Here is a 144179-nt window from a genome sequence, read left to right on the forward strand (position 1 = left end):
TCAATATCCGGCAGCCTTTTAACCAGACTGACAGTTGCTCAGACAGATGAATGCATAATTTGGAATTCGCAAGGAGCAAGTTGGGTTAAAAGCGGGGTTTCCTAAACTTTTAGTGTTGATGACTTGATGACTTATATGAATAATCTGATGATGTGCAAGGAAGTAAAAATCTAGAGACTGGTGTCTCTTGACTATCATATGGTAAATCTAAACCTACAACATTTTATATGTAATTCAGACAAAATAAAATATCAATCCACACTGCAGCTTTTTTTTTTTTTTTTTTTTTTTTTTTTTTTTAAGGAATGCCTTTTATTTATCTAGGCAATACAGTGCAAATGAAGATCCCTCAGTGCATCCCTGTTTGCTTTTTCCTCATGTTAATTATTTATTTCACCTTTATTCCCGACAGCTTAGATAACGTTAATGAGAGTGGAGATGCATAATTTATTCTAACCTTTACGTGTCTTTCCAAAAACAATGTGCTAAAAACTTCCTTAAAAGTGTCTGTTTGACTGGAGACAGTGTGATGGTCGATTCTACTTCATAGCGAATACCTCAGTTATAAGTTATTAGTTGACATTTAACATGCGTTCAGTTTGCTTTCTAAAACTAGCCTGTCTTTTATTTCCGACATAAACTTTTCATTCTGTCCCACGGTGAGCCACAGAAGGATGTGTCCTGAGAGCAACTTTGTTATCAACCTGTCTTAATTAACAAGGACGATCAGTATTTGGAACTAGGACTTCCCCATGAGTGCACTCCCATGAAGAGTTAAATGAGATCGTTCATACAATGTGAGGCCGCTAATATCTGGGTTATGGACTTCATATTTAGGTCTTCGCTTCACATCTGTAATTTGCCTGCATATTTTTAGTGGAAGGAGTAATTCAGCAGTTGCAAAAACACCTGCTTTGGAGCTTGGAGTAGGGGTTTGGCAAGAACTACATTGGACCCCCTGAGAACACTTATCTGATCCCTCTATTGAAAATTTTAAGGGCCCTTATCAGGTGAATTGCACCTTTTATAGCATCGTGTGTTAGCTGGGAGCGTCACATGATATAGGTTGTAGTGTGCTTCCTGCTGCCGTTTAAAAGTCCTGGAAACGACCTGCACATGCTTGGACAGTTATATTTCCAAAAGCCTTCTCAGCGTTGAATGTGGGTATCAGCTGCACGGCCAGATATTATTCTGATCCTCAGACTGTCTGCCTGCCTGTCTGTCTGCTGTCTCAGCTTTTATTCTTCCTTTCTTCGGCCCTTACGGTCAGGCTGCTGTTTTACTCCACACCACGTCTGTGTTTAAAAGCCACATTTCCAATGCAAGTCTCTTCAGCTGACCGTATCTGCTGCCAGCAGTCTCTTTTAACATCAGTTTGCTGGTAATTAATTTGCAACTCGGGGTGCGCGTCCCGTGGACCAGCAGCAGACAATCATCTGATGGCAACAGCTTGTACTGTATATGGCTGGTTACAACTGGTTCTGGATCTGTGTGAAAAAACTACGTTGAAAATAATACTCATTAAGTCGTGCATACGACGAATAAAATAATTAAAACTATGAGCCCCTTAAATACCGAGTTAGATTTTCTGTCATTTTAGTGTAGGTGGCTATTTAAAGTTTGAAGACTCGCGCTTTCGACGCATTCCAGGGTCGTGCGTATGTTACTCTGGATCTCTGTGGCGTTAATTTGAGTTTTCCAGCGTTTCAGTGACAGTTAGAGGGACGTCATTTTAGCTGTTCACTTGGACGGGGCGGCACAGTGAGGGAAGGAGAGAGGTGGGGTGAGTGTGTGTGCCCATGAAGGTGTGCTGGTGTCTGTCCTGGATGGTGGGCTGAGCCCGCGCCACACGCCAATCAAACTCAAGGCAGGTGTGCTAGAGAGAGAGAGAGAGAGAGAGAGAGAGAGAGAGACAGAGAGAGAGAGAGAGAGAGAGAGAGAGAGGATTAGGACCGCGCGCGGTGTCTCAGAAAAGGGAATAAAGCCCGCGCGAGCGCCGCAGTTTACTCACATCTCATGAGCAGGCTCTCTCCACAGTTAAAAAGTAAATAAATTAAAAAAAAAAATAGCCGATACCGCTTCCACGTGTTTCCCGGATACAATTCATTTGGGGTTTTTTTACGTGATAAAATGAGTTTTTTAAAGCTGCGTGGGATAAATCAATTTCTCTCGTGACGGGGATATTTTTGATGCGTTTTGGGATTTTTCCCAGAAGTCAGAGGTAAGGACTGCTGATCATTCCTGATGTTACTTTGGCTAAAGTGTTATAAAAGTGTAGACTGATTTTCCACTTCTTTTTCATGAACAGTGGGACAGACAATAGGCTTGTAAAAATGATTCAAAGATGCATGTGTGTATCTCACATTCCTTTGGATTTATTTGAAACACATCATCATCATCATCATCAACATTATTATTATTATTATTATTATTATTATTATTATTATTATTGAATAATGTTGTGTTCCTTTATATTGTCCGACTGGAGTAAAACACTTGAAAAATTAAAAAAAAACTAATCAAAACAAAATGAGGTTAGAACAGGCTAAACAGAATAAATATGTAAAGTCAAAGTAAATAACAAAAAGTTCAACATATTGTCAAAATTGAAGATCGACTGAAGTCTTGAGTTAGAGTGTTGATATATCGACTCCTGCTTAATATTCCCCTTTATGCGCACCTATGACTAGTTAATTCAAATAGTAGAAAAAGGACCGCTGTCGTTTCATACTCTAAGGCCCAGGGTCCTGTTTATGTATGTATGTATTTATCTATTTATCTTTGACTTGAATGCGTAAACGATTTGCAATTTGTTAGAAAAATTTCGTAAGATATCGGTGAAATATTCGTGAAATATTATGTGGATTTTTTTTAATATATTACTAATGTGATGCAGAACCAATAAAAAATTGGTGCGCTGTAAGTAAATTATACAGAAATAGCTGACATTTAAGTCTGCTGTTTTTAAAAAGTAAAGCCAGCTTCCAGGAAACACTCACCACAAATACAAGAACACGTTTTTAGTGTAGTATTTTTTGAAAAACACAGGACAATAAATTTAACCCTAATAAAGCTCATGAAAATGTCCTCTTATTTTACACTTAGGGTTGTCATTATCATACTAATATATATATATATATATATATATATATATATATATATATATATATATATATATATATATATATATATATATATATATATATATAGAGAGAGAGAGAGAGAGAGAGAGAGAGAGAGAGAGAGAGAGAGAGAGAGAGAGAGAGAGAGAGAGAGAACTGTATTAAAATAAGTATAATAAAAAAGGAAACTTGGAAAAATATATATAAAGTAATACACAAATGGGGCACCTGAATGTGTTTCCAAACCAAAGTGCCACAGCCCTATTAAAGGAAATAAAGTTCGCGTAATAGTTTAAACAAAACCTTGTGAATGTTGAAAATAAAATAAAAAAAAAAAATAGTATGCTGCCTTAATAAAATTCTGTCTGTGTGCTACTGATGATATTTGCATTTATTATTTTACGTTATTTTTAAAAATCTAAACACAAATCTTAAAAAGAAAATGAGCTTAAGAATTAGTCTTTGGATTATTTTGTACTTTCACAGTACAGCAGTGTTTTTGGAGTGTGTTTTCTCATCCTCGTTTCTTAGTCTGTTGGCTATGAAAGCATTCACAGGGTAACACACATTAGAGTTATCGATCTATTTTCCAGTTTGATATTTCAAAAATTCACAGGAGCTACATGGAGATACACCTCCTATGCATTCAAAAATGCATTTCTATTTGCTGTCACCCAAAATAAGTAACAGAAATTATAATTCAGCTCTGCAATTCAGCGTTAATGCTCTGTTCCCCTTAAGATATTACAAGAGTAGTTTAAATTACTTTCTTTAAATACTTTGTAGTGGAAAGCATTTTTTAAACATTTAGTAGTGATGTTGAAATATTTCTAAATGTATTACTTTCTAAAATTATGAATGTAAAGGGGTAATCAGATACATTTAGTTCTAAATATTAACAATCGTTATGACTTTTCAATTTATATTCTTCCTTGTCCTTCTTCTTCTTCTCTTTTATTTATTATTTTGAGGAAAAATTATTATTTAATTATACAACCATTTCATGTTGCTGTTAATACAGGTAGAAATTGAGTGTGTGTAAACTGTTTTGAGAGGCTGTTTATGAATTTAAAAAATGTGGATCTTTCTTTCTTTCTTTCTTTCTTTCTTTCTTTCTTTCTTTCTTTCTTTCTTTCTTTCTTTCTTTCTTTCTTTCTTTCTTTCTTTCTTTCTTTCTCTCAACAGGTTGTTCTACTTTTTGTCCAAGTATGGACAAGACTCATCTTACAAGCCCAAGTGACATCATAATGACAAGCTCAACAGGCTCTTATCAACAGGAACCCCTGACTCCACCCAGACCCGCCCATCGTCACTCTTCATCCTCTTCCTTGTCTTCACCCTCTCCTTCTTCTTCCTCCTCACCACTCAAACCCAACCAGGTTGGCCAGGTCATTCTGTATGGTGTTCCCATTGTATCACTGGTCATAGATAACACAGAGAGACTTTGCTTGGCACAGATTTCCAACACACTCCTCAAGAACTATAGTTATAATGAGATTCACAATCGTCGCGTGGCGCTGGGCATCACCTGTGTCCAGTGCACTCCTGTTCAGCTGGAGATCCTCCGTAGGGCTGGTGCCATGCCCATCTCATCCCGCCGCTGTGGCATGATCACCAAACGCGAAGCCGAGCGCCTGTGCAAGTCCTTTCTCGGAGAGAACGCGCCACCGAAACTGCCCGACAACTTTGCCTTCGATGTAACGCATGAGTGTGCCTGGGGTTGCCGTGGTAACTTCATTCCTGCACGCTACAATAGTTCAAGGGCCAAATGCATCAAGTGCTCCTTCTGCAACATGTACTTCTCCCCAAATAAGTTTATTTTCCATTCCCACCGCTCATCACCAGAAGCCAAGTATACCCAGCCCGATGCTGCCAACTTTAACTCCTGGCGACGACACCTCAAACTCACTGACAAACACCCACCCGAGGAGTTAATTTATGCATGGGAAGATGTGAAAGCTATGTTCAATGGAGGCAGCCGAAAAAGAGCGTTGCCTTCTTCAAGCCAGTGTTCTGCTATGGGTTCTATGAAAAGTCTGCAGGGTTCAGTGGTGCCTCACATGATGGGACCAGACCTGGGTGCTCAGAAAAGAACCCGCTTTGAAGATGAGGATGATCTGGACGGGGATACTCTGTCTCCCCGTAAGACATCACGTAGTTACCCTGTCATTCCTGTCCCAAGCAAAGGTTTTGGCATGCTGCAGAAGTTCCCTCCTACATCCCTCTTTCCTTCCCCTTATCCCTTTCCAGCATTTGGCCTCTGTCAGCAGAAAAAAAGAGGACAGTGATGTGGCAGCTGGGCAGAAAGGGGCAGGATTGTCTGGTCTTTTATGGCCCGGTCGCAAAGACTCTTTTTATCCTCCATTCTGCATGTTTTGGCCACCAAGAGCAGCAGGAGGAATCCCTGTCCCCACTTACATCCATCCTCAGCCCAGCACCCTTTCCTCCCTGACAGACAACCCCTCACTCAGGCAGGCCTTTCTGGACCTCTCAGACCCTGGTGAATCTGGAGCTGTAAGTGGAAATGGAAATGGTATCAACACAACTATGGCTCCCGGCAGCGGGACCACCACACCCAGATCTGGGATCTTTGACACAGAGTGCACAACAGTTACTGCTGACCCTCGCCCTGTGACCTCAGAGGGCTGGCTCAAACTATTGGAAAACCCAACGCTCCAATCAAGGAAGCCAAGCTATGGCTCTGCCTTCCGACCTGTCATCAAAGATGCAGAAAGCATTGCCAAACTCCACAGCAATGGCGGAGGAGTTACTGGAGCAACAGATGAGGACTTTGGGGTTGTGGTTGCCGGATCAGACCAACACCCGCGACTATCACCAACTAGCAGCTGCAGTTATGGAAGTGAAAGTGGAGGCGATGGGGAACCAGAGGGAGGAGAGAGCGAGGAGGAGGGGGAAGTAGATGTGGAGTCATCAAAGCAAGAGGATGAGGAGGAGGGAAGCTTCACAAGCAGGCCTCCACAGACTCAAACCAACCTGTACCTCTCTGCACTGAGCGACAATGCTGGAGAGGAGAGGGGAAAGGACAGAGGGAGTGGCGCAATGTATCTCGGTACTTCCCCTCGATCCTCCTCAGATCCCATCCAGCAGGAGTCCCACAGCCTACCCGCCTCCCCTCCTGCCAGCTTGCCTCTCTCAAGCTCCACCCCACCTCACCGGGAGGACACAGCTTACAAAAACGTAAATATCCCCACAGGCCACTTTAGCTAATTATTATTTAAATGGTGCTGTAGTCAGGCAGTGGTTGATCTGCATAAGCAGACTGATGGGCTGGTTTCTCCCTGTAGACATGAAAACAGTCACCTCAGTCTGATACTAGCTAATAGGCCCAGGTGTGGCTTGTTTAATGGCCATGTTGTGTTTGTTCTCCCTCTGTCACCTCAGCCTGTTAGGGCAACACTAATCTTTAACCTCTCGACTCCCACGTTAACCAGACCTCCAAGAGGGGGAGGAGGTAGCAATAGAAGACCAGTTATGAGGAGCATTTTTTGAGCCTTTTAAACTAAATCAGTTGTAGATTTATCTCAGATTTCACATGAGGGATGAATGCATAGATTATAGTATACTGCAGATTAAATCACGACTATCAATAAATGGGATAGCATGGTTTTATTAATAAATAAAATAATTAAAATCTCACTGCCCTGCCTCATTATACATTCCAGTTTTTTTTTTTATTATTGTCTTATGCAAGACGTAAATGAAATGTTTATCAGCTATATGTGATTTCCAGGTCCACAAAAACAGAGACGAAGGACTTCCTGCATATGCAACCAAAGATAATTCTAGCATTTCTGGTAAGAACAAACATTTTAATCTTTTGGGACAGTTTGTCATTTCAAAGTCTCCAGAACACAAAAATCCGTCATTTCAGAAATGTAATTAAATACATCACTTTTGAAACTCCAAAATACTTGTTGACACAAAAGTTAAAACACATTGTGCACTGTACTTCCCCCCCATCAAATTTGCAACAGCAAATAATAGTTTATCTTTCATGCATAATCTCCAGAAATCACTATATTGGTTGCATGGTTTGTTGGACACTACATTTTCCACTCTGCAGTTGTTTTACGACGTCTTGGTTTCATCAAATGTTTTTTACACTATTTCATCAAATAGCATTACACAATCTATTTCAGCAAACTGTTACTATTTGCTTCATCAGATGTCTGAGTCGGTTGTATTATAGCATCTTTGTTTCATTTATTGTCTGAGTGAGTGGTTTTATAGTGTCCCTGTGTCCCTGTGAGGCTCATATTCCTGTGACGTTTCATTTGCTCCTCTCATCTCCCGCTCTGACCTTTTTCCCGAAGAAAATGTCTTCCCCGTGTTTTCTCGCAGTGCGCTGACAAATGCACATGCACACATACATACACTCGACCATGGCTCCCGAATGTATACGCACAAAAGAGACACAGACCATGCGTACACTTAGTTATCTCCGGATAACCAGCTCAGCCAATGGGCCTTACTGAATCTCTCCTCCTGTCTGCTTCCTGTCTTTCTCTCTCATCTTTTCTCAGATGAAACAAAAGAACAGAATAGTTTCTTTGTACCAGAGACTGAGACATCAGCCCCGGACTACTGGAGGGAGAACTCAGGTAGAAATACTAACTTTTTTGTGCATCTAGTCTTCTTTTTTTTTTTTTTTTTTTTTGAGGGGGGCGGGGGGGGGGGGGGGGGGGGGGGTATAAGTGGTTGCAAAGCAAATACAGTAAGATGGACTACAGCAAATTAACTAAGGGCAAAAGTTGAAATTGGCAAATTAGGCACTGATGACGATGATGAGTATTTACATTAGGAAATAAACCTACTTACCACTAAAATGCTGATTAAAAACTGACGCTTTATGACTTTATGTGCAAATCACAGTGATTTCTTCTTATTACACAAATGACATTCAGAACACTTTAACCAGTGAGGGAACGCCTTTCACTCTTAAGCTTTATCCACCTCCATCTCCATGTTCTCTCAGATGGCAAGTTAAGGGATTCACATAAATACACAGAGAGATGAAACAGCAGTGCAAAGCTGCTTCTTTCGCCGCTCTGCCACGGCTGCTCTCTTTAGTGGCGTTGTCGCTAGGGCTGTTACTCTTAGGGGGGCCGTTATAGTTCAACAAGAAAACATCAGCTCAGAGATAAGCAGCCGCGCTGGCAATCTCCATCCCAGACCCATATCGCCCCCGACATAATTGCCTTTTTTCCCCTTTCTCAGCGCAAAAAAACCTTTCCCGTTTGAAAAAGATCACAGCTTATTACCCTTTTTATATCTGTCAGGAAGACATTAAAAGTGCTTTATGACATCTGTGCCAACATTTATATCTACCCCCCCATTCCCTCAACCCCTACACGCACACACATCGTAATGATCCCTGTGCATAATGTATAATGTATTTCGAAAAATTACACGAAACAAATTAAATGAGACCACCTTTCCCCTGATTGCCAAACGTCTCCCTGGGCGGTGGGAAGCTCTACGTGATTAGAAGGCCTGATTCCTCCGAGTCCCACCACCCCCCTCCACTGTCTTTAAACTCTCCCTCTGTTTCTAGGGAGAAAAAATAATCTAATTTTCCATTTATGTAATGCAAACCGCCTTGGCTTTGACTATTCACGGTTAATTGACTGTCAAACGAGGTTGTTATCCTCGGGCACTGTCTGCAAATTTGCTTGTCAAATGAGACAGAGAGAGGAGAGGAAAGGAGAGGAGAGAGGAGAGGAGGGAGCTCTCTCTGTTCTAAATGAGAGAGAGAAGCATGGGGAGGCTTAAGGAGCCAGGACATGAAATGACTGGAGGAGAATACACACATCGAGGGTGCTCAATTGCTTCATTTAAGGCATTCAATGCCTCATTGTAACAATTCAGACATTATCTCAAACACATATATGCATGCCTACCAGTACAGACACTGGAAATTTAGGAAGGAAAAAAAAAAGCAGCATGTGATGGAGATATTTGTTCTGAAGATGGCAAACCTTTAAAGCAACAAGTAGATTTATCCTCCAGCAGTTAAAATTAAAGTACTCAAACAAAACATATTTAATGTAGAACATCCAAATGTTTAACTGTGAGAATACCGTTTTACTGTATTTACGGCTTTTTAAACCTCATTCTCCAGTTTACAGCAAACACTTGTATTGGTCAAAAACATTCAACTTTTTCAGCAAAATCAAGCCTCTCCACATCTTCACCCCACTTCAGCTTTAAAAGCCACCAGATGATTTACTCAAATTTCTCAGACCAGATCTGACAGCAAGAAGAGTCATAATACTATAATAAGTAGTGAAAACAGTAAAGATCTTCAGTCTCCATTCATTATATAATTCCCATAAACTTGCACTGACACCTACAGGCCAGAGTGTGACTTGCAATACTTCACTTACAAGTGACGGGAGAAATTTCAGAACTCGAATAAGAGTGCATACGAGGCAGGAGGAGACTAAATTAGTCCATGACAAGTCCATGTCTTTTTAATACTGATTACCAACGTGGTCCAGTCCGCTTCTGGTCTGTTTGGGTCTTACTCTGCACCTTCTGTTTTCAGCTTCTTGTCCATTTCATAACTTCTTGTAAATATAACCTACTGTGCAGGATGGAGGGATCACTTTTATCCTGATTTAACAAATAGACCGACCTCCTTTGTGCAAACAAATGATGCTTGATGTTTTCTCTGAGCTTCACTCGTATTTGCAGCTTTTCCAGTTGCCTTTAACTCACCAGTTTCAAGATGATGTGTGGTTTATGAAGTTGCCCCTAAGCTCACATCATTAGCAAAGTTTTTTTTTGTGTGCTTACTGTCAATAAATCAAAATGACAGTTCAATTCAATCATGTCAAAGTCTGAAATTAAGTCTCATATTTTCAGGTGATCAAAGCCAGGGTGCAGCTTCTCCTGTGCAGCTAAAGAAGGATGTTGAGAGCATGGAGAAAGGTAAGGATTGTTTGAGCATAGCCCAGCTGAGCATAGAAAACTGATAGCAATCTCTGGTAAATAGTAGCATGCACAGGAGTGAAATTATGAAAGAATATTTTAATGCAATGCCTCCATTTTCCTTCTTGCCCTTCTTTTGCTCTTTCCCGTCCTTCTGTAGAGGAGCTTCAGAAGGTTCTGCTGGAGCAGATTGACTTCAGGAGGAGACTGGAGCAAGAGTTTCATGCTTTGAAGGGCACCTCACCTTTTCCTGTCTTCCGTAAGTCCTTTTATTTTTTTTGCCTTACCCTGATTTCCTTTATTTCCATATTTTGAAGGGCAACTTTTCCTTCTCTGTCTTTCCTACAGTCTCCTACACCTTTACCTCTCTATATGTTTCCATTCTTAACTCTCAGCTTTCCCTTTTCCCTGTTTTTTGCTCAGCCCTTTTCCATCATCAGCTGTCTTTATCACGCCACTTGATAATTTTCCAAAATGATAATACGTGCTCCGGCTAATCAGGGTTTATTTTTATTGTACCCTAATTTCAGATAATTTTCAAGATCAGATGAAACGAGAGCTCGCCTACAGAGAGGAGATGGTCCAACAGTTACAGATGGTAAGACTACTAATGGTAGTGCTTAACGTTGATGGAAATATGCTTTTAAATGACAAATTAAACACCTTTTTTAAGATACACAAATTAAAAGAAAATCAGCCTGATTGCCTTTAAAAGACGTCTGCAAGGATTTCGAGAAAGAATATAATTAAGACTAATTAGGCAGTACTTACTAAAATATAGTGACAGAAAAAATATAATTAAAAACTGATGAAGAAATGTGCCAATAAATTCTCTCACTACAGCTGGAGATGAAAATCCTTGCCATAGGTTCAAACAAAAGCAAAAATTAAATGATGAATAAATGCAGCTATCACTAGGACTCAACTGGACACGTGCTTTTGCTTATTTGTCCATCAAAAGGCAGAGCCAATCATCTAGTTTGTCTTTCACGGGTGAGAAGTTCCTTTGCAGCCATCTGAGTGTTTCCGTCAACATCAATCACTAGAGCAGCTGGCAGACAGGCTGACAGACGCTGTTTGTCTTTGCTTTCTGACACATGCCACAACTGTACACGCTTGTGTGCACACGGCGGCAAGCCGTGCACCAAAACGCACACAAGAACACGCCGCATTCATGTAATCACAAAGGCAGACGATTATGAATATGGGTTCGAGCTAATTTATAAGCTCGTATGTGCACACCAAATGCACACACTCACGTAAACAATTGACAAATGCGTCTAGAACCAGCAGATGGATCTGTCTGAGAGTAATGACACATTAATTTCACACAGACATGCAAATGAACTCCAAAAAATGTTTAATTTGTGTTGCTGTGTGATAGAATTTTACTTTAAGCATCTTAAGCTAGAGTTTCTGATTTCCACATTTCTACCAGTGATGAAATCATAATATTTTACTTGTTTCTTTCAAAATTTATTTATGAAAATATAATAAAGCTTACTTTAGAGATCCTTTGCATTTCTTACAGATTGACCTAACTTTATTTACTTTTTTCTTTACCTTTCAGATTCCCTACGCAAACATCATCAGAAAAGAAAAGATCAGCTCCCATCTCAACAAGTAGCAAAGAGGTGATTTTATTTCAATTATTTTTAATTTTCTTTTTTTTAATTTAAAAAATGTTAACTAAAAATCATTTACCATTTGGAACACAAAGGTTGTAGAGTTCAGCATAGTTTCTACTTAAAATTAATTTTATTATGGCTTTTGGCAAGCTGCGCCACATTAAGCCACAATTTTACATTTACCGGCAGGGATAAACGTCTTCATAATATCAAGATAGTGAAATTTACGTACTTTCCATTTGCTTGATAATTAACTATCCTGCTCAAGCAAGCTTTAACTATAGCATTATCACACTGGGTTTTACTGGCTGAGTTTTACCATCATTTTTGGAGTCACTTTAAACAATCAGTTGAATCAGTTTAGAAAAACTATTCCCCTGAATTAAAAACTACTGCATTTTTCTTATTGTCGTTTCAGGATGAGCACACAAAAACTGACAGAGAACTAGGAGAACATCACCGAAAGAGAGGATATGAAACTCTATCATACATTATATTACTTTCCATAGGACAGCAATTATTTGGCTGCTTCTTCGGTATCAGCTCTGTTAGTTGCTCTATACACACTGCCTGCTAAGAACTCGTGCGGGGCAGCAAACTGGTAAATGATTTCTCAAGTTTTCCCTTTCTTTCCTGGTTCAAGTTCCCACACTGACTGACCTAAACTTAACTGACACAAAGCTGTGATGTTACTAGTGTGTTGGCAGTCACGTTGAAAGCATCATCCAACCAGGACCAAAGCAACCTCTGCCTGTGAGGACCACCAGGAAGGCAGTTGTAGATGTCTAAAAACTAATTTTCAGGCACAAAAAAGTTATAAATAAAGAAAGAATGGATGTTTTTATCTGCTGTGGGGTCATCTGTACATACGCCAAACTGTGGATAAAGAAGGCCTAAGATCAGTTGCATTTGTATCACCGAGTGATGGCCCTGAAGCGAAGCAAACACAACAACATTTATTTATCATCAACATTTGATCCCAAAGGGACTTCTTCATCATGTTTAACTGTATTCTTTCCCTGTGACCACAAAACACCACCAGTTTATTATCATGGTTTCACACATACAACCTTGGTTTTGTATGTCAGATGAACAAAATAATAAAATAAAGCAGTTGGTACAGTTAAAATGGTATTAATACAAAATTATACCAAAAAAAATAGTGTTCACGCATTTTGCAAGCTGTGCACTTACAGTTTATACCTCTAGTAACAGAATTTCAGAACCATCCAATGTTTTTACCTTGTCCTTAATTAATCTCGCATCTCATTATGCATTATTTATTTTATTTATACAGTCAAGGTTATCTGAAACGATATCCATGTACCACATGGAGCAGAGTAAGACAGAATGAAGGTGTGGTTTGTTCTCCCGCCAGATGTTTTCCTGTTGTAACATCTTTTGATTATCATCAAATAAATATTGCCGCCATCAGCTGCAGAATCTGCCTCGAGCTTTTGGAAATGAAAAATAGGCCAACTCTGTTAGCGTACTTTCTCTCCAAAAAGTGTGTCAGAGAGTGAAAGCCTGAAATTTGTCTGTATTGTATATTTATATGTAAATAATTTCACCTTACTGTATAAAATGTCATACATGTGAATACTGACCTTCACAGTCATTCTACCTATATGTGTTTTTTGTTTTGTTTGTTTGTTTATTTATTTGAGTATAAACTCCCGGGACCCCAATCGTGAAAATACTATTTATTATAATGTGAAATGAAAAAGAAAGAGGCACGAGGGCGATGATGATGGTGGTGGTGCCGTAAAGTGCACGTCAAAAAGAACAAAAATGACGACTCAGCCACCTTGTTGATAAAATGAATGGACAAAGTTGTCATTTACTGAGAAAATGTTATCATTAGAAGCTGTTATTGCAGATGTATTTCAAAATGTTCTTGTAGTTTCTCTACTATTTATGTGTAAATTAAAAGTCTATATGAAAAACTGAATATGGGAGACTATTTCATGTTTGTGTGAATGGAGTGCCTTTAGCCAAAGCTTATTTACATCCCTACAATTCCTTCTGAAACTAAAAAAAATGTCCCAATTATTATATCTAAATGTAAAACATGCACTGTGGGGGTGGTCTACTAATCAGAAGGTTGGTGGTTCGATCCACATCTCCCCTAGTCTGCGTGTACAAATATCCCTGGGTAAGATAACGAACCCTGAGCTGCCCTGGATGCATCGATCGAAGTGTGAGTGTGTGAAAGTATAAAGAGAGTATAAAGAGAACCCAAGACAAGTAAAAGTTCTGTGTATGTGTGTGCTTGTATGTATGGTTTGTTGGCAACTGCAGCAATAATAAAAATAAAAAAAAAACATTAAATTACCAACAATGACACATGATCTTGGTCTGTTATATGCAGGGAAAGGAATCAGAAACTATAAATGGAAACAAAAACAATAATAATAGCAGTAGAAGAATCAGATAAATAAATAGACAAATAAACAATAAATAAATGCAGGGGGAAAAAAAAAAAAGAGGGACCACTGGAGCCAGTGTGGATGAAGAAGCTGGTCACCAGAAGAATCCAGGAGAAACTCGGACCTTTCTGACATCATAAATGATGAGGCCGCCCAAAACCTCTCAGATGGAAAGATGAATAACACTCAAGTCAAGCTGATTAATAAGCACATTTAAAAACAACAGCTGCACAGCTAAAACAAAACAAAACAAAACAAAACACAATGACATAAAACAACAGGACAGATAAAACAGATAAAATATAGAATGAAAGTCACAAATAAAACAGTCTAAGTAAAAGGATGGTGTGGTCACTGTGTGTTTTAGATATATAAAAAAGAGAAGAAATAATAAAATTTTATCGAAAAACATTTAAGGCTCTTTTTTTAATTTTAGGCCTGTGTTTAGTGTTTTATTTAGATTTGATTTTTCTCGGGATTTTATTTAAACAAGTCATAATGTTGAACTGCGATATTATGTAGTAATATGCCACCTGATTCCCACACAATTAAAAGACAAATCGACCTAAAAGTCCCTCTTTTTGGTTTATGAGTCAAAAAGGACAGCGAGCCTTCAGCGTTTGCATTTTCACGACCGCAGCTGCCTCTTTACGGCAGCAGCATCTCTGGGAGTGGTTGTAGAAGAAGAAGGAGGAGAAGAAGAAGAAGAAGTTGCCAGCATGGCGTTTACTCTCTACTCTCTCATTCAGACCGCTATTCTGTGTACCAATGCAATCGCTGTGTTGCATGAGGAGAGGTTTCTCAGCAAGAGTAAGTGTTTAAGTATATTTTACATAACCTACATCATATATGGAAATAACTGGTTAAAAGCAGCTAGCTGGGCGTATACATTTAGCTGGCTGCTATTCTTGGTTAATCAAGAGACTCCTGTTGGGATTTATAGGATGGAAATTAAGGCTTAAGTATTACAGAAAAATGCAGTGTTTTGAATAACATTAAAGCTACCGGTTATTTGTTTATTGGAAAATAAAAATAAAAACGTAAATAAGCATCATCATGCTACCCCATTTTCTAATTTTTCTTCTCTCCTCCCCTTCTTTTTGATTTCTCTCCTGTGCTTTCTCTTCTCCTTTGTTTCTCCGTGTATCTCCAGTTGGTTGGGGCGTTGACCAGGGAGTTGGAGGTTTTGGGGATGATCCAGGAGTCAAAGCCCAGATTCTCAATCTCATCCGCTCAGTCCGGACTGTTATGAGAGGTTGGGAAGCTACATTGTTCTAGTCCATTACATCACCTAAAGTTCTCACATACAGTCATGGTATAAAGACAGTAAGCCTGCTTTCAGTTCTAAGGTCTGATGTATCAGGACTTAATAAACATAAATCTAGTGTTGTAGTACTCGAGATCGGTCTTGGTCTCGAGACCGGTCTCGAGACCGCTTTTTGATGGTCTCGGTCTTGTCATGGACTCGACCGCATTTGGTCTCGGTCTTGTCATGGACTCGGACCTTGAGGACTCGGGATTTTATTTCAAGACCAGTCAAGACCACAGCTGTGGAAATATCACTAAATTGCCAGAATACTGTCCAATTTATTTGTTAACATCTTTGCTTTTATTGGATGCAAAACGTACTGATTCAAATCCAACAAAGATTGCGCTCCTCTGCCTCTCAAAGGAGCGCACCTCACAGACTCCGCCCCGGCTAGGTCGCTGCTATTATCGCTGCTTACGCCTGTATCATTTCACCGCAGTTTGCAATCTACCACAGAGCACGGACAGTTTCATTCACAGTGTGTACGTTTGATCTCACTATGGTCACGCGTGTGCTGCATAAATCGAAATAACCGCATGAACACCAAGCGAAGTAAGAGGGAAAATGAAGATCAAAGGAAAATTTCAGGCTTCCGATTCAACAAAAAAATCCCAGCATGAAAGGTAAATACCAACCTTCATGTATTTTGATACACAAACTAAAAATTTAATGCAAGTTTTAGGGCTGCAACGATTCTTGGAATAACGCAATTCGATTATTAAAAATCCTCGACACAAATTTGTTGCTTTGATGTTTGGTTTCAGCTCTGCAGCTCAGGTGTCTCTGTGTAAGCGGAGCATTTCCAAAAAAAACAAAAACGAGCCTTTAACACGAGTGGATGGCTGAGATGTTTTTTCACGCCCCTACTTCTCTGTGCTGTGAGTGCGCATGTTTGAATGTGCGCACGTGTTGTGCAGAGGATGTCAGCTGTTATTTTTTTCTTTACGTCAGCTGTAGCCACCAGAACAGATCTATAACCACAGTGTACTGGGGAAAGGGGGGCTGCCATTAGCACTAGCAATCGTTCGGTGCCCCCTCCACCACCATCAGTACAGAGGGGATCCGTCAAAATGTTTTTATCAACCACCTGATCAGCAACATGAAGAACAGAGAACTTTGTAGCTGCTCCATCCACACTGTTTGTTTCACACAGAGAAACATCTGCAGTACGGAAGTTAAAATATGCTGATGAATTGTTAAAATGAAAAATTATTTCTTATCCAATTACTTGATTAATTGACGGAATAATCAATTAAATACTTGATTACTAAAATAATTGATAGTTGCAGCCCTACTTGTATTCAGAAAGCCATAGTCAAACATTAGTTTTCAGCACCAGTAGAGCTATGAGAGGCCTTCAAGAATAAAATACTACAGTTCCCAGCAAGATGATGTCACTTCCTATTGTTGCATTAAAAACATGATAGTTTATGCTCACAATATGGTGGCTGATATTCAAATGTAGGAAATGCTATTAGCAGCCGAGGAATCTGGATTATGTTTTTGTTGTGTATTTTTTTATGTGATTTCTGCAAACACAGTGGAAGGAAACGGCACTCTGGGACACATTAAATGCGTGATGTATAAATGTAACTTTTCTGGATTATATGTAAAAATGATCATTCTATCAATCTAATAAGGCCTGATTTAGAGTTCTGCATTGATCCTTTGTGTATAACTGAAAATCCTCTCTGAAGCAAACCTGACATGCACCTTGAGAAATGTAACTACACGTCCAAAAAAACTGATTACTGCTTTCTGGTTATGTCTTAGGCCCCATCACTCAATTAACAAGTGGGAGCGGCATTTAGTGGTTAGTATTAGCTTACTAATTAGCATTAGCATTAGTGCTGGGGTGAGAAATATTTCTTGCTAGAACCCGGAAGTTACCATGGCCACCACCAATGGTAACAGCAGAGAAGTAAGTAAGTTGTTTCTCCGCCATTAGTACATTGAGCTAGTGGTGGGCAGATTGATCCTGATATCGATAATATGGATGCCAACGTTGTATTGGTATTGATCAATATCAGTGTAATGAGATCGATACTTTGGCTTCAGTTTCTCTCCTGTATGCAGTGCTGCGGTTTCATCAAAGATGCGAGCTGACTGTCTAAGTGTCGCTCCTGTCACAGCACAGAGCACTTTGCTCCTCCCCTCCCCACAGTGTTTTGTTATACTGTCATGTGATGCACACATATTTTATTTGGGAAAAAAAAGGATTTTGCTATGAAACATTTAAATCAAATTTAAATGTAAATTTGTAGAAAATTAGTGAATGAAGGGACATTTTTTATTAAATTTTTTTATTATACTTTCTGAAAAATCTACCTGGAAAAAAGTTTGCATTTGTTCTTGAGTGATGATTTTGTTACGGGCCCCAGGGATGGTGCCACCATAACAAAAATGAAATCCCTGCAAATACAGGTAACATTCAGGAGCAATGAAGACGCAGTGCACTCGGTTTGCCTTCCAGATTGCATCTGTAAAGCGGGTGGAAATTCACCCCCCTAAAGCAACCGGGGTGCATCTTCCCTGGAATCAACAGTTCCACCTGAGGTGTTGCTCCAATTTTACTGTCCTTCTGTATAGTCCATGTTGCCCAATAAATCAGCACAAATATTGGTCATGTTTCCCAAAAATATTTTGAGTCTTTGTCGCTGGAAATCACAGGTAAGCAAATTAAATAAATGAAATTAACAGATTAACACAAAAGTGGCCATACATTTTGGGTGTGCCACAATTTTGTACACTTAATTTATGAAAAAAAATTCCAGACATCAATGTATGGGGAAAATTGTTTTGTTCTATTGTTTCAGAACAATAACTTTTATTTTGATAAAGTATTTTCTACTTACATATAAACTTTGCCCAATTCTATCCTGGGTTTTAACTAATTAATGATCCAAAGGAAAAAATCTCAAACCAGTTAAACTTCATGGAAATTCTTCATAATTATTAAAAAGTATTGGTATCAGTATCGGTGATAATGGCCCTGTGGCATAGGATCGATACCAAATTATGAAGTGTTGCACACAACTACATTGAGCAGCATACACCAGGAGTGATTGACAGTGCTAAGACCCTCCTCCTGGCTCTGACTGGTTGTTTTTGACTGGGAGCGGTTCAGGGAGGAGGTGGAGGAGCTCCATTTTTTTCGCAGATTATCGGTCTCATACTGTCTGACATGGTGACAGTTTTAACAAATATGTAAAAACCAGATTTTTTATAAAAGTTACATCCTGCAGCTTTAATCTGTATAAGATTAAAGGCTTTAGTTCTTACTGTCGATGAGTGTTTGCCATTTTTTCAGTTTTACACATTTAGCTATGTGGTTTTGAAAAAGCACCCATTTTTACAAAGGTTGTTGGTTTAAAAACAACACAACTTTATGCATAGTTTATGAAAGGCAGAGAATAGTTAAGACTATTGTGATGAACTATGAATAACTGTTTTACATTCTGTGATAAATGATCTTTATTTAATACCCAGGAGTATTAAATAAAGATGGTTATATTTATTTGAGCTGTGAGTTTTTAATATCAGGGTAATTTTATGGGAATGCGGATCTTTCAGATGAATTTGAGAAGTGATTTTGATCATTTTTCACATTTTATTGTGTCATGTAGTGTCAGGCACTGGTCTTGGTCTTGTCTCGGTCTCGCCCCCCCTCGGTCTTGGTCTCGACTGGTCTCGGACCCTAAAAGTCTTGGTCTTGTCTCGGTCTCGATACCCTCTGGTCTTGGTCTTGTCTCGGTCTCGGGTTAGGTGGTCTTGACTACAACACTACATAAATCTTTAGCAGGTCTTAAAATTAGGGTAATATACCCTCAGATGAACTGTAACAGTGAAGCTACAAGGAGTAATACAAGGAGGATAGCGAAGGTTTGAGTTTAATAACTGGGGGCAACAAGCTGAAGATTCTAAGGTTTTCAGTGGACAGTGTTAGAAATGAGTATATCAGATCAGAGAGAGACAGCTGAGGATGAGCAGAGGCAAGGCTGAGATGGTTTGAACATGTGCAGAGGAGGGACTCAAGATTTGCAAAGTTGCACGTGACCAAAATGCATGACTTCATTTGAACAGACAAGGCCAAAGTGGAGATGTTTGGTCATAACATATCAGCACGAACATCTCATGCCAAATGTCAAGCACAGTGGTGGAGGGGTAATGATTTTGACTTGCTTTGCAGCCACAGGACCATGACGTCTGTATACCAAAGGATTCTAGAGTCAAATGTGAGGCCATCTGTCCAGCTGTTAGATTGGGCCAAAATTGGGTCATGCAGAATGACAGTGATCTCAAGCACGACAGCAAATCTGCAACAAAATGGCTGAAAAGAAAAGAATCAAGGTGCTGCAGTAGCCCAAAGTCCAGACCGTATTGAAATGCTGTGGCTGTGCCTAAATGAATGACCATGAATGTCAATGAACTGATGGAATACTGTAAATAAGAGTGGTCCAAAATTCTTTCACAGCCATGTGGGAAACTCATAGTTATAAAAAAAAAAAAAAAGTTATTGCTGCTAAAGGTGGTTCTATAAGCTATTGAATTATGGGATGAACTTAGTTTCTCACACACTCCTTCTGCATTTTGGCTTAGTTTTTTTTAAATAAATAATGACACGGTGTAATATATTGTGTTGCTCATCTGCGGTTGAATTTACCAAATTTTAAGACCTGTTAAGGATTTATGTTTATTAAGTCCTGATACATAAAACTTTAGAACTGAAAGAGGGTGTACTTTTGTTTTATCATGACTGTGTACAAAAACAATTTCCTTATGTTAACACAAAGCAGGAATAAAAGTTTTTCCCTAAATGACCCAGTATATACTGTATTTCAGTCAAGGTTATTAGTAGTCGTAATAGTTGTGCAGTTTGTGATGGAATCAGTTTGTTTACTTTGTGTTTTGTACTCTTTTATTTTAACAGTGCCTTTGATAATAGTGAATTCCGCCTGCATCGTCCTGTTGCTGCTGTTTGGTTGATAGTCGCCTGTCAGTAAACTTAAACAGAAGACCACACATGCCAACATCACTTGCACACAAACTGAACTGTCTGCCATTTAGAGGCTTCTGCCACTGTCACTCATGGGGAGGGTGGAACCTTTTTCTACAGGACTGGCACTGAAATAGAAAATCAAGTGCAGATGTCTAAATGCAAGAATGAGACGAGGATCCCAAAATTAGCTGGTGCAGACTTCCTGCTGTGTTCATCGGCACTAAAAGGACTAAAGTGATGTAATTTTGTTAAAGTCATGACTACATAGGATGATGGTTTTATCTTCATCCAGGACCTTTTTTTTTATGTGTGTTTGTCCTTGCTATTATCGTATCATAATTATGCAAAATGTTTTCCATTCAACGCGTTGGTACAGACTGATGTGTTTGTGAGGCTCTTACTGTAGAGGTTGCTAATGGGCCTGCAGGGGTTTTGTGGGACAGCTCTTGAGCACATCCAAGAGAGAAGGCAATTCACAAAATCAGCAGTTTCATTTAGAGCCCTGCTTTGAGTAATCTCTTCATAATGATGTTCTAAATTGAACTGTGATCGATCAATCTCTGAGAATTAGGCTAAATATGTATAAATGTAAATTTTAAGCATTGTTGCCAAACACAGCTCCAACCAATGTATTTTGTATTGTTTACACTTCATTGCCACAAACATCGAGATTGAAATAAATGAATTACTCAGTCTTGTGAAATTCTTTTTTATTGTCTTGTTTTTTTCCATGTGTGACAGCAAACAGACAGAAAAAAAAACATTTCGATAAAGCTGTTTCTATATTTCGATGAATGAAATACTACACTTGCAATGAATAACAAAGATAAGGGTTGAGAGGCTGCTCTGCCAGGAGGATGCTGGATCTCTTCGGGGGTCTTCAGTCACTCATTTCTCTTAAATTTTGCTTGCAAGGAGCCAGACTCTCTGAAGGTCCAGTCCTTGTACCTAACCACTTTCCGAAGAATGTTTATTCTTAACATTGTGTCTTTAAAATAGTATTTTTGTACCAACACTTAACCAAATGAGAGTACTTTTACTTCCATAAAGCCTAGCTCTCTATAAATATTGACATACTGTATTTCCCTCATCTTCCTGTTTGTCTATCTGTCCAGCTCCACATCATTAATAATCTCCATATGCTGTGAATTATCACAATTTCCTCTCCAGCTAAGCTCCACTTTTATTAACATTAGGTGGAGGAGGGTGTGAGGGCAAAAGGGGATCTGCTGGAATTACAAGCATATGTTTATCAGTGAGATTTGCACAGTAAAGCCACTTTGATATGAGATTTGTTTTTGAGACTCAATAAAAAAGAAAAAAACTGTAAGCAAACATGATTGCATATGAATATGTATCTGCAATTCACAGGTCAGGGTGTGCGGTGTTTAGCTCTCTAGGCGCCTAATAATAAAAAAATCACAAAATGGTTTTTAATTGTTACATTTATTTGAAAAAGGTTTGGAATATCAAATCCTATTTCAAAATATCACCACCCTCTGAAAATAATGGCCTAAGTCATTTTTTTTTTTAACAAAAGTTTTATTTTTGCCTAAATCATCACGTTTGGTTCAGTTTTTTGTCTTTTCTGAAAAACCTGAAAAAAATTACTTCGGCCATTATTTTAGGAGGGTAACAACATGATACACTGCAGGTATAATGGGAAAACAGCCACACTATGAAACAGAAATACAACAGAGATGAAAACACAAAACCACTTCTTAAATATATATATATATATAATTTTTTTTTAAGTGTAGGAAAGACACAGGTAATGATATAATTTATTGATATTAGAAAAATAGCAAGGGCCAATGGAAGTGTCAAAAGAAAGAGGTACCGAGGAAAAAGCAGAGTGAAAATGAGAAACATATCAACACATTAAAGCTGTGTTTTGGCAAGAAAGGGCTTAACACATTCTACCGATTTAATAAATTTACATTGTGAGATTAGTTCTTTAACATCATGTTTTTCTACATCTATCATGTTCAAAATATTCAAATTAAAAATATTTATGCAAAAACAAAAAACAAAAGCTAACAAAACAACAATGTTATTCACTATGTGGAGGTTAACATGCAAAGAGGATTTGATCAGCGGCCTCTGGCATCCTGTACAAAGAAGGTCTTTATCGTTGTGATAATACCTCCCGCCACATTAAATCTATCCGAATGCACTGAGCGACCCACTAATGCGATACATCTGTTAGTTGTTAGTGTGATGGAACACATATGTTTTTTATTATTCTAATGAGTGATTAAGTGGTTAAGGATAACCCTCTTAACTGATTACAACTTATAAATTGAAAAAAAAAATTTTATAACAACACGTCAAAAAGAGATTGAGTGATATTAAAGATAAAAATATTTTTTCCACAAAAATATAGAACACAAGGGGTTTTTTTTTTTTTCTCTTTCTTTTTAAAAAGTAATCCAGTACTTCTGACTGTGGAAGCACTTTCTTCATCTGAGCTGCAGGGGTCAGCAGTGACCACATAACAAACCCGCTTTAATCTATGAAGAAGAAAACGTTGACAGGAAGCAGGAGGGACTGTTGCGGCTGAAGGTTTGCAATACAGCTTGTTTTTTGTCTAATTTTTTTTATTTTTCAATCGGTTTTGTGTTTTTTATATAAATGAAACAGCAACATTTTTCTGGCAGCAGTGAAGTTGTGACGTGTGCAGGAATAAAAATTAAAAATGCAAACTACCTACGTGAGGGGTCTAGAGCAAGCTGCAGATTCAGCAGAAGGTTTTTAGACCATTAATGAACCACGTAGTAATTAAAACTAGGTATTCATTTCACTATTTTTTTTTTTTTAAAAAATAGTGTGCCATGTACATAATTATGGCCAGCTTTTACGAACGTCCGAGACTGGAGAAACAACCTAACATTCAAATATTAACACAATTTTTATCTACACTAGAACGAATGACCATTTGCTGTCCTACTAATGAATTTAAAAAATAACCCATGCACAAAATGCTAAAACATACATTTGTTGTGTAAGTGACACCTGTCCTGAGACATGTGATTTAAACCTAGTTGTCATCTTTCTCTTGTCCCAGTTTTTTGATAACCAAATTGCATGTCAAATATAACAGTTAAAATAAGTTCAAAATCTTTTTTTTTTTATTTTGACACATGCCTCTTATAATTGTAAAACCATTTTTTAAATATCAACATAATTTTAAAGAGCAGTAACTATGCACTGCTAGTTGTGTCCAACAATTTCTGCGCAGCTCTGTTACTGAAACCTGTTTAGCCTGGAAAAGGAAGACAAAACAGTGAGATGACATGACAAAGAGCAAGTGACATGTTGAGTCATTTGCTAACGCCATGGGTAGGCCAAAAATCAGTCCTCTTTGACATATTTTGTATGTTTCCAATATTTTTTTGTCTGCATTGAGTATATAATTCTAATGTTAATGCAACCCCGTTGCCCATGTTACCAAAAGAAGAAAAAATAATTAAAAAGTTTCCTTCATTTATTTATATAACTACATTCATTATCACTGACACAGATATTATATGTGAAATATTAAAATTATCAAGTCGTCATCACGGCATCATTTTATACAAATATACCTGTAGACAGGTTGCTTCCCAAAATCCATCTATTAAATGGTTCAGTATTAAGTGTAAGAGAATTGTAGGGTGTGTTAAGTTACATCTCTATATTGTGCTTTAATACCTTTACCGCACACACTAAATATGCTTATGATTTTTGTCACAGAACTTCCCTGACATAAGATACAACACATGGCCTGTGCTTGTGTGTGTGTGTGTGATTTTAGGTGGGTATTAAGAGCATTAATTGTACTCTTGCACTGATAACTACATGACAGAAATCCAAGTATGTCTAAATAATAAGGGCTCATATTCTGAAATCAAATACCTACAGAACACAATCCGAAAATCTGTATTCTAGGCAGAAACCCATAAATGAAACCGGTCAGTAATCCTCTCAGTTTGTCCATTAATCTGATAGATTGTGCCACTACCAATGTGACTTATGATTATGAACATATAATCTGTAAAATAATAAATTTATTATCAAAGAATAAGCTTTTTTTAAACCGAGTAAAGCTCCATTTACAGTGGACCTTGGTCATATTTAGCTGTTTTGAAAATCGTAATCAGAGGCTGCACTCCAAGCAGGTCTTATCTAATGTGTTATCTAAAATGTTGAAAACATCCTCTGTTTGTATTATTTTAGGTTTGTTCAAAACAAGTGAAAAAATTGAAAAGATCAATATTTTATGCAAAAAAAAAAAAGTCCCATATTCTCTTGTCCTGCCTTTCTAAATACGTAGATTTGCTACTGTAACTCTGAATAAGTTTAGATTACAGAATATTTCTCATCTTTGGTTCAAGTATATTGTAAATTTGATTGTTTCCTTGTGAAAATAACAGGTAATCAATTAAGTAAAAGATGTAATCGCCTTTCTTTCCTGCGCAGGCCTCCAGCATGGCGGGCAGACGAGCTCTGAAGGCTGTGCTCATTGACCTGAGTGGAACTCTGCATATAGAAGACACAGCAGTGCAGGGAGCGCAGGACGCCCTCAACAGGTAAGAAGCAGACGGGAAGAAGGAACAGGCATAAAATGGAGCACTGAGAGTCAGAATGTTACTCTGTGAATGGATGCATATCTTCATCTTATATTACTTCTTTTGCTATGAGAGTAATGTGAATTGTAAACATGTTTTGAATTGCATGATGTTTGCTTTTGTGTTTTTGTGCTTTATCAGGTTGCGGCAGGCTTCTGTAGCTGTCAAGTTTGTGACCAACACAACCAAGGAGAGTAAGAGGATCTTGTTTGAAAGGCTGCAACGCCTCAACTTTAATCTCCAGGTGAAATGGCCACCCCCATTCTTATAGCATACAGTAGCAGTCAAAAGTTTGGACACACTCACCCATTCATACATGAGTGTGTCCCAACTTTTGACTGGCATTGTATATATAGATACTTTAGCTGTCATAGCAAAGGAAATCAAAATGGCCTTTATAAGAGGAACCACTGTGGTACTGGGTGCTCTGTAATATCTGTTTTTCCCAAAAGTAAAGTCATAAAAAATAATTACAGTGATAAATGTTATTACAGAAGTCAAAATTAATAGAAGAAAAACAAAACTAGTGATTTAACTAATAGATCAACAGCATGAAAGTATTCTAATGCTGTTTTGACCTCTAGAGTGCTGCCTTATGTGAGCTTGTTTTTAAAAATTAACTTTACTATACAGGAAAATGAGATCTTCACTTCTCTGAGTGCAGCGAGGAGTTTGTTAGAGCAGAAACAACACAGACCTCTGCTGCTGGTGGAAGACAGCGCCCTGGAAGACTTCACCGGTATGAGAGTGTGTGTGTGTGTGTGTGTGTGTGTGTGTGTGTGTGTGTGTGTGTGTGTGTGTGTATGAGACAGAGAGGGGACCTGAATTTATTTTATTTTCAAAGTCACTTGTTTCAGTAACCAAATCAGCATCTTATAAATACAACAACTTATGTTTAAGACATTATAACGATTTATAGTTTGTTGTCAAAATAGTGTCAGAGAGCGAGATGACAAAAATTCTAATTGTCTACAAGCATTATATTAAAAATATAGCACAGACAATTCATGAATCTTTAGCTCTTAAGCGGTTAGTATATTTGGATAAGAGGAAGATGGATGGATGGATGGATGGATAAAAAAGTAAAAATAAATTTTAAAAAGTTGTGTATAACCCCCCCCCCCCCCTTCCTTTCGCAGGGATTGATACATTGGAGCCAAATGCTGTCGTCATTGGACTCGCTCCCGATCACTTCAACTACTCAACACTCAACAAGGCTTTCAGGTGCTAAACTTACTCATAAGACACAGTCTTCAGTGCACATAAAAACATTTTGATACTTTTGATTAGAGTGAAGATTTCTTCAGGTAGTACCAAAGTTAGTCTTTTAATTGGCCATCTTTGTTTATCCTTATTGTGCAGTTACATCATATTTCTTGAAAAATGGGTCTGAACGAGGTCATATAATAAACCTTGTGTTTGTGACTGTTTCTTAAATGTGGCTGTTTTTAATGTGTTTCCTCCTAGAATGATTCTGGATGGAGCTCCGCTCATCGCCATCCATAAGGCTCGCTACTACAAACGGAAGGATGGGTTGGCCCTCGGCCCCGGGCCTTTCGTGACGGGACTGGAGTACGCAACAGACTGTAAAGCTACTGTAGTTGGAAAGCCTGAAAATACCTTTTTTACACAGGTGTGGATTTTATTTTAAACCTTTTTACTTGCTTTATTTCCTCATGCAATAATTAGATTTTTGCATTTACAAAACACATATGGCAAAACACAGTATTACTTGAGACTGTAAAGCCCATACAGCCTATTTATGTCTTTAGTATTTTAATGATTTTTGGCACTTAACAGTTATTGAAGTCTCTTCTCATTTTCTGATGTTTGGTTTCTTCAAATAGGCTCTGTCTGATTTAGGATGTTGCCCCAGTGAAGCTGTTATGATAGGAGATGTAAGTATGTTGTCAATTATGAAAGAAAGTAAGTTTTACTGTACTTGTATAGAGCAGGTAATACCCTTCTCAGTAGCGAGTGGCGTTCTCTGTATATAGTATATACACTTTTTTGTATTGACAATTTTAGTACCTCCTACATTTATTCATTAAAAAAAAAAAATCCTTTTTTTCCCAGTAGTAGAAGGAAATGGTCTTTACACTGAATAACCCAGTGATGTCTGTTTTTATAGACATCACTTGGTTATATTAACACCCTAAAAGTTGGTCTGTGCTGTTTTGTTTTGTTCTATAGGATGCCAGAGATGATGTAGGCGGGGCTCAAAATGCAGGCATGTTGGGTATTCTTGTCAGAACTGGTGAGCTGAAAAACAGTGAACTTTTAAAGTTTCATCTTCCCACTCTTCATTTTTCCTCACTACAAAGATCCAGTTAACATGTTGCTCAAGCAAAAAAAAAAAAAACCCAGAATTTGTGCCACTTTTATTCTGAGTTCAACATGATCCCTTCAGCTTCCTCTTCCACTGTGATCTCTTTATTAGAAGTCACATTTCATGCTTTTTCTATCATATTTGCTTTTTTTTCCCTAGTTGCTAATAATCCATCTTCTTTCCTGTCGTGTTTCAGGTAAATACAGAGAAGGGGATGAAAATAAAATAAGCCCACCTCCCTACCTGACATGTGACAGTTTCCCAGATGCTGTTGAACACATCCTGCAAAATCTGCTATAAGCTGCAAGTAAAAAGTAAACTTCCACCCTTTCATTTGCACAAGTAAAACACTGGTAGTGTTTTAACAGTGAAGACAATTAAGATAAAATTATTGTCCTCAAAACATCCTGATAAGGGGAAAACAGTCATGCTGTAGTAGTTTGACTCGAGTACATAAAGTGGTCCATCTGATTGTGTTTTCCATCTGCAAGACTGGAGGAAAAGGAATTGTCATAAAATATGTATTTCAGAAGTACCAGTCACAATAACAGTTTTGTTGCATTAAGATGTATAATTGTTTATTTTGAATAATTAAAGAAAAACATGTGGTTCAACCAGTAACATTTTTTTCAAATGATTTTAATGTGCTTCAAGTAAAATAGTGTCATAGGCTCAGAGTATCAGCTTACTTGTTAAGTACTTCTTTTTATATTTCCTGCATGTTTTTCAAAGCTCCTCAGCTATTAAAATGTGCACAGCTCCAGCCTACGGTAACATGTCGCAAATATCTAAAGCTTAGGAAAGAGTTTACACTAATAAATAGTTATTAGCATAAATTATTAGCATAGTACAGGATGTAAATTTGTAACAGTAAAAACAAGTTATCTACACATTTAGTGATGCTAGTATAAAAGTCCTTTCCCTTCATGTTATGTGTACGAGTATTAGACAGACTTGTACTCTCTCTCCCAGGCTGTGTATCTGTCCATCAGGTTTCGTGCTGAGGGTTTGGTGTGTTTAGTCACGTCCAGAAAATCGGCTGTCGTTACAGTTTCCAGTTGGATGGGAGGCATTTCTGTATCATCTGTGAAGGAGAATCACAGTAAAGTGACAGTGCCTTACAGAAGACAGAAAAAGTGGCTGTTGTAAGGGTCGATCTTTACTGTGTGTATGTGTTGTCCTACCATCCTGATGCGACTCCAGAGCATCAAAGATCTTTCGAACTGGTCTCATGGCAGCTTCCTTACATACCAGTCTTATGTCAGAGCCAGAGTAGCCCTCCATCTCCTGGAACGCACACACACACGCGCACGCAAAGGTACAGAAGCACATGAGTAAACGCATTTCTTTCCAGACAACAGAACTATATAATTTTCAAAATTGTATTGGTAACAGAGAAAAAACAAACCCCATGCTCACCTTTGCCAGTGTTTCATAGTCCAGCGCAGTCCGTAGCTCCACCCCTCCTGTGCAGCTGAGAGGAGGCAGCCAGTGAGAAATCATGGCTTGGCGGGCTGGTGAAGAGGGGAGACTTACTAGAATCCTCTTCTCTAACCTCCTCAGCATTGCATGGTCCAGTTCCCTAAGAGAAGATTTATTGGAAAATCAGAGAGGCGGCATTAACTCTCACAATCTTATAGCTCTCTCAGTAGTCATCTTTTTATCTATACAGATCTGGCTTTGATATCATAAATTCATATTCTTGTGTTACTCAAAATGAAGTCTCTCTCTTTTTTGTTAATGTGTTCCTAATGGGTGAAAACTGCGAGGGGAAAAGAAAAAGAGAGAATGGATGGATGTTAAAATCAGGTTAAGACGCCACTGAGACCAAATGTGTGAGGAGGGGTGAAGCAGAAGTAGCAAAAATAATAAGTTGTATTTTTCTGTCTCCCTATTTATTTATAACTGCAACTGAGAGACAAATAAGTATAAATGTGTATGTGATTGACCTACCAAGGTAGGTTGGAGGCAGCAAGTACAAACACCAAGTCATCTGAACGGGCCAGTCCATCCATCTGAACCAGCAACTCCGTCTTCATCCTGCGACTCCCCTCGTGCTCGCCTCTAAAACCAGTAAACAAAACCAGTTTTTTTTGTGGGCAGCAGCAACACATCTACATTTTACTGCACTTAGTGGTTGAGCTCACCCCATGCTGCTTCCTCTCTGGCCCATCACTGACTCAAGCTCATCCAGGAAGATGGTGGATGGCGCGTGGTACCTGGCCAGCTCAAATAGGACCTGCAGATACATGCATTTAATAATTTACACTAATCTGAACTAAAAGACACAAAATATAGTATATAAACCTGTTTTTGCTGAACTTGTCCAAATATTTAATGACAACCTACCCTGACCAGTTTCTCAGAGTCTCCCCTCCACTTGCTGACGATGCTGGAAGCTGAGATGTTGAAGAAGGTTGTCTTACACTCTGTAGCCACGGCCTTGGCCAGCAATGTCTTACCTGTGCCTGTGTACATGAGTTAGTGTAAGATAACTTTTCAATAGTAAGATTTTTTTTAATATCCTGCACTTGACTCCTTACCTGGAGGGCCATAGAGTAGTAAACCCTTCCATGGAGACAGGATGCCTGTAAAGAGTTGGGGATACTGAGGAGAGAGTGAGTCAGAGAATGAGGGGGAAATATGAATAAAACCATATAGATAAACCTTGGGTAAATCACATCATAGTTCAATATGAAAATACACTGCATTTCCATTGTCAGCAGACCACTAGCAAGCTCAGTTCTATGCAAAAAAACCTGATAAGTCTGATGTATAGCTGAGTCAGTGCTGCGAATACCACATACCACAAATTAGTCTGAATTTTAGGCGGCAAACACAGGCTGACTGATATGACCAAACTGACCTTATAGCTCAGAGAATGAATATCAATGGAGACAAAAGTTTGGGTTTGTGGGAAGGTGGAGGGACAGTGTTCAATAAAACAGGCCAGTAGAATATATACAGGGAGATGGATGCATCAGTCCTCATCTTCGTCTGTAAATGTCAAGAGGATGCAGACAACCTGATTTGTTGTCACCATATCCATGAGAAAGGTCTGGGTGATGATGACAGAAGTGTGTGCATGTATTTCTGTGTGTGTGTGTGTGTGTGTGTGTGAGCCAGTTATCTATTTGCAGAGGCACAAATTGTGTGATTCTGACTGCGTATAATAAATTTTACATGGCATTCCACGTGTGTCTTCCTATCCATCTGTGTATCTGTGTTACCATAATATCCCAGGTATAGATTTAATGTCAGTCTAATAGACTGGCCTGACCCTACTGCCCTCCTTCTCTTTAAGCCCTTTAAAGGAGATGTATTCAGAATCGAAGATGGGCGACCAGAGCTGAAATACCAGCATGCTCGGGTAGCGGTCGCACCTTAATGGGATAAACGACGGCCTCTTTGACTAATCGCTTGGCATCTTCCAGACCGATGATGTCCTCCCATCGCACATTGGGGCTGTGCAAATAGATGTCCTTTAGAAAAAACACACACAAAAGAGAATGAGTGATGCATGTGTAAGACATAAGCCAGAAATGGGTCCCCACACATGTCCCGCTTGCGTAAATAGCTGTCTTTTAGAATGAAACATCGCAGGAGAGAAATGGATAGAACCTGGGCCTTCATTAATACAAAAAGATCAATTCATTCAAAACAAAGCTCCTCGTTGCTCTCTAGTGGACACAGTCAGCAAGAGTCATATAGGGTATTTTTACATTGTATTCCAAGGAACAAAGCAAGATAAAATTGGCTTCCCTGCAGGCTCGTTTATTAAAGTGTGTGTGAGTGTTTGTGTGCGCGGTACCCTGCTGATGATTGCAGCTAGTTCCCTCATCTCACCGCTCATTCCAGAAAAGCCACTGAGGGGCTTCAGTAGCCGTTCCTGCAGCATAGACTCATTATTGTTAGTAGAAATGTAGCACTTTATGTATAATTACTATTGTTTTTATTTGTAGTATTTTATATCATTCAGATTTCTCAAAAAAAAAAAAAAAAAATCAAAATAATTAAAGTTACAAATACTTAGTATTTTTATGTGTTTCATAGAGGAGCTCTTCTGCATATTATGACCTTTTTTATTCAGTTTAGCTCAAAGATTCCAGCATAATTACCATGTGGTCTGAGTTAATGCCAGCTCCTCTGACAACATCCTGGATTGTACCTTTGACATCAGTCATCTGTCCCTAAGGCAGATAATAGAAGACTGTTACGCATTAACCTATGACATAATAGGAACAAAAGTGACAGCTGTGATTTTCTTTTAAATTTAATTAAATTTTTTTTTAAAAAGTGAGCACTTCCTTTTTATGGTTTTGCATTTGTGAGAAAGTCTAACTCAAAGCATACGGGTGCTGGTTTATGCAGTAATGAGTTCGACAAAAACAATTCTGTCTCACACTCCGGCATCACTGCAATAAAAACCGTCTCATAAAAATCATAATAGGAAATGTGTTTAACTTTAATTGGGATGAGGAGGTTTGCTTCTGATTCACAGAGTAATCACTTCTCCAGTACCTTCCTGTTCGTGGCGGACTCTCCAGCTGGTCCATTTTTGATGGAGGAAATGCTGAGACCAAATTCTGACGACTCTGGAGCAAGAGATCCATCATTATCCTGGCAAATTAGGACAGATGTCAGAATAATTACTGTTACTGATACTGTTATTTGGGTTGTTTTGCTTTGACCTCATTGCTCCACATTTGTATGTACACTAGTGGCTGCCTTCTTGGCTCCATTTCTGGAGTGTGGGTTCTGGGATGGGTTGATTTTTGGAAGAGGTTTCCCAGCTGAACAGGGACTTCTGAGGATGAATAAAATAACATGTATTTTTTAACGGTCTCAAACCAGTATCATACTTGCACTATCAACCAGGGCGGACTCACTTTATAATATTGTTATAATTCTGCAAATTCATCATGAAAATACAGGTTTCGCTGTGTATTTTATTTATCTGGTGAGTATGTGTGGACAGCATACTGTTATGTCTATAACTTGACTCACCTCTTGGCTGTACTCCGTCTTCTTTCACCTTGACAGAAAGAAAAAAAAAATGTTTCAACTATAAGATTTCAATAATTTCACAGAACATGAGATATGATTTGCAGTGCTGCTCAGTGTTTCAGCAGAGGTCTTCTACCTGTTTCTGCTATTCTTCTTATAAGTTTGGGATACTTCTGGAATTTGATGTAGTGGTAGCTCTCGTACTCCATCAGCACCATCTCCAGATCGATGTTATCACTAACCTCGAACCTCCTCACACCTCCATTTGTCTCCTGGTCCAAGGCCACTGCTGCAGCTACATAACTGGTGCATGGGCACATGGCAAGGAGCTGATTTTTGATGTACTGTTTTGATGAGTTGCACTCATCTTTACTTTTTGTATAGAAACACACAAACATGACCTTTTTGCTGGCTTGTTACCATTTATCTAATATAACCTGGCAATGCCATTAAATTGGTTTTGCAGTAACAAAGAGTGAGTTTAGCTTTCAAAGAAACTCAGCCACCTGTTTTAAGAGACTATATCTAAACCTGATGCCACACGATGTGTCCACACACACAACTTTGTACTGACCCTTGCCCCAGTAGGTGGTGATAGATGAGGATGAGGAGGCTTTTCTTCCTCATCTCTGTCCTCTGCTCATCCTGTTGGACAGCAGCACAAACAGCACTAGGACATATGCTATGCATAATACCATAAAACATTATACAAGTCAGACATGGCACTCAAGGAATGCTGAACTGAACTCCATTCATTTTTTTCTGCTTATCCAACTGAGAGTCATGTTTGGATTGGAGCGTATCCCAGCTATCATGGGGTGGGAGGCAGGATACACCCTGGATAGGTCGCCAATCTATCGCAGGACTAACACAGACACACAGACAGCCATTCACAGTCACACTGACACCTACAGTCAATTTTAAAGTCACAGATTATCCTAATGTGCATGTCTTTGGACTGTGGAGAGAACCCACTCAGACACAAAGACAACATAACAAAATCCACACAGAGAGATGCCACCTGGCCTGGGGATTCGAACCCAGGACCTCTTGCTGGGAGGCAACCAATGCACCACCGTGTTGCCTGGTGGACTGAACTGTATGTGAAATTTGAGCAATTGTAAAGATTAAAGTACCACTTCCAGAGGTATTTGTTTAAATCTCTGGCCTCAATGCAGCTACTATTTATCACCTAACGAGTTAGATCTGTGCTCGTTCACTTAACTCCTCTAGTTCAAACATGTGGAGGTGGAATATTTTATTTTGGGCTGGGAATATTGGGAAGAAACAGTTGCCAGAAGAGGGCGACAACCCACCACAAATAACAACCACTTGTCAGTGTACCTAGGCAACCAGTGGACGCCGATTAATTGTGGCTCTGAGTGCACGCAAAACTTAGCTTAACGATTAGCTGAACGGCTAACTACCACACTCGTAACAGCGACAATTTAACAGTCACATTACACGTGTAAAATAAACCGACCAATACTGGAATACATAGGCCTACAGCTTAACTTTGCGTGCAGTGCAGGACAGATGAGTACCCCTCTTTTAATGGTCACCGTTAGACAGCTAAAAGTTGATGCCTGACCGAGAGTTGTCCGTGAAATTTGCCTAAACAACAAGGAACAAAACCCCGTATTCACTCACCGCCTCTCGGGCCTGATGGGCGATTTTCATAGACTGATAAGAAAGCTCCATCATGGCTGTAAAAAGTTAGTTAGGTGGGTATTATCCGTTAGGTGATGCTAGAGTTGGTCCGCCGTGCATTTCTTTGGGGCCTAACGTGTTTGGGGCTGACGTGCTTAGGAGTACTTTAACCTGCCTGTCCTGTGAAGCAACGACAATGTTCAAGAACTGCGTAACATGCTTGCTTTTATTAGCATTTTTGAAAATCTGAAATATTTCTTCTAAAATAAATATAAATACAATCCTTAAAAAAATGTTTAATAAAAAAAAAACAGATGTTAAATGCTCTTTAAAAAAGCTCATATAAAAGTCAGAAGTGGACCCGTGTTTGTTTATTTATTACATTTTGCATTGTTCGGTTGCAGTAGACCACAGTATCTTAACTGCCTGTATTGTACCTTTGCATCCAATCACAAATGTTTTTTTCAAGTTTGAGGAGTATTATAGTAGTAGTATACACATTATAATTTTACTATGTTTTACTCTAATATTAGCATCATTTGAAAGCTTCACGTGGAGCTCTTACTTTATTGCTTTTAAAATATAAAAACGTGCAATTGAAAGTGATCAGCTGATGCATGCGATCCTTATTATCTCCACTAGAGGGCAGTAACGAGCTAAGAAACATTCCAGCCCCAGCGGTACTTTCAAGGGACACCTTTTTAAAGCCACTTTAATTAATTAGAATGTGTGTGAGTCTTTTGTAGATGTGCATATGGGTGATGAATGTGTCTGTTTTGGCTGTCTGGGTTTTGAGGGCATGTTTGTGTCCATCCTTAGTAACAATTGGATTCCTAACCCTGTATGTGTGTGTGTGTGTGTGTGTGTGTGTGTGTGTGTGTGTGTGTGTGTGTGTGTGTGTGTGTGTGTGTGTGTGTGTGTGTGTGTGTGTGTGTGTGTGTTTCTAGGGGCACACATACACACAAAAAGATCTATTTGCACAACTCCAGCAACCAGCGAGAGAACATTAACAGCCTGGAAGAAGCCAAACAATTAGTCAAAGAGAATGTCTATCTCATTAGGTGCAGCTACTGCTCAATCACGCTGGTATTTCAGCACTGGTTGCCCAGCTTCGATTCTGAATATATCTCCCTCAAAGGGCTTGAAGAGGAGGGTAATGAGGTCAAGCCAGTCTGTTAGACTGACATTAAATCTACATTTAGGATAATATTGTAACACACACTATGGACCCACAGGCATAAGGGAAGGAACATGACAAAGTATATGCACTCATTGGACACCTTTATAGGTACAGTTGTTCAACTGATTTTTCATGCAAATAACTAATCAGCCAATCACATGGCTGCAACTCAGTGCATCTAGACATGTTGAAATGGTCATGATGGCATGCCAAGGTCTCATGCCAAGCAAGTGACCTTGAACATGGCGTGGTTGTTGGTGCCAGACAGGCTGATCTGAGTATCTGAGAAAGTGCTGACCCACTCCAAAAAAAGAGAGAATATCCAGTGAGCTGGAGTACTCTGGATGAAAATGTTTTGTTTATGCCAGAGGTCAAAGGTGAATGGCCAAATGGCTTTGAGCTGACAGGAAGCCAACAGTTAGAACCAAGGTATGCAGAAGAGCACGAACATGTCAAACCTTGAAGCAGATGGGCTACAGCAGCAGAAGACAACACCAGGAGGAATGTTTCCAGCACCTCTTTGAATCTATGCCAAGAATTAAGGCAGTTCTGAAGGCAAAATGGGGGTCCAAGTACTAGCAAGAGGTACCTAACAAAGTGTTTGATCAGTGTATAATAAATGGATGTAAAGAATATATATAAATATAGAATCACCAAGCCGTAAACTCATGCGAACAAGCGTGAACACAGCTCTAAATAAACAAACACCACAAATGTCTTTCATCACACCACCTCTCCTATGGATATGAAAAACAATCAGGTTGTCTGCATCTTTGGGACATTTACAGAGGTGAGGACTGATGTTTATTTTTCTCTTCTGATGGTCAGATTTATTAAATAATATTTATTCTTAAGTCTCTGGAGTACATAAAACATCAAATTTAGGAAATCTCTCATCTTCTGTTCAGCACATAAGATCCTTTGTATTCAATTGAGCTTCACAGCAAAGGCACTTTTCATGGATTCCACACTGTAACTGCAACTCACTGAAATCCACTACTATTATAATCCCGTGCATTAAAATATTAAACACTTTCACATTTCTGATAAATAAGGGGGCCAGGATCAAATAATTACAGCTACCTGATCGTGATTAAATACACATTATTCACAGAAATAATCAAAACACACTTTTATTAATTATCTTTTTTCAAATGTATTTATTTTTTTGGCACTGTCAGTTTCATTCATCACCCTAAGTAAATTGCACATCTGGTACAGTATTACAATTCATCTGAGACGGCACTCCTACTGATGTTGCTGCTAATTAACACCAGTTAAGGTAGTTACAGCACATTTTAAGTAGAACAGAAACCCTACATAGCTCTTGATGGGTCCAGCCATTAGTCTGAAAATAAGGCTGTTTTACATGACAAGATACAAACAGACTGATCAGCAGCAGATTTGCTTGTGCAGGTTTAAAACACCAATCACATTTATCCACAGTATTACATTAGGAAGTAGAGATGTAGCCCTCCCAGTGGGCCAGTGCAAAATTCAACAACATGAAAGGAGGTTGAAGACTCCGAAGCCAAGAAGCTTGGTCAGAGTCAAATATTATTCAAGTTAATCTAGAGTCTTTTTGAGCTCAAAACGTTCTTGCAGACCTGCTGTCTGCATGTGTCTGTAGCATTGACTGTAGCCATGTTCTCTCATGTTTTTTACCCTAACATGACTTGCACAAACATTTAAAGGAGCTTTCAACTTTCTCTAAATACACATCTGATGTCCTACCACAGTATTTACAGTATGCAATATAAAGTTTTTGCTTTACTGTTTGAAAAGACATTAATTTTACTTGATTAATCTTCTCCACAGTTTTGAGAGATAAAAATATCAAACTCCTTACACATCTAGTCAAAAAATTTGGTGGCTGCCCAAACACTGTAGCTCTCAAGAAGATGAGCACATGCAGAGACGAGTTAGTAGAAAAATAAAACCACCAGAGTTCACACAGCTGACAAGACGGGAGCTTTCATTAGCATATCCTCTCAGGTTTCTACCAGCTTCAAAAGACATAGTGCAAACAGTTTCGCTATGAATGGGTAAATGGTGGCCAATGCCAAGAGAAGCTTTAAAGCAAACGCTCTTCTTTGCTTCTTGGTGTTGGTTTCTGAGAGTCGCTTAGGGAATCTGAATCCTAATCAAGCTGCATTTACAAAGGACCTCATGTACAGAGAATCTGCATGAATACAAAGAGGAAATTGGCATCGACTAAGACAATAGTGGCTTTGGGCTGTGCATTATATACATTTTTGTAGGTTTTACAGTCCAAATTAAGCATTGCATATTTGTTTGGGAAGGATCTCCTTGGCTTGCAAATGTGCATTGATCAAAAACCACTTTGAACATCAGTACATTTTGTAAAAAACAAACATTGGTTGGTGAAGTGAATACACCCAAACGTGGTTGCATATATTGCCTTATTTTTATAACAATGAGTGAATGAATGAATTTAGCAAAAGAAGCTTTAAGGTTTTAACCTTTAAACCAGATCCTAATTTTTTATTTTTTTTTTGGTCTTTGTGACTATGGAGGCAGTCTGAGCTCTCACAGGAATGTTTAATGAGTGGATGCTGAATTCCACTCTTAAAACTCCAGATAATGTGGTAGGGTGTCATTCAGAATAGTGCGTGTTTGAGTGTTTGTGATTTCTCTCTCAAATGTTAAGACTATAAGCTGAAATCCAGTTGGATATTTTCTTGTGCATAGCCTTTCTGAGGGTCAAGAACGTTAATGAAGATGTTTAACTGTACTGATATAAATTTGGATTGTCTACAATTTCATATAAAAATATTAATGTCAGCACTTATAAGTGTCTCCTCTACCAGATTTATCGGTTGGGTAGAAAATGGCACAGCACAACTTTTGATAGTAACGTCCATGTGCAATCATTTAAGACCCTTAGAGAACACCAACTTCTGTAAGTAGTGTGCCAGCCTCAAGCAGCAAACCTTTCATGTAGACATTAAAAGTGTAGTACATTGTGAGGAAGTCCTGGGTGCTGAAAATGGTGTCTGCTAGAGCAAAGCCCAGCGTGGAAGGGATGAAGCCTCTGCCGTACTCCACCATCCAAGTCCCGGCACTCCACTGGACTGATGTGGCCTCTCCTACAGCATGTACAATGGTGTCACCTGTGGGAAAAGAATGTGAAAGAACAGGAAGACAGAATACAAAGATTTAGCTAACAACAACAACAACAACAACAACAACAACAACAACAACAACAACATAGACTGTGCAACACTGTTACCCAAAAGCAAAAAAATAAACTGTTGTAGTTATTCAGATAGATTTACATCACATCATATATAAATGCCACACTTTGGATTGAAATGTATTAACGCATTACCAGGATAGTATATTTCACTCTTTGTCGTCCCCTCCTTCCACTGTCTGAAGGTGCCAGAGATAACGGTGTCAGAAATTTCAGCCCAATAACGACCTGAGAGAAGCAGCAGGATGCACAGAGTCAAACTTTTACAACTGTGTATTAAAAAAGTTTTCTAAACAAAACTATTTCAGCTTAGCAAGCGCTACACGCATAAGCACTTATGACTGGTCTCTTTCTGTGCAATCACATGAAATTGACAGCTTTAGCACACCACTGGGCATTAAAAAACAAAAAGGTCTCAAAAAAAAATTGAGAATTCTCAGTTTCCATTGCAGTCACATTAGTCTGCTATGCATTACCGCACAAATCAACTCTCATAGTCAGGAACAGGAATGGAAGTCTGTATAAGGACCTCATATGCTCTTACAATGTAACGTTCGAGTTGCAGCCCGCCGTGTAACTCTGTATGGAATTGGATTTACTTGAGTATTGACCTGTCTTTAAGATCATAGCGGGGCCAGTTTGTTCCTTGCCATCTGCCACCAAGATATTAACAAACTCAGGCAGATTTCTGTTTTGAGAGCAGGAGTTTGTTTCCCCACTGGTGCTCCCCAAGCAGAAACCTTTGTATGTGTTGCAGTTGCCTTGTGCTTTTGGCTGGCATAGTGAACTATATTATATAAGTTTTGCAATTGTTTTTCACATTTGTATATATGACAAATCTGATGTCACAAAAACATTTTGTCTGCAGTCCTCCTGTGTGTAAAAATCAACTTTTCCTATAATGAATATGCTTGGATTCTTTTTTCTTCCTCACCTGAGTGTCCTCCTGTGTCCACCGCAGTACCAAACAGTATCAAGTACTCTGTGAGAGAGGCATGGAGGACACACATGGAGCCCATCCAGCCTCCAGCGTTCACAAACACCCACTGCAAGTCCTCGTCTGGCAGGATGTGGCCAGGATATCTAGTTCAAATAAACTTCGTTAGCTATTTAACTTATAACCTTCATTAGACTGCTTTATAAAGCTAATTCACATCATACACTGAGGGTGAAGAGTACTTAATGGCAAGGGCAGGGAATAACTGAAAAAACACAGAGCTGTTTGAGGAGTTGATGAACAATCTGAATAGCAAATGAGAGTACTTAAACACTGTAAAAAGGTCAAAGAAATTAGAAACTTTTACTCTGGTTAGATTTTAGACCAAGCCAATTTTTGATTCAGTGGAGGGGAAAATAAATATAAACCGAAGACATATCCCTATATCTAAGGAAGAATGAGGATAAGCATGTTCGATAATCTGAAATGTGATAAGTCAGTTGGCATGTTAGGTCAATAAATTAAAGCGATATAACTAGATTGCATCAGGTTGCAAGTAATTTGTTGCTCATACAAACTAATAGTGGTGGAAATTATACAGTATCAATCATGAGGTGCATGCAAGTCCACATATATTCTGGTGCAAACTAACTGTTACCTTTTCCTGAGCTCCACAACCACTTTGGAGAAAGCCTGCTCATGGTCCTGACCTGAGAACAGACGCGAATAAAATGCGCAGAGCATGCAGATATGACAAATTTAGACAACCCAAATTAGTTTGGCTTGAAATAAAAACAAAATGAATAGGAGTTTGGTGGCAACTTCATTCACATGTAAGAGCAAACTCACCTGCATACTGTTTGGCCAATTTGGAGACGTCTTCTTTGTTGAACACGTACTGCTTACTGGCCAGCCAGTACTGCAGCAGCAGTACAGCCAGGACGGTGACTGCAGCGAACACCAACAGTCTTAAAGTGATTTTGGCCAGGGACATGGCTGAAACAAAACGCAGACAGAGACACAGAGGTAGGTTTGGCTACATGCATGCAGTCAGGAAGGCTGGCGTGGTGCTCCGCTCACAGCCTCTTCCTGGTCAGGTGAGGGAGGAATATGGCAGCTTAGCCAATCACGGGCCGACTCAGCTGTGCAGGCGACGCGCGACTCCAGGGTTGCCAGCGCAATGGAAAACCCCCTTTTTATAGTTTTCAATAAATTTTGATATTTATAAAAATGTAATTGACCAAAATTAAACATTTTAAGCTACGATATTCGGTGCGAACACTTGAATGACTAGTTATCTTTAATTTGTAATTTCTGGTTTTAGTTTTTTATTTTTTATTTTTGCGTGTCATCCCATACCGGCATGTCCACAATGGCACGCTTTCGCTTGTCAAAAAAAAAAAAAATCAGGAAGTAGGCCAAGGTTTATTGTGGACAGAGTCGCTTTAGCATCATATGCTAAAGTCCAGAGAGAGCTGGTTCAGTAAAAGAGCACCGAGGAGGAGACAGTTGTCAAACATCACTGATCAACAGACATGAGCGGGAAGCAAAAAGTCAGTTTCGACCCCAAAGGTATGCATTTATGAAAATGTATCCACGTCAGAAATTTAATTTTATTCACCCACTATATATGCCATGATAGACACCGTATAATGTACGCGTAGTAATTCCTCAATGTGGCAATTTTGCCTTATTTTTTCCAAACGTCTAATCTTTGGGAACTTCAGGAAATATTTTCTATTAGCTCCATTACTTAATTACTGTTTACCAAAAGGTACTGCACTGGAAATAGTTAAAACAAATTAATTTATTCATGCTTTTATGCTTCCATACTACCCGAATTCGCTGGTAGGTCGTAGTAGTTCACACAGTGTCTTTGGTTAAATTCGACGCTGCAGTTTTGTTTTTGTTTTGTTTGTTTGTTTTGTTTCTATTGACCTGACAGACATGCTGACTCTGTCAGCTGTGCAGTCTTGTGACTGGAGTTCCTGCAGTTCCAAGTTGCAGCGACAAAACCTGCTCCTGAACGCTTTTTCTTATAAGTAGTAATAGTGAATGTTTGTTTAAATGATTATAATTACCGTGAGCACCTATGTGTGTTTAAATGACATTGTTTTGTTATATTACATTATTTGTGTTATATGCCTTTAGAGCACCAGCACTTGCGTTACAATCCTCTTAGGGACAGCTGGGTCCTTGTATCAGCCCACCGTATGAAGAGACCTTGGGCAGGTCAGGTAGAAAAACCAGCTGAGGAGCACATACCCAGATATGACCAAAATAACCCGCTCTGTCCCGGGAACAAACGGGCAAACGGAGAGGTAAGAAGAGGCATTGAACAGCATTGTTTGGTTCTGATTACAGCAAGCAGTGAATCCAAAAATGAGGCATCAAACTCCCTAGGCCTCCATTAAGAAACATATTGAGTATGTTACAGGTATATCTCTATACCTCTCTGCATTTATTAGTGATGTTGTAGACATTAATCATCTTACAAAATGCAAAATTACACTGTGACATTGCCAGTATTTCCAAACAAGAGGTTTCATCACTTCTTGTTCTGTTTTCTTGACAAAATGGCAAATTGGCTTTTTTCTGCTGTTTTCCAAAATCTCTACAACTGTCTCTTTTTCTCCAGGTGAACCCAGAATATGACAGCACCTTTGTCTTTGAGAATGACTTCCCTGCTCTTCAGCCAGATGCTCCAGACCCTGGTGAGTTCCAGTGCAACCTAAATACTGCAATTGTTATATATATATATATATATATATATATATATAGTGCAATTCTTTCTTTCTTTCTTGCAAACTCTACTTTCATCTTTCATGTAGCTCTTTAGCCTTTGGGTGAACATGTACTTAAATATAATATTTAAATATAATAAACTGTATATTGCTATTTTGTTCTTCAGGTTCAGACCAAGATCCCTTATTTCAGTCTAAAGCTGCAAGGGGTGTCTGGTAAGAACAAATCTTAATATCACCATCTATATTTTTATTTAATACAGTGCTTATAATGAAATGTATATTAACCATGCATAGTTAAATTAATATGCGGTTGGTAAGTTATAATTTAATCTGGGACACAATGCATCTTAATCAGTGTTCCTTTTCAAAATTATGATGCATTCAAATTTATGACTAATTAAATCTTAGCTGATGACTGCAATCAGAGCAGTCACGCTGAGGCAACTCTTAATTCGTTGTTGTCATCGTCTTCATCATAATCAGCTATTAGATGACGCTAATTTTGTTCATCAATGCGCTGCATGCTTCCTGTTTTCAGGACATCTTGAACTTGAGCAAAACAAAATCACCAAGCGCCTGTACATACATTAGAATGTGTGGTTCTTTTGTGAGACCAGCAGATGGAGATGTTTCATCAGGACTCTATTTTATAGGTCCTTGACACACTAATGATGCATATTTTTGTGTTCTACAAAGTTGAGCTTAAAAAAAATTTTGAGACAGGAGTCAGATTGATATTTAAACATCATCTGAGGGGCTTAAATAGCATCTAATCATTTGTTAATATATATTTGTTAATAATCCAATACACAGCAGTTTATAGTTGGACTATCCACAAATATTTTTTTTTTTGGTATTTGACCACACATAATTCTTGCTATGCCATGAATGTTTTTCGAAGACTACAAGCATACACCGAAATCTACTCACATCTTTTGCGATATTGAAGATATATAATTGTCAGTCTGAAGTTAACGTTCCTTAACAATCCTGTGCTTTGGGAATTCTTGCTTAATGCTGCCTGACAGCAGAGTTACATAACTACTGAATAATATATTTAATCAATAATATTGTGCTGGTTGAAAACTGAATGTTGTTTTAAAATGCCACGCGTTCACAGATGTTGCTTGCCACACTCGCAGCGTCATGAAGAACAAAAAAAGCAGTGACTTTTTTATAATTAGTAGTACATTTCACAGTACTTTTCTTCTTCTGTCACACTTTAGGCAAGATTGTGTGATTTCTTTATTTTTTCTTTTTTCTCACAGTGTGTGGTTGTATGCATATTTGTTCACACTTCTAGCATGCTGCTGTTTTCCTTGTAGCGTGTCTGTGATGAGTCCTATATGCTTTTGTGGCCATATTAACAGAACGAGAAACTTGGAAAATAAACCAGATCTTTCTACCCTGCAGCAAAGTTCAGTGCCAATTAGAGGGGAGAGTGGAATGGGAAATGCGATTTGGGGGATGTGGGTCATGGAAGACAAAAGAAAGATGTACTGCAAAAAAGAAATGAGAAAATTCTTAATGCTTTATCATATTCTCAGCACTGTGGTGACAAAAAAAAAAAAAAATTGGTCCTGCTTTATTTTACAGACCTTATTGTGTAATTGTATTTTCCTGCTTCGGAGTCTTCCTGAGAAGGAGTTTGTAATTTGTTACACATTATAGTAAAAACAGTCCATTATTTCATAGTGTGTCAGTACAGCTGTCTTTTTGTCTTAAATTTAACTCCAAGAAAATAGATAATTAAGATTTTAGGATTACATTTATCGCTGTGTCAGATTTCGAGTCATTTAAGCATTTTTTTTTTTTTTTTTTTAAGAAAATATCTCTGGAAATCTGCAAAATTTACGTAATTCTCATTTACTTTGAAGCCAGCTGAGCCAGCTTTTTCACAGACCTGTGAAAAAGAAAGTTTTCACGGGGATACGCAGTCAAGTGATTCAGTAGTAGTTTGTCGAACCACCTTTAGCATCAATAATAATTATTTTCTCTATGACTTTGTCTCTGACATCATTGTGGAGGAATTTTGGCCCACTCTTCTTAATTCTTGGAGGCATTTGTTTATGCTTTGTTTTAAGGTCCTGCTACAGCATTTCAATCAGGTTACAGTCTGGACTTTGACTGGGCATTATAAACACCTTGAGATTTTTCTCTTCAGCCATTCTGTTGTAGATTTAAGATCATTGTCTTGTTGCATTATCCAGTCCAGTTTTGTCCACGTTTTAGATGTCAGACAGACGCCCTCACATTTTTCTGTAGAATACTTTGATATACAGAGTTCATGGTCAACTCAGCGACTGCAAGGTGCCCAGGTCCTGTGGCTGCAAAACAAGCACAAATCATCAACCTTCCAGCTCTATACTTGACAGCTGGTATAAAGTGTTTATGCTGATATGCTTCATTTGGTTTTTGACAGAATGCATTTAGCCAGACATCTCCATTTTGGTCTCGTCTGTCCAAAGGACAAGTAGCTCCTGGGTTTTTATCCTCCTGCGCAAAATAAAGTGGGAGGATATTGTCGTCATACCACCTGGCTATCTGAGTTGAGCCATGAAATTTGGCATATGTGTACTTACTCTTCAAAGATGTATAACACAATATTCATATTCCTGAATGTTTGGTACCCTTTGTACACTTTGGCTTTATTTATCTGAAGTGGAGAGTAAAAAACATGGAGGATTTCAGGGTGCTAATGCTATGATAATATGTGCTAATGATATGCAGCCTCATTCTTATAGCTGATTGGCTTAGCCTAATCATGTGATCATATCGTGGCTATACCTACTTGACCATTATTGACTGAAATGGACAAAGTGACCATATCTAGGTCACTGAACAGCGCTAGATAGTGAGAAACTGGAGAATCCCAGATTTCTAGGTAAAGAGCCAATCTGTCTATAGTAACAGTTCTAGACTGCAGCCTTATTGATTAGCCTGTGATGCCAACTTCTGATTGACTGAACAATATCTAACATGTTAGATATTGTTCAGTCAAACGCGTTGGTCAGGGATGACTCATGGCCATAAATAGTGCTGGCAATGACTCATCATTGACACATCATTTCAGATGTAACCAACACGGTTGCATTATGTTTTGTACATAGTTGTCTTAAGATTATAGTGATGTTATACATACTGCACTGATATCAGCAGATTATGTAGAATAGGTGCATTATGTAGTACTATTCCTGTACACACATAAGTATAATATGATGTGAATACCTTGTAAGTATGGATTATATCTAGCTTATTGTTATAGGTTATATAAATCGAAAGACATTATGTAGTATACTTCCTTGTACAAAAGTACAGTATGTACTTTCTCTAATTTGTTTACTATTTACCAATTTTTTTTTTGTTTGTTCTAGGGTATGGTTACCAAAAAGTATTTTTAGAAGTTTTAAAGATGTCTCTTACAGCATGCTTAAAATTGATTTGATTTGATGAGTGTTGTTAATATTGAAAACACATTTTTGCTGGAATATGTATTATATCATTACTAACCCAGGGGTGACTAAAAGTTTAGGGTAAGGCTTCCAAATTAGGGTAAAATAGTTTTGCAGAAGGTAATAAAATGTCTGCTGACAGGTTTTCTACTATGAAATTGGAACTGTAATGTTATCCTGACTTCTTCATTTATTTTCTATTTTCATTAATCGAGGGAGGATATCTCCAGGTCTTGGGTCTTGTTTTTAATTTCTCTGAGCATTGCACAGTCTGACCTTGGGCTGAATTTGCTGGGACGTCCACTCCTGGGAAGAATGTGTCATTGTGTTAATGAATGTTCCACACCAGCAAACTGCCAAAACGTTAGCTTTTATAGAGGTCCTCACATAGTTGCTTATGATCAGTAAATCAAGTAGCACCCTCTTAATTCCTAATTCCTATATTTAACAGCTTAGGTAGGTTCTAGCCAGTGGTGGTGTTTATTGGAGTTGTAGTGGGTTTGGGTAAAATGTTCTCAAACTTTTTTTTTTAATTTTATATATAAATGTTTGTTGCAAATGTATGGACAACTAAAAATTATCACGTACCATACACATAGTCCTTTTATCTGTGACTTTAAAGGTTACTTACATTAATGTAAAATTAAACTAGTCTTAACTTCAACTACTACTTACCTAAACCCAACCGTATGCTAACTTTAAACATGTTTTGACCTTTAACTTGAATTGTTTTTACCTCAGACTTGAATGATTCTGTCTTTTGTGTAAGCGCTGCCCCCCCCCCCCCCCCCCCCCCTCTTCCCAAATACTGTGCGTCTGTGTAAACACTTAGGTCAAAATATTACTCATGTTGTGGGAAACTCCCAGCTCCCGTCTCTGCTGTTAGTCTCCTCATGAACAATGTATAACCCAGCATCCAGTTTTGCTCAGAGCGTAAACACCAAAGTCATGTTCAATTATTGATCATGTACTAGCTACTTGGGTCCAAGTAGAGCCTGACTGTTGATAGAAATTTCATTATTCTCACTCTGTCAAGTTGATTTGCCTTGTTACTATAGGGAAGCCTGAAAGCAAACACATGGACATATATCTTCTTAAAGACATGAAGACCTAGGGATTTGTTTTACTACTACACACACATACACATCTAACCTCTGTATAAAGTGGATGAGCATGCTCATGTTTTTTTTTTTGTCTTAGCAGAATCTTTAAGATCTTTATACGTACCATGATATCAGGAATAAACATGCTTTCTTATAAACTCAGTAGTACAGTTTTGAAATTTCAAAGGTTATACTTAATGTTGTCGTAGTTGTGACAACTATTCAGATTCCTTAAGAAAGTTTAGGTGTTTAGTTTGGCTGCAGAAAGAGGGACTAACCAAAAATGAGTCAAATAGTTGTTTACATGTAAGACAGACTCACATTTATATTGATTTAATTTGCTGTTTTTCCCCCCTTTTTTTTGTACTGCAGTTTAAATCTTTATTACCAGGTGAGGTAGTTTAACTTTGAAAATATCTTCAGATTTATAAGGAAGTGACAGAGAACATGGAGGATACACATTTCATTAACGGCACCTTAAATTTCACAGATATCTGTCAGCATTCAATTTAATTCTCTTCTCTTCCTGCTCTTGTCGGAGACGGTCGCACTATCTCTCTCTCCCTGCCCTCCCCATCTCTCCGCTTGCTGCTTGCTGTGAGAGCGTCTTTTTACACACTGTCCAAATAAGAACAAGATTGAACCATGGATCTGGCAAACTGGGCATTCTCCATCATTGATCGAATTTTTTCCACTATGAGATCCGGGACAGGGGAGCCTGGGTGTCCCAGTGGAACAGACCCGGTTGGATACGTCATCGACTCTTGGAGCTCGTGGAGACCTGTGTGCTTCTCGGCCCTTGGAGTGGAAGACGTGGAAGACGCCTACATATTCGGCTTTTTGGTAGCAGTATCTTCTCTGTTTGGGCTCGGTGGATACCTGCTTTACTGGCAAATTAAGAAAATCTGGACGGCGGTTCGACATCTGCAGAGGCTGCCGATCCAGGTGGAAGGGCTGAGCAGAGCCGCACAAACTCAGACTCAAAGCCTGGTGGACCTGAGCCGCAAGATTAGCGAGCTCGCAGGCGAGAGGGGTTAGATCAGGAGATATAGTTCGGTTCTGCACAGTGAGGACGGCAATCAACTAATTTGGAATATTGGATTTTTGAATGGTTTCCCAGTAAGACTGAAGGCTGTTGGAAAAACAAGCAGCCTGTTCCAAAACAACTTCTGTTATCAGGAATTCGGCTCCCCTGCCGGCCTTGGGTTGGCAACCATATCTCTCTCCAGGGCACTGTGTGCGGCTGCTCTCCCCCCCACTCCGCGTTGTGATTTGTGAAGCTGGGTCTGGTGTATCACGGCCGCTGATGAAATTCCACCACTATCAGCAAACTGTTTTGGCTGGAACCTGGCATCTGGCTCCACAATGCCCCCACCTCTCGTCTCCTTCTGCATCCCCCCCTGCCCTGACCTCACCTACCGCCGCTGTCCTTGCTTTACATGTGCAATTGCTTTGCTAAGGTGGTTTTTTTGGACCCTGGTATAGTGCTCTTTTTGAGCACTGTACCAGATGACTTTTTTTTTAACCTAACTTCCCCATGATGTGTTGTTTTCTCCTCCTGCCAAAGGTAGCGCTGCAAGTCGGCTGCATGACCCGAGGACACATATCCCCCTATGTGTGTTGTGTTTGTGTATTTGGATGGTGTTCTGTAACTGCAATTTCCAATGTGTGAACTTGTTCACCCACATGGCAATAAAACTTCATTCATTCATTCATTCATTCATTCATTCAATTCTCTTGCTTTTCCTTATGTGGGTGTGTTGTATGTTTCTTACGCTTTAGTTTGGCTCTATTTTTTTTTTTATAGAGGTTCAATTCTGTTCCCCCTTAATTCTGTTTCCACTGACTATTTGACTTCACTTTTTATAATACTACCTCTTAAAAACAAGACTGAACTCAACCGATAATTATGATCCATGTCTGTTTGTGACATTCATCTAAATCTGAATGGAGAAAAATGTCAGCCTTGCTTTTATGTGCAGTCACTTTTTCAACTGATCTGCAGAGCACTGCCAACACGAGAATCAACAGAAAATCAAAAGAAAAGGATGCGTAGCTGTATTTGACAGGCAGTCTATGGGAAGTGCATAGCAATGACTTTACCTCGCCCCAGAAAAGCAAAATGAAAACTTGCAACTTATCCCTTTGTGAATTCCCTGGTTAATTAAAGCAAACAGAGCGGGGGTCTGTTCTATGTTTAAACAAAGACAACAGTATTAGTCAATACTCATTATTTATAAAGAGATCAGCAGCAACAACAAAATTCTCTCATTAAATCAACCGCAAATAATCACATCACACCAAATTCCTACAAAACTAGTGACATTTCCTCCAGCCTCATCTGCACTCAGTGTTAAGTGCATGGAATCCTGCCTATATAGAGGATGGCACCACCCACCGGTTTGTAGACTCACTTTTTGAAGACTCAAATTTAGCATTATTATAAGCATTACAATAGTTTTTGGAGACAGAAGTAACCATGCATGTAGTGGAGTGTTAAGTTATTAATGCTAGGAAACTTGGTCAGCAAAGTTTATTAGTGGCTGTATCACAGACACATTGATCCATCCATGATGCCCAGACCTCCCTCTCCCCGGCCACCTCCTCCAGCTCTTCCAGCTAAGAGACGTCAGCGTGTCCTGGGTCTGCTCCGGGGGCCCCTCGGATGCCAGCTATTGATGAATAAAATATGAATTTAATAGTCTCATTTCACTCTCTTAAACTGGAGCACAGACAAGTGAATTAAAATGCTCCAAAAGGCACCAACTCCACAAACATGGTCCAATTCAGTGACTGAGCTGAGGTGAAACCTAATAGACACACAGCTGCCTAGTCAGCATTCATCACCCTTCAGTGAGTTAAAAACAAAAAGAACTTTGCATTTGTCATAAAGTAGAAAAATAGCTATAGAGAAGAAAAATCTGTAAATGTTGGAACCAGTCTCAAGTGGCCAGTTCCAGGCATTAGTGTATTGGTTTCATTATCCAGTCCTGGAGGTTGCTGCACGTGAGCATGTTAGTAAAACATGCTACCATGGCTGAGAAGCTGATCTAGGTTAATTCATTTAGCCTGTGTCAATAGTGCTTCTGTTTCAGTGTTTTAACACTAACAAATACCTCTCATTCCTCTTTTTCTGTTTTTTTTTTTTTTCAGTAAAGTCATGTGTTTCCATCCCTGGTCGGATGTCACCCTCCCTCTCATGAAAAAAGAAGAGGTTGTCAAGGTGATTGACAAGTGGGCGGAGCTTGTTAAAGATCTCGGCACTGTTTACCCATGGGTTCAGGTATGGGATACTCTCATTTTCAGACACACACACACACACACACACACACACACACACACACACACACACACACACACACACACACACACACACACACACACAGTCACATTATTGATTTTATTTTTCCTGGGGCTGGATACTGCTAACATTGTAACCACTAGTTTTTTTTTTTTACCCTGTCACTGATCATTCAGTTTTCTACAATCTCCAGTTTTTCAAGATAATTTGTCTTTTATTGGATCACATTAAACTTTAATGACGCCTCTGGGCAAATTCACCAATTCAACCAGCTGCTGCAAAGAGAGCAGGACATGGGTAAGATGTCAAACTTCAAATGTGCCACATGCTAAAGAACACTTATATTTATTTATAGAGTTTGGAAGTTCTTTGAACATTTTTAGGATGTGCACATTTATTTGGACCCAGTTTGGAAAAATAGACATTTTTCAGTTCAGTGTGTTACTACAGTTCCCTAGAATTCATATTAACCCTAATACTCTGCATCCACACTAATACTCCATTACAGAATTATATGTAAATATATACTGTGTACATATTAACAAAAACAGCTATCTAAATCCTGTGTCAACTTCTTCCTGTTTTGTTTGTTTGTTTGTTTGTTTGTTTGTTTGTTTTTAGATCTTTGAGAATAAGGGTGCTGTGATGGGTTGCTCTAATCCACATCCTCACTGCCAGGTAAGAAATGCACACCATTCTCAGTTTTGCACATGCACTGCAGTCATGGTGGTGCTTGTTAGAATGTAAATGTCATAATCAGTTGAATCAAGCGTTTAAATCTTTAACCTGCCAGCTTCCTAATAGAAAGTCTGTGTGATGTCTGATTGTGGCCAAATGAGAATAGTTTACATCCACCAAGGTCTAAAAGGTCGACTTAATGAGTTATTGGTCGAAAATTGACAAAAAGCCTTATAACTTAGAAGCTATGATTCTTACGAGTGTGGTGTGTATTGTCAACATATAGAAAGTGCTACAGTAATCCCTCGCCACTTCGCAGTTCGCTTTTCGCGGACTCGCTGTTTCGTGGGTTTTCAATCAATATTAGTGTAAAATATTTATTGTGGTATTTTCGCTGTTTCATGGGTTTTTGCGGTACTCATTCTTCACATACGTATTACGTGTTGTACAGTAATGTATATATTTGGTGTATAAGTGTGTGGGTAGGGTTTATAAAAACTTAAAATAGTGTATAACTACTAAAATAATGTATAAGTATTAAAATAAATATAGCGTCCCTGCTTCTCGGATTTTCACTTATCGCGGGTGGTCCTGGAACGTAACACCCACAATAAGTGAGGTATTACTGTATGTAAAGATTTCAAGTATCATGTCACATTTAATCTCTAACCTCTCTATTATATAGCTATTTAAAAGGATGTTTCTTACTGCCATTGTTTGTATTAGCAACATATAGGCAGAATGGGGATTTTGAATGTAACTATGGACCTCTGACCTCTTCTTCAAGGTTAAATAAGGTCAAACTTTCATAAAATGTCTTTTAGCTTTAAAACTATGCTTAAAATTCTACTGCCTTTGTTTGTATTGGCGACATTTAAGACTCAACTCAACTCAACTCTGTAAATCACTTTAAAATCAATGCCATTGTCCAAAGTGCTGTTACAAGTAACAACAAGCAAGTTTAAAATGCATTAAAAAAACTGGAAATGGGGATTCTAAATATCACATCATAGTTTCCAAATATCATATCACATGTGACCTCTGCCTTTCTTTCAAATTGGTCCCAGTATTAGTTATATCCAGGGTTATAATAGTTTTGGATTTTACATTATTGTTTAGTTTTAGTTAGTTTTTACTTTTTTTTCTTTAATTCAGTTAGTTTGAATTCGTTTTCAGAGTGGTTTTGCTCGTTTTTATTAGTTTTTATTTTTGGTGTATTGCTTAGTTTTAGTTTAGTTTCGTTAGTTTCAGTATTAGTTTTAGCTTTTCATGCTTTTTCAGGTGTAAGATTCAAAATACAAGAGTAACTCTTGTGTAATAAAAGCTCAACAAAAGATCCTCTTTAAAGGAATTTATTCAACAACCAACTGTTCACAAGACAGCAGCAATAAGTGCTAATTGTGTGTAATATTAATGACACACATGAAGAAAAACATGAACTCCCAAACTCAATAAATTCTACAATAAACTCCCAATAAAGTTCAGCGTCAGTGCAGCAGATTAACAACAGCTTCTGTTTTGGAGCTAGCTTGGTTAGATGCTCAATATGTGGCCGACCTCATGTCGCACTTCTGTTTGTGTAGCTGGATTGTGTGTTCATTACCTTACGGTCGTGTGCTGGTGTTTTATATGCGGTGCCGGCTGGGACTTCTTTTGGTCCTCGCTCTTTGTGCTCAGTTTTTTGGCTGCAAACATATTTGTCCCTGTTCTTTCACTTTCTTCATTCCCTCACGTCCATTCCGACAGTTTTAGCAGTCTCCCTCCAGGAATTTGCTGACATGTGTGAGTCCTTATATTGATTGTTCCTGATTGTTATTCTCTCACTGATAAAGTGGCCGGAAACGCACAAGGGCGGAACAGGTTCATGACAACGTTGCAGCTGCATGGCAGCGAGGAGTAGTCACATTTCTCCGGAGCTGAACGCCAGATTACGTCGGTTCAGAGCGGTTTCCGTAGCTGCCTTGTGTGCGCTTCTCAGGTGGACTTTGATGTTGGTGTTTTTTCCTCACTGAGACATGTTCCATACATTTTTCATCATTCACAACAAGACACTCTTCTATCTGTATTATCGGACTCATATGGGACTCTTCCGCTTTCTCGGCAGACCCCATTACTTTGAGGACCGGCTCGGTGAGCGCAGCACGCACACAGCTGCCCGACGGCGCTCTCAGCTTAAACCTGGAGAGTGGAAAAATGATCAATCCACAAGGCTTTTAAATAAAATGACAAACAAAGAAAGGAAGGTCATTTTATCTATAATTTTAGTTAGTTTTTTAAACTCATAATACAGTTTTAGTTAGTTATCGTTTTTTCCTTTTAATTTTAGTTTTTATTTATTTCAGTTAACGACAATGTTTTTTCAATTTCAGTTTTTGTTATTTCGTTCGTTTTCGTTAACTATAATAACCCTGGTTATATCTGGCAGCACCAAAATAACCTGAAAAAACTACATAACGCGTGGCCAGTTAACAGGTTAAAGAAAGTATTTTCATGAGAAAGACAATGAATCTGCATAAATTAAAAAAAAAAATTAAAAAAGAATTATAGTCAAAATTATGTCAAGTATATTAAAATGGGTTTCAACAGGGCAAATAACAAAAGCCAGCATTTTGCACTTGTTTTTATCGCACTACAAACGTCTTCAAGTATGTTGAAATATAACAAAGAAAACTAAATTAATACATACAAAATAGATATTATTCCCTTAAAAGTAAATACTGCCCAGAGGATGAGCTGCCTTGGCAGCGGTTTCCACTCTCAGAGTACTTCTTGTTAATAAATGAAATGTTCTCACAGTGAGAATAAGTACAGGAATATATACATGCACTCGTTCCAGCTTTGTTCATGTTGCGGCATTAACACCTTAAATTCTCTTATCACACATTTGCAATACAAATCTGGCCAATTTGCACATTTGAGCTACAAGTCTATGACAATGCAGTTGAGAGGTGATTTAAAAAAAAAAAAAAAATCAGCCAGACAAACCTCAGCATAGAAGCTGTTAACTGACTCTTCAACAGCTCTATATTTGTGTATCTGCCATTTTTCCTTTACTGTTTTTTTTTTTTTTTTCCTTTTAGAGACAGTCACATCAATATCACAGCCTGGCACTTTTCTTGTCCTCATGTTTTCCTGTCCAATAAGGCAGAACTAACATCTGAGAGAGGGAAGCATTTCCTGTCTAACTGCCACCTAACAAAGTGATGTTGAACAAACAACGGGGACAAACTCATAAAGATGTTTAACTCTGGTAAACAGTGCTCAGTTGAATTTAAAAAAAAAAGCATAATTAAAGTAATTTTTTGCAAACCGAGCTGCCTAGAACTTTGTTATCACAAACTCTTAAGCTGTAATAACATTTTGGTTGACTAAGATTCTTCTCTTTTGGCAATCAATGAAAAATAATAAATAATAAATAAATATTTGACTCATCACTACACAGATGGAAGCTAAACCATAACCAAGTCTGTGCTTCAGTTTTCTGCAGCTGAAATATAGAAATGACCAACAGATGGCAGTATGTAACCTCAGAATAACAGGGCTGCATTATCATAGATAGCCCAAGTGTGTTGAAAGTAAAGGACTTTTTATACACAAAATTCCTAGTGCACTTGTATAAATGTAAGTAGATAAAAAGACATGTATGTAGTTTGTTTTTCATGTCTGCTACAAAAGACTTCAGAATCAGACCTGGATCCAGTCTTTGATGGAGCTTTTTATTATTTATTTTATTTTATTTTATTTTTTTGGATTTTCCTGCAGACTAGATTTCCTTTGCTTTAGACATCAAAGTCCAAGAAAAGAGTGGTTTAAATATGTGTTCATCTGTGTGTACAGCCAGGCAACCCCTCCAGGCCAACACATACGAAGCATAGATCTAAGACATAATGAACAGAAAATGTTAATCATGTTCTGGAGGCAGCATTGCTTCTGATAACTTTGGTCTCACAGGAATAGAGCTGTATGTATTTTTATGTAAGTGGAGGAAGGAAAACATATGCCTCTGGAATAGTAATATCATTTTTTTTTTTATGTAAGCAGTCCAAAGTATATAGAAAATTTAATTTGCCCTCTGCTCAGAGTCTAATCAGGACCAGATACTGTATTCATTGGGTTCATATTTATTTCCAAAATATATATTTTATTTTAAATTGATATTTACATTTAAAAAATAATACTTTTTTTTTAGAAGTTATATCATGCCAGAATAGATTACAGTTGGTGAAACAATTAGTTTGCTCACTTACAACTAATGATCAGCCTCTAATTCTTATGGTAGTTTCATTTTAATGTAAAAAGACAGAACATCAGCCAAAAATACAGAAAAAAAACACATTATATAAAAGCTATAAATTGACTTGCATGTCATTAAGTGAAATAAGTATTTGAGTCCCTACAACCCAGCCAAAATTCTGGCTCTCACAGATTGGCTGTGTGCCCATGTTGCACACAGATTACAGTCAGTCAAACAATTACAGTACTCCTGATCTCAACTTGTTATGTGTGTGAAGCACACCTGTCCACAGGCTAAGTTTCTTACTTTCCAACCTCTCCACCACCATGGGCAAGACCAAAGAGCTATCAAAGGACATTTGTGACACAATTGTAGACCTGCACAAGGCTGGAATGAGCTACAGGGCTATCAGCAAGAAGCTTGGTGAGAAGGTGACAACTGCTGGTGTGATTAATTGGAAATGGAACAAATGTATAATGACCATCAATCGCCCTCAGACTAGAGCTACATGCAATCTTGCCTCATGGGGTGAGGATGATCACGAGAAAGGTGGTGGATGAGCTCAAAACTGCACAAGAGGAGTTTACCAATGCAAACAATGCAAGGCGCTTGGGCCCACAGTCACCAAGAACACTATTAGTACCACACTACACCGTCCCACAAGGTCCCCCTGCTCAAGAAGACACATGTACAGGCCCATCTTAAGTTTGCCAGTAAACATTTAAATGATTCACAGAAGAAAGTGCTGTGATCACAGAAAACCAAAATTGAGCTCTTTAGCATCAACTCAATCTCCCGTGTTTGGAGGAAGAGAAATGCTGTGTATGACCCAAAGAACTCCATCCCTATAATAAAGCATGCTTTGGGGCTGTTTTTTCTGCTAAGGGTACAGCATGACTTCACCACATTAAGGGGCCAGTGGACGCGGCCATGAACCATAAAATCTTGGACGAGAATCTCGTTCCCTTTGCCAGAACAGTGTAGATGTTCTGTAGATGTGCCAGCAAGACATTGACCCACAAACATAAAGCCAAGGCAACAAAGGAGTGGCTAAAGAAGAAGCACATTAAGGTCATGGAGAGGTGTAGCCAGTCTCTAGACCTCAGTCCTATAGAAAATCTGTACAGGGAGTTGAAGCTTAGAGTTGCCAAGTGGCAGCTGGGAAACATAAAGGATTTAGAGAGTTTCTGTAAAGAGGAGTAGGCTGAAATCCCTCCTGAGATATGTACCTGGCGAGGGTTCCTCCACCAGGTACTAATTCCTATTTTGTTTGAGGATCAAATATTTATTTCACTCAGTGACATGAAAATCAATTCATAACTTTTATATTGTGTTTTTTTTCTGGATTTTTGGTTTACAGTCTGTCTTTCTCCATTAAAATGAAACTACCATAAAAAATAGAGACTGTTCATTTCTTTGTAAGACAGCAAACTTACAAATACAGCAGGGGATCAAATAATTATTTCCCCCACTGTATATTCTTTGTTTTTCTTGTCTGTGTTCTCTCTGATTTCCTCTCTCTGAGAATCAACGGTCTACTGTTGCGCATTAATTAATGTACACAAAACACAGGTGTACAAATAGACCCAAAACTGCAGATGTTGGCAGACATGTACATATCCACAGTTGCACATACTGGGAAGTATGAAGATAAACAGCAGTTGGACATTTGATAAAAACATAACAATGTCTGTTTCTTTCTATCTTCCCAGGGTCATGCTTGAAAAAGCATGGTGCAGCCTTTAGCCAAAAGCCATTAATATGAACATAAATCTAGCTTCTACCTCAGTAATTGTGGACAGGGTCTTATCGAGGCTTAAGGCAACATGCCAGGAAACATTAATAACTTCCAGCTGCTTAAAAATATTACTTTATTGCATTTGTTTTATTACATGCTAAGTATTATTCATGAATCCTAGCCCATGTTAATATGACAAGTTTTGGGCAAGGCCAGCAGAACTCTTAAACTGACTGAAAGGAAAAAATAAAAGAAGAAAATCCTGATTATCATCCATAGATCTGTTTCCTACCACATATCCAGTTCTGGGTTGCAGGGGCCCTGGAGCCCACCCCAGCTGTCATAGGGTGAGAGGTGGGGTACGCGCTGGATAGGTTTCCAGTCTGTCACAGGTCTAACACAGACAGAGACAGGCAACAATTCACACTCACTTTCACACCTACAGACAATTTAGAATCACCAATTAACCTAACATGCATGTCTTTGAACTGTGGGAGGAAGCTCAGGGAGAACCCACGTAGGCCCAGGGAGGACATGCATGCAGCACACAGAAAGGCTCCAGCCTACACTCGGTAGGATCCATTATGCATTTTCCCCACTAGAATTTTTGTAGGAAAGCAGAAAATCATTTGTTGAAACCTGTTTGTATTATCCCTGCGCTATATTTTGGGTAAAAAACAAAGGCTTAATTTAGAAAGCAATCTTCAATACAGTGTAAAGCACTGGTGTTTAAATCATCAGAAGATGTCTCTGGTTATTACTCTGTTCATGATATAGTGGAATGATATAACTTGCAAATCTACTCCTGCCATAAATATGTTACTTTCAATTAGACAAGACTATAGAAGACCTAAAAGTTTCCAGTAAAATAAAGATACATATTAAAAAGCCATCAAACTCGTGAGAGAGCCCACTATGGTAGAAAGATGTACTCTCAAAACACACACGTACACAAAGCAGCCACATGCTCAGTATGCAATCAATATTCTAGTGAAGGTTTCACTCTTCAGAGCATGAATATACAATGCACTGCCTACCCTGCATCCACACTAATGAGCACAAGTATTTACAGGAAGGTACGTGTTAATCTTAACTCAAGATTAAATACAGTGCCTCCTATACAAAACAGTTCCCTTAGGTGCTGACTTAACATGCACTGTTACAGTATATTATAAAACCCAAAAATACTTTTGTTTGTTGATCTGCACATATGTCATGTTTTTTGGAGCAGTTTCTCCAGGGATGCTCACTTTCTCAATCAGAGATAATACCAATGCTTTCTTTAGTGTAAACACAGCCTGGTGGGGAATGCCAGTTGGTGGCTGATGAGAGCAAAGTTTGAACAATTTGTTTGTCTGTAACTATCAAGATAGTTGTTTTAATTTAGTGTTTTTTTTGTTTTTTTTCACATGTGAATAGAATAGAATAGAATGCCTTTATTGTCATTATACAGGATGTACAATGAGATTGGAGGGCCAATCTCATTGTACATGTGCAATTATCATAAAAACTAAATATTTTGTATGTATGGACAAAAAAAAAGAGAGATTTCACAGTATTCTATGAAAAATTAAGTACACCAGTACTGGTTCCATAGGAATTAAGAGTGCAAGTAGCAGCAAGGTGCAGACAATCAAATACACTTGATAAATTGATCATCAGGAAGTGTGACCATCTCTATAAAAGCTAAGGATGTGGTGGTTTGCTGGTCTGGAGTGTTAACACAATCTTATCAGGAATGGATGTCAGATGTCAGACTGTGCAGTGTTCAAAGAAAAATAAAAAGCCAAACAAAAAACAAGAGCTGCATCTCAGCCTCGTTTACAGGCCTCAGTTAGCATGTTAAATGTTAAAATTCATGAGAGTGCAAATAGAAAAGGATTGAGCATGTATGACTTGTTTGAAAGGGTTGCCAGGACAAAGCCTCGTCTCTCTAAAAAGAACATGGCAGCACAGTTTAGGTTTGCAAAATTGCACTTGAACAAAGCACATGGCTTCTGGAACAATGGCTTTTGGGCAGACAAGACCAAAGTGTCAAAAATCAAACACAGTATATTAGCACAAACACCTCATATCAATGGTCAAGCACTGTGGTGGAGGGGTGATGGGGACCTGGGCTGCTTGCACTCATTGAGTCCACCATTAACTCCTTTGTAAACCAGAGTATTTTAAAGTCAAATGTGAGGCCATATGTCTGAGCACTAAAGCTTGGCCAAAATTGGGTCATGCAACAGGACAATGATCCCAAGCACACCAACAGATCTACAACAGAATGGCACAAAAAAAGAATCGAGGTGTTTGTAATGGCTCAGTCAAAGTTCAGACCTCAGCCTGACTGAAATGTTGTAGCAGGACCTCAAGAGAGCTGTGTGTAAACAAATGCCCACAAACCTCAATGAACTGAAGCAACATTGTAAAGAAGAGTGGGCTGAAATTCCTCTACAATAATGTGAGAGTGAATAAAGTCATAGAGAAAAAGGAAATAGGGGAAGGGCCTGAATAGAAAGGGTTACAAATGGAGCCATTTGGTTTGTAATTATAAATTCCATGTTGTACGCCTGAAAAGCCTAATGGGAGGCAGGTGTCCCTATGACAGAGGGAGGTAATTTATTTTTTTTTTTGCTTTAAACTGATATTCCTAGAGTATTTTCATCATGTGTCTCTTTTTAAATATATTTATTCACAGGAGACTTAAAGCTTAAAGCTCCAATACTTGATTGGCAGTTGTTGACAAATTAAGTGAAAAAACCAACAATTGTCAACAGATTATAATTAGCTTATTTGCTTAATCTGGCACTGAAGCATTTGGCACCATATTTGGAACACAGCCCTGGTCAATTTGATTAGTTGTGTGAGACGAGCTCAGACAGTAGCAAAACAGCAGATTTCTAATGTGTTTCAACTTCAGTAGATAATTTTGTGTCTATATACTGTAGGATCTTATGGCTTATGGAAATTTTCTAAAATGACCTGAGCTGCATTAGATGAAGACCTTCCCATATCAACCAGATTTCACTAAGAGTAGGCAAGGATTTCCTTGAAGACAGTGGTTGGTATGTTACAATAGCCCAAATTTAGCATTGTGAACCAGACTGGAAAGGTTCTGAATGGGGAGCAGATTGAGAAAATATGTTTTCAGGGTCTTTGATGCTTGTACATTAAATCCAACTAGTGCTTTTTACATTGATGAAGTACCTGTCTTAATTAAGTTTCAGTGTCTGGGAGCTGATTTTTACTTTGTATTGGAATAAATGAAAGCCTGTGGCTGCAGGGGAAAACCCATTTATCAATGTGAAAAGCCTGAAAGAAAATGAAAGTATTTTGAAAGCCTGAATTCTGCATCTGTAAAACATTTATTGATTGAGTGATATTGATAAATCACCCTATTAAATAACAAATGTATTGTGGTCATTTGGAATCAGGGCTGTGGGAAAATGTAACCAGGTTCGTTTATTAACCCTTCGAGTATTTAAATAGACTGTAGTGTAATCACATGCATGCACACACACACACACACACACAGATACATACACAGACATATATTAAGTTATTCTAGATTCTACGTTTTGCCATCTATCGACATCATCATCATCGGCTTTCTGCTTTGATATAGGTGTGGGCCAGCAACTTTCTTCCTAATGAGCCAGCTCTGTCAGACCGCTGTCAGAGGGCATACTATCAGAAACACGGAGAGCCACTGCTGCTGCAATACGCCAAACAAGAGTCTGAGAAAAAGGTACAGCACACACACATGTAAACATTTTTTTTTCTTACTTTTAAAACATGGGAAACATTTCGTAATAGCCATCTTTAAAAAATTTTTTAAGTTTATTTTTTAACACTGAAATATCATTAATAATATTTATGATGTTATGATTTATTTACGCATTACATTTGGGTAATATAAAAATATGTTCCCAAAAGTTGTATTTTACTTTTCTTGTGAGGTGAGGTTATTATTAGATGCAAAGTTCCTAAACCACGAGTTATGGAAAATGCATTCAATGTATTATCCAGAATTTGATGTCTTGTCTGATATGTGCATCAAAGGGAGATAAACAACAGATCTGGTTTCCCAAATCAAGTATGCAGCTCAAACCATACTACATGATTCAGAATGCCTGTTTGATTAAATGATTTGCTTGATATATTACTTAAGTGATTTTTTTTTTCGATATGATAATAATGAACAAAAACATAAGAGGAAAATTTTAGAAATGCTTTTTCTCATCATGACCGCCCCCTTTACCTCATCCTAAATCCATCTACTTCACTACACTTTCCCACCATGCCTCCCTCTCTGGTGCTCTCTTTCTCTTTCTTTTACCTCACCATTCTCTTTTGATTTCCCATCCACATCCTCTGCCTGTCTCTTAGTCAGTGAAGCGTGTGATTGGACAGCAGAGATGCTCATTAGCATAATGCTGCAGCATCAATCCTCAACCTGCCTGAAGATCAGGAAAACTCTGTGCGGGTGTATTTGAGTGATCTTTCAGTCATGTGTGTACAGCGTCAGCACCAGTAACCACTGAAGACAGCACTGAGTACATTTAGCATGTTGGCAAATGTCTTATTAGTGAGCAGACACGTGGCAGAAACCGGGAAACTTTCTGCAAGTGAATTAATCATGACAGAGGGGGGAATTTTTACCTCAGTATCTTAAACCATGGAGAGCTGGCTTACTTATGCCACTTTGATATACTTAATCTCAGGTTATATTCAAAGCTAAAACCCTTTTTGAAACCTGCTTTACCTATAAGCTACCCAAATGTGCTGCCAGTTGCTCTTGTTCTAATGCTGCAGCTTCAGTTTTAGGCTTCCACCTGTAATATGTCCTTGTACTTTTAAGTGGGAATAGTTGTCAGAATTTTGACTTTAATCACAAAATTCAAATTTTTTTTTTTTTCATAATTTTAGTTTAATCTTTGAATTCTGACTTTCTGTGTAATTCAGAGAAAAAATAAGGTTATACTCAGACTTCTAAGATGGAATAAATCACACTCATTTGTTGATTAGACCCTAAAAATGCAGCTGAAAATCACCTGGGGTCTGCCTCAGGAGTGATCCTTTTCTATTTGTATTCTACACCTGAATGAAAGCATTTTTTTTTGAACATGTCAAAAAAAAAACATTTCAAGTTTAAAGTGGTTTGAGAGAGTGTCAGATTAACTGAGAGGAGTTTACGCTCAAAGCAAAACGAAGACAGTGAAGTAAGTAGATGAAACGAGATGTAGAGAGAACAAAAGAAACATACAGGAGAGGAGTGGAGAGAGGAGAGTAAAAACAAAAAACAGAGATGCAAAGTCACAAAGAGAGAGATGTGCAGCTGAGATGAAAAAAAGAGAAAATCAGACAGCCTCTGATTCATTCAGGGAATGAGCTGACCTGTTCTACTGGGAGTGTGTATCTGTGTGTGAGGGAGATAGAGAGGATAGCATTAAGGTTTTGAGAAAAGCAGGGTAGACACTTGAATCCCCTAGACAGGTACTCATGGGGACTGACCTTTATAAAATTAGTGTGAAAGCAGAAGTGTGTGTGTGTGTGCAAGAAATCCTTGTCGTCTTCTAACGTCTCTCTCCTTCTCTCCCTCTCTGTCTCTTTGCTCCTGTCTCTCTGACCCCGTGGTTAGGACCTTAAATTGGCACACTGCAGTGTTTAGAGGAGTCTGAATTGGTCTTCGGCTCCCAGGTGACACTCTTGACTTTGAAACAAAAACTTTCTAAGCTAATTGAATAAAACTCTTTGGGATTTGCTGTCTGTGAAGTGTCTCTTTTAGGACGCCATTCGCTTCCTCTCTGTCTTTTGCTAACACCTCCTCTTCAATCTTCCCTCACCACCCTGGCTCTCACTTTTCCATCTTCATTGTGCTTCTGTGTAATTCTGTTGAAAGCATAGGAGACAAAAGAAGTAAAAAAAAAAAAAAAAAGCGTGAGTAGGCTTAAGAGCAAAAATTGAAGGTGAGTAGAATAAAATAGAAGAAACTATGTATGTACATGTAAAATATGTGTTTTTAGGTTAAAAATGAATCAGTAACAGCCAACAGCATAAAATGTGACACATGCTGATTTCATTAAATAATTTGCATTTCACAGTATTAGTGCAATTTTCTCCTTTACATTGTTGCTAATTTTCATCCCTTTAAAATGAATAAATAATATGCATGTGTTGAAACACAAGCAATGATCTCAGTGGTATTACTCTAGGCACTAAATAGAATTCTATACAGCAACCTCACTTGATTTGGAGAACTGAACATTTTGTGATTCTGTTAGATTACTTTGTGTTTTCCCCCCACAGTTATTTAACAGCACACTATTCCCCGTAGATCCATTAATTATGCACTAATGCCTTTCTGGGCAAGCTTGTTCAAACCTGTGGGTGAATTATAGCTCCGACTCTTATCTGGCTAGAAGTGTGATTACTGATAATTAGGTTTTTTAGTAGTATTGCACAACAACTCTAGTTCTGAGGTTAGAAACATGGTGATGGGTGACGACAGAATCAGTCACAATACATTAGTTTTTGCTGGTGTGGTTGATGCCTAGAATACCTGGAGGAAATTCAGGGTTTAAAACTCAGCACTCACCACGCACAAGGTGCAACAAGGGTGAATAACATGCTGCTAGAAGCATGTTCAGTATTTAAACTGTTGAACTACAGGGACAAGACACTTAAAACTTATTAGAAGTATCACACTTCTAATAAGTGTAGTTCTACGGAGCTCATCTCTTATAATTGTTGATTTTGTTTTTTTCTGGTACATTCCTTTTTTCAGTCTCAACACACTCGGTGTTCATATTTCATATTTCCAGCAGGCAGCTTTTCCCATCAAATAAGCTCTTATAAATTCACTGTTCACCTGCCAGCATTGAACAACACACAGACATCTTAGCTTCTTATCTTTGCTTAAAGAACTTTATAAGGTGATAATTTATCAGGGTTGTGCTTTTTTTTTTCAGCGTGTTCTAACACAGACATCAGCATTTCCATTTTAGTTTGTGATTACACTCAGCATCCAATGCAAAAAAAAAAAAAAGACGAAAGATTGCATGTAGTCTGTTGGGATTACTATGGAGCTGAGTTACATCAGATTCCTGGTAGTGATTTAAAACACACACACACACACACACACACACACACACACACACACACACACACACACACACACACACACACACTTGTTATTACAGTCAGATGGATTGTAATAGCAAGGTCAAGTCTTGTTTGTGCCCATTCATCAGCTTGTTAAATCTTGGCTTCAGACACATTTTGCATATAAATAATTTATGATGATTAGGCTTCTTGCTGCAGACAGCCAAACCTGACTGACCCATCGTATTACCATTTTGAACTCACTTTGTTAAAATATGCTCTCGTTTTTTTAAAACTTTGTAGCTCCTTTTTCTAATGTAATAAGCTAAAGTGGTTTAATCAAGTTTGTGTGTGTGTGTATATCCATTTCCCTTTGTCTGTGTAATGTGAAATATTCAGCTTTAAGGCTGTTTATGAGTGTCATACAGTTATTACTTCAAAATTAGCCTGTATATGTTGAGTCCACCTGACATGAGTGTGGATGTTTCCGTGTAGCATCATGAATATCATGATATTTCTGTTTGTATAATATCTAAATTATCAGTTGTTATTGTAACACAGTGGAATAGCCAGACAGCCAAACCATATACAGATATATAGCATTAGACAAATATTGTATAAGGTATACAGTATTGTGCAAAAATCTTGAACTACCCCTCATTTCTTTATATTTTGTTAGGAAAATGGGAAATAGGTGGAGCGAAACATGTGCAAACACCAAATGGAAATACAGAATATAAGGCAAAAACAGAGTTTGTACAATTTTAATGAGCTTGAGAGTAAGTTAAGTTGTCTGTTAGGTGCCTTTTTCATGCTTGAATGATCCTTGGGTCAGTGTTAAGTGTCTTAACAAATAAAAACGCATTCCTCTTAAAATGGTCAGGTAAAAGGCCTGGACTGAAAATGAGTGAAAAAGCAAGTAAGAAAGTCTGGCTGCTTGGAACCAAAATATAAAGACATTAGCGGTGGCTCAAGACTTTTGCACAGTACTTTAAGTAATTTGGATTTGTAAAAATTTTAATGTGGTGATTTCAGGTGTCTGGAAGGCCTCGTTTGTCTTCAGATTCTTATCAGTGATATTTATACTTTATTATGCATAATTTTGTTTCTACGCACACTCTAAAATATGTTAATGTGTATCCTCTTAGGAACGAATCGTCGTGGAGAGTCCTGATTGGCTGGCAGTGGTTCCATATTGGGCTACTTGGCCTTATCAGACGTTGCTGTTACCAAGACGACATGTACTCAGAATCAATGACTTGACAGCAGATGAGAGGGAGGGTGAGTGTGTGTGTGTGTGTTTTAAGTCTGTGTGTTTGTGAGTAAAGATACTTACAGAGTTAGTGACTGAGAGAGCGATACGGCAATTTAGAGTGCTCTGAGGTGACTCTGTGATTGATTGAAGAACCTGCAGCTTTGATTGCCGATGTGTATCATCTTCAAAGTAGAGGAAGTATATAATTTTAGACACTTTCACACACTGTAAGCTCATAAAGTGGTATTTAGGGTGTTTAAGTACTGTTTAACTACAGAAATGCATTGTTTTTAAATACTTTTGTCAAATCCTCCTCTCTGTGGCTATATTGTAAAGTAATTTATTTTTGTAAAATAATACTTAACTTTATTAAATTTTGGGTGTTAGCACTATTCTATATAAAAAACATCAACATGACATTATACTTGATTAAAAATGCAAATACATCACCTTTTCTCCAACATATAGGCCTACAACACAATTTATTTGGGCTGTGTGTTAAAAAATATTTTTGAGATTTAATTAAATTTGAATTAATTAAGATTTAATTAAAGAAAATCTACTTTATATAAGTTAAACTAATGATTACATACAGACAGATCATTGCTTTGAGTCCCTATTTTGATCCTATTTGTCCAGTTTGTGTTAAAAAAACAACTTGTGTACTAATAACATCTGTCTGATTTCTATATTTCCATTCCCCTCAAAAATAATGAATCTTTCATCTTTCAGTTCACAGCTTTTCTCTTTGCACATTTGTTTCTCAATTTACATTTCTTTTTTTTTCACTCTTACATCCTCTCTTCAGCTTCCTCATGTAGTTCATTATTAACTATGCTCCCTAGTAAATATATCCATCCTTCCTACTTTCCACTTTAATTGCATTTAGTCATCATATCTATTTCTCTGTATTACTGTTTATCAGGTCTGGCTGCCATTATGAAACGACTGCTGACCAAGTATGACAATCTGTTTGAAGTCTCTTTTCCTTACTCCATGGGCTGGCATGGTAAGACAAAAAAAGAGGTTGGTTGGGGATTAAAAAGAAACAGTTCTGGCATAAATGTGTTTATGGTCTTTTTGGACAGTGACCTAAATAATGAATAACTCATGTCAAAAATGTTTCAAGATAATTTTAGTTTAAATAAATAGATGGATTAGTGGACTGAATCACATGTAGACTACAAAATGAATATTGTTTACATACCAGGTCAGCTGTTTACCAGTCAGGTCCTTAAGTATTTAGACAATGACACAGTTTGTATAATTTTGCTTCTGTTCAGCCCCGCAGTGGATTTAATTTCAGTCAATCATGATGTGATTGAAGTGCAGAGTTTCAGCTTTAAATCAAGGGGTTTAACAAAAATATTGCCTTAACAGTTTTTATACACAGCCCCCTATTTTCTGAGGCTCAAAATTAATTGGATAAACTAACATTATTTTAAATATAAAGATTGTTTTTGATACTTTTATGAAAATCCTTAGCATCCAGTGACTGCCTGGATTCTAGAACCCATGGAAATCACCAAATGCTGCATTTCTTCTCTTGAGATGCTATACTGCAACTCGTTTTTCCATCTCTTTACATTTACTGAAATGCATGGTCTGTTGGGCTGAGATCAGGTGAGTGACTTGGCTGTTGAAGAATATCCAATTTCTTTGCCTTGAGAAGCATTTGGGCTGCTTTTGCAGTATGCTTTGGGCCATTATCCATTTGTACTGTGAAGTGCTGTCTGTCAGTTTTGCGGCATTTGGCTGAATCTGAGCAGAGAGTATAGCCTTGTACACTTGACCATTCATCCTGCTACTTTTATCAGCAGTCATATCATCAATAAACACCAGTTTCCCATCATTCTGGTATATGTTTATCTTGGTTTCCAAATATTTTTTTTCCTCCAGAACTGTGTATTCTTTTTTACATGTTTTATGGCAAGTCTCATTTGACCTTCCTTTTCACAAGTGAAACCAGTGGTTTGTATAACTTGTTGTATACACTCTGTATTCAGGTTCTTTATTCTTGAGTGTAGACTTTGACAGTGATACTCTTACCTCCTCGAATGTTTGTAACTTGGCCAGAGTTTGTGAAGTTGTTTTCTTGAAGGGATTGTGCAACTTTAGTTGTCTTCTGTGGTCTTTCAGACCTTTTTGGTGCTGCTGAGCTGCATTCCTTCTTTTTAAGAACTTAACCAGATTGTTGATTTGGCCTCTCCTAAAGTTTTTGCTCTCTCTCTGGTTTATTTTTGTTTTTCAGTCTAATGATGGAAGCTTTCACTTGCATTCACTGCGCTTCAATCCACTGTGATGTATAGAGATTGTGTCATTGTGCAAGTACAATACTTGACTGTATCTGACTGTATTTCAGCGCTGCACTGTCACAACACTTAACACACACTAAGCCACTTCATTGCACTGCACTGACCACTATGCTTATTTATATATACTGAGCCACTTTAATATTTGATAAGCATTTTTACCTCATTTAGTAATGCATTTTAAATTTCGCTTTTGCTTTGTTGAATTTGAAATATTTTACTTTAATATATATTATATTATTACATAATATTTGTATTTAAATTTCGACTTTTTCACTTAATTGTGTTTATTTTATTTCAGATTTATTTTAACTTTAAGATATTTGGTTATATTATATTACGTTTTATTGAGTTCCTTGGAAATGTTATTGTTTAAAAGTTTTTGTTGTAATACATTTTTAACTGCTATAACAAAGAAATTCACTCATCTTTGGGATAAGTATATATCTGATCAGCTTATTCAGTTACTATAGACTGTAATCTATAAAAATCTGCTCTGAATTTTGTGAATTCAAGTGTTTTTATAGTTAGCATTTAAACAATTTCTCATACTACACCAATGAGTTGTCATGAAAGGAGGATTATTAAAATTCACACCAACAGCCCCACACTCTACAGATTTTTAATATTCCAAATCCACTCCTCTTCCACTTCATGTGCATGATATTTTTTGCAGCATAAGCTTAAAGTTTCCACTTCTCACCTTTCTCCTTAGACCGTTCTCACTGCTATATTTTTTTTCCTTTGAGCTTCCTATTGCTGTCCTCCACCTCTTGTAACACTTAATCACTTGTGTCACCCTTTCTCCGTGAAGTCAACGTTCACCCTGTGACATGCTTTTAACAATGTCAGATCGGCATAATTAACATGCAGGGGACTTCTCAACCCCCAATCTTCCACCTATCTCCTTGTTTGATCAGTCTTTTCTCTCCAACATAATTTTGCAAAAGCACTTATCATGCACTGACACAAAATGAACATATGAATATTGATTAGCTCGTCCAATGTCACAGGAAAGATATATGTTCGTTGATGTGCAACACCCATTTTCTGATGTTTGGATAGCTCCTGCTGCAATTTAATCTCCTCCGCTGTAATAAATTACTGTGTTACCACTTCAGGAATTTTTAAATATTTACAGCTTTTTGATAAGCGACAGCTTTGTTTTCGCTTTCATAAAAAAGGAGATTTCTCAGGTAAAGAAAACACACACGGTGTATTTCTATACTTTTCCAGCTAAAACTGCTCTAATGGTTTTCGCATATTTGAAATGATGAATCCGTTTTAGAAAGCCATACTGACTGAACATTAATTTTATTGTGTATAACATTTAATGTTGCTTTGATGTTTCTACTTTCTATTTTAGCTCTGTTTTGGTTTTCACCTAGCCCTTAGAGAAATATCAGCATGCTCAGCAGTTTACTTTGTCCATTTACCATTTCAAGTAGGGCAGATAACATGGATATTGGGCCAAACCCTTTAATCATTGAATTCAGCTGCTTCATTCAGTTTCATTGCCACAGGTGTATAAAATTGCCATGCAGTCTGCCTTTACAAACATTTGTGAAAGAATGAGTCATTCTTAAGAGCTCACTGAGCATGATGCTGCATACAGCTTAGATATTCAACTGTAAGTGGTGTTATCGGGAAGCAGAACCACAACAATTTAACCAAAAACTGGCAGCCACCAACACTGTAATAGCCACCAACGTTCTGGTGATTCGGTAATTGCACAGTTAAAACTTCATCTGGCATTAACATGAGCACAAAAAATGTGTTCTTCGAGCTTCATGGCATGGGTTTTCAGCTGCATGCAAGCATTACATCACCAAGCACAATATGCTTGGATGAAATGGTATGAAGCACTCATCCAGTGCTTTGTCTTCCCACCATTAATTGAGTATGATCGAGTGATAAGGCATGCTCCACCAAGATAACACAAAGCAAAAACAAATAAAATCAGTACCTGACCTCATGCCTGCACATACCAGTCACTTTTGTTCCCTGTGTCGTGCAACTTGAAGTTTCCTGGGCTAATCTGGATGAGTAACAGTACATTAAAAAACAGCTAAACAGCAAAATAAAAATGTCTGGCACAGCAGAAGGTGAAAAGCTTGTTCCGTGAAGTGGATCAACATTGATTGTTTGGAAATATTTTGGATTTAACAAAAGTGACGTTAACCAAGAAGAGTGCACCGCAAAGTAACAGAACTAACTTATTCAGCTGCCTGAAAACAAATAACATACTTCAGTAGAATTAATGCATGCAGGCCAAGAAAAACAATGCAGTTGTTGTTAATGTAAATCATCCAACATTAACAATCCATCCAACTCACAAGGACACGCTGAACTCACCAATGCAGTCATATTCCATTTGGCCACAGATAAGTGTCCAATAAATATAGTGAGTAATGACGGCTTCAGGAAAATGGTCAACACACTGGACAAAAGATGTTATCCTCTTGCACAATTATTTTCTGAAGTGGTGGAACCTGTGCTGTATGCAAAACATCGCAGGAGAAATAGAGAGGGATCTCTCAGCTGTCAAGCACTTTGCTACAAGCTTTATTCACATCCATCGTGCAGGTATAATAAGTGGAGTGAAAGACTTTATATTTTTTGTCTGCCATGATTAATGTATAAAGATTTATTTACAGGAATGTAGAATGATATAAAGGTGAAAACAGATATTTGGGGGGGGCGGGGGTGCAATACTTTTGTCTAAATACTTTTGTCCATACAGTCTATTTGGAGCATTTTTGTTCAAAACACTTTATCGTAAGTGCTGAAAGTTATAAAGTCAAGAAAGCTAATCTGACTTTACCGATCGGATTATAGTCCCTGAGGGAAGCTGATTTTGTTGTTGAATTACAGTTTGATGAGAGCTGAATACATGGCAGCGATTTGGCATGCAACTGAAGACACTTTTTGCTTTTGTGACGAAATAAATTTACATATAAAATTGTGCATGTGGCTCTTCTCAATGTTTTTTGCCACTCTTTTATATTCTCAGTTTAATAAATGTTTATTTGCTGTCATGTATTTCAGTGCTGCACCCATTTTGCTGTACTTCCCTTTATTTATACCCAATAAAGGAAATGAACCAGCAAGAAAAAAAAAAAGGCAAATAAACTGGTGGAAACTGTAGGGAAATATCACTTTTGCAATCTACATTGGATATCAAATCTCTATCCAACTTGCACATAAACACAGGATTTCCAGTTTTGTGCAGAAAGGTGTCCACTTTTTACTAAGATACTCCAATGCTCTGTAAAGACATTGGCTGATAGTAACCTGTCCTGAGACAGTAAAGGAAATACATTACATACTGTGAGGCAAGCCACAGAAATGTCCTTGCATCATGTTCAAGCTGGGACAGAGGTTAGCAGAGTGCAGTGATGCGATAAGGTGATGAATGACAGAAAGGACAGTAGTGCCATCATGGCTGAGTGGACAGAGTGATCCTTGTATAAGGTATAGGTTGCAGGTTCAATCCTTGCAGCACCTGTGTCCTGTGAGTTGTTCTACTGAAAGGAAATCTCACTGATCACTGACTGTTTGTGAGGAGGACAAATTAATATTTGATTAATAATCACCAAAGCTACTATATTCCCATCAGTCGCATTTCGTGTATAGTGCGAAATAGCAAATCTTAGTGTATTAACACATTAAATTAAAAGTGAAACAAAGCGACTTATATACGTGTCAAAAATCATGTATGTTTCTTTTCAAACATATCAAATTCTAAAGTTAGCATTGTCCTTATACCATATTAGTATGCTAAAGGTAGCAACTGTCTTCTACTATCTGGTCTGTGATCCTTTCCTACACTAACACTTGTTGTGATCTGTTTCATCTTCCATTAGCGACCTCAGACCGGTGGGGTGTGAGCAATTAACATCAGGTTGAAATCAATGGTTTTATTTAGTCAAGAAAACAGCCATCTGTTATCTATTATGCTTCAGAGAGCCAGTTTTTGAGCCACAAATATCTCATGACAAATCAATTTCAAAAAATAAAATTCTGTATTTTGTAAGACCTACCACCTGAGTTGTCATGCTATTTTTTTTTCCTTCTAAAGGAGGTCACTAGGAACAAGGCAGCCCACATGAAAGATAGTTTTAAAAGGCGAGATGAAACATTCCCACCCAAACTGTGGTGGTGAAAAGGACAGAGGGCACCAGAGGACACAGCCATCGAAACACTTTCTTCTTTTTATTTTATTTGATATCAAATCTTTGAAGCACTCTAAAGTTGCCCACAGTGAAAGATCCCACAGATCTTGTGTTAAGTTTTGACTTTAATCTTCTAGTCTGTTTCATTTCTTAGAGTCTAAAAGGCTCAGGTCAAGTTAAAGCAGTGTGTTGAAGGTTGTAAGCAGTGAGTCAGTAGCTACGCCTTATTTTTTATTTTTAGCAAACAGAATGACTTTTGACATTTCAAGTGAGAATTCTCTCAATTTAACAATTAACAAACAGTATTTCAAGATTAAAATAATCTGCTAATATGTATAAGAATGCAAACATTTTAGTTGTGTTTTGTAGTGTGCACTTACCCCAAAAAAAAAAGCTGTAGCGAGGTGTTTATTGACACATCCTGTACTTGAAGATTGGGTTAAATTAAACACCTGCCTGTTTCCTACCACTTTATGTATCTATTGTAAGATTTCGGAAAGCTACTGTATGAATGTAACCACTTTGTCATACAACATATTTGAAAATTGAATGCTATGAAAAGGTGCCCTGCGGCTTTTGACCCGGGTCATCACAGTCACATACACTGTAGACCCAGTTTCTTTATTTTAGCTAATTTGGGTGAAGGAAGCTTTTATTTAGCGCTATTATTAGACTTATTAGTGGCAGAGTAGATAGAGAAAGATCGAGGACTGGTTGAATTCTGTTTGAGTCACCTGGGAAATAATACATTATATTAAACTACCTTACTATTCCTGCAGGAGGCTTGCAGAGAGATGCACAACACATCACAGACAATATTAACAGGCTGAATAAAGGACTAGAACACAGATTGAGGCAGACACATAGGGAGTGGAGTAAAATTGGGTCTGTACTATGCAGGGTAACAGTGATGCATGGTAGTAGTAAAACATCTGTCAGATATATAGTTTTATTGCTTGTCTTTGAAAATTACACTGCTAACTGTTGAGATTTGTGGTCCCATATCCAGGAATATCTGTAACTTTGTTAACTCTGAAATGACGTACCCAGTAATATACTGAAAGGCATGCCAGCAGAGCAAACACACCCAAAGATGATTTAAAACTAGGTAATTGTCTTCTAATAGGAACATCTGTCTCTATTCATTCTTTATCTTGCTGCTTCAGGCTTTTCTTTGTCCACCCCCGTCCATTAGTTTTCTTTATGTTGCCCTCCTGTCATCTGTATCTGTCTGATCAGACCCTGTTTTCAAGAAACTCACTAAAAGTTTTCCTTGTGGATACAATGTCCCTTTTTTTTTTTTTTTACTTCCCTGATCACCTAATTACCTTGCAGTACGACACAGAAAGTTCTTCAAATGCTACAGTCATAAATCAGTGAAAATATATAATTGTTCATGGCACTCAGAGGATTTAGAGACTTTATGTAATAATGCAAATGTTCATACACTTCTCTGCGAGTTTTGTGAATTTACATATGCAGATGGTAATGAATTAAAGGCGAAACTGGAATGAAGGAGACGACAAATTTGATGAATGCAAATTATTGAATGACCATGAAAGTAATGTTAATTACAGGCTATTGCTTTTGTGAGTCGCCAGATCTCAACCCAGCTGAACAGCAGCAGGAGGCACATTTGCGCACTTTTTTTTTTCCTTAATCAGAAAGCATGTCCTCACAAAAGCACAAGTTGGGGGAAGTTTTTGTTTTTTGTTACACTCATGAGATTGCAGCATGGGTTATTCTTTAATTTACCATGTTAGTTAACTGATAGTTGGGTGTCTGATCTACAGCTCAAAGTGCTTAATGAGCAGAGGGCCTTGTTCATGCAGTGTGGATGGCACAGAGATAAATGAGCTCGTGTCCTGGCTATGCATATTTTTAATTACCCTTTCCTGTATTTGATTGTGCTCTCATCAATGTGTATGTGTGCATGCGTACTTATTTGTTTCGCTATTTCACAGGCACTCTGAGAAAATGAATGATCTCAGTCATGTTTATTGTTATATGCACTCACCAGCCTCTTTGTTAGGTACTCCTGATCAACTGCTCATTAACACAAATATCTAATCAGCCAGTGAAACAAAGCTCGTGTCAAACTGGTTTCTTGAAAATGACAATGAGTTCACTGTACTCAAATCGCCTCCACAGTCACCAAGCCTCAAACCGATTGTGCACTTTTGGGATGTGGTGGACTGAGACATTCACATCGTGGACCAATTTTTACAGCACCTTGTTGAATGTATACCTCCAGAGATTAAGGCAGTTCTGATAGCAAGTTGTACTTAACAAAGTGGCCAGTGACTGTATTTTAATATATAGTGCCATAATAGCCTTTGAAATTTACAGCTCTTAAGCTTGAAGCATGGTGTCTTGACATTAAAATATATAGGAGCTGGCATACACGATTCTCCCACCATGTCCTTCATGTGATATATCAGGTTTCTTTCCGTGGCTGATTAGCATAGTCGTCCTGTTTTTCCTTTGATTTTTTCCTTCTTGGTTTTCTGTCTCACTGCTAGACCAGATTGGATCAAACTGCTGTCTAGTGACATGTTACTCAGAGCAAACACTGTCTTACAGAAGCAAGTGTAAACAATTTAACCACAACACAGTAGCAATTTAAGATTAATATCATCATAACATGTCATTCTTATTCTTCAGGCGCTTCAGTTTGTGGACCTATCAAAATGAAGGCATCAGTATGCATATATAGAAAGGCTCAGGTCTCTTAGACGGTGGAATAAAGTTGGACATTAGTAACCTTAATCCTTCTGAGTTATCTGTGGTCTCAATCTAATCTCTCGTCTTTCTCTTGTTTCTCTCTGTTTTCTTTTTCTTCCCAGGAGCTCCAACTGGCTCCTATTTAGAAGAAGACAACTCCCACTGGCAACTGCATGCTCACTACTACCCACCCCTGCTGCGTTCAGCTACAGTTAAGAAGTTTATGGTGGGTTATGAGATGCTTGCCCAGGAGCAAAGAGATCTCACCCCTGAACAGGTAATACATACATACAATACAGAGGAGAGAACATGAATTTTCTGTAATGTACAAAACATAATATGGAGAAATGCATGCATATTTGTGTTTTCTGATTTGATCTCGTCTCTGTTGAGCCTATTGAGATTATAGTTGAACCTCATGGCAAATATTTTTACCAAAAGCTTCTTATGGTAAACAACTAAGTGGAGACTCATAAACTGGATAATATTCAAGACTACTATGGGACTGTCTCTTGAATTTTTGATTTCCTGTGTTTACGAATATTAATATTTGGGATAAATAGCTAATGTCTTTAAATTGTCCCAAACTAAAAAAATAAACAGAAAAATATATAATGCATAAGCAGGACTGGGGTGGATTCACTCTGTTGCTTTGAAACTGCATAATAACTCTGTGTTTGGTTCTTAGGCTGCCGAAAAGCTAAGAAACCTGCCAGAAGAGCACTATAAAACCAGACAGACCCACGAAAAAAGTGGAGGAAAGGAAGGATCGAACTGAAACAAACTGTGTGAAGGTTGGAAGAGCTGTATTTAAAAGATAGTATTCTATTAAAAAAAAAAAAAAGTGTCTTGTAAATGCTGCAAAGTAAGATGTTTAAGTGCCTTTTCTGACATAGGGCTGAAAGATTTTTCTACATGCACCCAACGAAGGATTATGCGTGTATTTTCAGTATACATGTACAGAAAGCTGATACTGGGTTCCTGACTGTAATAAAGGATTTTAAATAAAATGTGGCGTGAAACGTCTCCGTTTTAAAGAAGATAAAGAGCAAACACTATTCTCTCCTCCCTTCTGTCTAATACAAACATTTGTTTGGTTATATTGGAAGGCGTTCAGCCACAAAGGGCCTTACTCAACAAAAACACACAATGAGTGTTTTGTAAACCAAATGAAGGTCTTTACTTAAAATAATGAAAAACTGTGCTAGGTGTAAGACTGCTAGTCTCAATTTTTATGTTTTTTAATCATAATGTCTTATTGTTCAAACGGGTACAGTGAGAAGTTGCCCTTTTTTTCTGGTACTGAATCAATAGTCACTGGTGATGCAGACAAAGATCCAGTGAGCTGTTGGAGGCTTCATGAAATAAAATTCTCTATTCTTTATAAAATAGATTAATAAATACTGTGCTGTTGACATGTTAACTGAGGTGTGCACTCACTATGATAACAGTAGATGGTAGTGTTGTTTAAAAAGTAAGGGTGGCGATTTGAATTTAGGCTGAGAATCTGACAAAGCTTTAGTCTCCACTACTGCCTTCACAAGGCACCTCCTCTTCTGGTTTTAGTTGACTTTGCAAATGTTCTTTGTTCCCTATTTATTGTTAATGACTAAATAAAGATGTGATGTGGGGTGCAGGTCTTTTTCAGTTGTGTAGACCAAGTAATGGTGCAATGTGTGGCTCAAGAACATTTCAGCAGGGTATTTGTATTCATAACACAGTGCTGTACACAATAATTCCCATTGTAGACATTCGTTATTCAACTTCTTAAACAAGAACTGCAGTGTCACAACAGGACTTGCTCATCTTTATTTCTTAAACACGTGTCTTTTTATTGAGATAATAATCAGCGCTGCCCTAAAGCAGAGCCAAATAGCTCATAATTAACGGAAAACCACAGAAATTGCCACCCGCTGTGTTTTGGGGAAAGCGTTTCATGATCATGCCACGCTTCCCCTTCATTATGCAGTAGGCAAGCAGAGTTTGTCTGTGCCTGCAAATCCACAAGAGGATAAACCCAACAGTGACGGCTCTTAGAAAGCATAGCCAATACTCACAGAAGTAAAAATAAACTCGTTTTTTTTTTTTTTTTTTTTTTGTAATAGTAGTATATACAACTTTTTTTAGGTGTTATCTACTGCTGAGAACTGATTAGACAGTAGACTAGAACAATAGTGGGAAATGAATTAATTACAGTGAATTCAGCTAAAACCTAATTCTTTATCTCTTTAAAGTCACTTGTATCGGTTTCACTAGAACTCAACATGCAACTCTGTTGTATTTCGTGATGGTGGGTAACATCAGTAAGGTTTGATAACATGAATCTTTCATGGAAACACAAAAAAAAGGTCTTAGCCTACGTGTTTAACAAGCAACGCAAACATTTAAATGAAATTAAACAGACAAAATGTGCAGAATCACAGCAAACTGCAGCACATGGTGCATCTTTGTTTTTTCTTTTTAACCTAGTCTCAGGTAAGCACAGGTTGTACTAAACCAGCAGGGAGCATTCAGTTAATACCCAACAACAAACACAGACATTATCCAGGGGTCCTCAAAGCCTGCTGAAATCCAAATTTGGCTACAGAAACAGGAGCATGCACTTAAACGCACTAACAGAAATAAACACATTTACTGCAAAACAGTTTTACCTTCCTTCCCCCCACTTGTCAGTACCCAGTCACTTACTGCTAAGAGAAACTGATAATGTGCACCTGTTTTCATCATGGCTGAATGAAGTGCAGGAACATCACGAAAGAACAACAACAAATATCACAGCAGAGTGGGACCTTTAAGGACATCATAACCTGTTAATGTTATGTTAATGAGTGACTTATCTCCTTTTCCACACGCACTGTGCAGCATTTTTGTCTGTAGGCTGGCAGTTGGGATATACTGTTGCCTTTAAGAGAAAACATCAAACATAAATCCAGCAATGCCAGTGTCAATTAGGAAAAAAAAAAAAAAAACTCTTTCCATCAGCTTTTCTTTCTATCAATACAGCAGCTACTTCCCCCTCAGTCAAGCATAAAAATGGATTTCATGCATGCAAAATAAAAAAAGTTGGCTGTATATACACTTGCAGTGTCAAATAAGCAATAAAATATCAGCTACAGACACACATCACTTTCATTATTTGCACTACTTCCACTGAACCTCAGTTTCAGTTTTGCTATAAATATTAATGTCGATACCAGGTTTTGTTAAAATTTACGGTTGAGCAGTGGAGATGTAGGTGTAGTTTATAGACCAAGAGGTTCTTCAGAGGCATGGTTGCTGGTGAGACTGTGTGTGAGTGTATAACCCTTTTTATGTACTGTGACAGACCTCATTCATTCAGGTCAATATTTATCCAGTCCTCCAGGCTCACCGTGGATCCTCTTCTCATCTCTTTCATCACTCCTTTGAGACTCCCTGAGTGTGTATGTGTGGGTGTGTGTGTTTGTTGACGATATATATTTTCTATCTCCACACACACACACAGAGAAGTGTGTGTGTGTGCCTTACCCTTGTGAATCTCCTTACTGGCAGAGAAAGGAGGACAGGTTGGCTCCTGTGCCAAAAATCGCGTTGTTTGTCTTTTGCGGGCGTTCTGGTAGAGAATTGTTCTCCCAGCCCTCGCTAGTGATGCCAAACGAAATCTGGTTAGTAGGCTGTAATTTGCATGCCCTGCCTCTACCAACATTTGGTGTGTTTTAAAAACGTAGCAGCAGGCAAAAATAATGATTGATTGGACTGGATGTGATATCATGAGCATCTGTGTGATGTCCCAGTGAAATACACTGACTCTTCATTCATAGTTTACACAGTAAGCCACCAGAACTGTGTTGATTCAGTTTAATGTTATGCTTGTGATGCTTGCAGTCAATTGGGTGCATGTCTAGCAGGATTTTTGGAAAATTACAAAAATGTCAAGCTGCTAGTGCTGAACTGGAATAACCAAATCAACAAGATTCATCTCATTGAAGCAATAAATGTGTGTGCAACTGGTCACAGGTTGATAGTGCAGCCAAAAGAGTTTGTGGATAAATCCAGCTTTCATATTTGTCATTTCGAGGTGATCCTGCTTTCTTGGCTAAGGCAGCAGTCAGCTTAGGATGTAAATTCAGGTTGGCAAAAGAGTTTATTTCAAAAGTTTATTGAAGAAGTTGGAACCCACTCCCCTCTCATCTACTGGCTGACCATAGAGAGTGAGCTAGAGTCAGGCAGCACTGACAGCCCAGCAGACTCCAATTAGAGGGCAGCATGAGCGGGTCTCTCACCTGCTAATCTGTCACCTCACTGGGTGCTGTAGATCCTGAGATGAAACGGAAGACGGGGATGCAGAGGGATAGAAAGGTAGGGAAGAGAGCAGAAGACACACACACACACACACACAACACAATGTAAGAAGGAAGAGGGGACGGTTGTGTCAACAGTATCTGAGTATACCGCAGAGTTACTTAATTAGATTTTGAACAAAATTCAAAAGAAAAATTAAAAATCCACTTTCCACAGGCTGCAGCATCAAAAATCACCAATTTATTATGCCCTATATTGACACGATCTCAATTTCAATTTATTGTTACATAAGGTTGTTTATCTCAGGGCTATTGAATTGAATTTTATTATATTGTAGGATGTTCCTGCAATTTGTTCCATTTTATAGTCTGAGTGCCTTTTTTATGAGGCTCTGACATATCACCCTCCCACTCATCCGTGCCCGACCAGATCAGCCATGTTTCCTTTGCACTTAGCTCAGCACAGCTCTGACATATTATTGCCTTATAAATGGGCTTTCATTATAACAGTTTCCTGCATGTCCAGCAAACACTGAGATTCGTTTGGAGTCATGTTTCTGCAAGCAATTTCTAAGTTGCTGTGGGATGCTTGTTACTAACGTGGTCTCAGCTGGGTGAGGAGAACAAGGAGTTTAATATGAAGGTTGTTAAACCAAAACAATAGCACCACTAGGGGAAAAAAACCCCAAAACAACCCGCACAACTTCTCTTCATCCATTTTGTACCATGCACTGTCTTCTGATTTATTGTATTTGTTGAATAGCATGAGCTTTAACTTTTGTCAAAACTTTTTTGCTGCTGCCTCTGCACAGCTTTTTATTCCTACAGCTCTTGGCAGCAGCTTGTGATGTTTCTGGCTGACCATGCAAATTAAGCTTGAGATGTTAAATCTCTGTGGTTTGATTAACTAAAATAAACATCAGTGATAGTAGTGATAGTTCTTTTTTCTTTTTTTTTACTTTAGCAGCGGCTGAAGAGACAAATGATAGAACTCGGTAGTCTGTTGTGCTTGCGGACTAAAAGAGATAGAGATAAATCTCTCAAAGACTCATTGAATATTGGTTTAGCAGTTCTGGCAAAATTGGAGAAGTGGGACGACTTCAGCACCGTAGATAAATATGGATCCTTTTCTCATGCCTTTCATCACTTCATTGAGTCTCGGTTTGTGGATTAAAGACATATTTCTGTCTCTACACAGATTCTGACAAATATGTTTTTTTGTTTGTGGTTAACCCTTTTAAAGCTCTTCACTGGTGAAAGCTAATACTCTGAAGAGTTTTAAAGATGCAAGACTAAACAAAGGTCGGGTCTTCTGGCATCAAATGAAAATTTAAGGTAACACTTTCACTTTTGTATTTCACTTTAAAAAAAAATCATTCAGCTTAATTTTAAATCAGGTCAACAAGAAAGGTGAAAACTTTCACGTTTTATTGCTGAACCTATAAAATTTTTTTCTGTTATTAGACTAACTATAGGAAAGATCACAGCATCACCGATATTGTATCAGACATACAGTGATTTAGCTCTGCCTTAACACTCTTAAAAAACTAACAAACAACAACAAAGACACCCCCCCCCCCCCCCCCCACACACACACACACACACAAAAACAACAACTACTGTGTGAAATAACTCCTGTAAAAATGTAGTTTACCTGTGTCACCAAGAGCAACATTGGGTCCCCTGCTCTTCTACCTATATGTAAATGATCTACCGAGCTACCTGAAATCTGCAAAGATGCTAGCTGCCAGGTGTATGCAGATGACAAAATCATTTACATAACAACAGAAACTCCTCAACAGGCTGCAGAACTGTTAAGTAGGCAGTTGGTCAGTATATCGCAGTGGCTGCAGAACTGTCTAACTCTAAGCTATACTAAAACAGTTTCTTTAAAGAAAAATACACTGAGGAAGTTTAACACATTGATCAAAAGGAAATTGAAGATGCATGTGAATTTAAATATTTGGGGGTTATTTTAGACCAAAAACTCAAGAAAAATGTTTAAGGCTATCAAGACAAATTTAAACTGTTTTCAGATGATAAGACCTTGTATGTACGTCAAAGCAGGCCAAATGTATATGCATATTATAATTTTATCACAGCAAGAAGGCTTGGGTTCGAATCCACGTTGGACTGGGCCTTTCTGTGTGGAATTTGCATGTTCTCCCATGTTTGCGTGGGTTTTCTCTGGTTTCCTCCCACAGTCCAAAGACATGCAGTCAGTGGGGTTAGCTTAACTGGCGATTCTAAATTGCCCATAGGTGTGTGTGAGTGGCTGTCTGTGTCTCTGCGTTAGCCCTGCAACAGGCTTGCGACCTGTCCACTGGTATACCCTGCCTCTCGTCCTATGATGACCCCCCCACGACCCTGTAAAGGATAAGCAGAAGAAAATATGGATGGATGGATTTTATCACATATGTCATACTGCTCTATCACCTGGAGCCAAGCCTCAAAATCAGTTATGAAGCCTTTAATGTATAATTGAAGAAACAAACTCTAAAAGTATTTAATCAGAAACTAATGAAGTGGCATCACTGCCAAATTCTTCAAAAATACCATTTGCTGAGTTTTGATAACTTTCTTAATTACTTTTTTGTAAAAACAAAGTTTAAATGTGTAAATGGCCTTGCTCCTGATGTTATTTGCCAGTTAACACAAAAATATAATAATAAAGGTGTGAAGACAAGAGCTGGAGTAAGTGGGAACTGCAGAGTAAAAAGACCCAGACCCACTCTGGGTCAATCATCATTGTCAATCAGAGGTTCACAGTTAGCGAACAATTTACCACTGGATTTAAAGTCAGTATCAGGTTGTCACGTTAAGCACAGGTTTAAGGAACAACAACAATGTGGACACTAAATAGCTTATCTGAACGTGGGATGTAGATTGGTCAGGTTTTATATTTTACATTTTCTTGTACATATGTTTTTTATGTGTTCTTGAAACTTGTTTACTAACCTATAACTCTAACTTTTTTCTACACTACTAACTTGTACTAATTCTTTTGCTTGGATTTAAAAGTCTAACCAGGGATGGGGGCTGCAAACTAGCCTGTGGGTAGAAGCCTTGAGTACACATCATCAGTTGCCCATATGTGACAATGTTTAGTTGTAATGTTCCTGCAAAAAATAAACAAATAAATACATAAATGGAGATAGGTTAACTGGTGATTCTAAAATGGCCAAAGGTGTGAATGTGAACATGAATGGTTGTCTGTCCCTGTGTTAACCCTGTGATATACTGGGGACCCTGCCTCTTGGCCAGTGACAGCGGGATAGGCTCCAGCCCACCCTGCGACCCTGAACAGGATAAAATTTATGCTTTTTTACTCTTTCTTTCATCTTCCTTTGTCATCACCTTCATCCTTTTATCCTCCCTTTCCTCAAACTCGCCTTTGCCCTTTTCTCCCACACACATAGATAATTCATCAGTATGAGAGCTGACTAAGCAGCTGTTTCTGTTGTCGTGTTGTTATTTTTTTTTTAAACATTGACAAGAGAAATGGATACAATCAATAGCCCCACTTGGCTCTGGAGGAGTTTCATAGCTGCCATGAGAATTAACAAGCAGATGGATTTCAGAAACTGAATATTCGCAGACCCAGACTCCCTTTACTCCACTTCATAAAGCCATAGAGATGACTGTTGGATTATAAAATTGATTTGTGTGTGCAAAATTAACTGGATAAACATACTCCTATATCCCTAAATCTTTACACTTAGTTTAATCCTCATTCTTCCAAGATATTTAATATAAACAGACTACCGACTATCCCTGGGGACCCCAAAACATTTGCCCTTGATTAAAAGGAACTAATGATGATGTGGAATTATTAAGGACAAATTGATTAAAAAAACTATAAAAAAAAACTGGGGTGATAGAAAAACATAAAAAAAAAAACATCTGTGGGAAATGCCCTCCCAATTTATATATATATATGTATATATATATATAAAATACACATACTCTGGAGTAGAGCCAGCTGGTAGGATGAGGGTTGGAGGGGGGGGGGGGGGTTCAGATGCATCTTCCTCCAAAAGCAGACCCTTCGAAAAAAAAGCTACTTTAGTAGATAATGAAACACAAACACACACACTAAGAGGCTGCAAGTAATAACCTGAGCTCTAGTTGAATCAAGACAGGAAATATTGAACGCTGTATGACTTCTTGAATCAGCCTCTGTGTCTCTGGGCTACAAGAAAATAAAATAAACTAAGTATTTTTTCCTGGTTGTCCAAGCGCTGTTAAACAAATACTCATTGACCTGTGTTGTCCACTGGTGCTACAGTATGTGGATGTTATCTTACTGGCCACTCCATGTTGTTTATTGTCTCTTTTATTGTCTTGTAGAGTTTGTTTTATTACCAAAGCAAGTGACTGAAATCCAATTTAACCCCCCGGGGGGCAGTTTTACTTCCTAAATATAAATTGGTTTTCACTATCTGCTCTGGAAAGTTTGTAAAAGGATCTGACCTTTTTACTTTGTATGAAGGCGGGCTGTCCTGTGTCTGTGAGTTGCATACACATTCATTTTTCAAGTGTAGCAAAGCATGTTTTCATCTAACATGTAGACTTTACTATGCGTGATGATAAAGAAAATACCACCTGGGATATTAAGCAAACGTTTAATCTGTTAGAAGATGTTAACATAGTCTTCTCACATGGCCACTGATGGTCTTAGAGAGAAAACTGTGGTTGTGAAGATGAGTATGATGGTCCTTCGTGAAGAAGGTTCAATAAACACAGCTAAAGCTGGTCAGGTGCTAGAACTAAAATACAAAACTAAGGAGCAGGGAGACACAGAGCATGGTTAAACAAGGAAAACGGAGACCTTAAATACACACACACACACACACACACACACACACACACACACACACACACACACACACACACACACACACACAGCCATGAGTCTTTCATACCTGGATTTGGGGATCCTCTGCCATTCTTCCTTGCAGATCCTCTTCAGTTCTATCAGGTTGGATGGTGAACGTTGGTTGGCAGCTGGGGTATATGTACACCAAAGAGAAAACACATGAAACCGTATAAACATTAAATGAACCAGGGATCACTAAGCATACCAAATAACTAAACTTAAGCACCAAGAAATAAGAACATGAGTAAATATACTAAGAAGGAAAATATACAAGAAACCATATAATCATGAGGCAAGCAAGAATCTCAAAATCCAAAACTGGGTCACAGACCCACGACCATGACAGAATAATTTTAAAATTGTGACATTATCATTATGTCTCCAATGAAGGTGTGGCCGATTTTGATAGAAATACATATTTTTGCTTTCTACAACATAAAATCAAATAATACCGTTTTCTGCCAAGACAGACAATTTTGCACCAACACTGCCATAATACAGGGTGAAACTGATCAGAGGTCAGGGGAAAATAATTTTATCTAAAAGAGTTTTTTTTTTTTAATTTTATTTTTGAGTGTTGAATGTGTTTATAAAATAAACAAGAATAAAAAACAAAAAAGGTCAATTCAACTTTAAGTTGAATCAATGTAAACTAATAACTGAGCTGCCTGCACTTATGAAGCAAATGAAATAAAAGTATGTAAAATATTAAATATAAAAGATGTAAAATATTATGCTTATTTTACATCACACAAAGGATGCAACTGCAATTGGGAAATGCAAAATTTTAAAAAGTAGTAGTAGTATATGTAGTATAGTATAATAAGAGAAGCAGATGCAATAAGTAAAATGTATATTGTAGTAATATAACAAATATAAAAGGATCCTGCGCTATGTTTTTAGAGGCCATTTGACAGATGAAATAGATGCTGTCTGTCAAGGTCCATATGTCAGGCAAATAATAAAAAAAAAAAGAACAGAGGGAAGCACAACCAGACTAAGCAAGAAGGGAATTACAACAAGAGGAATCTTTATATCCCAGAGAATGTGGCAGAGAACAGACAGAAGAACAAAGGAACGCAAACTAAAAAGAAAATTAGGGGAACGGAGAGAGAAGACAACTAAGAACAAGAAGAAGGATAGAAAGAGAACTGCAGAAGCAAAGAAGGTGAATAAAGACATAGAGTGGCAGACCTCAGAGACTGTGGATGCCTGAGCATTCGGCTTCTCACGAATGATCAACACTTTGTACACACACACATACACACATGTAAAATAACTTTTCACCACTGTTGTAAATTGCTGCTTCTTCTTCATTTGAGTTGCCACAGCAGACCATCCCACCCCCTACCTTGCATCCTTTTCTGTCTGCATGACCTCCTTCACTACATACATCATTTGGCAACAGATGCTAAATTCTCATCCTAATAATGTATAATATTTACCATGTTCACATCTTACTAGTATTTGAATGCATTTACATTTGCTGACAGCAACAAAGTAGAGCTGAGGCTGATTAAAATGTGATTAGGCTTCCATGTGGTCATAAGCCCAAAAGGTATGGCTGAATTAAAATTTTGACCAGACCATGGCTTTGCAACACATCAAGAAAGAAACTAAATTACTGCAAATTATAATCAATTTTGACTGCCAAACGATCTTCAGCATCATTTACCTCAGCACTGACCAGGCCCTTGTTTTTCAAGTGGATTTCATACACAAACTGTTGTTAGAATCCAGTCATACAGCATCTTCATCTGCTTGCTTCATATCACTGACTGCTGGCAGTCTGAGTGTGTACTTGCCTTAAAACCAAAAGACTACTCTGAGTGTGCAGGCTATCCTTAGCCAAATTGTGATTTCCCTTGGCAGAAGACAAAGTAAGTAGCCTGACAGACTGAAGCTGCAGCTTCCAGTGTTTCAGCCAGGTGTTGCTCTAGTTGCTGTGGATGCTTCTGCTAGTTTAAATGGCTCAAGTCCAGTCTCTCTACCCGAGCACACTTCTTTCTGTTTTCTGGTCTTGTTATCATTGCCCATGTTATTGTTTCTACCTCCATCAGAGTGAGTTTAAAAATTCTATTAAATTATTTTTAGTGTAGTTTACCTAGAATAACATTGTGGATGGAGATTATCAAAAATGAATTATAGGAAAAGGAAGTAACCATATGCCTCTACTCTGCAGTAATTACAACAGACAGATTCTCCTCAATGAATAGAGTTAATGTTGACATTCCTAACCTCTTGAGTTTAAATAGAACTGTTTTCTCTTCATCTCCATGTATTCAGCATTAACGTCAGCATTATGATATAGCTACTTTTTTGCCACAGATGAGCAGCAGCTCATTCAGAATTTGATTCAATAAATTGTTTAATAAAGTTTACTGTGTGGGTTACCATGAAAACCCACACAGTAACAGAGATATTTAGTAACCGTTTATAGGTGATTTCAGAAAGAGTGTGCTCACCAATTCTGTAATAACAGCTATGATAATACTTAGCTGCTTAACTTAGCTTTTAAATGTTGGGGTGCTGCCCCCATGTTTGTAGTTTATCGCTACTATTTATTTATTTATTTTGCTGTTTCTCATCTAATAAAACAACTGGATAACTGAATGTAATTATTTATTTCTTATTCCTTATTTTATTGACAAAATCAAAAATGGCAACAGGTTGCTGTGCAAAGGCGGCCATGAAAATGTAACCTTTTTTTTTTCAGGGTCTGACTCTGACTTTTGCCAGGCCAGTACAGTTCTTCGAGAGAAGAACAAACCAATCAATGTAACAGGAGCCAGTCTGCATCCACAGCAGCATGTCAACAGCAGGTAACTAGCCACATAGTGAGACAGTAGCTGATGGCTACTCAAAGAGTCAGCCAACAGCCAGTTAGCAGCCATCTGGCCAGCCAGCAGCTTGTAACTAACTGCTGAACTCCATCCGGCTGATTAAAATCCATCACAAGCCAACTGGAAAAAGCCATAAGATAAGGTTCACAAAGACAACCTTACTGAGTCAGAGGTGAGGAAAAATTGAAGCATTACAGTAGCTAAGTGGTTTGAGTCACCGTATGTTGTTCATAACTGATCATGATCTTCATCTGGCTCATTCTTTGAGCCTATTTATGGTCTCACCATGATGCCCATGGCTGAGAACAAGGAGTAAAACAGAATTTCATATAAAAGGTTTCAAAGATAAAATTATTTTTACTTTGACAAATCTAGGTATGTGCATGTGTGTTATGTAATATAGGACTGAAGTTTAATGTTGTTATTAGATACAATTTCACAGATGCAAAAATATGTTATTTAAGTTTCAGAAAGAAAAAAAGTCATATAGTCCAGGAAAGAAAGTAAATCAGATAAGTGTGAAAAAAAGAGCATATAACAGTGCAATACAACAATTTTAGTTGGTCATACGACACTAGACTATACCTGCAGACTGACTAGACAGATGATCTGATGCCTTAGGTTTTGATACATCTATTAATCATAACCCTTAAATACATCAGAATCATTGCACAGATAAAACTTTGTACGTTTCAGTATACAGTCACATTAAAATACAGGCATAACCAGCTAATCCAATGCACGATCCAGCACAATTCTCAAGTTATTGCCTGTTAAATGACCTTTGGCCCTTCAGCTGAATGAGCTAAACATTTAAACAGGATATTGTTACCGGAACAGGCTAAAGTCTGGTTGATGTCACAGTGGCATGCCCATCTTTTGGATGCAGTCTCTGTACACAGAAAACACAGTGTTGAGGTTACAGCTAGATATACTTTTTGCTGGTGCCCTGAAATTCTTTTTTTAAATTACTACTATTATTTGTTTTTATTTTTATGGATGGTCATGAAAAATGGCACACACAATCATGAGGTCCAGAACATGAACTGGAATAACTTTAGTCCATTACTTCTTCAGTAGCCCAGATTTGAAGGCACTGCAGGGTTAAAGAGCCTCTAGTTTACCTGTAACATCACCTTTGTTTGTGGTAAATTGCTGCCACAAAGGCCAAGGAATTATTAACATTTAGACACTAAAACAAACAAAACAAAACAAACCCAAACCAAAACAACCCCCCCCCCCCCCACACACACACACACACTAAAAAGTGGTTATAAAAGAATAAAAGAAAAAAAAAACTAAAACAAGCATGACCTTTAGTCTGTTGAGCAGTGTTTCAGACAGACCCACACTTCACATTGTATCTTTGTGAACTGTATACAACACAGCTAGCTAACGCTTTGTTTATTCCAGACAGTTGGAAAACAATGTTGGCAGACTATATATCTTTTTTCATATCGATGGCACACTGTGCCAGGGAAAATGTCCACAGATAACAGGCACACTCCAGTTTTGTTGGTAGTCGTGATTACTAAGTAATATTGCCTGTCATAGAACCTACCGTAGTTTTCTAAATCTCCATCTACTGCATCCAAATATCTGATTTTTCTCTTTAAAAATAAAATCCAATAATGGACCAGCCATCTGCTGACAACTCTGATAAAATAGCACTCAAGTTTACATTTCATTTAATCTTGGCAATAAGATTTAACATTTCAACAGTAATTTAAAAAAAGAGCTTAATAAAACTGATTAACATTAATAAAAAATCTTTTTTTTTTTTTTTCCATACAGAAACTGTTAATGTGATTCCTTCTGGTATAACACATGTAAACACATTGTGGACCCTTTTGTTTATTCCTCAGCAGTAGTCTTTCAGGTTTTTGTTTAAAACGCTGCTGAAGAATCACTTACAGTACATAAAAGCATCCCATACTCTGTCACCTGATGCCTCGGTTCCACTTTTATAGACCTCTGGAGAGCTTGTTACTATATTTCTCAGTCTGTGGGAAAATGGGTTTAATCTAATAAAACTGTTCTCTCGAGGAAGCGTGACTGCAAACCACTTACTGCACATGCTACACATGGCTTTATAGAACAAGAAAAGCACAAGGGAAACACAGGTATCATTTGCCGAAACAGCTGCTGCAAAACTTAACACGCTTTAATAAAATGGTGAGTGAGTTGTTAAGAAGCCAAATTTTCCACTTTTGAACATTTTGCAAGCAATTTTTTTTTTCAAATGCAACTATCCTTCCTTTGCTAGTTAGCAAAGGATTCTCTTTAACTGTGTGATTGTAGGAAGAAGCACAGTGGAAACACTGATAGAACATAAACAGGCTGCAAACAATTCTAGAAGATTACTGCATTCTTGAAAATCACAAGCATCTTTAATCAGTCATCTTCCACATTGTGCAAATGGCTCATACTCCAACAGATGGAAACTGGGCTTCACATTGTCCATTAAAGCTCTTGGCACTATCTTTAATCTAACTCTTCAGAGCAGGTCATGGGTCAGTGTAGTCAGCTGTGCAAGGAAGCATGCTTTTCCTCCCAACTTTTATTTACAGGATACAGCAGATGGCCCCCTGACATCCCACTAGATGAGAGTTTTGAGATCTAGCCAGATATCTATGAAACAATCCTTGTCTTCCAGGTGACAGAATTGAGTTTATCATCATCTTATTTCTGGCATAAATTCCAGACATTACAGCCCTACAACACTCAATCTTCACTGCAGATGATGGGGGATTTTGGAGCCCAGTATTACCACCCTGATGTCCAGGCTAATCACCCACTAACTGCTGGAATCCACAATCTTTCATAGATTTCATAGACAATTTTAAAAGTGTCTCAGGAGAAGCTGAGTGATATTGCACAGCACAAACCCCAAATGTTCTCCATTAATGTTCTCAAAGTAAGAGAATATTAACATGAACTCAAGTAATGTTGATATAAGATATAAATTGCACTTTCAGTTATTATTTGACTGAATTGATCTAAAAGACAATGCATAATAATATCTCAGAAAGAGGGACATTTAAAAGCTATGTATATTATAATAGAGTACGTACAAGTTACCCAGTTCCTTTTAACTTGACAGTTAGCACTCATTTATTAAGAAAATGTAAGACATAGCACTCAGTTTTTAACTGATATTTTCATAAACAGTAATATTACAGTAGCTGATGATGGAGCATTTAAAAGACAGATTGCCAATTTCCAAATTTACTGTATTAAAATATTATTTAGATTAACTTAATTTAACTTGCAGAAAACAAATAAGTAAGAATAACATTTCACTTCTGTGTACAACAAAGGACCACCTTGGGTACATTTCAAAATGATCTTTAAAGAAAAAAAGAAAAGAAGAATCAAGCGTAAAATCATCTGCCAGTTAAAGCTGAAGCATCCTAGGCATAGCAGGAAATGGTTGAATGGTTGAAAAGAATTAAGATTTTTCAATGATCCAGTTAAAGTACAGACCGCAACCAGACTGAAATGCTGCTGCTAAAGGTGTTTCTACAACTATTGAATCATAGGGTCTGCTTATAATTTCTCACACACTGCTTCTGCAGTTTGGCTTAGTTTTTGGCAAAAGAGTATGTATATAGTATAATATGTGTTGCTGTTTGTGTGACATTGCATTTACCTCATTTTCAGACCTTCTAAGGACCAGAAAAATTTTTTTATTATGTCCTGATTTTTTAAAACCTTAGAACTGTACTTTCCTTTTCACATGACTGTGTCTTGACTTTAACTTATTCATTTCCATAGACGTGACAGCTTCCAGCCTAATTAGCAGTCTAGCTGCTGTTGTTTCAAAATTGACTGACATCATTCTTCTCCTTCATTGTCCACCGGTGTTGTGGAGCTGTTGTGCCAGGTTTGCAGGTGTGCCTGATCAAATCTGAAGTAGAGCTCCTGGCAGCTGACAGACACCTATTATCAGCCATACCCCATTTCCATTCAACTGTCTTGTATCTATTCTATTTTGTGTTGGTTTGTGGCTGAAAATCTCAGTATCAGTTTCATCCTGTCTTATTTTCATAGTCTCTTGTCTCGTGTGCCTTGGGTTTAGTTCTACTTTCCTTGTCTTTTCATCTGTGATTAGTTTCAGCTGCTCTTCCACCTGTTGCCTGTTCCTTATTATCCTTCTGTGTATTTATTGTCTCAATCCCCCTTTGTCTGTTGTGAGAGTGTCTGTTTGCATTCCTGTTCTCCACATCTAGCTGGTCCTGTTATCCTTTCCAGTGTTTCCTAGCCTGAAACCTGTGCCCCCATGATGCAAAGTTGCCTGTGGGTGCAGCTCTTTTTTAGCCCTTCCACAAATTTCTGGGACCATCTGCAATTATTTTTGGCACAGCGGATGCTGTGTTCACTCTGCTACATCCGCCATCAGTACGTCCTACCAACGCAGCGATCCGCCACAATCCGCAACACACATATTCAGCATGTCAACACATGTCATACACCATCAGGTCACACGGTGCGTGCAATGTGCACGCAATTGGTTGTTTCCCATCTACTATGAATTTCTGTGGATTGCTTGCAGTCACTCGTCCGCAGCCCTCTGCAGGATTCTTTGCATCAGTATGACAGGGGCTTTAGCGTATTTCCCAGTTTAAGTTTCAAGTAGTTATAGTTTTCAGTGACCTTTGTACCTTATGTTCATATTTCATAGTACTTTCATAGTACATAGTACATATTTCAAACACTTATCTGTTCATAGTACTGATGCTGTCAGCCATTAATAAAAGGCTCGCTTTTTGTTCACCTCGGTCTGCCTGCCTTTGTGTCCTGCTTTTGGGTCCTATTCACAATCAGCAGTCTGCATATTCTGCAGACACATGACACTCTTGACTTTAGCTCATTCATTTCCATAGAAGTGACAGCTTGTAGCCTAAGTAGTAGCCTAGTTCCTGGCAGTGACAGACACCTATTATCAACCATAACCAATTTCATTCAGCTGTCTTGTTGTTTCAAAACGGTTTTCTGTTCCATTTTGTGTTGTTTTGTGGCTGCAAAAGGCAGAGGGTGATGAAGCAAAAATGAAAAAAAAAAAAACCAACAAAAACCAAACAAAACTGATCACTTAAATTGCAGAACTAAAGTATAATGCCACTTGTTACAACAAAACAAGTAGTGCCCTGCAACATGCATGTTACCCCAACAAGATATCTTCATGATCTACAGTTCACTGTATTTGATTCCTTTTCAATTAGTCCAGTAACCAAATGCTGAAGTGAAAAATGTGGTGAGTAAAAAAAAAATTGTTTAAAGTTTACATTGGATTTCTTGTGCTTCAGTGTATAACCTTCTCTGCTGGTGGACACAATAGACCCAAAAGGAAGCAGACCACCTGAAAACATGGCTATCAATCATCGGCTCTGTGGAAAACAAGCCTATAGTTGCTTATAATAAGCAGACAGGGGAAATATAAGAATGGCAGCAAAACAAAAGTAGCAGATTGAGATGAAAAAATGATGGAGTGGAGATGAGGGGTAAAGGCAGAGGAGAGTGGAAAACTGACAGAGTGGTGAGAAGAGAATTATAACTACTGTGTGTAATTACTGCAATAACAACCTATTTACCCTGTGTGACCAATTTTACTTGTTCGATATGACAAGGGGGAAGGATGGTAATTGGTGTCCAAAGAACAATGCAGATTAAAAAAAAAAAAAAAAAAGATGAGCCCATCACCTTAGATGACAGCGAAGTGTGTGTGTGTGTGTGTGTGTGTGTGTGTGTGTGTGTGTGTATTTGTGTTTAATTGGGTGCTCATTACAAAGACCCTGCAGAGAGTCAACAAAAAGGTGTGTATTCATAATAAGCTATATATATTCTGAAAAATTGTGTATGTTTAGAGTGACAGCATTTTGGAGTTTGTGTGTGTGTGTGTGTGTGTGTGTGTGTGTGTGTGTGTGTGTGTGTGTGTGTGTGTGTGTGTGTGTGTGTGTGTGTGTGAGTGTGTGTGTGTGTGTGTGTTAAAGCTGCGTGTGTTTTGCACACTGACCGAGGATAATGAAGTAAGGCTGCTTGCTGTTCATACTGACTCACTTTATGAACACTCGCTATAACAGCTTCTGTTAGAATTTCTAATCATTTCTACTCCACTTATTTTCAGGCTTTTGCCCAAAGTTGTTTAATTATGCTGATCATCACGAGTGAAAACCATGTGCAAGTGCAAGTGTTTGTGTGTGAATAAGTAGCGGCTCTTGTTCATCTATTTTTGTGCTGACCAATTTGAATTTTCAGCAGTTTCTGAAAGCAAAAAAACCAAAAAACAAAGCACATTTTGCTTGGTTTCCACTTCATAATACTGTTTCCAGGTAGAGTAATGATTAGATTTAGGTTATCTTATATATGGATTATATGGAGTTCCAGTGAATATAAGCTAGTAAACTAATGTTAATTTGGTCCACAATAAATACACAAATATCTCAAAAAGACTGTAATTGTGTTAAATTAATTCAAATTTATTGTAATTAAATTCTATTAAATTAAATTAAATTCTGTTTAAAAAATGTACCTCCTTCAAGGGTTTTAGCAACCAGAGCAGTTAAAAAAATGCTAATGTGGCCCAGTATGTGGTGCATGTCAAAAGTAATTACTGAAAAACACACCAGAATAACAGCAGACGGTGACAGTGGAGAGTTTCCTTGTTCCACCGTGCGAATTAATTCAATGTTCAAAATTTTTTCCGTATGACTTTTCCCACAGGTCATTCATGCCCCATCTGTCGTAACCCTGCGCCCCATCAGTGGGGCGCACCCCACAGTTTGAGAAACACTGGGCTATGAGATAGTAACCATTAATGTTTAAATGCACCCAGTTTAAAGTTTCAGAGCTCTAATGTGCAGCCATTACCTTGGAAATAAACAGCAGCACAGAGAGTGCACTCAGCGTTAAAACAATTAACTCAAATTAAAATGTTTATTTTACTGCTCTGTGAACTAAATCCCAAGTTGAATGATTTTTCTGCAGGATTAATCTGGAGTCTTATTGGTAAAAATGAGCAATTTTACTGTTATATTTCTATATTCTTTCTAGATTTTTAATCACCATTTTTCATCATCATCTGATAAAATCTCTGATTGGAGTAGGTGGCACTCATAGGGATCATTTTCTGAGGAAGAAGAGTCAAATGACCCATGAAATGCCCATTTATTTCTGAGCACTCACAAAGCCTGAAGCAGAAAGCCCTGCTTAACAGAGAAAATTGAAGTCAAGGTCAGAGGTCAAATGTGACATGTTATTTGAAATCTATATGGTAATTTCTGTATATTGACAATACACACCACACTTGTTAGAATAATAGTTTCTTATAAGGCTTTTTGTCAATTTTTGACCAATAAATCATTAAGTTGACCTTGAAGACCTTAGTGGATATAAGCCAAATTTTAATGGATTGTTAACACAACCCCACTCTACACCCCTACAATGTTTCATCAGAATTCATTTAGACAGAAACAAATGCAAATACTACCAAAAACATAACCTCCTCTATAAAGGTAACAAATTTTCCAGATAGCCTCAGAATGCCTGCTCCTGGTTCTGCTGGATGTTTCTTCCTGTTAAAAGGGAGTTCCCACTGTTGCCAAGTGTTTGTTCATTGTCTTTACCTTACAGTATAAAGTGCTTTGAGGTGACTGTTTGTCATGATTTGGTACTATACAAATAAAATTTATTTTCATTTTATACAAAATACTAGAGCAATGAGCAAAATCATTGACATATAAAACAAAGAGAAGTGGTCCTAATTTTGATCCCTGTGGCACCCCCACATTTGACAGTTTGACTGAGTGCTGAGCCCCTGACACCATAATGCTGCAGTTTGTCTAGAAGGGATTTAATGTCAGTAGTATCAAATGTTGATAAGTCAAGGAAAATTCCTATCCCACATTCACCTTTATCAATAGCAAAATAACAGTTTTAAGTTATGTCTCATGTATTTGTAGGTTGAACTTAACATGCCAGACTGATGCAAATATCACTTCTCTGCTCCAGATGTCAGCATCATGAAACCAGGGATGGGTCTAATTGAGAGTGAAGTCTTTATCTCAGGAGGAATAGAAAGAGGCTTGAAAGTATGAGTGCTTGATTTCAGGTCACCATTGAGCTGTTCTTGTTTTTCTTACTGTTTAATATTTTATTTTATATATTGTGGGGTGGCTGTAGCTCAGTAGGTAGAGCAGGTCACCTACTGATCGGAAGGTCAGCGGTTCGATTCCTGGCTACTCCAGGCTACATGCCAATGTATCCTTGGGCAAGATACTTAACCCCAAGTTGCTCTCCGACCGTTCTGTCGGAGTATAAATGTGTGTGAATGTTAGTTAATTAAAAAGCACTTAGCTTAGTAAAAATATGGAAGTGCTTGTATGAATGGGAGTGCATGGGTAAATGTAAAAACGTGTTGTTTGAGTGCTCTGAGTAGAAAAGCGCTATATAAGAACTAGACCATTTATTTCATTTTATATTGTGAACTTTATACTGAAATCACACTTCAAGATTAAATACCTTTACAGCAGTTCTTATACCATCTGCATGTCTTTCCAGTTATCAATTGGTTGAGCATAGGAACATTTTTCTATAATACAACACATCTAGGTATGTGTGAACATGGCAGCTGTGTGTGTGTGTGTGTGTGTGTGTGTGTGTGTGTGTGTGTGTGTGTGTGTGTGTGTGTGTGTGTGTGTGTGTGTGTGTGTGTGTGTGTGTGTGTAGATGTGTGGAGTGTGTGTGAGACTGTGGATGCAAAACAGAAATGGTGAGTAAATTTAATTTTTGAATAAACAGACCATGAAATAGTTTCTCAAGATCTGATGACACTCCAGCTGTCTCAGATGTTCTGTCTGGTTGATTTTTGAAGCCTTAAAATGTGTTTGAGGATTTATGCATGTGTGAAATAATTTGCATGAGTTTAGTTTTATAAGATTGTGAAACTGGTACGTTGTGACTCACTCGTTTCACCCTGTATAGAATGATTTCACATAACTGCATGCGTCTGTGTGACTAGTTTGTCTTTGCTTTATAATATTAAGACAGAAATGCATATGAATCTGTGTGTGTGTGTGTGTGTGTGTGTGATTGAGTGAGTGTTGGCATTGTGTGGTAACCCCCCCCCCCCACACACACACACACACACACACACACACCTCCCCAGAGAACATTAAGTATAGGAGGTTAACTTCAAAGACAAATTAACCTTGAATCTTCTAAAGACAAGACAATAACTTAGCTGAAACCCTTAGGATTGGAATCAAGACAAAATAGATGTTTTAGGTCTTTTCTGTGATGCAAAATAGTTTTAGATTCAGTAAATAATTTTTTTTTTTAAAAAAGATTTTCCTGGTATGATTTAATTTTAATATTCACCATTGTCTGTGTGTGCGTCTGTCTGGGTCGGTGGGGTTTCTGGAGCACAGGGATTTCAGGATATTGTGCTCCTCTGGGATTTTGTAACCTGGTGCACACAGGTTGGAGAATTCAGCATTTCAGTGGCAGTGCAGGAGCATAGAGTTTCCCAGATAGCACAGAGGGAGACACTAAAACAGTTGAAATACTTCAGATATTCTGTAGAAAAAGCTGAAAACAAACAAACAAACAAACAAAAACCTCTGCAATTGCTTTGTTTCCTATCTCAGCTTCTTTTATTCCTACACCAGGGCAGATGTTTTGATGGTGTTTTGAGGTGTGACACCTGTCGTTTAGGAGGAGACAACTTTAGTAAGTCCAGCACACCAGTAAATGGTTACAATGCTGTGCTGATGTCACAGTTTGTACGCACACTGATGGGCTTCAGCTGTTCCCAGGATTGCATTTTCTGGGCAGAAACCTCAGATGTGAAGCCTGGAATCTGCTGGAACCACTAAAATGCCCAAAATGCTCCTATTACCAGTTTAGGCACTTTGAACCTCACCTTCCACACCTGCTCCAGTTGTTCATTCAGCGCCTGGTACTTCTGTCAAAACTGCCATCTTCTGCTCCTCATTAGCCACCACTGTGTCTGGTTGGTTGGCCAGTAGCTGCTTGTCTGTCTCAAATTTGTAGTCTCACAGGATTAAGGCTTCTAATCCATACATGGCACAGATGTTCCTTTCCTTTCCCAGCATGCATCTTAAATCCTGCCACTATCTGTGGGACTGTCTCAGGGGCATCTTTGCTCAACCTATGTTTTGGGTCCTGTCTGATGTAGTAGACTTCTGCCTCTATGGATCAGCTGTGACAAACTAGTTAGACTCCTATATATATATACCACTGGGTTTTGGAAATGGGTACTAACTGTAAAAATATGTACTGATGATTTGGCTGAAGAAAATTAATCTTTCAGAGGAGCTAAGCAATAGCAGGACCAACTGAATATTACCAATGCTGCGGTGGCCTACTGTATAGCACACCTGTCTGAGCCCCCCCCCCCCCCCCCCCCCCCCCCACACACACACACACACACACACACACACACACACACACACTCTGCTTTCCTTCCAGTCATTCCACTGCCGTTGTCTAATAAAAAAGGCCAAAAATCTAAGGTTATCTTAAAAAACAAAAACAAACAAACAAAAAAAAAAAAACCCATACAAATACTGAACCACTTTTTTTCAAGTTGAGAGTTTTACAGTGAATTAATCACTTTTTTTTTTCTTTTCTTTCTTTTTTTTTAATTAGAGCATCAGTAAATTAATCACTAAACCCAGTGGGAAAAAAGAAAGAAAGTACAGGACATAGTTTCATTTACGTTTGCAAAATGTACAAATCACAAAGGGTAGTGCACATATTTCCTGTCAGGCATTGCAAAACATATTGAAATACACTACTGTGCACAACTCTTGAGCCACCCCTCATTTCTTTATGTTTTGCTAGGAAAATAGGAAATAGGTGCAGTGATTTATTGAAACATGTAAACAAAACCTTAAAAGTCAATATTTGGTATGACCACCTTTATTCTTCAGCACAGCCTGAACTGTCTTAGACAAGCTTTCTTGTAACTACTATAAGTAGTCTTTGGGAATAATTCTTCAGGCTTGTTGAAGCACATTGTTGGCTGCCTGTTATGCAGTTCTCTGTCAAGATGATCAAGATGATCCAACACTGCTTCAGTATTGTCAAGGGATGAACTCTGGGGAGGTCAATCCATGACGGATAGTTCCACTGTGTATTTTTTTATACCCAGGTATGCTTTTACTGCATTGGCAGTTTGTTTGGGGTCATTGTCATGCTGAAAAATAAAGCTATTGCCAATCAGATGCTTTATGGTATTGCATGGAGGATCAAAATTTGATGGTATTTTTCTGCGTTCATAATTCTGTCCATTTTGACAAGATCCGCAACACCACTAGTTGAAATGCAGCCCCAAACCATGACAGAGTCTCTGCTGTGGTTTCCAGATGCCTGTAGACACTCACTGTGGTACTTCTTTCCTCACCTCCTCTGTACATACTGATGACAATTTGAACCAAAAATTTCAAATTTACATTAATCACTCTATTGTGACTGCCTGTTGCCACTGACCTTCAGTCCAGCATACCTCAGCATTTTCTCCATGCTTCCCTTTCTTAAGAATTGCTTCTTGGCAGCCTTACAGTGAAACGGTTTCTGTTGAGACTTCAGTGAACAGTAGATGGCTCAACTGAAGGGCCAGATGCATCTCTCAGGACCTGTGTCAGGAATTTGCTGGATTTGCTTTTTCCTGTTTCTGAAGGACATAACTTTCAAATATTGTTCATCTGCTATAGATGTTTTGTTTTGTTTTGTTTTTAAGCCTGCTTCTTTTGTCCTCCATTTGTGCATGTCCTCAGTTTCAAAAAGCCTGGAGAATTAAAGGATCAATGAATATCAAATATATCTTTAAGCTGTTTTACAAATGACAAATTATTATTACCACTTACCTGTGTGGATCAAATTCTATATGGACAGATAGCTGACTTGACCACCTGGGACTGAAGTTCTTATCTAGCTTCAATGACGTACCGTAGTAGTGTATTCACAGTGTCCTCAACACCACTATGCTATGAAATGTGATAGAATCAAATTTTATTTATCTTTAATATGCCCTTCCATCCCTCTCCTTCTTACAAACCCCACCAACAAACCTTCAGTTTACGTTTATTTTCTTGACTGCCATCTCCCTCTCTTCTCTTTGGCAGCAGGCCTCTCTGGGGTCTGAGATTGTCCTGCAGTTATCCTCTGCCAGATTTCTGCCCAAGCCTTGACAGATTGCCTCCTGGCAGGACCTTGTCTCAATATCACTAAGGGATATGAGCTTGTGTGTTTGTGTGAGAAGATGAAAGGCAAATTAGCAAAATTTTAATTTCAAAGACAGAAACAGGGAGATTGGGAGCGGGAGAGTTTATTGTAATACACACATACATTTATGAAACTCTACTGTCAACACCAACGCCAAATTGCTTCAGGGAGCCAGAGGATGAAAATATGCATCAGGGAAAATCTAGTTCCTCATTTTTTCTGGCTGAAAGGTCATTCAGGGATTCATCTTTGGTGGAGCTCTCCATGGTGCTGAAATACAAATACTTCAGGAAAAGGGATCCACAGCACAGTTAAATTTAAAGTTAAATATAAGACTGCACTGCTGTATGATTGCATTAAATTGGTTCAACTTGTATTCTGTAGGATATTGTAAGGGGCACACACCAGGTGAGTGCTGGTGAGTTAAAGGACAGCCAATGAATGAGAGTAGTGAGGCAAAGATTGAATGAGTCATAACTCAGTTAAACATTTGGTATTACTAATAAATTCCTCCCTTTTGAAGAGTGACATAGAGCCACCTGGCAAACTACAGGGAAAACCCAAAAAAGCAAGCAGAGAAACATAATCGGTGGAGGCACTGTCCCACAGGGCACCAGCAATCACAGAATCGTTCCTGTCAAAGTTTAGCCATTATTAAGACAATTTTTTGGGGTAATATTTCAACAAAATTGTCTGGTTAAGGTCATTAAACTGAAGCAGTTTTAATTTATGCTTGACTGAAAAAAAAGAAGCACTTTTTGTATTCATTTGCCAAGCTTGGGAGGCAATTTGCTCTTCCAGCTCTAAAATGAATAACAATTCATTTTATTTATTTCCTTCTTTTCAAAATAGACAATTTATTTTCTCATCTACCCGTTCATTTCCTAATGAAAATGATGTGTTTACTCTGAATTGTTAACAGGGTAAACAAGTTTGCACACTCTTCTCTTATTCCTCTTCTCTGCCAAATTTTGTTCTGGCGTTGGTTCAGCACTGAAATGAAGTGAGGGGAGATGTGAGACATAGCCTCCAGCACACAAGGTAGTAATAGATTAGGACCAAGCATCATTGGTAAACAAGGACAGCAACTATTTTCACAGTTCAGAAACAGGAGCAGACATGTTTTTGTTTGGACAATTATACAATTATAACAAATTCTAATAAAATTCTAATAAAGTTTACATCAAAAAATACTGTCTAATTCATTGAAATTATAAGAGTTAGCAACACTAAGTGTAGAACACAAGTACAGATTTTCAGTGCTGCTGAATATACACTATATTGCCAAAAGTATTTGCTCATCTGCCTTTAATATGATATTAAGGGTGGGCCTTTGCAGCTATGACAGCTTCAACTCTTCTGGGAATGCTTTCCACAAGGTTTAGGAGTGTGTTTATGGGAATTTTTCACCATTCTTCCAGAAGCGCATTTTTGAAGTCAGACACTGATGTTGAATGACAATGGGTGAGTGAATACTTTTGGCAATATAGTGTATCTTTATCAGATGCCAAAAAAAAAAATAAGATGATGATTATGAATAAGTGTTATATCTATTGAAGAAAACAACGAAATATTGCATATTGAAGGGGTATGTATACCTCCAGAATTAACATTTAATATCAAAGTTTAATTACAGTCAGGTGATTTTCATCAGTAGAAAAGACAATCAGGTGGAAGTGGGCATCCTGCAAAAGGACCTTGCAATTTAAACAACAGGCATCTGTCAAAATCTCATCCAACACATGGGTGGATCTCAGAGGTATTAATACTAATCAGGATGTAAATGGTTACAAAATCATCCTATTGGTGGTTTGGCATCCCCCAGTGCAACATCAGACACAATATGTGCTAGGACACTCTCACATTGACTGTTAATTTTCATGGGATAACACTGAACAGCAATGGTGTGCTTAGGGGAATATTAGAACAATATTTTGTGGACTAAAATAAGTAAGTTGAATGAGAAGTGTTATATTTGGAGAAAGAAAATAATGCTTCAATCTGTGAAAACTGTCATGGTGAGCTGTGTGGCAGGCAAGGTTGGACTCAGTATGCAGGACTCTCAAGGCAGGACTGAACTTAAAATTGTTTATTGAGGGAAGTGCAAGAAATACTGAATACAATTAAACTGGGGCTGGACAGGTGCCAGAACTAAACAAAAACTAAGGAGAAGGGTGACACACAGGTGGGATAACACGGACGACAACACAACAAGGGACCAGGGGAAAACACAGAGACTAACGAGGGAACAGGCAACAGGTGGGAAGCACAGGTGCAGGGAATCACAAAAGACAAGACCAGGAAGTAGAACTAAACACAGCAGAGGAACGGCACAGAGGGACAAAACAGACACTGGAACACAGAGACACAGGGATGACAATTACAAAGGGAAACAGGAATAATATGTAAATAACAATAACTGATAACAGGACTAGAAACTATAAATAACAAAGAATCAAAACCAGATGCAAACGGGGAAACATAACAAAAGAATCTCGATGAAAACAGAACCTAAAAGAACTAAACACAAACGAACACGGCCCACGACCATGACAGAAACATGGTGGTACTGTCATAGATTAGGCATTGTTTGCTACATCTATAACAGGATGAACTGTTGACTTCTTGATTTTGTTTAATTATCTCTGCAAATTCTAAAAGAAAATCTCAGGGCACCTCTCCATGAACTGAATCTCAAGAGAGAGTTGATTACTGAGCAAGACAGCAACCCAAAGTACACGCCCTGCCACAAAAGAATGGCCATAAAAAGAAAGAAAGAGGATATTGATGAAACGTTGCATAAACATTGCCTAGGCCACTGTGTGCCAGCATCTATATGGCATATGCAAATCCCACAATCATATATATTTGTACATTTGACAGTTCAATTGAGCATTAAAAGGAATGTCATAGTATAGAATGGAATGTTAGATCAGAATGGTGTGTTACAGAGGGATGTAATGTATCATAGCATCATACTATAATGAATGGGAACATTTCCTCCAGAAAGGTCAAACCAGATACTGAAAGCAAAGGTCCACATATTTTTTCTCTTACAGATATATAATAATGGGTCATTTTTCTCATTAAAACAATGGTCAGCTTCAATATTAAGGTTTAATTTATTCAGCAGTGTTCTAATTTTCTGCTTTTCTGCTGAAAATGTGTGAAAATTTAATGAAATCGTATCTTATATTTATGTAACAATGGAGAAAATTCCCCCCCAAATTGTCACAGACTATGTGCCTCTGTGGTTCTTGACTTCTGTGGATACCTGTGCATGAGATGCTGTTGTAATTCCCTGTGTATCCTAATGCAGTATTTAAAATCACTAAGTAAAGGATAATTTAAAAGATTGGAGAGGAAAGACTGAAAACACATGCACACACACACCTAATCTGAGAAGTCGAGAATCGTACAAATTTATAAATTCATTGCCTTCACCTTGAGCAACTGACCTGATTTTAACCTGATGATTATAACGTAGTGATGGACAACAATGGTACATTGCTACCCATTAACAGTAAATGATCCAAAATGGTTTGGGAAAAGGAGTGTTTTATTCATGACTCTATTTCACTATTCACTGTTTCAATGTCACATTAAATAAGCAACTGTGGATACTTTTTGAGTAGGCATTACCCAGCCACCTGTGACTGCCTCCTTCAGTTCAAACCACCCCACATGTCAAACATATTGAAAATCATTTACTAAGTAGAAGCCCCAAGGAATTCACACACTGAGAAAAAACAAACACAGACAAACATGCTGCGCATTGTCCTGCTGGCAGAGTCATAAAGGAGGACACCAGGAGAAGTCTCCATTGACCAGCAGTCAAACTTTTAATAATCACATTAAATCCTTATGGATCCTCCCACTGAGCTGCCACTAAATGGCACTCATGAGGAATTAGCACCAGGCAAGATTAATTGGCTGCCTGCAGAGGAGAGAAGAGAAAAGAAGAAAAGAGGAGAGCTGAGGATGAGCTGCATGAGAGGGAATAAAACGTGGAATTGGAGACAATGCAAAATAATAGTAAAAGAAGAGGGATAAGAAAACTGAAGATGAATGACGGGAAAAAAGACAGAGGTGACAGAGAGAAAATTGGAGGGAGTGGGGTTAAGAAAGGAAATGAGTGCGTAAAGGAAGAGCAGATGAAAGTTGTAAGAGGGAGCAAACGCATGGCAAGACTTCAGATTCAGGGTCACTCCAAGGAAACCTGATGGAAAATTAATAACAAAATGTCCAAATTATCATTAAAGATGGATTAGAACATCTTTATGTTCACTAGCCAGTCATTCATCAGCCCGCTACTGTGAAAAACTAATTATAAGTAATTCAAAAGTTTCCCAAGAGATATGTCATGTCAGACAAGACTTTTTATATAGGTCCAAAAAACATTAAAAAAAAGGGGATGAAATCTTTTATTTATGATTCATCTGTGTCTAAAAAAGGAGTGTCACATGAATAAGCTTTAATTTCCTTCAAGGTAGAGGGGGAAGCACTTTTCCCATTGTACAGTGATATTCTAAGTGTCATGGTTGAGGTTGGTGAGTGAAAGTGGCTGTAGATGGCAGATTTCACTAAAATGTCCAGGACTGTGTGGCCTTTTTTTTTTTTTTCTTTTAAAATAGCAAAATGCAAATTGAAGTTCTGAAGTATTGTTTTGTTTTACTAAACAAAAACAAACAGTGTCTGGAAGATTCCCTTATTTTGCCGGTAATGGAAACAGGAAATACATGTCCAAAGTCCCTTGTACGCAACGTGTTATAAATGCATAATCATCTATGACACTTTTTTGTGGTTTCAAAAACAAACACATAAATCAAGACACAGTTTGAAAACTTTTTTGCGTTCATTTGCATTTGGACCTTTATAAAAATTCTTGAACCTTCTTTATTTCCACTCCTGTTGTCCATTTTCTTTGTTCAATACTCCAATCAATCATCTTGGTATACCCCATACACCACTAGACGATCACCAGCCAGTTGCCCAATTGTTCTTGTAGTTAAGCCTTCCAGCTATTTTCAGTATATATATATATATATATATATATATATATATATATATTTTTTTTTTTTTTTTTTTTTTTTTTTTTTTTTTTTTTCATGTTTCAAGCTGATGTCCTTGTGTAATACGTTTGTGCCTGTTTCCTAGATTTTTGCCTCGGGCTTATCCCCTGTTAAACTGGCCTTGTTGTATTTCTGGATTCTTGCCAGTTTTTGGATTTTGCCTCTCATTTGCATCCTGCCATAATAATTTAACACTCTGATTACCCAAGTATGACCTCAAACTTCTTATTAAAGTTTTTGGATTTTTGATTTTGCCTTCCTGTGGTGTTTGGGTCCTCTCCTCTTGGGAATGCTCCCAAATTTAAATGGCTATGTGAGCCAGTCTAAATATAATATATTTTACTCAGCATGTACTCACTATGCATCTTTAAACCTTAATGTTTTCACAGCTGATCTGGCTAGACATGATTCACTTATTTTTCTGATTGCCTAGATTGTAAATTGGCTTCAGCTTGGGATATTCTTAACAGCAGTCCTCTCTGAAACCAATCATCCAAAAGGAAAGGCAAACTGGATTCCTTGAAATTCACATCCAGTGCCCTCCATAATGTTTAGGACAAAGACATGATTTGCCTCTATACACAACAACATTGTAAGTGAAATATTTAATATACTGTATGATTGAAGTGCAGACTTTCGAAGAAGAAGAAGAAGAAGAAGAAGAAGAAACAGCCTTTATTGTCTCACAGAGGGGAAATTTGGGTGTAACAGCAGCCGCAGTTATTACAAATATAAGTAAAAATATAATAATTCACACTATTAAGAAAAGAATATAAATATATATAAAATCAACAAACAAGATTAACCTTAATACTACTAATAATAACACTATATACAATGTACATGATGTGCCTGTGTGTTGAACCTTAACAGGCCGGACTATTTACAGTATATTATATATTATCCTACATTGTGTAGGTTATTGTGGTTTTTGTTGGGAGCAGTGATGATTATAAAGTCTTACAGCTGCTGGGAGGAAGGATCTGCGGTAACGCTCCTTTGTGCATTTAGGATGCAGCAGTCTGTCACTGAAGGAGCTCTCCAGCTCAGCAACAGTTTCATGCATGGGATGGGAGACCTTGTCCATCAGTGATGTTATTTTGGTCAGAGTCCTTCTGTCTCCCACCACCTGCACTGAGTCGAGAGGACATCCTAGGACAGAGCTGGCTTTCCTGATGAGCTTGTCTATCTTCTTCCTCTCAGCTGTAGATAAGCTGCTGCTCCAACATACTGCTGCATAGAAGATGGCTGATGCCACCACAGAGTCATAGAAGGTCTTCAGGAGTGTCCCCTGCACTCCAAAAGACCTCAGCCTTCTCAGCAGGTAGAGTCTGCTCTGACCCTTCCTGTAGAGCGCATCAGTGTTATGAGTCCAGTCCAGTTTATTGTTTAGGTGAACACCCAGGTACTTATAAGAGTCCACTATCTCAATGTCCACTCCCTGGATGTTCACCGGTGTCCGTGTGGTGGGTCTGCGCCTGCGGAAATCCACCACCAGCTCCTTGGTTTTAGCGGCGTTGATCAGGAGGTGGTTCCGCTGGCACCAGTCCACAAAGTCCTGAGTCCACTGTCTGTACTCTGAGTCATCCTCACCTGTGATGAGGCCAACTATGGCAGAGTCGTCAGAGAACTTCTGCAGATGGCAGCGTGGGGAGTTGATGGAGAAGTCTGCAGTGTAGAGGGTGAAGAGGAACGGTGCCAGCACAGTTCCCTGTGGGGCCCCCGTACTGCAGACCAGCCTGTCAGAGACACAGCCCTGTGTCCTCACGTACTGTGGGCGGTCAGTGAGGTAGTCCAGTATCCACTCGGAGATGTGGTGGTCCACTCCTGACAGTTCCAGCTTGTCTCTCAGAAGTCCTGGCTGGATGGTGTTAAAAGCACTGGAGAAATCAAAGAACATGATCCTCACAGTGCTTCCAGGCTTCTCCAGGTGGGTCAGAGCTCGGTGCAGGAGGTAGATGATGGCGTCATCCACCCCGATGCCAGGCCGGTAGGCGAACTGCAGCGGGTCCAACGAAGATGACACCATGAGGCGTAGATGGTTGAGGACCAGCCTCTCGAGGGTCTTCATTAGATGCGATGTCAGGGCTACCGGCCTGTAGCTGCTAAGATCCTTTGGATGTTTGGTCTTTGGTACCGGTACCACACAGGAGGTCTTCCACAGTTGTGGTACTTTCCCCAGCTTCAAGCTCAGGTTGAACATGTATCCCATGATGCCACACAGCTGATCTGCGCAGCACCTCAGGAGCCTGGAGCTGATGCCGTCTGGACCAGCAGCCTTTCGCACCTTGATTTTACGTAGCTCCTTCCTCACATGATGAGTTGAGAGGGACAAGATGGAGGTGGGGGGTGGGGGTTGTGAGATGGAGTCCTCAGAAGTGAAGGGGGTGGGTGATGGCTGAGAGCTGAGAGGTGTGAGGTCCCAAGAAGAAGAAAGGTTGGCAGTCATTAAAGATGGTGGGGCTGACAGCAGGGGGGACTGGGCCGGGGGAGGGGTGGGTGGCTGGTCAAACCTGTTAAAGAACTGGTTCAGGTTGTTAACCCACTCTAAGTCTCCCACAATCCTAGGGCTTGGTTTGTGGCCTGAAATTGAGTTCAAACTCCTCCAAACCCCACTGATGTTGCTCTGCTGTAGCTGGTCCTCCATCTTCTTCCTGTAGATGTTTTTTCCATCCCTGATTTTCCTTCTCAGATCCTTCTGCACGGCTCTCAGCTCCTCCTTATTTCCTGATCTAAAGGCTCTCTTCTTCTCCTTCAGGAGAGCCTTTATTTCGGAGTAGATCCAGGGTTTGTTGTTTGAAAAACACCGTACCCTCCTGGTGGGCACAGTGTTTTCCACGCAGAAATTTATGTACTCAGTGATGCAGTCCGTGATGCTGTCGATGTCCTCCCCATGAGGGGCACAAAGCTCTTCCCACACAGTGGAGCTAAAGCAGTCTCTCAGAGCTTCTTCAGTCTCCTCAGACCATTTCTTCACTGTGTGTGTCACAACTGGTTCTCTGTGTACCAAGGGTTTGTACACAGGCTGGAGATGAACCAGGTTGTGATCTGAGCCCCCCAGGGGAGGCAGAGGTGATGAGCTGTATGCCTCCTTGATGTTGGCATACAGTAGATCCAGTGTGTTGGTATTCCTGGTGTGGCAGGTGACATACTGGGTGAAGGTGGGGAGAGTGGAGGACAGGGAGACGTGGTTAAAGTCCCCTGAGATCAGAAAGAGGGCCTGTGGGTGCTGTGTTTGGAGTCTGCTGGTAGTAGCATGGAGGACATCGCAGGCTGCAGCAGCGTTAGCAGAGGGCGGCACATACACAGTTATCACAATAACATGTGAAAACTCCCGAGGAAGATAGTACGGCCTCAAGCTAACAGCGAGCAGTTCAATGTCCTTACTGCAGAGCGTCTCTTTGATGGTTAGATGTCTGGAGCTTTAATTCCAGGGGGTTTACAAAAATCTTTCATGAACTGTTTAAGAATCAGCCATTTTTATACGCAGTCCATTTTCAGAGGTTCAAAATTAAAAGGACAAACTAAAAAACTTAAATATAAGGACTCTTTTTAAAACTTGATGAATAACTTTGCAGCCAATGTCTTCTTGAAGTCTAGAACCCTTGGACATAGCCAAATGTCACGTTTCCTCTCTTGAGTTACTCCACTAGACCTTTACTGCAGCCATCTTCAATTTCTGCTTGTTTGTGGGTCTTTCTGCATTCTGTTTTGTATTTAATAATGAAAAAGCATATTGTGTTGGGTTGAGTTCAAGTGACTGAGTTTGCCAATGAAAAATATCCAATTTCTTTACCTTGAGAAGATCTTGAGTTGCTTTAGCAGTCGCCTTTGGTTCATTTGCCCTGTAAAGTGCTGACTGATCACTTTTGCAGCATTACGCTGAATCTGAGTAAAGCCCTGTGCACTTCACAATTCATCCTGCCATAATGTTGCCTCCGCCATGTTTGACAGATGGCATGGTTTTCATCACGAGCTGTTTCTCTCCTTCTCCACATTTTTTTCTTGCCATCATCCTGGTACAAGTTAAACTTGATTTAATCTATCCAGATATTTATTTTTTACAGAACTATTTTAGCTATATAATCTGACCTTCCTGATCTTGATCTAGTAGTTTGCACCTTGTTGTAAACTTTGCTGCCTCCTCAAGAGTGTTCTTGACTTGGTTAGATGTTGTGAAATTGTTGGCCACTTCAAAAGTTTCTGCTGTCTCTCTGACAGGTTTATTTGGGTTTTTCAGTCTAATGATGACCTCCCTCACTTGCAACAGTGTCTCTTCTTTACATTAAAATCACATTGAAAAGCTATAGAATACAAATTCAACACGGCACTGTTTTGAAACACTTTAACCTAAATAGTGGTGTGCTAAATACCCAGTTGTGTTACTAAGGCAATACATCCATTGCATTTTTTTTTAACAAGTTTCCCTTCTAGTTCAAATTAGTGTTTAAAGATTATTTTGTGTGATACTAAAGAGACCAAGATGTCTGCAGGAGGGTGTAAAAGAAGAAGTAGTGTGCAGGTCTGAAGGTGACATATTGTGTCATCATTGTGACTTAAGGCCCGTTCCTTGCTTTAAGTCACTACATTGAAAAAGGAGGTCTGCAAAATACTTACTGTTCCCAAAAGAAGCTTCAGGCTCAATGAGTCAGCACACTCAGATTTCAAGTTGTACCTCTGGGTCTGTGAACTAGCTGGCCAGAAAAATAGTAGCAGGAAAGCTGAATGACCTCTAATTTCCACAGTTAAAGCTCCTTAGTGTCAGTGTACTTGTACAAAGCAGCTACAAGACTTTAGTTTGGAGGCTGACTAATAATAAATCTGAGGCATTTTTTGTATGCATGCTCTGTTGATTTCTGGATGAAAAGAAATCATTTGAAAGACAGAGTCACTTCATGAAACAGCTTGAACTCCATGCAGGTTCAAATGTGACTCTTAAAATTTTATTGCACCTCATGATCCATCTTATGATCAGCTTCAGCATAATGTTAACCAAGAGAAATGCTTCCATTTTACATTTATTGTTGGCAGCATTAAATGCTACTTGCAATCTTTAGTATGCCTGTCACACTTTCCACTAGACTTTTTAAACTCTAGGAAAAATATAATGCTGTCAAGGAATAGCACAGCACACAAAGGCGCAGGTGGGAGCAGTTCAATGACATTTACTCTTATAGATGTTAAACAGTGTAGTCATATGGCTTGGTCTCAGATGAGTGAACTGCTCTGTTGATTCAAATTCACTTCTTTTAAAACACCATGCCCTAAAACTGGGAGAACAGATGGTACTACCTGACTCACACACAAACTAAAACATGAGCACTTACACAGGCTTATGACTCGCTGGGTCAACAGTGAAACACATGGTCTCATTTTGAGGTGGAAATGCACATGTACACTGTCTCGCAGTATAAAGTAATCCTTTTGGTGACAGCTGTGACTATGTAACCTCCGATCTTTATCAAAGTGTGTGTATGGATTACCACTCAGCATGTGTTCAGAGATCTGCTTCATCAACAGATGGCTAATTGCTTTATCAATTACCCATGAAAATGTTAATGTGAGTCTCATTATCAATTATTTAATTAGATATATAACTTATTAATCAAACAGAGTATAAATTAGCATGAGTCAAGGGTAAGTTTAGTTTTAAATCTGAAGTGATTAAGCACTTTAACTCATAATCTAAATATTGATGAAATTCCTTTATTTTATCAGTTAGTTTGGTGCCTTCTGCAATGCTAGGTTTAGACTGCAGGTGCTTTGGGTTGATTTAGCCTCTACTCACAGCTCCTGGCTTTTGAGGGAGAACTATATGTAATATGTAGTAGTGCCTGCTAATGAGAAATAGTCTACTAGGGGACAGAAGGAAATGGGAGGGCATTTTGAATGGCACCACCAAAGCAACACTGATACCATACAGATGTAGTGGACAGCAGAGATGGAGGAAAGGCTTTTCAAAAAGTAGCTAAAACACACTTTCTGATCTAGCGTCACTTCGCCTTTCACTTTCGTTTTTTTATTGCAAACTATTACGAATGTCACAACTGATCTTTGAATTCAGGTGTTTTCAGTCTCATTGCCACAGGTGTGTAAAATCCAGTACCTAGCCATGCAGTCTGCCTTCACAAACATTTGTGAAAGAATGGGTTGTTCTCGAGAGCTCATTGAATTTGAGCATAGTAATGTAACAGGATGCCACCTTTCCAACAAATGAGTTTGTTACATTTTTTCCCCTCTTAGAAATTCTATGATGTATGTAAGTGATATTTTTGCAAAACAGAAGCGTTTAGGAACCACAGCAACTCAGCCACAAAATAGCAGGCCACAGGGGTCACTAAGTGCCGAGGCTCACAGTACATAAAAGTTGCCACTATTCTGCTGTCCCAATAACTGCAGATTTCTGAAAAGCCTCTGGCATTAATATCAGTACAAAAACTGTGTGCTGGGAGCTTCACAGCTTGGTCTTCCATGGCAGCTGCTGCAGGTGTAATGTGTAAGTGGCTCATGTAGTGTATACACAATCAGGCCAAGAAGCCCACCACCTTGGGTGAAAAAATATACAGTCATGTGAAAAAGAGAGTTTTCCCAGGACTCTCTGCAGTCCACCACATGATTCAGTAGCTTGTAGAACCACATTTAGCAGTTAAAACTTAAAGTAATCATTTTCTTCAGTCTCTCACATGGTTGAGGAGGGATTTTTGCTGACCCTTCTTCAGGACATTGCTTCAGTTCATTGAGGTTTATAGGCATTTGTTTATGCACAGCGCTCTTAAGGTCCTACCACAGCATTTCAATCTTATCTGGACTTTAACTGAGCCACTGCTGCTTCTTCTTTCGGCTGTTGCCTTTAGGGGTCACCACAGCAGATCATCTGCCACTATCTCACCCTATCCCTAGCATCCTCCTTGGTCCTCCTTCTCCTTCTCTGTGGTCTTCCTCCTGCCTAGTAGCTCCATATTCAAAACCCTTTGCCCAGTATATCCAGTATCCCTGCTCTGAACATGTCCAAATCATCTCAGCCTTGTCTCTCTAACTTTGTTTCCAAACTGCTCCACCTGTGCTGTCCATTCTGGTCACCCCCAATGAAAATCTCAACAGCTTCAGCTCTGCCACCTCCACCTCTGCCTCTGTCTTTTTGTTAGTGCCACCAACTCCCCACCATACACCATAGCAGGCCTCACTACCATCCTGTAAGTCATTCCTTTCATGTTTGCTGCTATCCTTCTGTCACAAATCAACTCTGACACCTGTCTCCACCCATTCCACCCTGCCTGTACTCTCCTTATCCCCTCTGTTGTGCACTGTCTATTATTTTGCATGGCTGACCCCAGTTGATCCCTTAACTACCTCTGTTCCTTGCATTGTCACAGTCACATTGCAACACCTCGAACCAGGTTCAGGGAGGGGCAGCCATCTACTGTGACCGGTTGTGGGTGGGTGGAGGGCGACAGGACAAAACACATGCTGTGGAAGGGAGCCAAAGATTAATAATAACTAATAATTAAACAATCATTTTCACTGGAACTAAGTGGCCCCTTCGTTCTAGTAAAAGGAACATTTAATGCATCTGCAAATCAGTACATTTTGGACAATTTTATGCTCTCAACTTTGTGGGAATAGTTTGGGGATGACCCCTTCCTGTTCCAACATGACTGCACACTAGTGAACAAAGCAAGGTCAGTAAAGATAGGGATGAGAGAGTTTGGTGTGTAAGAACTTGAATGATCTCAACCTGACAGAACAGCTTTGGGATGAATTAGAGCAGAGACTGTGAGCCAGGCCTTCTCGTCCAACATCAGTGTCTGACCTCACAAATCCGCTTCTGGAAGAATGGTCAAAAATTCCCATAAACACACTTGTAAACCTTGTGGAAAGCCTTCTCAGAAGAGTTGAGTCAACATATTAAACCATATGGATTAAGAATGGGATGTCACACAAGTTCATATGCATGCACGAATGTGTGGCGCTGTGCATTATGACCAAACATCTCTATTTTGGTCTCATCTGTCCAAAGGACATTATTCCAGGAATTGTATGGTTTGTTCAGGTGCAACTTTGCAAACCTAAGCCACGATGCCAAAACTTCTGCTTTTGTACAAGTACTCACACTTGCTGATGATCAGTTATTGCTGTCATCAGCTGATTTTATCTTCTATGGATGTCCAGACCTTTTCATGTTAAAGATATCACCAGGGTTCCAAATATTCATTGGGCTACTTGTAATGTTCTCGCTATAAGTGGCTTATTTTACTTGCATTGAGAACCTCTTTGAGTTTATATGTTGTGAGTCGACAGTAATAGCATCCAAATGTGAATGTCACATTTAAAATTAAATCCACTTTAAACATTCACTTATTATGACTTAAATATGCTTTGGTGCACAGCTAAAATAATAGTGTTGTCATGGTCAAACTGTATATGGACCTGCAGTATATCTGTAACCATTTATTTGAATAACTTTTTCCTTCTTCTCTTGGTGGATGATGTGCCTTTGCTGCTGGAGGGAGTCGGTTTACCCATAGCAACGTGTTCAAAACACTCATCAATATGAAGCTGCAAACTGTCCCAGGCTTCTTTGCGGTCCTCCAGAGTGCTGAAATCATTGGAAATATATCTAGAATTATTATTTTTTATTACCTTTAAAGCTGTCTAGGAGTAAACTGGTGGAGAAAATTAATGACTGAAATGTTTTTAATCAGTGGCGTGCCACCATGCTCAGTAGTGCAGAGATTCTCATTGAGGTCTCATTTCTAAAGCCAAGCGTCCTCTTATTTAGGGTCCTGTTACTGTTTTTTGATGAAACATCACTTCAAACAAGCCATTAGCCATTTTACATTTTTTTTTGTTTTTTTCCTTTTGGGTAGGCTCCAAAATAATTGGTGTGGTTGCCACTGAAGCTTTAAACACCAACCTCAGAGGCCCCTGAGGAGCTGGTGGAGACTTAAACTCAAGGACAGTTTCTTTCATTTTAATAAAAAGCTATATCCAAATTTTCACTATTAATCACTGAAAGGCTTGTGTTTGTCAAAGAAACCCAGTTTGAGAATACTGTTCCATCTAAAAACACCCAAAAGGAATCCACAGAGTGATTTGAATCTCCAATAACACATTGTGTTGCTGGAGAAAAGCTTGGTATTTGTTCAGCAAAATACAACAAACAGTCAGTTTACTCTCATTTGAGATGGTGGGGAAGAAACAGATTGTATTCTAGCATTATCAGTCCAAAATGGGAGGCATTTATATGATTATTTGCTTCAAAGGTCCACTCTGTAATTACCATTGGGAGCCAATTACTTGCTTTGCCTGCACTTATTTATCACTATCTCCCTGAAATGATGTCAAAAATGTTAATGAGGGTGATGTCCCACAGATTTACAAACTCATGAATTTCCAAGCTTTTTTCTCCCCTGTATCCTTGGGGTAGCATTAAATAATGACTCAAACGTGTATATCAGGTTTTCTGAAAAACTGCTTTTAGTTGCCATCAAAACAAAAAGATTGTACTCAGAAATAAATAAGTGAATGGCAAATTAGAGGTCCTGCACAGATAAAATGTTGCTGCTATTGCTTTTTGTATTATATTTTGTGGTATTTTTGATTAGTTAACATTGACCTCTGGTGGCATTCACTGAAAACAAACAAAAACCTCAATCAATTTACTTTTAATAACTCAAGCACGGTTTACATGTTTTCAAATTAAAGTTTTATAGAATTGGGAAATTTAGAAAGACTGCAATTATGTATCCAGTTATCTCCAGCCAGACAGCTATAGTTGACAAAAATACGCTTGACTGGAAAACAATAAACCACAGAAATCAGGGAATTCTAAAGTCTAATACCATTTTCTCTTTTTTAACAAGTATGTCATTCATCAAGAGATGAGGCACTTTCCTCAGTTGTTAAATTATTAAGGAAATAAGTGGGCTTTAAGAAATATTCTGTTCCTTGTTGTGGAAGCATCCAACTCTGTTCTTTCCTCACAGGGTGGAGAAAACAGATGAGTTGGAAAGAGAGGCTAGCAGTTCAAGAAAAGATGTGATGTAAAAAACAGTGTACAAAACATGAAGATCAGTAAGTTTTGCATGTGTGTGGGCTCCATGCTTACATACATTATTTACCTTATAATTATTATTATTGTGTTAGAATTATGTGTTAGTCTTTCAGGCCAGCAATGGCTTCAAGGATTTCATCTTCCAATTACAAGAAGCCTGCTGGAGGTCTCTGTCTCAGACGCGCCACAGCTGCCAGCAGCAGAAGAGGAGACCGCAATACCAGTGGAGCTAATTTAAAGAGAGCCTCTTCATGTCGCCAAAGGCTAATGGTTCTACCACAAAATCCAGCCAAATTCTTCATCTCTCTTCTATTGAAGTTCAGTGTTTTTGATCATTTATCCCAGTGGGAATGAAATGTCCTGTTTATTTAACTGTATTTGTGGGTTTGATGATTTGACACTTGTATAGTACAATTATATCACCACGTTGGCTGGCACAGTGGTGAAGCGGTTAGTGCTGTTGGAGCAGATTAAAATCTCCTGATTGACTGGGGCCTTTCTGTGTGGAGATTGCACGTGTCTGCATGGGTTTCCTCCTGCTCTGGCTTCTCCCATACATGTTAGGTTAACTGGTGATTTAGAATTTGTTGTAGGTTTGGATGCAAATTAGATATAGCACTTAAGCAAAATTTAAATTTAAATAATAAATGTAAATTCTCTACTTAGTAAGCATTACAGTAAGTCATATCTAGCAATAAATGTTCAAAGTTTCCTACAGTTTTAAGTGTTCGGTGTTATGCTTTGGTGCACAGCTTTCTTGGTTCTGCTTTGCACATTTGCCATCCTGGTCCTCATACTACAACAAAATATTAGGGTCACATTGAGAAAAAATAACGGCTGCCTATACCCTCTACAAAATGCCTTGGGTACATGAACCAATTTGATCAGCTGTCTTAGTGGCTGACACATGGGGAGCAGCGTCGCTCCCTCTCCATTCATGGAACTTGTGTGAAGCGACTGTAGCCTCATCGCACAATATCCATAGGAAATGAATGGAGAGTGAGCGACGTTGCTCCCCGTGTGTGGAGCCCTTTATTGCCTCTTGTGATTCTGCAAATCCCCTTTGTACTGCATGAAGGTGCAATCATCGAAATCCTTGCATCTGACCATTGCCAGTTTGTGTGGTTTTTCCTTCTGAGCCGATGCAGCTTTCTGCACCATCTCATTAACATCCTCATAGTTATCACTACATTGTGTTTGTGTACTAAAGAGAAATAAGTTCCTTGTTACTAAAACCGATTCTAAAGTATAATTTCGCTAACTCATAATACAACACATTCTGGCGGTTATAGCAGACGTGGCGTGGCAGTTGTTTGACTTGAAACGACTTCAATCTGCACATTTCGACTTTTTTCTTGAAATAGTATTTTGACTTTTTTCTCAAAATTTCAACTTTATTCTCGAAATTTTGACTTTATTCTCAAAATGCACAATTTATTATTTTTTTTCTCAATGTGACCCTAATACTCCTTCGTATCATACAGATTCCATGTGGATTACACATGAGCTAAAATTGTGGTATGCTTTACATTTGTATTTTAGGTAACTGTCAGACACACTGTATGGTTATTGTATAGTCTTTACCTTACAGTATAAAGTGCCTTGAGGGGACTGATGGCTGTGATTTGGCACTATATAAATAGAATTGAATAGAATTGTATAAGCATTGTTCTAAATGGGTATTGGTAATTAGAGAAGCCGAACTGTGAATAAAGTATTGCTGGTTCATTTCTTCCTTAGCACAGTTACTGTGCTCATGACCAAGGCCGTTAAACCCAACAGCTAAAATAGAGCTACTCAACAGCCAGCAGTTTGGACTGTGGCTGTACTGGACAGCTTCTGCTGTGAATGTGTTTTTAACTGTGCAATTATGGTGCACCTCTAAAAGCAAGGCTTCCTCTTAGTGAATAACCCCGCATAAATAAAGAGAAAAACAGAAACAGCACAATAACCTAAGGGGTATTATTTAGGAAATTTTAATGCCTTTAATGTTGAACACACACATGCGCACACACTCTCTCTCCCACACCTTCAGAATTATTGTGCTATCAAACACACTACAAAAGGCTAATTAAGAATATGCATGGCCTGGACTTAACAAGCTCATTTGTCTCTAGCCATCCACACAGTACTAACGAGGCCCTCTGCTCATTAAAGCCGTTAAGCTGGAGGCCAGACAGCCCGCTGTCAGTTAGCTAACAAGGTAAATGAAGGAGGCAGCCAGTGTTGATTTTGCACGAGAATCTGTACGTGGAAGATTAGGCTGCTCGACACTGCACCAAGACAGCAGGGCAAGGTTTGTTTGACCCAAGGAGCAATGACCCAAGGAGCAATGCCCAGAATTTGCACCCAAAAGACAGCAATCGTACTAATAGGATGACTCATACATGCGTGCAGATGCACTTGCGTGCTGTCATGTACCTGAAGGTGTGCTGGTGGGAGGTTAATATGCCTCCTTGACTTATTGCTGTGATTGTAAGTATTAGCCAAAAAAGAAACAAGGTAAAAACAGTGTAATAGCGCCTGCAAGAAGACGGATCATACAGGAAAGAACTGAAAACAAGTTGCAGTATTTTTTTTTTGCCTCAAAATATAGAAGAAATTTTTAAAGATAAACACAAGGGTGCAGTCTTTCATAAATCACAGAATATCAAAACTTAACCTTCTTGGACTTCTATGTTGTAAAGGCTTAAAAACAAGAACAGACAATGTCTGTTTTACTGTAGAACAAAATGCAAAAGTTATTTTCTACTTTTAAGTTTGACTGAAAGTGAAGGCATACATGTAGCTAAGTTTTTAGCCCCCTGTTTAACAGCTTTTTTAGACTGTCACACTAAAGTGACAGTAACATGCCAAGTTTCTGTTACTTACTAGAAGCCATGAGATAGAAATAGGCTTAATGACAAAAAAAGGAAAAAGTAGATTGAATGATCTCAGGGTGAATCCCTTGGTCTTCTCTTTTATTGCTATCAGCAAGTATTTAACTGGAAAAAAGGGTAAGTTTTGCAAAATGAACAGCTGTCTGACAGATGGACCTGAGAAGCCCCGTGGCCGTCACAAACCCATATTCCCAGGGATATTAAAGATTCTTCAGTCAGGGATAAAAATGAGAAATGCACTCCCTGTGAGTCTGAGATTGAGATTTATTATAACATATTGCCACTGCTGCCACCAGAACTAAGCTTCAGGCACACTTTTGGGCCCTGGGCTTACTTTTATTCAGCCCCAATGTGGCAAAAGTTCCAGCATGTCTTAATGAGGCTGGGATCCACTGTGAGATAAGGTAAGGCAACATAAGATTAACTTTATTGATCCCTGAGGGCCAGGCATGCAGGAGGGGAAATTGAGTCATTACAACAGCAAAGCATAGAGGTGTAGGATAGAGGACAGTGTAAATGGTGGTGTATTGTGCAGAGAGAATGCCCTCCAATCAGCCTTCTTAAGTTCAAGCCCAAGGCAAGCAAGGAGTAGAGAAGTAGCAGTGGCACAATGTCACATGCAAGGATACTTCAAACAGAGCTTCCTTCCAGGCTGATGGTTTCATTGTGCAGTGTTCCTGTTCATGATTTCTCCCAAAAGATCAAAATTTGAATGTGTATGTCTCTAACTTCTGTGGTCTTGTAACTACAGTGCAACAGTTACACAGATATAATTTTTTTATTTTTTATTTATTTGCTAATATTCCCATGACAAATTTTTCCCTCTCCAAAGATGCCAACAGCAGCTCACATTCTCCTAGAGTCTAGTAAAGTAAGTAAAATTTATTTATATAGCACTTATCACAGATAAAAATCACTTCACAATAAAAGACAAATAATAAAAGTATAACAATATGAAGCACTAGAATACAGCATAAAGAACAAGTTAATTAAAAGCTTGTCTGTATAAAAATGTATTCAGCTGCTTTTTAAAAGAGTCAGTGGAGTCTGTACAGCATAAAGACAGTGGAAGAGAATTCCACAACCTTGGTGTCACTACCAGAAAAACTTGACCCCCACGAGTTTTGCACCAAGTGCTTGGGACCAACAGTAACCTTTGACCTGATGATCTAAGAGCTCGGGAATATGTCGACTAAACTTTACAACATAATGCTATAATTTCTTATCAACTTGAACAGACGGCCTACAGGGTTGTTCTTTTGGGGGATGACAGTCTCATTGAACAGCAGCGCTTTTTGCTTGCACATGTCATACAGACTGCTTTCTTTAAGTATAGATTTTTTCTTTAGCTGGAACTGGGGCTAGACTAGATACATCTTTTTCTAATATGTATGTATTGTCAAACAATATTGTGTTTGACTCTTGCATAAAGAGGTATATGTTCAAAAAAGCTTTCAAGGATTTCATCTTTTTGTAGTAGTAATAAAACGTATTTATAAATTGTACACAGCATTGTGTGATTGAATTGGAGAGAGGAAAAATCCATTTCATTAATTCTAAAGAGCGTGGAAAGTTTTCTTGTTTGTTTGATGGGTTCATTGAAGTCGCAGACAAAGGCCGTATACACAAAAATAAATAAATAAATAACCAAATAAACAGAAATGAAAAGGTACACAGAGAGGTTGGGTGAGAGGGAAAAACGAGTGCAGAGGGATAACCAATAAAGGCTCATGGTGTGTTGGAAAGGATGTGCACATGTGGTAGTGGTGTTTCAGGGACAGGAGTGGGTGAGTTTAGGCTGATAGCCTCAGGCTGCGGTAAATGAGATTCAGTCAAAATAGGACAGCTCCTACAATAAAGAAAAGTTGTGGGATGAAAGCTGCAGGTTTTTGTGAAATTTGTTTGCACGCTTGACCCTCGATGTGTCTTCCTGTGTGCGCATTTCGCAACTCTTTGTCTGTTCACTGTAGCTCCTGTGACCTCCTAGAACTCAGGCTCCAGCACAAGCTGTGTCCTCATCATGTTATGGGCTGACCCTTGTCTTCATCTCACACTATACTCTGAAACACAGGATATTTATGACCTTTACATTGACATATGTATAGCGACAGACCATCCCACAACATTTCAAATAATAAGCCTATTTAAATAAAAAAAAATAAGAGAGAGATATTCCTATATCTTCTGAAGCGTCATGACGGAGGAATTAAAATAATATTTGCTGCAGCATAACTGTGTGGTCTATAATTAACTGAGCTCACTTTTACATATAAAGACGTGAAAATGGCTTGTCCAAATCATACTATTATCACATCAGCCCCTCAGGGAGGATGAATGCAATTTTCGCATCATTAGTTTCCATTAAACATATTGCAGTAGTGACAGCAACAAATGAAAAGGTCAGTTTCTGAATTAATCACTATAATTTCACACAAACTAACTGGTTGCTTCAAATTTAGCTTAGTTATGCATGCTGCCATTGCTTCCCCTTTATCACTGCATTAGGTATTTATGCACGCATTTCTATTTACATTATTTAAATTGCAGACGTATAATCTAAGTGTGAGATAGTGATACTGATTTCAATAAACTGCATGCTTTTAAATGACATTTAGGCTCTAGTCACCCAGGCCTAGGAAAAGATGTGGATTCCCTGACCCGTTGGCGAGTGTTTGTTGGAGACTACTGGTTACTACTGGGCAAAACTGATAATAAAGAGGGTGCAGCACCAAAAACCTGCGATTGCTTTGGTTCCTACAAAGATACTGACTCATTGCAAATACTTGCTAACTAACCACCGAGTGGTAGTGAAATAATGCGACACAAACTGGAAACAGAGACCAAAGTAAAAGCTGTACCTTACTGCTTAAACCAACAGTTTCAGAACATGCAACTTTTACAGTGTCCATTTCTGGTCTGCATCGCACTCCTTGCAGTTTCACAGTTGTTTAGTAGTTGGTGAGTGTTTGGAGACAAATTGGCAGCTTTGAGGTCCATCACTCTTTGTAACCAATTTCACGAAGTGACTACAAGCAACCTCCAGCAACCATTTGCCAACTAGTTAGAAAATCCATTTTTTTTCCAGTGGCCTGTGGACACCAGCCTGTCCAGTCTTTAGCCTGTGTGACCAAGTTAGTAATTGTCACTGCAAGCAAAATCCAGCAACCATTCGCAACTGGTCTGGGAATATTCATTTTTACCTAGGGCCTCATGGTTGCCAGGTGGTCAAAAGTTGATTGCTAGGCTTATGTGACTGGGGCCTTACTGAAATCTTTTACAAGGTTTATGACACTATTTCATTATAACCATATTTTACACTAATCCAAGTAATATTGATCCCTAAATCCAACTAAGTAGTTTTAAAGCTTAAAATGAATCAAAAAGCAAGCAAAGCAAAAAGCAAGTGAAAACAAAGTAAAACTAAACTCCCAGACTGGTGACAATTAGTGATGTTGTGAATTATGTGGGTAATTTGTTATTCACCAGTCTGTATCGAGCAGGTCTCAGATTCAAGGCACTAATGTCAAAGGACATTAGCATGCCCTTATCTGATGATCATTAAAATATTTGTTCATGAAATATTTCAGTAAACACAAATGTCATGGTGGCACTACAGAGAATAAACAAATGGATTATTCTTCCTAATATCACTGTGATACAATTATAATCCACCATCTGTTTAGTTCATACCTTCCTATAATGGCATTACAGTGAACACATTATGACACCATAAATTTCTATAATGTCTATATGGCGCCTGCGCCACTTCATTGCTTATACTCATCTTTTATTTTTTGCTTATTAAGCTTATTTTGATCCAAAATTTTGTCTGCTCATCAAAGGTTTGTTGCTAAAAACATGCGTGCCACCATGAGTACAGCCTTGTTATCGGCACATTTGTTAGCTGAGCAGCTAATTAGCCGGCTTGTCATTGCCACAATCTGCGCTCTGCTTTGACACACACACACACACACACACACACACACACACACACACACACACACACACACACACACACACACACACACACACACACACACCAGTGGCTCTGCACATTCGCCCATGCACAAAGAATTAATGGACAAGCTTGAGACTACAACACAAATGCTCACACAACATAAAAGTGTCAGCCTAATTAGAAGTAGTGGGAGCTAAGTGGGCGAATAAAACAAATGGGGAAGATGAAGAATAAAGTAAAAGACAGCTCAAGAGGGAAAAGGAATTCTTGATTGTTGCTTCAATACAGTGCAAGGTTTTTAGGGGATTCTGACAGAGTGAACATCTCCCTCTGTCCAATTATAACACTCAAGCGCTAAGGAGTTGTCAAACATGGAATATAATACATGCTCTAAAAACACTGTAACAGTGAAATGGAACCATAAACAGAGGGATGGAGAGAAAAGTAGTTGGGGGAGGGGGTGACTAATGCCAGTCTTGGAATATAAACAGCAATGCAGTTAAAAAAACTAATGCATTACAGTAATCACATTACATTAATCTCTGGCACAGTAATGTAATGCATTACCGGTAATCACACAGTAACTACTAATCAAGCAATCATGCCATTACTTCTGCCTCATAAGCTCTTCAATTATCTGCATGATAGGCAGATAAAAAGTCATCAAATATGCCTTTTATATGTATATGTATGACAACTGCTTCACCTCGGTTCATCCAGGAATGGACTGGTACATAAATAGCAGTTTTTTTACTTAGATGACATTTTAAACTCTACGTCATGGTTAATCAAATCTCAGCTGTGTACTACATCCTTCTGAGAGTGAAATTGCAAGGTGTTCATGCTGTATGTTGATCCCCAGCTTTTTTTTAACTGCCATTTTTTTTCTCATCATCAGATACTGTCACATACATTAAAACTACAGACGCAAAACTGTAAAATCAAACTGCTTTATTATTGTGGAAATGGAAGTTAGAAGTGAAGAATTGCACCTGATTTTCATGAATGTTGATTACTTCAGAATATGAGTGTTATTACTTTTTAATAATATGATAATACTGGAAGATGACCTAGAACATGGTGTATCTGGATAAAAAATGCCATAATGACTTGAAGTTATGAAAATAATTGTTTCAATTGTATTATATTGAATCTCTTTCTTTCCACTGCCAGCTAATTGCTAGTTGCTCATTCTTTTTAACGCTATACTCCGGCTTGGGCTAAATCCTTTGCAGATCAATGCATTTCTCTGTCTGGATTCCAAACAATGGACCTAATCCCTGCAGGGCAAGCTGTTAGTTCCACTTTTGCAACATAGTCTAATTGCTAACTGTTGTTTTGCCTCAGCTGGCAACACCAGTGGGCTCTCTGTGGGGAACATTTTGGCCCATTTCTCTTCCTGTTCATCCAGTGGTGGCTCTGATTGATCTACAAGATCGACAATTAGACCAACCTGTCTGCATCGACTTCACCGTGGCAGTTATATTAACTCTATGGACACACTGGGACAGGAGAGACAGAAGTGGAAGATGAATTATTTGTCTGCGAAAATAATTAGAGAAAAGGCACAGAGAGAAATGTGATGGGGATATTTGCTCTTAAACACTACACACTGTATACACAGGAGACTACTCTGGTTCTAGTGTTTTCAGGCATATCAGAGAATCCAGGCAAATATACTAAAATATTGCATGGGTAGATTTTCAGATGATACAGAGCGGATAATTAATTTTGCCAGCTAGCCACCAGTCTATCACAGTAGCTTGTTTCTCAGTAGATCTTTCTCACAGGAGACATTTTAATTTATCAGAGTTGCAAAAGAACAGGTACTAGGACACTTAATAAACTTGGATGCAATGTATAAACACTGAGGAACACTGAGGAAAGTCAAGTGAAACAGTCATAACTACAAGTGGATGCACTGGCCAGTGATTGGAGGTATGCTTAGCACTTTTAGAAGAATAAAACATTCAACATCACTGAAAGCCTTTGTCCTAGTTTAAGTTGTCTGATGGCAGCTATGGCCTCATTTATTTGTCTAGCAAAGTTAAAACATGAATATATAACTCTTGCCTGCAGTAGCACTTGAGCGTTTTTTTCTTTCTTTTTTTTTTTTGTGCTGCAGAACCTTCCTGGAGATGCTACTATTTTCACAGTCAACTGGCCTCATTAAATCCATTGCACTTTTTTGATCTTCCACCAGAAGCCACAGGGACAAAAAACTCTTCAATACAATATGGAATTCTGCCAAAGTGCTGCCTCCCCATTAGCACTTTACTAAGGAATGTCACTCTGGATGAAAGCACACTTGCAGCCGAAACAGGCTCTCAGCATTCAGGAGGATGGAATACATAAACAGGTGAGGGACAAGCTTGCCACATGCCAGCATAGGTGGAAACCATTGTGGCACCAGGTTGGCTTTTATTATTATTATTATTATTATTATTATTATTATTATTATTATTATTATTATTATTATTATTATTATTATTATTATTATTATTACTATAAGTGATGCAAAGGATGCTGTTTATGTTTATATTCAAGAACATATAAGAAAGATCAAACAGGCTACAGTGGAAGTAGATTGATCATCAGTTCACAAACCTGATAGAAGAAGAGGTGTATGAGCACAGGATGCCAGAAAAGCATAATTGTGCTAATCTCCTAATGTTCATGATGGAACATGCATAGGAAAGACTGAAATTTATTAATAGAATTTTATTTATACCCATAGGTAAATGTTCATGATTTGAACTGATATTGTTGTGTATCATGGCAATTCTGTAGGCGTCAGAAGTGTCTGAGAAGTGATTCACAACTTAATTATTGAACACAGTTTGGGTAATTAAATTTTAATCTTGTTTTGTTTCAGTGTGACTTCATACAAATTATTATTTCTTTGTGGGTTTTTTTTTTTTGTCTATAGCCTATATTAAAACTCAAAGTTGTTTATGCATGTCATATCTTAATTGGTATGCAGAAAAGAGGTAAACGAACTTATAAATTTGCTTATACCCTAGATTCTTCAGTGACTCCATTTTTATTGCCTTTGGTGTTTTGTCTTAGTATACCCCTCACATGCATATGCTCTACTCAGCAAACCATATCACTGGGATTTTCAAGTTTGTTTGAAATTTGAATCTACCTTAATGGATTTTCAGATTTGTAGCACAGTTGTTTCCTGCCATATGTCATAGAGGCTCAAGAGCAACCATAATTTAATTCCAACCAAACACAGCAGCAGGTGATTTCAGTGATTACACCCTACTCTCTGGTTGAAGGTGCTAATCAGTGTAATCAACAGTTCCAGTGTTTGGTTGGTAAGAAATTCAGTAAAATGTGGGCCCTCTGTGTGACACCATTCTGCACAATTACTATAGATGATCTCACTCAGTCAGAACATATTCAATACTAATATAGAGTCAAATTTGTAATGCAACACACATGCGATTGTCATTCACAGTGGTTTTGAAAGTTATGCTATTATTTAGTTGTTAGATGATGAAACAAAGCAAAACAAGGCAAAACAGAACAGGTTCAAGTTATGTGCATTAACATGATTCTTTCTTTCCTGGATTGCAAATCTACTAACTTGTTACTGTATGCCTTCAGTAAATTAGGAAATAGGTGCAGTTATTTGTTTGCACAATTCTAACAATCATGTAGGCCAATGTTTGATAACTTTTAGTCTTCAACAGAGCCTGAACCCCAGCTCAGTAATGTATATAACTTTAGGCATGTGGTTTTTTTCTATCAGGTATGCTTTTACTGCATTTGCAATGTGTTTGGGATCACTGTCATCCTGATAAATTAAGATGTTACCAGTCAGATGCTTTATCTGATGGTACTTTTCTACCTTCATTATTTCATCAGTTTTGACAACATCCCCAACAGCACTGCTGAAATGCAGTCCCAAGCCTCCACCATGTTTCACAGATGAAGAGACATTCACTGCTGTACCTCACTCCTGACCACTATACTGTACATATTGACAAAGATTTGAACCAAATATTTTGGGTTCATCACTCCATAAGATGCCATTGATTTTCAGTCCTGTTCTTGTGTAATTTGGCATACCTCAGCCTTTTCTCCCTGTTTGCCTTCCTTAAGAAAGTCTTCTTGATAGCCACCCTTCCACTGAGATGATTTATGATGAGGCTTTGGCAAATAGTAGACGGACAAACTGAAAGGCCAGATGCATGTCTAAGGTCCTGTATCTGCTGGATTTTGTCCTGTTTCTTAAGGACATGATTTTCAGATGTTTATTTGCTGTATATATATATATATATATATATATATATATATATATATATATATATATATATATATATATATATATATATATATATATATATATAGTTTGTTTTTGTTTTGTTTTTCAGGCCTGCCACTTCTTTTCATCAACTTTTCCAGGTTCTTCATTTTTTTACAGACACACTGCACACCATGCAGCGATATCCCATATTTTCAGCTAATAGCTCCTTGGGATTCACCTTATGTGGTACAAAAAACTATTTTTTTTTTCTGTCAAACTGTCTTATCATTGACATTTTTCAGAGATTCAACTAAAGAAACTGGAACACATGATATGTCTTTGCAACACGCTGCTTGTAAAAAAGTGCCTAAAGATACAATCTGAAATTGGTTCTTTGCTAAAATGTCTGTTGTGTGTAGACAACACTGCTTCATCCCTTGAGTTAGGTGCTTTTTTTTTTTTTTTTTTGCTTAAATGGTTCATATGTCAGTGTTAAGTTGCTTAATGGGGAAAAAAAGCCCTCTCAAAATGGTTAATTACAAAGAGTGAGTGAAAAATTAGTGAAAAAGCAGCCAATGTCCAAAGAAAAACTTTAAAAGATCTCCAGAAAACCTGGAGAACTATCACTCAAGAACACTTTCTACTTTGCTTCCAAGGAGCCAGACTTTCTTGCAATTTTTTAAAGGTATGACAGGTGGCTCAAGTCTTTTGCACAGTACTCTGTCTATCCACATGGACCTGTTGAGCCTGACAGTAATGAGAGGAGGGCGTTTACCAGCAGTATATGTGGGACTGATCTGATAATGTCCACACTGGGTGCTGTGAGCGTAAGCAACAATATTTTCCCTGCTTTAAATTATGACAAACTATATCCAAAAGGATAGTTACATCACCAAATCTTACCAAACATGAGCTATTACTCTAGATACTAACTCTTGTCAGTGACATTTTTTGCCATGCTAATCAGAATTACCATGGTTGCTCACGTTTCAGCTTCCATAATAAACTCATATGTAGACTATGATGTGTGTAACAATATTCTAGAGTTTCTTGCGTTACCACAAAACTTTTCTTTCATTCTCAGTTCCTGTCTGTTACTGCTGTTACCATTGTGTCGACCTCCCATCGTCTCTGTCTCCAAGACACTTATCAGCCTTCATTGTCTGAAAACTGACACTAAAGAAAAGCTCATATGATTAATATAACGCCTCCAGAGATGTAGCTGAGTTTTGTTCAGTGTTGCAGCACATATTCTGGTCTTTTTAATAGAGATTTTCTACTTCCATTCCAAATGCCTGCTTTGCCTTATAGCTTATTGCAGGCATCAGTGGGCAACAAGGAAATAGACTTAAGATGAAATATCAAACAGGCTCATTAGCATACAGATTATTTCACTGTCATTGTTTGAACATCTAAGCAATTCAGTGCCCAAAGTCAAATCACTGTTGTAATCCCTTTTAAAGAGGATTTATCTGAAGTCAAGAGCATAAAGATGAACTCCTCTGCGTTCCCTTTTAAAACAAACTCAAGAAAATGAATGGCCTTTCTATTTCTATTCTATACTTTCTTCCTTTAAGCATTTGGATTGTGAATAAAGCACACTGACACAATAATGTGTCTTACAAGAACGTGTACTTTTGTGTCTTTAGTCACATTACCCAGATAAGAAGGCACATTTACCAGTTGTCCTCACCATCATTACATAATCCATCTACAAATCATTACAGTACTGTGCACAAGTTTTGAGTCACCCCTCATTTTGCTACCGAAAAGTGTACATAGAAGTATAGAAGTCAGCAACAGAATTCGTACCATAATGAGCTTGAAAGTCAATATTTGGTATGACTGCCTTTATTCTTCAACACAGCCTGAAGATTCTTAGACAAGCTTTCTTGTTATTTCTTTAAGTAGCCTTGAGGAACAGTTCTCCATGCTTCTTGAAGGATATTCCAGAGCTCTTCTTTTGATGTTGGCTGCTTTTTGTTCTGTTCTCCATCAAGATAAATCCACTCTACTTCAATAATATTGATGTCTGGGCTCCGAGGAGGCCAATCCACGACTGATAGTGTTCCATTGTATGTTTTTCTGTCCAGGTATGCTTTTATTGCATTAGCAGTGTGTTTGGGATCATTGTCATACTGAAAAATGGTGGCTCAAAATCTGACAGTAATTTTCTGCATTCATAATTCCATCAGTTGTGGCAAGAGCCCCAAAAGCCCTGGCTGAAATGGAGCCCCAAACCATGACAGAGCATCCAACATGGTTTACAGATGCCTGTAGACACTCACCATTGTACTTCTCTCCTGGCCTCATCTGTACATACTGAGGATGATTTGAGCAAAAACTTTCAAATTTGGTTCATCGCTCCACTAGACCTGTTGCCACTGATTTTCAGTCCAGTTCTTCTGTAGGTTGGCATTCCTCAGCCTTTTCTCCCTGTTTACCTTCCTTAAGAATCTGCCCTTTGTCTGGCTTTTTGGAAGCAAAATAAAATAGAAATGAGGGGTGAGTCAAGATTTTTGCATCTTACTGTGTGCAAAGTTTTCATTTGTTCACAAAGGTGTCAGCTCAGTAATCTATATAACTCAATATTGTTGTAACACTCTCAGAAGAAGAGTGTAGAACTGGTTTTGCATCATAAACTGCATTTGTTTTTGCTAAGACTCCTAAATGCAAACATAAGAATGAAGAGATGCAAGGATCAACATCCCAAAGAGTAATATTACAATCAGGAAGTAATCCCAACAATACCATATATGGACATTTAGTTTCAACTCACTCTCTTGAGAACTGAGAATACATCACTGTACAAAAGGTTACAAGGGCTCAGCCACTAAGACTGAAGGGTGGACATGGTATGTTTTATTTTTCATACTGCTTGTTTCTTTTCTGTATCCAAGCTTGAGCATTAGGTGCATGTTTGTCATTGTTTTCCTCCTCTACTCTGTTTCCTTCTATTCCCCAGACATCTCCTCTCCCCAATAGGCCTCAGCAGGAGGTCTTGTCAACTGTGAAGCTTTGTCTGCCCTTTTCTAATCTTTCTTTTTTCTGTGCCAGCCTCTGTACTTCTCCCTATTTCCTCTATGTCCCTCTTTTTCCAGGAGGTGGTCATATTTTACTCTTTGACTGTGCTGTCACCCTTATTAATGGACACACTACTCATCTCGTTTCCCATGATCCTCAGTAAATATAAATAGCATATTGTGCGAGCTGCTTGCATAGACAGTAGCAGCCAACTAATATTAAGCACATACATTCTGGATAGGCTTTATTTTGAGCTGCAGACAGTCTTAAATATTGCACTTGGCCGTGGCTGGAAGGCAAATTACAGTCCAATGGGTTTAAATCAACTTCAGTCAGCATTTCATAAGATTATATCCTTATAAAAAATATGGGCTAGTATTGTACAGTACCAATGACCCCAGGTGTCTGGTCTCTAACTAAAGCTTCTTCAGAAAATTCAGTCATTATCAAATATTTTAACATTGGTACTTTCCATACTGGGTCATTTCATCTCAAATCAATGCAGGCCTTCTGCTCAACCATCTCTGATTTTCATAAAAATGTTATGGTCCAAAGTTTGAACATATATAATGATTGCTGTAAAATTGTAGCTTCATGTATCAAACACTTATCAAGAGTTTTTTCTTTTTGAAAAATGTTCCATCCACCCATTTTCAGGCCCTTCTTTTCTGCACATTTTTTTTCTGAGGCAATGATTGTACACAGATATCTCAAAAACTATTAAAGATAAAAGCCTAAAATTGTCAGTGGTCTTTCCTACCATCAAATTCCCATATTTGAACACTAATAAAACTTCACATTTAGTGAGAGTGTTTGAATGGTACAGAGTTATAGTTCACAAAAACTGAAAACAAAACCTAGTATGTAAATATTTCATTCGTAAAAAGAAATATAACAAAACACTTAAGATTAAGGTGGAGAGGGTATTGAAACAGAAAAATTTGAACATATTTAACTTAATTATTTTCTGAGTTATAATTAGAGTACCATCTGGTAACTCCTGTTTTGTTTTGTTTTTATGTTTTTTTTCTATTTGGACAGGACAATGTACTTTATATATATATATATATATATATATATATATATATATATATATATATATATATATATATATATATATATATATATATATATATATATATATATATATATAGTGTGAAGTTTTTATGAGTTTTTGTTCAAATATAAGACTGCAGAAGTGGAAAGACCAGTGACAATTTCAGGCTTTCATCTTTAATAGTTTTTGAGATACCCATGTTCAAACATTGCCTCAGATTTCAATGTGCAGAAAAAAGGGCCTGAAAATGGGTGGATGGAGCAATTTTCAAAAAAAAAAAAATCTTGAAAAGCAATTGACATATGAAGCTATATGACATATGAAGCTAAAATTTCACAGTAATCATTAAATGTGTTCAAACTTTGGACCATGCAAATCGCAGATGGTCAAGCAGAAAATGTTCTAAACATTTTGAGATTGAATGACCAGTGAACAGTATCATTTTGGTTGTGTTTTTAGAGAATTAACATGCCAAAATGTAGTGGCTAGCAGCAGTTCATGCCATACAAATACGTGACTCTGAACATCTAAAATTTCTGTTTTGTTTGAAGGGAAATTTAGTATCTAACACTGTATGTCTAAAGTGTTTAAATCTGATAAAAGAGGACATTGAAACAACTTGCATAGTAAGAACAACAAAACAGTAACGTGTGGCACTGAAAAAAAAAATTGTAGGATATCACCACACACAGGTCTTATCACGCTCTGAGCAGAAACACGTGGGGTTCCCATGAGTGTAGAAAGGGATTAACTGCATTATATACACATGCTCCTACAGATAAAAAAATCCCCCTTAGTTTAAATATACTGAATCTGAATAATATTAACTGTATACACTATTGAAATAAAGCAAATAAACTTAAGAAAAGTGAGAGAAATATATGTGTTTTACCTTTGGTTATGGCTTGGAGTTTTGGTACACAACATACTTTATCCTTTTGTCTCTTCCTCTTCCAGTACTTGATTGCATGTCGTACAGACCCAGTTTTTAAAAAAAGTATGAAACTCCACATGAAGTGCAATCTTTAATGTGCTTTTGATCAAGTTAAATGTCACCAAACAGCTGAAAGCTCATGACTTCTCTGTTGTTGACAGTTTCACTGAGTATGTTGACAGGTACATAAAGTAGCTTCCTCTAGAATTTTATAATTATTTTTAATTAACACTTCTAGTGTTAGGGTTTTATTGTCTGAGTCATATTTGCAGTTGTTCTGAACAAAATATTATTACTTAGCAATATGAGATATAGCTAATAGTTATGATACAACAACAACAACAACAACAACAACAAATAAACAGTTCACAATAAATAAGTGTTAACAGTTTCAGACAGTTTTCAGCTTTTAAGGAGATCTTTCTGTCAGGGATTATTCAGAGAATACAGACAAAGCAACTTGATGCAAACAAAAACTTTGCTTTATTTCAAAAGCCAATAAACGACAAAACAACAACTGAGAAATGGCAGGAGGAATAACATACAGTCTGGCAAAGACTCAAGGAAAGATAAGACACAGGTAGGAACAAGGTGTAGGTGGAAACAAGACATTAAGGAAAGGAGGAGGGAGGAAAAAAAGTGGGATGTAAAACCACAATGAGACACATGAGAAAGTAAAACAATTTTTATTTTTGCAGAAAAATTAAACTTAAAATTTAAGACCCATACCCATACTGTAAGTCCTGTGAGTGGTTAATAAGACATGAAAACCACTATAAAAAATAATCTGAAATAATCCTACGTGCTTATCACTGTAGTGTCACATTACCAGTTTATTATTAGGCCAAGTAGCCAGATCCATGTAGATAATTTTCCGCTTGTTTTTACTTTGGAAATTGAAATAATTAAAATGCGATTAAGCTCTAATTAGCTTTTTTGACATATAATCAATAGTCATAATGAATATAGCTTTTGGGGTGGAAAGAAAGATGCATTGCTGCTTCCATATTTACTATGTTTAATCTACTGAATGTAGTGCAAAAAAAAGAAAAAAAAGAAAGCCATAGACATAGTAGGATATCAAAATAAGCTCATTATGTAAAAGAGGAGCTGCATGACGCTTCTCCCAAAAAACATTTTCTCTTTTCTTTTTTTGCTGAATGGTTGACTGGCTGATCTTTTGCTCCCTCAGCACAATCACTCATCTAATGCGTCCATCGGTTTTCCTTATTAAAAGTTTCCTTCATTCAGCAAAAATCCTCATCTGCAGCTTATGTCAATGCTGGTGATGAATAGCTGCTACATCACTGGGGTCAGTGCTGAAAAAGTAAAGCCCCAGTTCTTAAAACAGTCCCAAAGAAAAGTGACCTCTGAGACAGGCTTCAGAAGTGACTCTTAGAGAGCTTTTCCAAAAAGTCTACCTTGCATTCTGTTTTACTGAGGATTCAGAAAAGCCCCCAGCCCCCATTCACACTGTGTCCACCTGCTTATAATACCGTTCTTTGAGAGTGTCTGAGCTTATGCAAAATACATGGAAACAACATGGAACCAGCAATCCAAGGCAATAAAAAAAAAATCTCAGGTTTTTGATTTATGTAAGCCTTTGCAACAACTCTATTCAACTGTAAAATAGGACAGAAACTTTATTCAGTGGCAATAATGCTGGAGATTGTTAGTCCATTTTAACCATGTAACCAGTGTACTATACACTGTAGAGTACTGTACTATATACAATATTTAGTGGACTAGATACTGTAATATGCACCTAGATGTCATCAAGATGGGTTCTGTAACATACAACGAGGAACAAAGGGAATATAATTTTTACACAGTTAAGAACCTCTGCTAAACCCTCCACAAAAGTCTGAATGGCTGATATCAGGTTTGCAAAAATATGAAGGCAGGTGTTTGAAACATGTCAAAGTGATGTGACTCAACCAACAGTAAGAAGTTAAGATACAGTAAGCTGATAAAAATCTGCCACAGATCAACATCTAAAGTCATTAGTCAACAGTTGAAAGTCTTTGTGCTCTCTGAGCATGTCATCAATGTTTCTCTTTCTTATAATTTTTCGGGACTCAACAGAAAATCTGGTACAACTACTGGAGTTGTTTCCAGCTGTGGCTGCAAGTATTGAAAATAAATATGAAAAAGGAACATTTAAATCTTAAAGTCTTAAAAATTATCCAGTGAATCACACCTGCAAATTATTGTGGCAGAGAGCCTAAATACAAACCTGAATATTATTATTTTCTTTTTTATTTAGAATTGCATCAAGAATGAAGACAAAGGGAAAGAGCCTTCCACAAGCTTTCAACAGAAGCTTCTGCTTCAAAGTATACCTACTATACATCGCTGAGTGTCTGTGTGTTGAATGAGAGAGCCACGCAAAAGGAATGCCTTGAATCTAATGACACAAAGTTATGGTAATACAACACAGACATGAAAGTGAAACCATTACAGCTTGTTTTTCTTAGAGCACCCAAACACATCGATTTTTCTGTGTTGACTGCATTTTACAGAAGTAAAATTATTTCGGTGAAGAACTGAATATAGTAAACAGTGTTTGTCTCACTACTGGTATCCAATGTTTATGAAAAATATACAGTTCATGAGAAAAAAGACATATGTAAGACAACCAAATTTCCCAGCTTTTGGGATAAATAAAGAGTAATAATTTTGATTACATTAGTAGCCTTAATAGATCACATATTCAGTTCTTTACACTTGTTTTAACATTTGGTCTTTTGCCTACCATTCTTTTATGGCAGGTAAAAGCAGTAAAACCCAAGACTTTGGATATGTCAGTTAATAAGTAGGAAACAATAATGAATTTTTGTCTCCTCTCAGTTAGCTGCTGTAAATATTAAGAAAAAATCTACTTACAGCTAAGTTTGAAAATGTATCCTAAATTTTTACTCTGCAACTCTTTATGTTCAACATGGACAGTAACATGTCTTGCCCACAAGTTAATGATGGAAATTACCTCCTAGTGATGATTAAAAAGGTTTTGATAAGTGTCTCCAATCAAAAGATGGAGGTCAGAAAAGTGCTTTTGTACAGTACATGGGTTAATCCCGACCTGTCTCTCTTACATACCCCACACAGTGCCACTTGTTATTCTGGAACACCTGCTACCTTCTTCATCATCATTGTTCTCTATTCACACTGTGTGGCATGTCAGAGGCCAACTAGAGCTGTGTCTGTCCATTTATTTATTTCCCTGTCTTTATACTTGCATGTCTGTGTCCATCCATGTATTGTTTTCATGTCTGTAGGTTTTGCTTTATCGGGTTAGAAGTAGAGAGAGAGTAAAAATATAGACTGTCTGAACAGAAAGAATGAAATAAAAGAATACCTTGATTGTGGCTGATACAAAAGTGCAACAGATGAACAGTTTCCAGAAAGAGGAGTAAAAAATAGAAAGCAGGAGAGCTAGAGAGTAAAATCAAAAACACAATAACAAACAAGACTGGACAGAAGCAGACATAACCAGAAACTTTGACAAAGGGAAGTCAGGACTATAAATACACTATATTGCCAAAAGTATTCACTTGTCTGCCTTCACACACATGTGAACTGGAGTGACATCCCATTTTTAATCCAAAGGGTTTAATATGATGTTGGCAAACCGTTTGCAGCAAACTTTACACTTGACACAATGCAGTACCATCATCTTGCCAATTACCAAATCCAGACTCGTCCATCGGATTGCCAGATGGAGAAGCCTGATTTGTCACTTCAGAGAAAACGTCTCTACTGCTCTAGAGTCCAGTGGTGGCATGCTTTACATCACTGCATCCAACACTTTGCATTGCGCTAGGTGATGTAAGGCACTATGTGCCGCAGCATCCACTGACCCCACTCTGTGGCCTACAACTTTGTGGCTGAGTTGTTATTGTTCCCAATGCTTTTAAAATAATAAACCACATTTCCAAATATAAAAAAAAAGTCCCCAAAACTCAATCATCAAAAACTGTGGACCATGACATATCCATCTGTGATCATGATTCTTCACTAACCGTAACCAGTTGATTAGATGAATGTAAATCACCCCATCAGTGCACCACTTTGGTTCAAACTGAATATCAATAATTGAATTGATTAAAATGTCAGACATTCATGATCCCTGGAGGAACAAATCCCTTGAGTTTGATGGTTTAGTCTTTTAGCTTTAGTAGTTGGGGTTGAAGTAACATTTCGATGTTGTCCTAGAACACATATGCACTAAAGAAAGAGGGCCATAATAGTGTCAATTTTTAAAACACTTTTTTTGCACAAGCAGATAACTGGACATTTTCCTTCAGGATTTTTCTGGTAGAGAGCAGAATTTATGGTTCTATCAATTATGGCAAATCTTCCAGGTCTTGAAGGAACCAAGCAGCCCCAGATCATCACACTAGCGCCACCATGTTTGACTGTTGGAATGATGTTCTTTTATGAAATGCTGTGTTAGTTTTATGCCAGATGTACTGGGACACAAACCTTCCAAGGATTTCTGCATTTGTCTCATCACTTTTCCCCTCCACATACAGCCAAGTATGTTTAGATAAATGTTGCTATCCAGTGAAATTATCATTTAAAAACTGCATTTTGTATTTACTTGGGTTATCTTTGTCTAATAATAAAATTTGTTTGTTGATCTGAAATATGTAAGTGCAAAAAAAAAAAAAAAGAAAATCCCAGTACCTCAATTATAAGTGCTTATGCACTGAGGTGACTCCAAGCTACCTTTCTTGTGAGTCTGCCCTCTTTTTTTCTGCTTGTAAATTGTTTATCTGGCAAGCTCTGCAGTAGTCCAACTTAATTTTCCTACTTGCCTCATTATTTGACTTGTTCTCTTTCTTCCAGCATATTTATGTGTCTCTCTCCCTGCCTGCCTATTTACCTGTCAGACTGTCCATCTATCATTCACCATAAGTGTTTATGCTTCGCGCTGCAGTTTGACTCCTCTCTTTGCAGTTAATGGCATGCATAAGTAACCCTCAGTTGATGTGGCTGTAGGCCATCCATCCATCATAAGCTTATTATACATTCAAGGCTCCAGGTGATCTGCAAAGTCTCTGCCTTCCGCCTCTTCCCTGTCCTGCCCACCTGTCATTCTTCCCCAGCCCTGTTCTATCACTGTCTCTCTGCATCTGTCTTTCATCTACCTCTTTTTCTTTTAGTGTTGTCATCCCCCACCCACCCCCAATCACATGCACACACTCAGAAAAAGAAGAAGATGTAAGTTCAAGTGTTTTGAAGCAGAAGCTAAGGAGCACTTGGTGCAGAGACTAGATATGCAATTTCACTAATGAGCAGAATGCTGTTCAGGTGTTGCAGAATTCTTTGAACAAGAGGCAAAAAAGGTTAGTCTACCCAACAGTGACAGAATGACCCTTTTTACATCATATACCATTTGATCTCGTCTTAACATGGTATAAACCAGTGCTGATTTATATGACCTTAAGAGAGTTTGGTTATTAAAGTTGGAGAAGAGAGTGAACAGGGAGAAGCAATAAATAAGCAGCATAAAATGATATGAGGGAGTGAGAGCATGTTCTGACTGTACAAAACCAATCTGTTGTCATGTATCACACAGGGAAGAGTGGAATGATAAGGATTTACATGGTGTTGTACTGTGTAAAGTATAGAAACATCTTCCATGGCAATTTATGTTAAAAAGCAAGAGGAAAGCAAACAAAGTGTCTTCAGGTTATCACAAATTCACTATGTGCAACTAGCAAATTTATCATAAAACACATTGTTATCTTATCAGATTGTTTGGCTCAAGCTACACAGCTACACAATATATTCATTTCACTGGTTTCATTATCTCTCCGCTGCTCCTGCCTTTATTCATACTGGACCCCCACCACCACACGCACACACACACACACACACACACACACACCTTTTTTTTGTTCTGTTCCTTATCCTCTCAGAGTGATTAACAGTCACAATGTATCAGGTCTCAATTAATCACAGGCCTATAATGAATTCTTGTTGCTCTGTGCATCTGTTTTTTATGCATGCATGAGTGTGTGTGCACATGTATACATACATACATGCTGTATATGCAGGTATGCAGAGGAGCTGGGCTGCGGCTTGAAGCAAGGGATTGAATGAGTCACATTCGGTCACTGAGTGCCCTCATTTATGGAATGAAATCATTTGACAGAGAAGTCATTTAACACAATAAGAAGATTTGGTATATGTGACAGAGTACTGTGAAGCTTAATGGGTAATTAATGTCTAATTTCAAGAAAGGAACAAGAACTATCATAAATGAACGTTCATTTTTTTCCTCCTTGCACTCCAGATATTTAAATTCTGTCTGCAGAAATGAAGTATTTGTTTCCATGAGGCTGTTTTCTTTAGCCTCAGGCAATTACCTTGAGAGAATGAAGACGGTGTGAGATGACTACATTGGGAGAACAAAAAAAAATATGAAGTGTGTTTTTTTCCCCATAACTGTCAAAAATAAAACTAAGTCATCAGTTATTCATTTTAGGACTGAGAGGGTAAACATGACAGCCAATTATCACAAATTTTTTCTTCAACTTGTTACTTTACACTCTTAAAACTGCATGGGCCCTTTTTCACATGAAACCGTGATCACAGTTTATATTTTAGGAACTTGCTTATGCGAGCTTGTTTTATGGATGCTTTCACAGTTAGACACATATTTATATTCTTGCATATGCAACATTATCCTATCAAGATTCTGCATAGTCACACTAGGTTGTTTATTATTAATTATTAAAAAACTGCATTTAATTAATTGGATTAAATTAGTACTACACACAAATCCAGTGTAATAATGCATTCTTTGTTAATAATGTCACTTTGAACCACTCCTTATAATGCCTGCTGCAGTTGGGTGTGATTAAAAGAGTGAAAACTCATTTGGCATTAGCCCAGTTTAAAACGCGTGAAGACACAAAGACATCAGTGTTTTGAGTTCGGCATGCTGTGGTCCCATAAAGGGCAGGAGCTGTTGTTTAACACCAGAGGGTTAGTTATGTTCAAAAAGGCAAATTTTTAGACAGGTGGGACAAAAAAAAAAAGCTAATGTTTATTAACCAAATAGTAATGGAATAAATACATAGATAAAATATAATATCTTCATGGAATTATAGGCAAAACCAAAGAACATTAAATCACTAGTCTTACAGCAACCTCCTCTCTTGCTCTATTACTCATTCACTAGGAGAGGTTTGAGAAAAACAAGAAAACATAATAAAATAATAAAATAGTACGAAAATATAAATAAATAACAAGAGTGTAAAGATGAACCTTTTACCTGCTGAAATACCTTAAATAAGGATATATATATATATATATATATATATATATATATATATATATATATATATATATATATATATATATATATATATAATTGGACACATTAAAGCTAACTTTGTTTCCCATGAAATTGCCAGCCAGCTTCTACCACCTGTGACTGTATCTCCAAATTGTTCCATGGTCACTGCTTGACTGTGTCTGTGATAGTAATTCAAAACTCCTCACAAGTCTTTTGCTTTAGTCAAAGCAGGGCAAACCCTTTACCTTTGGCTTTGCTGGTAATTTAGCCATTTCCAAGTCTCTGCTCAATCTGCAGTCTTTGCATCTCATCCTGCTAGTGTTGTCTTTTCATCACCGTTATATCCTGCTCCCTCCCACCATTCTGCCTTACTCTGAAGAATCTCTGGGTGATGTCTGCCATCTGGAGTCTGATCTTTTCATCATTGCTCCACCTGGTTTTGAAAATCCAGCTGCATCCTGTCCCATCTGCAGACGTCAATGCCTTACTGAGAAGGGAATCGAACATTCGCCAAGTCTGGGTCTCTCCCAGCTCAGGGACATGACAAACAACCTGGGAGCCTGATCTGTATTCAACCTGGGAAATTTCCTTCTCCAACATCAAACACTAGACGTGAGTGTACTATAAAGTCTTCTCTATTACTATCTCTAGTTCTATCTATTATTAACATTTCTTCTTCAGAATTTGAGGCTAGTCTGGGGGTTGAGCGAAAATACACAACCTAATGGCTGCCATCCAATTAGTGTTCAAATGCATGCTGTAGTCCAAAAATTCTCAAGTATATCTGCATGTATACATAACTTCTCTTCTAGACACCCTGAAACTGTACATGTATTTGATTTAAAAAAAAAACATTTCTCAGTACCATTAATAATTGCCAAGAAAACGTAACATATCCCCCCCATCACTTGCCCAGCTAATCAAATCACCCTGACTGCTTTTGCTAACAGAAATCTAAGGAAGCCCAAAATATGGTCTCTCTCAAGCTACAAATGGATGTATTGAAAAGACCCACACCATCATGTTTTGTACTTTATCTTACCACAATCCACCAGCTTTACTGGTTTCTAAGCTGTTTGTGCCTGAAAATGAATCAATTAAGATGCATGGATTTGATACTTGAACTACTTCAGTACATTCCATAGCCTCGTGCGTTTTCAGCATCTTAGTTTGGTGTTTGGTGTTGAACAAAACTCAACTGTATCCCACTGCAGTGTCTGCTGTGAGTTAGCTATGTATGATAAGGTAGTCAAGTCATAACCCCAAACACCAACTGAGGAAAAACTAATACATTTCAATTATTCCATTGTTTTTATTGATTTTCTCTCTTTGTCACTCTGATAGCTTGTTACTGTTGACTATAATAGGTTCAGTATTCCACCCTGGAGGAACACCCTAGTAGCTTAATTTATGCTTTGATTTTTATAATGATTTTCTGTCTTTGTTACTACATTGTGTCTGACTTATTATTTATCTCTTTGTGTGTTCCTGTTCTTCATCCAACCAGTTAATCCTGCCAGCAATGTGTTACTTTCCTCGAGAAAGAAAAAGCAGGTAGCTTTATCTAATCCATGATTTCCCAGGTGACTCCCAATGTGCCATTCCTTTTAGATAAATTCATTCTGCTATCTAGCCAAATCTCTTTCCACACTACTACTAATGAGCCAAGCCCTAAGTATTGGGTTGCTTCTAAATGAACTAAAATAAAGCTCAAACACAGATGGGGAGGTATCGCAACCTATTATCCCAGCTAGAGCTGTGTGTTGTCAAATTAGATGTTTAGTGAGTATTATGTTGAGGAGAGAGAATATGTGGCGTTAGTGCACTACAGTACACCCATTATAATTTCCCACTGAATACCTCAAAAGGCTCAAGCCCCTTAATCCCTCTTGATAAGTCTAAGATAACTCCATTATTCTGGGAGTTACACATTCATTTACTTCTCCTGGAAGACCCTTGGAAAGTACTTCATCAACTTAAAAAAGGTTGCTGGAGAACAACATTAAATTATTCCAAGACCTCACTGGGGGGCAACAATCTGTTTCTTTAGAAGCACCAGTTCTTAACTTTCCACAGAGGTCAATCTTGATGTCTGTTGTTCTTTCACTTGAAGAGTAATGGTCTGATACTGATAAAGAACAAATAGCAAAGCAGCTTAAAAAGGTGGCAACAATGGATAAAATGGTTGTGACAGGCCAATGCATGGAAATGGTCCAGACAATAGAAAGACAACTTGTCCACCTAATGCAATGTAATGCAATCCCCTAGCAGCTATATTAGTGTGTGCCAAAGTATCTGGGAAAGGTTGCTGGTATAAACTTAATACCAACAAGCTTTCCGTGGGTTTTCCTTAACCATAGTGGAGAGATGGTGCCTACTGCCGTTTAACGATTTTGACCATAAAGGAGAAAAAGAATCCTAAAACAGCACCAGTTCATATGCAGTCATTAATTTATGACTTTATGACTGTGGATGAAATTTGTTTATATAAATGATACTTGTAAATTTTGTGATTCATAGTGCTTAGGGCCAAAACAAAATCAAAGCACCATTATCCCTTTTTCAAATGTCATTGCTGAGGGCTCTTGGATACAGGACTAAGTCTTGAATCACCCGTCATTTCTTCGTATTTTGTTAGGAAAATGGGAAACAGGTGCAGCATTTTACTGAAACATGTAAATATACATAGAAATACAGTATCTCCCTCTGCCTCAGTCAGCCGGTGTGTTTTTACTACTGTTTCTTAATAAAAATGTTTTTGTATGTGCTATATATTATTAATAATATTTTTAGGACAATTGAGCCTAACATTAACTGGCGTAACATTAGCTTATAACCAGCTGTTGTTGTTTAACCAGCTTTCGAGTTGTCCGAAAACGGGAGGGTCACGTGTCCAATCTGTTGAAAATCAGTAATTGTGACAATATCGGGACTAATAATGCATTTTTATGTATGTTTTTGTGTGTTTGAGCATTGACTTTAGTTCCTAAGATGAAGCTTGAGATGTGGAGGAAGAGGATGAGATGGAGATCATGAGGGGAGGAGAGAGAGCACTGGTGGAGGAGGCAGATAAAGAAGAGTAGAAGAGAGAGAGAGAATGAGAAATATATGATGAAATATACAAATTTTAAATGGTCATATATAGTTTAAAAGGGCTACTTGTCATCTTTAAATTTAAAGCTAACATAATTGACATGTTTTAAGGTATATTTAAGTGTTGAGAATGTTTATCAGATTTCTCCTTTCTTTCAGATTTCTCAGGAATCTGGAAAATTCTAACAGAATTTTATTGGGATATTGATAAATAACAATTATAACAAACTTGAAAGTCAATATTTAGTATGGCCAACTTTATTCTTCAACATAGCCCCAACTCTCTTAGACATGCTTTCTTGTAATTTCTTTAAGTCATCTTCAGGAATAGTTCTCCAGGCTTCTTAAAGGACATTCAAAGCTCTTCTTTAGATTTTGGCTACTTTTCGTTCTGTTCTCTGTCAAGATGATCACACACTGCTTCAGTAACATTGAGGTCCGCGGTCTGGGGAGGCCAGTCCATGACTGATAGTGTTCCATTGTGTGTGTGTGTGTGCGTGTGTGTGTGTGTGTGTGTGTGTGTCCAGGTATGCTTATACTGAAAAATGAAGCTGCTGCCAATCAGACACTTTCCAGATGGTATTGCATGGTGGCTCAAAATCTGAATTATCCCTTTAGTCAGGTGCCATTTTTATGCTCGAATGATTCATAGGTCAAGTGGCTTAACACAGACAGACAGACAGACAGACACACACACACACACACTCACACACACACACACAAAGAAAGAAAATGTCAGATACAAGGACTAGACTAAAAATGAGTGAAAAACCATGTTCAAAGAAAAACTTTGATAGACTTTCACAAAGCCTGGAGAACTATAGCTCAAGACAGACTTTGTGGTCAAAAATTGCAAGAAACTCTGTCTCCTTGGAAGCCAAATATACAGAAATGAGGTGTGGTTTGAGACTTTTGCACAGCACTGTAATAACATCACCCAACCCTGGCCATGCAAGAATCTTAATATTAGATAATTCATATGGATACTACAGGTTTCCTCTAGCTTCCTCTCATTCATCATAAAGTCTGGAATTAATTTCATCTTTGGTTCAAAATTCCAGCTCATTCTAACCCTCAACAGGTGGTCAAACCAAGAACCTATTACACTGTATCTGTGTCAATCAATCTTACAGTATTTTATCTGTGTCCCATCCTGCTTCTGTCCCTTTCAGCTCACTGAGCCATGTCTCAGTATGACAGCACTAAGAAAGAGATTTTGTTCTACTTCCACCCAAATCCTCTGTCATCATCTTTTTCTGTTGCTCTGTCTCTCTCACATCATCAGTCTATCATCTACCCCCTTATGTTAAAGTTACATTTTTTTGTTTATTTATATCAATGAGTAGATGTTTTGGTGAAAAAAACAAACAAAAAAAAAAAACTACAGACTTTAGAATATTTAATCACATATAACCTCTTCGCAGCCAATTAATTAATCGCTTCATGTGTCAGCTCTTTTTCCATCAGCAGAAAGATGGCAATTTCATTCCTACAAAGCGAGCCCATTGCTGATTTACAGCGCTATAAAAATTTGCCCTTGAAAGGAAAGGTAGGTAATCTCACCAGATCGCCATCTCACACTTAAATGAGTTCATTCTCGAACAAAAACAACATCTGCCATAATCATTAAAACACCATAATATTAAGAGTGAGGGAAACGAACATTCCCAACCGTCCATGTAACCACACACAAACAAAAAAGCATGTTCTTCCTCTTACCAACAGCTGTGGCCTGATATTCCTGCTTTAAGACACATTTTTATGAAATGAGGTAGCTCAAAAGGAAATCAGTGTAGAGTGAGGCGACTTCAGGTTGAAACTCTTGTTTACTTTCTAAGTTGCACATTTAAATGGCAGAGCAACAATTTTTTAAAAATGTATTTTATTTACTGTTTCTCCATAATTAAAACTAAAGGTGAATTAATTAACTTGACCGCATGCAATTACTGTCCCTTAATGGAAAAAATAAAATAAAAATTTGCATCTCATTCAAAACACTATATGCCCACTACAAAATGAACACACACACACACACACACACACACACACACACACACACACACACACACACACACACACACACACACACACACACACACACACACACACACACACACATTCAGCGGCATGTTCTTACATGTGCACACACATATCATAGCAGTGACAGTGATGGGGATAATCCAATTGACATATTTATAGGTAGGTTCCACCTACCACCTAAAATGTAGTAATGAAATGGAGAAAGGCATGTTAATGTGTAAAAACAAACATTCTAAAAATTTACAAAACCTAACAAACTTGGTCTTACACTGAGTTACTCAAAAGCTTCTGTAGTTCTGTGGTTTCCTGCAGTCCCTCAGTTAGTCTAGATAAAATAATCATATTTTTGATTACTTAACCCCAAACAAAGTCTTCCATTTACATTATATAGAATTGCTTTTTTGTCCCATAAAGGAAGAAAATGTTCCCACACCATAAATTTAAGTACACACATGCATGCACGACTGATTTAATCATCCAACACTGAGATATCTTTAAAAAATCTCTCTCTCTCTTTTTGGTCAGAAACATTTACACCAGTGGGCTGCGGCAGGTCGTTTTGTAGGGCAGGGCTTATCCTGTTCCTCCTTGCACAAAGGAGCAGATACCAGTCCTGCTGATGGACTAAGGACCTTCTACGGCCTTGTCCAGCTCTCCTAGTGTAACTGCCTGTCTTCTGGAATCTCCTCCATGCTCTCAAGACTGTGCTGGAATACACAGCAAACCTTATGGAAATTGCACATATTGATGTGCCATCCTGAAGGAGTCAGACTACCTGTGCAACCTCTGTAGGGTCCCGGTATCACTTCATGCAACTAGTAGTGACACTGACCCTAGCCAAATGCAAAACTAGTGTAAAACAAAAGTCCAAAAAGATGAGTTGAACAGATAGTCGAACCCAGGTATTGTCTCATTACCCTGACCCCAACCAAATGTGCAACTAGTGAAGAAGTAGTCAGAAAAGATGAAGAGGGAAAATAATGTCAGTGACCTCCACCTGTAAAACCATTCCTGTTTGGGGGCTTGTCTCATTGTTGCCCCTCTAGTGCACCTGTTGTTAATTTCATTACCACTAAAGCAGCGGAAACTGATTAACAACCCTCTCTGCTACTTAACTGACCACATCAATATCCCAGAAGTTTGACTTGATGCTATACTCTGATTAAAAAGTGTTCCTTTAATTTTTTGAGCAGTGTATATCCATCATTAACTCTTTTCCAATTTAACTATGTGATTTTGATTTTCACCGAGGATGGTGTATGGATACAGAAAATAATGGAAGGAAGGCACTATATATGTGATGTTTACAGATGACAGTGTGAGCTGTAGTTAGAGTAGGAAGCTGGTAGAAGAGAGCTTGGAGAAGTTGAGGTGAACACTGGTAAGAAATGGAATGAGTATAACCAAGACAGAATACAAGCATGTGAATCATAGTGAGGCAGGTGGAAAGCTGAAGATGTAAGGAGAAGAGGTAGTGAGGGTGGATGTGTTTCAATACCTGGGGTCCATCCAAAGCAACAAACAGTGCACAAGAGGTGAAGAAGAGAGTGCAAGTAGGGTAGAGTGGTTGGAGACGAGTGTCGGGGTGATTTGTGACAGAAGGATAGCAGCTAGAGTGAAAGGAAAGGTTTACAAGATGCCAGTGAGACCTGCTATGATGTATGGTTTGGAGATGGCAGCACTGACAAAACACAGGAAGTGCAGCTGGCAGAGTTGAAGATGCTAAAATTTTCATTGGGAGTGACCAGAATGGACAGGATTAGAAATGAGTACATCAGAGGGAAAGCTCAGGTAGAGCAGTTTGGAGACAAAGTTAGAGAGGCATGGTTGAGATGATTTGGATGTGTGCAGAGTAGGGATCGTGGATATACTGAACAAAGGATGTTGAAGATGGAGCTGCCAGACAGGAGAAAAAGAGGAAAACCATAGAGGAAGTTGATGGATGGAGGACATGCACAGGGTTTGTGTGACAGAAGAAGAAGCAAAAGATTTTACAATTATTCCTTCATGGCTGAATCAAAATAAATGCCTAATCAACAAAGATTGAAGTCAAATAAAATGTTGC

General features: G+C 38.2%; 6 protein-coding genes across 9 annotated transcripts; 4 read left to right on the forward strand and 2 right to left on the reverse strand.

The window, feature by feature from the left end:
* Positions 1–2030: 2030 nt before the first annotated feature.
* On the forward strand, positions 2031–13655 carry skor2 (SKI family transcriptional corepressor 2). Its single transcript, XM_030742738.1, is given in 10 exon segments — positions 2031–2221; positions 4308–5392; positions 5394–6320; positions 6874–6937; positions 7667–7744; positions 10011–10076; positions 10237–10335; positions 10607–10674; positions 11647–11710; positions 12123–13655. Coding segments are annotated over 8 exon segments (2421 nt in total). The 5' UTR covers positions 2031–2221; positions 4308–4330; the 3' UTR covers positions 11704–11710; positions 12123–13655.
* A 1157-nt stretch (positions 13656–14812) lies between these two features.
* Positions 14813–21131, forward strand: ier3ip1 (immediate early response 3 interacting protein 1). The gene is made up of 3 exons (XM_030742942.1): positions 14813–14943; positions 15287–15388; positions 20373–21131. The coding sequence occupies exons 1-3, from the start codon at positions 14853–14855 to the stop codon at positions 20426–20428; spliced, it is 249 nt and encodes an 82-aa protein (XP_030598802.1). The 5' UTR covers positions 14813–14852; the 3' UTR covers positions 20429–21131.
* A 1829-nt stretch (positions 21132–22960) lies between these two features.
* Positions 22961–28725, forward strand: hdhd2 (haloacid dehalogenase-like hydrolase domain containing 2). 2 transcript variants are annotated; one of them, XM_030743226.1, is made up of 10 exons: positions 22961–23006; positions 24903–25012; positions 25193–25295; positions 25685–25790; positions 26191–26275; positions 26519–26684; positions 26899–26949; positions 27245–27308; positions 27577–27696; positions 28660–28725. In XM_030743226.1, exons 2-9 carry the CDS (start codon positions 24912–24914, stop codon positions 27678–27680), a joined length of 780 nt encoding a protein of 259 aa, XP_030599086.1. In that variant the 5' UTR covers positions 22961–23006; positions 24903–24911; the 3' UTR covers positions 27681–27696; positions 28660–28725. The 2 variants fall into 2 exon arrangements, with proteins under 2 accessions (XP_030599086.1, XP_030599085.1); XM_030743225.1 differs by lacking the exon at positions 28660–28725 and having other exon boundaries at positions 27577–27942.
* katnal2 (katanin p60 subunit A-like 2) lies at positions 28020–34208 on the reverse strand. 3 transcript variants are annotated; one of them, XM_030743222.1, is made up of 16 exons: positions 34038–34207; positions 32962–33032; positions 32524–32690; positions 32388–32415; positions 32097–32187; positions 31902–32000; positions 31499–31570; positions 31192–31269; positions 30764–30862; positions 29924–29987; positions 29730–29848; positions 29528–29619; positions 29334–29444; positions 28800–28962; positions 28565–28667; positions 28022–28464 (listed from the first exon to the last, which is right to left on the reverse strand). In XM_030743222.1, the coding sequence occupies exons 1-16, from the start codon at positions 34089–34091 to the stop codon at positions 28325–28327; spliced, it is 1551 nt and encodes a 516-aa protein (XP_030599082.1). In that variant the 5' UTR covers positions 34092–34207; the 3' UTR covers positions 28022–28324. The 3 variants fall into 3 exon arrangements, with proteins under 3 accessions (XP_030599083.1, XP_030599082.1, XP_030599084.1); XM_030743223.1 differs by lacking the exon at positions 31192–31269 and having other exon boundaries at positions 28020–28464; positions 34038–34208; XM_030743224.1 differs by lacking the exon at positions 32962–33032 and having other exon boundaries at positions 34038–34175.
* Positions 34209–36374: 2166 nt separating this feature from the next.
* On the reverse strand, positions 36375–40457 carry sigmar1 (sigma non-opioid intracellular receptor 1). The gene is made up of 5 exons (XM_030742046.1): positions 40221–40457; positions 40030–40081; positions 39369–39517; positions 38570–38662; positions 36375–38351 (listed from the first exon to the last, which is right to left on the reverse strand). Exons 1-5 carry the CDS (start codon positions 40363–40365, stop codon positions 38122–38124), a joined length of 669 nt encoding a protein of 222 aa, XP_030597906.1. The 5' UTR covers positions 40366–40457; the 3' UTR covers positions 36375–38121.
* Positions 40458–40795: 338 nt separating this feature from the next.
* On the forward strand, positions 40796–75187 carry galt (galactose-1-phosphate uridylyltransferase). The gene is made up of 11 exons (XM_030742834.1): positions 40796–40943; positions 41523–41692; positions 42010–42085; positions 42283–42331; positions 49827–49956; positions 50596–50652; positions 60238–60360; positions 64865–64997; positions 65897–65980; positions 74305–74459; positions 74871–75187. The coding sequence occupies exons 1-11, from the start codon at positions 40907–40909 to the stop codon at positions 74958–74960; spliced, it is 1104 nt and encodes a 367-aa protein (XP_030598694.1). The 5' UTR covers positions 40796–40906; the 3' UTR covers positions 74961–75187.
* The last annotated feature ends 68992 nt before the right edge of the window (positions 75188–144179 follow it).

The sequence above is a fragment of the Archocentrus centrarchus genome, chromosome 12 (genome assembly GCF_007364275.1).
Source record: "Archocentrus centrarchus isolate MPI-CPG fArcCen1 chromosome 12, fArcCen1, whole genome shotgun sequence".
NCBI lineage: Eukaryota > Metazoa > Chordata > Actinopteri > Cichliformes > Cichlidae > Archocentrus > Archocentrus centrarchus.

Bases quoted from the DNA above. Each gene is read 5' to 3' on its own strand.
- hdhd2 (XM_030743226.1), top strand. From the start codon at position 24,912: ATGGCGGGCAGACGAGCTCTGAAGGCTGTGCTCATTGACCTGAGTGGA. The intron at 25,296-25,684 runs GTGAAATGGCCA...TTTACTATACAG, and splicing joins GCCTCAACTTTAATCTCCAG to GAAAATGAGATCTTCACTTC. The intron at 27,309-27,576 runs GTGAGCTGAAAA...GTCGTGTTTCAG, and splicing joins GGGTATTCTTGTCAGAACTG to GTAAATACAGAGAAGGGGAT.
- katnal2 (XM_030743222.1), bottom strand. From the start codon at position 34,091: ATGATGGAGCTTTCTTATCAGTCTATGAAAATCGCCCATCAGGCCCGA. The intron at 31,571-31,901 runs GTACTGGAGAAG...TATCTGCCTTAG, and splicing joins AGTCCGCCACGAACAGGAAG to GGACAGATGACTGATGTCAA. The intron at 31,270-31,498 runs GTAATTATGCTG...TCTATGCTGCAG, and splicing joins GCATTAACTCAGACCACATG to GAACGGCTACTGAAGCCCCT.
- ier3ip1 (XM_030742942.1), top strand. From the start codon at position 14,853: ATGGCGTTTACTCTCTACTCTCTCATTCAGACCGCTATTCTGTGTACC. The intron at 14,944-15,286 runs GTAAGTGTTTAA...GTGTATCTCCAG, and splicing joins GGAGAGGTTTCTCAGCAAGA to TTGGTTGGGGCGTTGACCAG. The intron at 15,389-20,372 runs GTTGGGAAGCTA...TTATTTTAACAG, and splicing joins AGTCCGGACTGTTATGAGAG to TGCCTTTGATAATAGTGAAT.
- sigmar1 (XM_030742046.1), bottom strand. From the start codon at position 40,365: ATGTCCCTGGCCAAAATCACTTTAAGACTGTTGGTGTTCGCTGCAGTC. The intron at 40,082-40,220 runs GTGAGTTTGCTC...GTCTGTTCTCAG, and splicing joins ATTGGCCAAACAGTATGCAG to GTCAGGACCATGAGCAGGCT. The intron at 38,352-38,569 runs GTAATGCGTTAA...CTTTTCCCACAG, and splicing joins GAGTGAAATATACTATCCTG to GTGACACCATTGTACATGCT.
- galt (XM_030742834.1), top strand. From the start codon at position 40,907: ATGAGCGGGAAGCAAAAAGTCAGTTTCGACCCCAAAG. The intron at 49,957-50,595 runs GTATGGGATACT...GTTTGTTTTTAG, and splicing joins CTGTTTACCCATGGGTTCAG to ATCTTTGAGAATAAGGGTGC. The intron at 74,460-74,870 runs GTAATACATACA...TTTGGTTCTTAG, and splicing joins GAGATCTCACCCCTGAACAG to GCTGCCGAAAAGCTAAGAAA.